This window comes from Oncorhynchus kisutch, linkage group LG2 (assembly GCF_002021735.2).
Source record: "Oncorhynchus kisutch isolate 150728-3 linkage group LG2, Okis_V2, whole genome shotgun sequence".
Taxonomy (NCBI): domain Eukaryota; kingdom Metazoa; phylum Chordata; class Actinopteri; order Salmoniformes; family Salmonidae; genus Oncorhynchus; species Oncorhynchus kisutch.
The window spans coordinates 57,797,702-57,941,880 of NC_034175.2; the positions used below are offsets into that span (position 1 = coordinate 57,797,702).

The 144,179-nt window shown below is 43.7% G+C and overlaps 4 protein-coding genes and 1 long non-coding RNA gene across 9 annotated transcripts in view; 2 read left to right on the forward strand and 3 right to left on the reverse strand.

The window, feature by feature from the left end:
* Positions 1-30,519: 30,519 nt before the first annotated feature.
* Positions 30,520-30,947, reverse strand: LOC116355087 (uncharacterized). The gene is made up of 2 exons (XR_004204321.1): positions 30,831-30,947; positions 30,520-30,684 (listed from the first exon to the last, which is right to left on the reverse strand). It is a non-coding gene; the product is annotated as an uncharacterized LOC116355087 (long non-coding RNA).
* A 15-nt stretch (positions 30,948-30,962) lies between these two features.
* Positions 30,963-35,267, forward strand: serp2 (stress-associated endoplasmic reticulum protein family member 2). Its single transcript, XM_020458763.2, has 3 exons — positions 30,963-31,118; positions 33,825-33,897; positions 34,077-35,267. Exons 1-3 carry the CDS (start codon positions 31,035-31,037, stop codon positions 34,115-34,117), a joined length of 198 nt encoding a protein of 65 aa, XP_020314352.1. The 5' UTR covers positions 30,963-31,034; the 3' UTR covers positions 34,118-35,267.
* Positions 35,268-40,725: 5,458 nt separating this feature from the next.
* Positions 40,726-98,380, reverse strand: tsc22d1 (TSC22 domain family, member 1). 5 transcript variants are annotated; one of them, XM_031798487.1, is made up of 4 exons: positions 98,202-98,378; positions 95,011-97,675; positions 43,997-44,048; positions 40,726-42,369 (listed from the first exon to the last, which is right to left on the reverse strand). In XM_031798487.1, the coding sequence occupies exons 2-4, from the start codon at positions 97,650-97,652 to the stop codon at positions 42,109-42,111; spliced, it is 2,955 nt and encodes a 984-aa protein (XP_031654347.1). In that variant the 5' UTR covers positions 97,653-97,675; positions 98,202-98,378; the 3' UTR covers positions 40,726-42,108. The 5 variants fall into 5 exon arrangements, with proteins under 5 accessions (XP_031654347.1, XP_020314292.1, XP_031654376.1 ...); XM_020458703.2 differs by having other exon boundaries at positions 95,011-98,378; XM_031798516.1 differs by lacking the exons at positions 95,011-97,675; positions 98,202-98,378 and adding an exon at positions 55,919-56,211.
* Positions 98,381-125,814: 27,434 nt separating this feature from the next.
* The window catches only part of gtf2f2b (general transcription factor IIF, polypeptide 2b), a 34,575-nt gene continuing 16,210 nt past the window's right edge, over positions 125,815-144,179 (forward strand). Inside the window, exons 1-4 of the mRNA XM_020458738.2 lie at positions 125,815-126,125; positions 126,273-126,346; positions 126,611-126,629; positions 126,892-127,036. Of these exons, the coding sequence (XP_020314327.2) occupies positions 125,862-126,125; positions 126,273-126,346; positions 126,611-126,629; positions 126,892-127,036 (502 nt within the window). The 5' untranslated portion in view covers positions 125,815-125,861. The remainder of the gene's footprint in view (positions 126,126-126,272; positions 126,347-126,610; positions 126,630-126,891; positions 127,037-144,179) is intronic.
* kctd4 (potassium channel tetramerization domain containing 4) lies at positions 138,049-139,815 on the reverse strand. Its single transcript, XM_020458727.2, has one exon. It carries the CDS (start codon positions 139,581-139,583, stop codon positions 138,813-138,815), a length of 771 nt encoding a protein of 256 aa, XP_020314316.1. The 5' UTR covers positions 139,584-139,815; the 3' UTR covers positions 138,049-138,812.

Here is a 144,179-nt window from a genome sequence, read left to right on the forward strand (position 1 = left end):
AGGGGCTTGAACCAGGGGCTTGAACCTGTTTTTAATTCTCATTTTCTTTAGGGGGCGTGGTATTGTTAACAATACCACTGAAAATATCAAAAATCTTTGACAGAGGGGGATCAAGCTGATTCTATACCAATTTACAGAGGCCAGGTCGTGAAAGAAGGCTTGCTCATTAAAGTTTTTTAGCAAGCGTCTATAACAAATCAGGAAAGGTCATTTCACTGAGCAGCCATTACGAACACAGGCTGTAAAACAGTAATCACTAAGGTCATTATAGAAAACACCAGACTGATACCTATCAGGATTATTTGTGAGAATAACATTGAGGAGAGTAGCCTTTTCTGGGTGTTTGGAGTCATACCTTGTGGGATTGGTAATAATCTGAGAAAGATTTAGGGAGTCCCATTGCCTTAGAACTTGGTCAGGTGGTTTTAAGCATGTCCCAGTTTAGGTCACCTAGCAGGACACATTCAGACTTAGTGTAAGGAGCCAGGAGAGAGCTTAGGGCAGGTAGGGTACAGGCCGATGCTGATGGAGGACGATAGTGCCCAGCAAGTCAACAAAGAGCTATTTGAAAGTTTAATGCTTAAAAACCGCACATCAAATTGTTTGGGGACAGACTTGGAGACAACCGAGCACTGAAGGTGATCTTTGGTAAAGATTGCCACTCCACCACCTTTGGAAGATCTGTCTTGCCGAAAAGCTTATAACCAGAAAGGTTAACATCAGTATTCAAAACATTCTTTCTTAACCAATGTCTCAGTAATGACCAAGTCATCTGGATTGGAGCTGTGAACCCACACTTTAAATTGATCAATCTTAGGTAGTAAGCTTCTAGTGTTAATAACGTGCAGAAAACCAGACTTTTACAAGAGCAGAAGTCAGTGAAACATATCAGAGCACAAGTCAGAATTGGGGCTAGCAACAGTAGATGGGCCAGGGTGTACATGCACATTTTCAGATATCATCAGCGGTAATACAATCAAGGCACCACATATTACAGGGAGAGCTGTGCAATGCTGATTTATGACATCTGAATGTGTATCAGATGGCACCAAGATCATATTATACAGCAATTTCATCAGGTAACATGAATACCAAGCCGGCGAGAGGTGGTTAGAATAGGATGGGAGGCCAAAAGTGTGTAACCAATAGAGAGTCAGAGTCCTAAGTGTGGGAACAAACATAGTCTGTCCCACGGTTGGGTAAATAAGAAGTTCATAGTCAACAAAGCATACAGGAGTCATGAGGCAAATGGCAAAATAGCAAAATGCACAAGAACATTTTTATAATGACTTGGGACTAGACATTGTAAGTTCAGAGTCACATGCCCCAACAATGTCTGTGGGCTGGAGGCGAGTTAAAGCTCGGGAGAGAGGGGGGAGTATGTTGGGGGCATCTGTACCTGACAGGGGGAGACAACCAGGGCAGACGGTGAACAGATCGCCAGGTGGAATCCAAGCAGCAGTGCAGCAGGCAACGGGAGTAGGTGTCACACCCACTTGGTGGGGGTGTCTGTACCTGACAGGGGGAGACAACCAGGGCAGATGGTGAACAGATCGCCAGGTGGAATCCAAGCAGCAGTGCAGCAGGCAACAGGAGTAGGTGTCTCACCCACTTGGTGGGGGTGTCTGTACCTGACAGGGGGAGACAACCAGGGCAGATGGTGAACAGATCGCCAGGTGGAATCCAAGCAGCAGTGCAGCAGGCAACAGGAGTAGGTGTCTCACCCACTTGGGAGAAGCTTTTATTTCTGGAACATGCCAAAATGTGCTGGAAAATGTGGGAGCTCATCTGCTCATGACCTCTCTCTCCAGCAGCCGGTGTCATAGGATTTCACTTTTCCAACAAGTCAGTTAGTCAAATTTCTGCCCTGCTAGAGCGGCCTCGGTCAACTTTAAGTGCTGTTATTGTAAAGTGGAAATGTCTAGGAGCAACAACGGCTCAGCCACCAAGTGGTAGGCCACACAAACTCACAGAACGACACCGCCGAGAAGCCCTCAGCGTGTAAAAATCCTCTGTCCTCGGTTGCAACATTAACTACCGAGCTCCCAACTGCCTCTGGAAGCAACGTCAGCAGAATAACTGTTCATCGGGAGCTTCATGAAATAGGTTTCCATAGCCGAGCTGCCGCACACAAGCCTAAGAACACCATGCACAATGTCAAGCATCGGCTAGAGTGGTGTAAAGCTTGCCGCCATTGGACTCTGGAGCAGTGGAAATGCGTTCTCTGGAGTGATGAATCACGCTTCACTATGTGTCAATCCGATGGATGGGTTTGGCGGATGCCAGGAGGACTCCACCTGCCCGAAGGCATAGTGCCAACTGTAAGGTTTGGTGGATGAGGAATAATGGTCTGGGGCTGTTTTTATGGTTCAGGCTAGGCCCTTTAGTTCCAGTGAAGGGAAATCTTAATGCTACAGCATACAATGACATTCTAGACAATTCTGAGCTTCCAACTTTGTGACAGTTCGGGGAAGGTCCTTTCCTGTTTCAGCATGACAATGCCCCGCTGCACAAAGCGAGGTCCATACAGAAATGGTTTGTCGAGATCAGTGTGGAAGAACTTGACTGACCTGCACAATGCCCTGACCTCAACCCCATCGAACACCATTGGGATGAATTGGAACACCGACTGCAAGCCAGGCCTAATCACCCATCAGTGCCCGACCTCACTAATGCTCTTGTGGCTGAATGGAATGAAGTCCCCGCAGCATCTAGTGGAAGCTGCTATAGCAGCAAAGGGGGAACCAACTCCATATTAATGCCCATGATTTTGTAATGAGATGTTTAACGAGCAGCTGTCCACATACTTTTGGTCATGTAGTGTATCTTGATTACATACGTATTCAACCCACTGAGTCAATACATGTTAGAATCACCTTCGGCAGCGATTACAGCTGTGAGTCTTTCTGGGTAGGTCTAGTTGGTTATTATCATTGCTAGACAGCCAATTTCAAGTCTTGCCATAGATTTAAGTCAAAACTGTATCTAGGCCTCTCAGGAACGTTCAATCTAGTCTTGGAAACAACTCCAGTGTATATTTGGCCTTGTGTTTTAGGTTATTGTCCTGCTGGAAGATTAATTTGTCTCCCAGTGTCTGTTGGAAAGCAGACTGAACCAAATGTTCCTCTAGGATTTTGCCTGTGCTTAGCCCTATTACATGTATTTGTATAAAAAAATCTCCCTAGTCCTTGACGATGACAAGCGTACCCATAGCATGATGCAGTCATCACCATGCTTGAACATGAAGAGTGGTACTCAGTGATATGTTGTGTTGTGTTTGCCCCAAACATAATGCTTTGTATTCAGGACATTAAGTGAATTTCTTTGCAATTATTTTTGTTGCAGTTTTACTTTGGTGCCTTACTGCAAACAGGATGCATGTTTTGGAATATTTTTATTCTGTACGGGCTTCCTTCTTTTCACCTTGTCATTAAGGTTAATACTGTGGAGTAACTAAAATGTTGTTGATATATCCTCAGTTTTCTCCTATCACGGCCATTAAACTCTGTAACTGTTTTGAAATTAACCATTGGCCTCATGGTGAAGTCCCTGAGCCGTTTCCTTCCTCTCCGGCAACTGAGTTAGGAAGATCGCCTGTATCTTTGTAGTAACTGGGTGTACTGATATACTATCCAAAGTGTAATTATTCAATGTCTTCTCTTTTTTTTATCCATCTACCAATAGGTGCCCTTTTTTGCGATGCATTGGAAAACCTCCCTGGTCTTTGTGGTTGAATCTGTGTTTGAAATTCACTGCCTTTGTCACGCCTGCTCCCGCTCTTCCCCCCCTGCTCTCGAGGGCGCTAGGCTGCCCTGCATTACGCACTCCTGCCACCATCATTTACGCACACCTGCCTTCCCTCGTCACGCGCTTCAGCGATATTGGACTCACCTGGACTCACTCAATCACCTGTTTATTACCTCCCCTATATTTGTCAGTTCCCCAGCTCTGTTCCCTGCTGCTGCATTGACTGTCATATGTCCATGTTACCCGTGTGCTGATGCTGTTCCTGTCTTGTTCAATGTCTGTTCCTGAAATAATGTCTGACTCCCCGTACCTGCTTCTCCTGTCCGGCATCGGTCCTTACCGCCTTAATTTAATCTGTATTTGAAATTCACTAACTTTACAGATAATTGTATGTGTGGGGTACAGATATGAGGTAGTCATTCAAAAATCATGTTAAACACTATTATTGCACACAGAGTGAGTCCATGCCACGTATTATGTGACTTGTTATGCAACATTTTACTCCTGAACTTATTTAGGCCATAACAAAGGGCAAGACATTTCAGTAACACAACATAATGTGGAAAAAGTCGAGGGTTGTGAACACTTTCTGAAGGCACTTTAAGTGTCGAGACTGTGTGTTAAATCCTAGCGGTAGCTTCATCGTTCTTATAGAAACAACGGCAAGACAATGTATTCCATTGAGCCCATTTCAACCATTACCGGGATTTGTTTAACAGGTCATTACAAACATTTCCGCGGGTGTAATGTTAACGGGGGAAAACAACAGGTACAAGCAAGAGTATAAAAGTGTCGCAGGAGTAAAATGAAAGCAATCAACCCAGTGAGATTTAAGTGACAAGTGGATTTTGCTCCCATCAAACAGGAAATAGATGGCTGAAAAAGACAGATTCTCAGGTGGATGTGTGAAAAGTGTGTGAAAAGCCTCTCAGGTTACTGAGCAGAGAATAGGATGTTCTGATTAATCTTCAGGTTCACATACAATTACCATCATATCCCCAGGTGGCTGTGTGTGCGCGCGTGCGTTCTGTTCTGGCTCTGCCTGATACTGAAGTCCGTTAGCAGTTACACTGGATGATGGTTCCTTCTGAGGGAAACCAGTGGAGACAGCCGGAGCCTCTCTGCCAACTCACTCTGTCTCATCTTGCAGCCATATCAGTCCCAGCCTGGTGAGCACTACCAGACCATTCATATTCTAATACATTCCAATACTGTTCATGTGGAAATACTGTACATCACGGCTTTCCTATCCTGTGTAGAATCACAGGAGCTGGCAGGCAGGAGTGGGGAAGGGGGGTGCCACATACCTTTGTAATGTCCCATACACACACACTGACACACTGCGTATGGCCTCGCTGTCACACTTCAATGAGGAATGTCCCGTTCAAACATTTCAAACACACACAAACAAATGGCCACCTCAAACATTACCTCACAGATGTCACTCGTGAGGGCACAGATATGTGTGTCTTATGGGATTAGGGTCAAACCAACGTTCCCAAACAGCAACTCCTAACTCACTGCTGACAAACCTTGGCAGAGTCCTATGGCCAGGCACTAGGTACTGTTGGCAGAGAGAATGTCGATAACTTCAAAGTGTCTGTTAGCTGAGAAAGTGTGTGTGTGTGTGTGTGTGTGTGTGTGTGTGTGTGTGTGTGTGTGTGTGTGTGTGTGTGTGTGTATGTGTATGTGTATGTGTGTGTGTGTGTGTGTGTGTGTGTGTGTGTGTGTGTGTGTGTGTGTGTGTGTGTGTGTGCCTGCGTGTTCATCACACGCAGGTGTTGTGGAGAGTGACAGAGCCTGTCTGGCATCCAGCTCCATGACCTCATCCATCCAAACCGTCTTATGACATCATCAAGATGGGACGCTGTTTCTCCTGGAGACTTTTGTTTTCACAATTATTATTCAAAACATGTTTTAACAGGTGGAAATGGAAATGTTTTCTTGGAAATAGAATGTTATAGTGGTCGAATGTTGTTTCCAAAAATGTCGACACACTTCAGACAGAAGGCACATCAGGAAGTGAGATGACGTTGCTACCAGACACTGATCTATGGTCACTTGATTCAGGGAAGGTAAGCTGATCCAAGATCTGCCCCTGCAGCTACAGGCAACTTCTACCCATGGCACCCAGACATGAACGTCGATCTGATTGACTGGTTCAGCAGACAGGATGGTGTGTGATTTTTTTAAAGTATGTGAAGTGAGGAAGATGAGTCTGTGTGTTTCTGAGAATCCTTGGACGCGGTATAATTAGGGACATACCTGGAATCAGCTGCCCTCTGGGTGTTCTACTTCTTTAAACCATAGGCCGTCACAGGATGTGAGACCGGTGAGAAAGACCATAAGAGGAGACAGTGGCCTTCTTACGTTGGCCTCACATGCTGCAACACACGTACTGGTTGAACCAACGTTGTTTCCACGTCATTTCAATGAAATGATGTTGAGCCAACGTGGAATAGACGTTGAATGGATGTCCCTGCCCAGTGGGGTGGCATTAGTGTGTGCTCCATCCGCCCATAAAAGGCCAAATAAATAAATGGTGGAAGGTCGAAATAAATACATCATCTCTTCATAACAACTGTACTGGATGGACCTCACGCTACAGATAAAACAGGGATCATTTCTGCACCTCACCCGTGCAAGACAAGTGTGTGTGTGTGTGTGTGTTCGGCCTATCAGAGCACAACCCAGTTTCCCTGCTGTGGGTTGGCAGCAAGAGTCAGCGCTAACAGACGTACAGTGGGTCATTCAGCAAGGCGTGTGTGTGTGTGTTGTGGAAACACTGCGTGCCGTGTGTGCATGTGTGTGCGTGCGTGCATGTGTATGCGTGCGTGCATGTGGAAACCTGCCTTATGTGCGTGTTGACCTTGGCTGCCTGTAAGTGATCCAGCTGTCTTTGAACAGGCCTCAGCGTTTTACAGCAGCCCTGGGCCGTGGATGGAACTCATTTACCAACCTGTTTACCTAAAACACACACACACACACACGGGGACTGATTGTAATTCCATTGATCCAATCTGATTCTAATTTAGTTTTTGCTGCTATTCCTGCCAGTCTGTCAGAGAAAGAGAGAGAGAGAGAGAAAGAGGTGGTTGATGTTTATCTGATAAAACGTGAGCTAATCTAATCATGTAGTAAGCGTTAAACAAATCAAAATATATTTTATATTTGACATTCTTCAAAGTAGCCACCCGTTGCCTTGATGACAGCTTTGCACACTCTTGGCAATCTCTCAACCAGCTTCACCTGGAATGCTTTTCCAACAGTCTCGAAGGAGTTCCCACATATGCTGAGCACTTGTCGTCTGATGCATTACTCCATCACTCTCTTTCTTGGTCAAATAGCCCTTAGACAGCCTGGAGGTGTGTTGGGTCATTGCCCTGTTGAAAAACATATGATAGTACCACTAAGCGCAAATCAGGTGGGATGATGTATCGCTGCAGAATGTTGTGGTAGCCATGCTGGTTGTGTGCCTTGAATTCTAAATAAATCACACACAGTCACCAGCAAAGCATCCCCATACCATCACTCCTCCTCCTCCATGCTTCATGGTGGGAACTACACATGCGGAGATCATCCGTTCACCTACTCTGCTTCTCACAAAGACATGGCGGTTGGAACCAAAAATCTCAAATTTGGAATCATCAGACCAAAGGACAGATTTTCACCAGTCTAATGTCCATTGCTCGTGTTTCTTGGCCCAAGCAAATCTCTTATTATTATTGGTGTCCTTTAGTAAGGGTTTCTTTGCAGCAATTCGACCATGAAGGCCTGATTCAAGCAGTCTCCTCTGAACAGTTGATGTTGAGATATGTCTATTACTTGAACTCTGTGAAGCATTTACTTGGGTTGCAATTTCTGAGGCTGGTAACTCTAATGAACTTATCCTCTGCAGCAGAGGTAACTCTGGGTCTTCCTTTCCTGTGGCGGTCCTCATGAGAGCCAGTTTCATCATAGTGCTTGATGGTTTTTGCGACTGCACTTGAAGAAACTTTCAAAGTTCTTGAAATGTTCTGTATTGACTGACCTTCGTGTCTTAAAGTAATGGTGGACTGTCGTATCGCTTTGCTTATTTGAGCTTTTCTTTACCTAATATGGACTTGGTCTTTTACCAAATAGGGCTATCTTCTGTATCGCACCCCTACCTTGTCACAACACAACTGATTGGCTCAAATGAAAATGAACTTTTAACAAGGCACACCTGTTAATTGAAATGCATTCCAGGTGACTACCTCAAGAAGCTGGTTGAGAGAATGCCAAGAGTTTGCAAAGTTGTCATCAAGCAAAGGGTGGCTACTTTGAAGAATCTCACAGATAAAATATATTTGGATTTGTTTGTTGAAATTTTTTTGGGTTACTACATGATTCCATTTGTGTTATTTCATAGTTTTTATGTCTTCACTATTATTCTACAATGAATGAGTAGGTGTGTCCAAACTTATGACTGGTACTGTACATATACACACAGAGACACATGCACACAGAGTGACAGGAAAGCATTGCAGAAATAATGATGTAATTGCAGACAGCAGGGTTGGGATTCTGTGTTGATCTGTTACATATTGATAAGTGACGCGGGACACATCATCATCAAAGCCTCCATTCTAAAAACACCAATAAATCAATAGTTTCTAAAACTAGACTAGGCCTTTATACAGTTAAAGCCTTCCGTTACAGGAGGGCACTGTAACATCTCAAACAAAGCTGGATCCTTTACCAGTCATGCCAATGAAGCATATTTGATACAAGAGAAGGAATGTTACGGTGAACTGGAAGAGGGCACGACAAAACCTATTCCCCCTCAGGAGACTGAAGAGATTTGGCATGGGTCCTCAGATCCTCAAAAGATTTGGCATGGGTCCTCAGATCCTCAAAAGATTTGGCATGGGTCCTCAGATCTTCAAAAGGTTCTACAGCTGCAACATCAAGAGCATCCTGACTGGTTGCGTCACTGCCTGGTATGGCAACTGCTCGGCCTCTGACCGCAAGGCACTACAGAGGGTAGTGCTAACGGCCCAGGACATCACTGGGGCCAAGCTCCCTGCCAATCAGGACCTCTACACCAGGCGGTGTCAGAGGAAGGCCCTAAAAATTGTCAAAGACCTCAGCCACCCTAGTCATAGACTGTTCTCTCTGCTACCGCACGGCAAGCAGTACCAAGTCTAGGACCAAAAGGCTTCTCAACAACTTTAACCCCCAAGCCATAAGACTTTCTACTTTTAAACTCGGACAAAACAGAGATGCTTGTTCTAGGTCCCAAGAAACAAAGAGATCTTCTGTTGAATCTGACAATTAATCTTAATCGTTGTACAGTCATCTCAAATAAAACTGTGAAGGACCTCGGCATTACTCTGGACCCTGATCTCTCTTTTGAAGAACATATCAAGACCATTTCAAGGACAGCTTTTTTCCATCTACGTAACATTGCAAAAACCTTTAACTTTCTGTCCAAAAATGATGCAGAAAAATGTATCCATGCTTTTGTCACTTCTAGGTTAGACTACTGCAATGCTCTACTTTCCGGCTACCCAGATAAAGCACTAAATAAACTTCAGTTAGTGCTAAATACGGCTGCTAGAATCCTGACTAGAACCACAAAATTTGATCATATTACTCCAGTGCTAGCCTCACTACACTGACTTCCTGTCAAAGCAAGGGCTGATTTCAAGGTTTTACTGCTAACCTACAAAGCATTACATGGGCTTGCTCCTACCTATCTCTCTGATTTGGTCCTGCCGTACATACATACACGTGCGCTACGGTCACAAAACGCAGGCCTCCTAATTGTCCCTAGAATTTCTAAGCGAACAGCTGGAGGCAGGGCTTTCTCCTATAGAGCTCAATTTTTATGGAACGGTCTGCCTACCCATGTCAGAGACGCAAACTCTGTCTCAACCTTTAAGTCTTTACTGAAGACTCATCTCTTCAGTGGGTCATATGATTGAGTGTAGTCTGGCCCAGGAGTGGGAAGGTGAACGGAAAGGCTCTGGAGCAACGAACCGCCCTTGCTGTCTCTGCCTGACCGGTTCCCCTCTTTCCACTGGGATTCTCTGCCTCTAACCCTATTACAGGGGCTGAGTCACTGGCTTACTGGGGCTCTCTCATACCGTCCCTGGGAGGGGTGTGTCACCTGAGTGGGTTGAGTCACTGATGTGGTCATCCTGTCTGGGTTGGCACCCCCCCCCCCCGCTTGGTTTGTGCCGTAGCGGAGATCTTTGTGGGCTATACTCAGCCTTGTCTCAGGATGGTACGTTGGTAGTTGAAGATATCCCTCTAGTGGTGTGGGGGCTGTGCTTTGGCAAAGTGGGTGGGGTTATATCCTTCCTGTTTGGCCCTGTCCGGGGGTGTCCTCGGATGGGGCCACAGTGTCTCCTGACCCCTCCTGTCTCAGCCTCCAGTATTTATGCTGCAGTAGTTTATGTGTCGGGGGGCTAGGGTCAGTTTGTTATATCTGGAGTACTTCTCCTGTCCTATTCGGTGTCCTGTATGAATTTAAGTGTGCTCTCTCTAATTCTCTCTTTCTCTCTTTCTTTCTCTCTCTCGGAGGACCTGAGCCCTAGGACCATACCTCAGGACTACCTGACATGATGACTCCTTGCTGTCCCCAGTCCACCTGGCCGTGCTGCTGCTCCAGTTTTAACTGTTCTGCCTTATTATTATTTGACCATGCTGGTAATTTATGAACATTTCAACATCTTGGCCATGTTCTGTTATAATCTCCACCCGGCACAGCCAGAAGAGGACTGGCCACCCCACATAGCCTGGTTCCTCTCTAGGTTTCTTCCTAGGTTTTGGCCTTTCTAGGGAGTTTTTCCTAGCCACCGTTCTTCTACACCTGCATTGTTTGCTGTTTGGGGTTTTAGGCTGGGTTTCTGTACAGCACTTTGAGATATCAGCTGATGTACGAAGGGCTATATAAATAAATTTGATTTGATTTTGATTTGATTTGATAAGACTCCTGAACAGGCTATTTGCATTGTGTCCCGCCACAACTTTTGATTTGATTTAGATGCTACTACAAGAGAGAAAGGGGCAGAGTAGAGATACAGAGAGAGAGAAGGGAGATGTACAGTGAAAACAGAGAGAGGAATGCTTTTGTTAACACAAGTACAAAGGAGGTCATGTTACGCCTTACTGAGGAAGGAACAACAAAGTAGCAGAGTTATACAGCATTATACTGACACTCACCCTCGATAGAGCGATAGAGGGAGGAAAGAGAGGGGGAGAGAGGCACACAGCATGTGCAAGCTTCATCCTTCCATATAGTGCTGTGTGCTTTTGTGCACGTATTTCAACATTTGAGTGCATGTCACATCTTGCTGAACTCAGAAATCCCCGTGTGTCTGTGTGTGTGTGTGTGTGTGTGTGTGTGTGTGTGTGTGTGTGTGTGTGTGTGTGTGTGTGTGTGTGTGTGTGTGTGTGTGTGTGTGTGTGTGTGTGTGTGTGTGTGTGTCTGTGTGTGTGTGTGTGTGTGTGTGTCTGTGTGTGTGTGTGCATCAGCCTATGTGTACCTCATTCTTGTGTTCTCTGGGTTTTTCAGGCCTGTGGTCATTGTGGCTCTATTGTCCAATGCTGCTTTGTCCCTGTAAAGGTTAGCAGCTAAAACAGTGAATGCAGCGCTGGTGTTTTGTAATACACTGCAGTGTGGACAATATGAGCTGAGCTCTGTGTGTGTGTGAGTGTGTGTGCTTACGTGTGTGTGTGTGTTTCAAATCAAATCCAATTTTAGGGTTAGAATTAGGTCAAGTGGTTAGGTTTAGGAGTTAGGGTTAAGTTAGGGGTTAGGAGTTAGGGTTAAGTTAGGGGTTAGGGTTAAGGAAAACGGGAATCAATTGTTGGTCCACAAAAAGTCCTCCACAAGTATAGAAAGACAGCTGTGTGTGTGTGTGTGTGTGTGTGTGTGTGTGTGTGTGTGTGTGTGTGTGTGTGTGTGTGTGTGTGTGTGTGTGTGTGTGTGTGTGTGTGTGTGTGTGTGTGTGTGCGTGCGTGCGTGCGTGCGTGCGTGCGTGCGTGTGTGTGTGTGCATATTTACGTGAACATTTATCCAGAGCGAATTACAGGACCAATTAGGGTTAAGTGCCTTGCTCAAGGGCACATCAACATATTTTTCATCTTGTCAGATCAGGGATTCGTATGAGCTCAGAATACCCTACAGAGCTACTAGAAGTTCTGGACAAAGACAGAAGAGACGGTTAATCACTGGACAAAGAGAGTAAAAAGCAGAGACCCAAAACCAGGGGGTACCGCTCTCTCTGTCCCCCTAGGATCCTCTATTGCTCTCCATCTCTGCTGCTCTGTGCAATCTCTCTCTATCTCGCTCTCGCTCCCTCTCAATTCAATTCAATTCAAGGGGCTTTATTGGCATGGGAAACATATCTTAACTGCCAAAGCAAGTGAAGTAGATAATATACAAAAGTAAAACAGCAAACATTACACTCATAGAAGTTCCAAAAGAATAAACACATTACAAATGTCATATTATGTATATATACAGTGTTGTAACGATGTGTAAATGGTTTAAGTACAAAAGGGAAAATATATCAACATAAATATGGGTTGTATTTACAATGGTGTTTGTTCTTCACTGGTTGCCATTTTCTTGTGGCAACTGGTCACAAATCTTGCTGCTGTGATACACTGGTATTTCACCCAGTAGATATGGGTGTTTATCAAAATCGGGTTTGCTTTCAAATTCTCTGTGGATATGTGTAGTCTGAGGGAAATACGTGTCTCTAATATGGTCACACATTTGGCAGGAGGTTCGGAAGTGCAGCTCAGTTTCCACCTCATTTTGTGGGCAGTGTGCACATAGCCTGTCTTCTCTTGAGAGCCAGGTCTGCCTACGGCGGCCTTTCTCAATAGCAAGGCTATGCTCACTGAGTCTGTACATAGTCAAAGCTTTCCTTAAGTTTGGGTCAGTCCCAGTGGTCAGGTATTCTGCCACTGTGTACTCTCTGTTTAGGGCCAAATATCATTCTAGTTTGCTCTGTTTTTTTGTTAATACTTTCCAATGTGTCAAGTAATTATCTTTTGTTTTCTCATGATTTGGTTGGGTCTAATTGTGTTGCTGTCCTGCTTGCTTAAGGGACTCTTCTCCAGGTTCATCTCTCTGTAGGTGATGGCTTTGTTATGGAAGGTTTGGGGAATTGCTTCCTTTAAGGTGGTTGTAGAATTTAACGGCTCTTTTCTGGATTTTGATAACTAGCCGGTATCGGCCTAATTTTGCTCTGCATTATTTGGTGTTTTACGTTGTACACTGAGGATATTTTTATAGATTTTCTGCATGCAGAGTTTCAATTTGGTGTTTGTTCCATTTAGTGATTGGTTGGTGACCGGACCCCAGACCTCACAACCATAAAGGGCAATGGGTCCTATAACTGATTCAAGTATTTTTAGCGAGATCCTAATTGGTGTGTCGAATTTTATGTTCCTTTTGATGGCATAGAAGGCCCTTCTTGCCTTGTCTCTCAGATCGTTCACAGTGGAAGTTACCTGTGGCGCTGATGTTTAGGCCAAGGTTTGTATCGTTTTTTGTGTGTTCTAGGTCAACTGTGTCTAGATGGAATTTGTATTTGTGTTCCTGGCGACTGGATCTTTTTTGGAATACAATTATTTTGTATCTCCCCCTCCCCCTCTCTCTCCCCCCTCTCTCTGTCTCTCCCACTCGCTCTCTTCCCCCCTCTCTCTCACTGTTGCCACCACCGCTCACTCTGTCTCTGTCTCTCCCCCTCTCTCTCCCCCCCTCTCTGTCTCTCCCCCTCTCTCTGTCTCTCCCCCCCCCTCTCTGTCTCTCCCACTCGCTCTCTTCCCCCCTCTCTCTCCCCCTCTCTCTGTCTCTCACCCTCTCTCTCCCCCCTCTCTCTGTCTCTCACCCTCTCTCTCCCCCTCTCTCTGTCTCTCCCCCTCTCTCTCTGTCTCTCCCACTCGCTCTCTTCCCCTCTCTCCTCACTGTTGCCACCACCGCTCACTCTGTCTCTGTCTCTCCCCCTCTCTCTCCCCCTCTCTCTGTCTCTCTTCCCCCTCTCTCTCACTGTTGCCACCACCGCTCACTCTGTCTCTGTCTCTCCCCCTCTCTCTGTCTCTCCCCCTCCCCCTCTCTCTCTGTTGCCACCACCCGCTCACTCTGTCTCTGTCTCTCCCCCTCTCTCTGTCTCTCTCTGTCTCTCTTCCCCCCTCTCTCTCACTGTTGCCACCACCGCTCACTCTGTCTCTGTCTCTCCCCCTCTCTCCCCCTCTCTCTCACTGTTGCCACCACCGCTCACTCTGTCTCTGTCTCTCCCCCTCTCTCTCCCCCTCTCTCTGTCTCTCCCCCTCTCTCTGTCTCTCTCCCCCTCTCTCCCCCTCTCTCTGTCTCTGTCTCTCCCCCTCTCTCCCCCTCTCTCTGTCTCTCTTCCCCCCTCTCTCTCACTGTTGCCACCACCGCTCACTCTGTCTCTGTCTCTCCCCCTCTCTCCGTCTCTCCCCTCCCCCTCTCTCTCACTGTTGCCACCACCGCTCACTCTGTCTCTGTCTCTCCCTCTCACCATTAGCTGTTTATAGTCTCTGAGCCCCTGCTGCTCACATGGCGAAAGGTGCTGCTGCTGCTAACCACTTTCTCTCATCCTCATCTATCCTTCTCGCTCTCTTCCTCTTTCTTTCTTTCTTTCTCTCTCTCCCCCTCTCTCTCCCTCTCTCTCTCACCCTTCTCTCTCTCTCTCTCTCTCTCTCTCTCTCTCTCACTCTTTTAGTGGCAGTCTAAGAACAGACAGTTATTCTGAGGAGTAGCTGTAGACTGAGGCAGTGTTGTCTCCTGTTATTAAATTGAGAGAGAATAGACAGACTATCTCCTCTGGTCGTGGCTGCAGCAGACACACCTGTTTGATTCAGCTTCTGGCTGGGGTAATATAGTGAATCAGTAACCAGTGAATACATAGCTGACTCTACTAATATTACACTGATCTCCTCTACCCTGCCTCCATATCTCTGACCTCAATCGCCCTCCAAAACACCCCACCCCACCCCTCTCTCCTCTCTTTCTGTGTGTGTGCGTGTGTGTGTGTGTGTGTGTGCACACATGCCTGCATGATGTGTGTGTCCTGTCTGGTACACTGTGTTCTTTGGGATCAATACTGCATTCAACTGAACTGAAGTTAAATTTCAAGCCTATTACTCAAGCGTTACTGCTGCACCAAGTCTGGAACCAACAGGACCATGAACAGCTTCTACCCCCAAGCTATAAGACTATTAAATAGTTAACCACATAGCTACCCATACTATCTGCATTGACCCTTTGTGATTTGATAAGTTACATGTGAAGGGAGAGAGAAAGAGAGCGAGAGAGAGAGGGAGAGAGTGATAGAAAGAGTGAGAGAGGGGATGGAGAGAGAGAGAGAGGGAAGAGAGAGTGTGTGAGAGAGAGAGAGAGAGAGAGAGAGAGAGAGGGCGGAGGGAGAGAGTGAGAGAGAGAGTGTGAGAGAGAGAGCGGAGGGAGAGAGTGAGAGAAAGAGAGAGAGAGAGAGATCTGCTGCAGCCACAACCAGAGCGGCTAGTCTGTCTTATTCTCAATTCAAAGGGCTTTATTGGCATGGGGAACATATCTTAACATTGCCAAAGCAAGTGAAATAAACTTTCTCTCTCTCAGCCTGTGACCCCCACCCCTTGTCACCTGCACTACAGACACTTGTTAAAAACTTAGAATTCAGGGGCCTGCTGCCTCTACCCTCTTTCATCTTTAGCCCATGTCCTGTTTTCCTTTCTCAGAGTGTTTTTCTCCTACCCTCTTTCATCTTTAGCCCATGTCCTGTTTTCCTTTCTTAGAGTGTTTTTCTCCTACCCTCTTTCATCTTTAGCCCATGTCCTGTTTTCCTTTCTCAGAGTGTTTTTCTCCTACCCTCTTTCATCTTTAGCCCATGTCCTGTTTTCCTTTCTCAGAGTGTTTTTCTCCTACCCTTTCATCTTTAGCCCATGTCCTGTTTTCCTTTCTCAGAGTGTTTTTCTCCTACCCTTTCATCTTTAGCCCATGTCCTGTTTTCCTTTCTCAGAGTGTTTTTCTCCTACCCTCTTTCATCTTTAGCCCATGTCCTGTTTTCCTTTCTCAGAGTGTTTTTCTCCTACCCTCTTTCATCTTTAGCCCATGTCCTGTTTTCCTTTCTCAGAGTGTTTTTCTCCTACCCTCTTTCATCTTTAGCCCATGTCCTGTTTTCCTTTCTTAGTGTTTTTCTCCTACCCTCTTTCATCTTTAGCCCATGTCCTGTTTTCCTTTCTTAGTGTTTTTCTCCTACCCTCTTTCATCTTTAGCCCATGTCCTGTTTTCCTTTCTTAGTGTTTTTCTCCTACCCTCTTTCATCTTTAGCCCATGTCCTGTTTTCCTTTCTTAGTGTTTTTCTCCTACCCTCTTTCATCTTTAGCCCATGTCCTGTTTTCCTTTCTCAGAGTGTTTTTCTCCTACCCTCTTTCATCTTTAGCCCATGTCCTGTTTTCCTTTCTCAGAGTGTTTTTCTCCTACCCTTTCATCTTTAGCCCATGTCCTGTTTTCCTTTCTCAGAGTGTTTTTCTCCTACCCTTTCATCTTTAGCCCATGTCCTGTTTTCCTTTCTCAGAGTGTTTTTCTCCTACCCTCTTTCATCTTTAGCCCATGTCCTGTTTTCCTTTCTCAGAGTGTTTTTCTCCTACCCTTTCATCTTTAGCCCATGTCCTGTTTTCCTTTCTCAGAGTGTTTTTCTCCTACCCTTTCATCTTTAGCCCATGTCCTGTTTTCCTTTCTCAGAGTGTTTTTCTCCTACCCTCTTTCATCTTTAGCCCATGTCCTGTTTTCCTTTCTCAGAGTGTTTTTCTCCTACCCTCTTTCATCTTTAGCCCATGTCCTGTTTTCCTTTCTTAGAGTGTTTTTCTCCTACCCTCTTTCATCTTTAGCCCATGTCCTGTTTTCCTTTCTCAGAGTGTTTTTCTCCTACCCTCTTTCATCTTTAGCCCATGTCCTGTTTTCCTTTCTCAGAGTGTTTTTCTCCTACCCTTTCATCTTTAACCCATGTCCTGTTTTCCTTTCTCAGAGTGTTTTTCTCCTACCCTTTCATCTTTAGCCCATGTCCTGTTTTCCTTTCTCAGAGTGTTTTTCTCCTACCCTCTTTCATCTTTAGCCCATGTCCTGTTTTCCTTTCTCAGAGTGTTTTTCTCCTACCCTCTTTCATCTTTAGCCCATGTCCTGTTTTCCTTTCTTAGTGTTTTTCTCCTACCCTCTTTCATCTTTAGCCCATGTCCTGTTTTCCTTTCTCAGAGTGTTTTTCTCCTACCCTCTTTCATCTTTAGCCCATGTCCTGTTTTCCTTTCTTAGTGTTTTTCTCCTACCCTCTTTCATCTTTAGCCCATGTCCTGTTTTCCTTTCTCAGAGTGTTTTTCTCCTACCCTCTTTCATCTTTAGCCCATGTCCTGTTTTCCTTTCTCAGAGTGTTTTTCTCCTACCCTCTTTCATCTTTAGCCCATGTCCTGTTTTCCTTTCTCAGAGTGTTTTTCTCCTACCCTCTTTCATCTTTAGCCCATGTCCTGTTTTCCTTTCTTAGAGTGTTTTTCTCCTACCCTCTTTCATCTTTAGCCCATGTCCTGTTTTCCTTTCTCAGAGTGTTTTTCTCCTACCCTCTTTCATCTTTAGCCCATGTCCTGTTTTCCTTTCTCAGAGTGTTTTTCTCCTACCCTTTCATCTTTAGCCCATGTCCTGTTTTCCTTTCTCAGAGTGTTTTTCTCCTACCCTTTCATCTTTAGCCCATGTCCTGTTTTCCTTTCTCAGAGTGTTTTTCTCCTACCCTCTTTCATCTTTAGCCCATGTCCTGTTTTCCTTTCTCAGAGTGTTTTTCTTCTACCCTCTTTCATCTTTAGCCCATGTCCTGTTTTCCTTTCTTAGAGTGTTTTTCCTCTACCCTTTCATCTTTAGCCCATGTCCTGTTTTCCTTTCTCAGAGTGTTTTTCTCCTACCCTTTCATCTTTAGCCCATGTCCTGTTTTCCTTTCTCAGAGTGTTTTTCTCCTACCCTCTTTCATCTTTAGCCCATGTCCTGTTTTCCTTTCTCAGAGTGTTTTTCTCCTACCCTCTTTCATCTTTAGCCCATGTCCTGTTTTCCTTTCTCAGCGTGATTTTCTCCTACCCTTTCATCTTTAGCCCATGTCCTGTTTTCCTTTCTCGGAGTGTTTTTCTCCTACCCTCTTTCTCCTCTCACCCTTTTCTTGCCCCTCATGTCCTTGTGTGACTGGTGTCTGAGGTGAACTTCAGTCAAGTGGTCTGGGGCCACTGGGACAAGGGTGTGTATGAGTCCACATGTGCCGTCTTTTACGATGAGCCACATTCCTCTCTGTCATCCAGACAGGGTCAACAACAGTATAGGCTTATAATTGATGGCTTAAGGTACCATAACAATAACATTGTTAAAGGTGTCACTGTCGCTAGCAGCCCTCTATTGACTAGGATTGCCTGTCTTGTCTGTCAAGTGCGCTAATGTTAACAAAGTGCATACATGCATGTGAGGGTAGAGAGCTGTGTGTGGTTGCAGCCCCATCTCTAGTCCAGTCAGTCAGCCCCATCTCTATAGTCCAGTCAGTCAGCCCCATCTCTAGTCCAGTCAGTCAGCCCCATCTCTAGTCCAGTCAGTCAGCCCCATCTCTAGTCCAGTCAGTCAGCCCCAGCTCTAGTCCAGTCAGAGTCAGTCAGCCCCATCTCTAGTCCAGTCAGTCAGCCCCAGCTCTAGTCCAGTCAGTCAGCCCAAGCTCTAGCCCAGTCAGTCAGCCCCAGCTCTAGTCCAGTCAGTCACAGCCCCAGCTCTAGTCTAGTCACAGTCACAGCCCCAGCTCTAGTCCAGTCACAGTCACAGCCCCAGCTCTAGTCCAGTCACAGTCACAGCCCCAGCTCGAGTCCAGTCACAGTCACAGCCCCAGCTCGAGTCCAGTCACAGTCACAGCCCCAGCTCGAGTCCAGTCACAGTCACATCCCCAGCTCTAGTCCAGTCACAGTCACAGCCCCAGCTCTAGTCCAGTCACAGCCCCAGCTCTAGTCCAGTCAGTCAGCCCCAGCTCTAGTCCAGTCAGTCAGCCCCATCTCTAGTCCAGTCAGTCAGCCCCAGCTCTAGTCCAGTCAGCCAGCCCTAGCCAGCCTAGCCCATGAAAGGGAACAATCCACAGCGAAGAGACACCCCAGGGAGAAAGCTGGGGAGGGGAGGGGGTCTGACGGAAACGCTTGGGCCACTTTCCACTTCTGACCTACATATCTGCTGCTGCTTCCCTTCCCTTCACTAGCCTGCTGCTTCCCTTCCCTTCACTAGCCTGCTGCTTCCCCTCCCTTCACTAGCCTGCTGCGTCCCCTCCCTTCACTAGCCTGCTGCGTCCCTTCCCTTCACTAGCCTGCTGCGTCCCTTCCCTTCACTAGCCTGCTGCGTCCCTTCCCTTCACTAGCCTGCTGCGTCCCTTCCCTTCACTAGCCTGCTGCGTCCCTTCCCTTCACTAGCTTGCTGTGTCCCTTCCCTTCACTAGCCTGCTGCGTCCCCTCCCTTCACTAGCCTGCTGCGTCCCTTCCCTTCACTAGCCTGCTGCTTCCCTTCCCTCCACTAGCCTGCTGCTTCCCTTCCCTCCACTAGCCTGCTGCTTCCCTTCCCTTCACTAGCCTTCTGCGTCCCTTCCCTTCACTAGCATGCTGCGTCCCTTCCCTTCACTCGCCTGCTGTGTCCCTTCCCTTCACTAGCCTGCTGCGTCCCTTCCCTTCACTAGCCTGCTGCGTCCCTTCCCTTCACTAGCCTGCTGCTTCCCTTCCCTTCACTAGCCTGCTGCGTCCCTTCACTAGCCTGCTGCGTCCCTTCCCTTCACTAGCCTGCTGTTTCCCTTCCCTTCACTAGCCTGCTGCGTCCCTTCCCTTCACTAGCCTGCTGCGTCCCTTCCCTTCACTAGCCTGCTGCGTCCCTTCCCTTCACTAGCCTGCTGCGTCCCTTCCCTTCACTAGCCTGCTGCGTCCCTTCCCTTCACTAGCCTGCTGCGTCCCTTCCCTTCACTAGCCTGCTGCGTCCCTTCCCTTCACTAGCCTGCTGCTTCCCTTCCCTTCACTAGCCTGCTGCTTCCCTTCCCTTCACTAGCCTGCTGCGTCCCTTCCCTTCACTAGCCTGCTGCGTCCCTTCACTAGCCTGCTGCTTCCCTTCCCTTCACTAGCCTGCTGCGTCCCTTCCCTTCACTAGCCTGCTGCGTCCCTTCACTAGCCTGCTGCGTCCCTTCCCTTCACTAGCCTGCTGCTTCCCTTCACTAGCCTGCTGCTTCCCTTCCCTTCACTAGCCTGCTGCTTCCCTTCCCTAGCCTGCTGCGTCCCTTCACTAGCCTGCTGCGTCCCTTCCCTTCACTAGCCTGCTGCGTCCCTTCCCTTCAATAGCCTGCTGCGTTCCTTCCCTTCACTAGCCTGCTGCGTCCCTTTACTAGCCTGCTGCTTCCCTTCCCTTCACTAGCCTGCTGCGTCCCTTCCCTTCACTAGCCTGCTGCGTCCCTTCACTAGCCTGCTGCTTCCCTTCCCTCCACTAGCCTGCTGCGTCCCTTCCCTTCACTAGCCTGCTGCGTCCCTTCCCTTCACTAGCCTGCTGCGTCCCTTCCCTTCACTAGCCTGCTGCGTCCCTTCACTAGCCTGCTACGTCCCCTCCCTTCACTAGCCTGCTGCGTCCCTTCCCTTCACTAGCCTGCTGCGTCCCTTCCCTTCACTAGCCTGCTGCGTCCCTTCACTAGCCTGCTACGTCCCCTCCCTTCACTAGCCTGCTGCGTCCCTTCCCTTCACTAACCTGCTGCGTCCCTTCCCTTCACTAGCCTGCTGCGTCCCTTCCCTTCACTAGCCTGCTGCGTCCAGCTGTATCTGTCAAGAGACGGTGGGAGAAAGACTGTGGATTCGCTCGGGATTTCTGGCTGTGCAGAAAGGTTGCTGGTTTTCAAGTTAGATGAATATTGTATCAAACAAGGATGTTGCCACGTTGGGTGGCTGTTCCTGCAGGTGCAGTGGTTAGAAGTGGTGCCCTAGCTTAGGATGTGGTTGAGTTTCTTGTGAAGAGGGACAATAACAAGTTGTCCTGTTGAAAAGGACTATACATAAAAAGAGCTGTAGGAATTAAAAGCAGGCCCATGCCAGAACCACAACAATGTGTGTCATACCTGACACACACACCTTACCAGTGGTGTAAAGTACTTAGTAAAAATACTTTAAAGTCCTACTTAAGTACTTTACTATTTATATTTTTGGCTAATTTTACTTTCACTTCACTACATTCCTAAAGAAAATAATGTACTTTCTACTCCATACATTTTCCCTGACACCAAAAGTACTCGTTACATTTTGAATGCTTAACAGGACAGGAAGATGGTCCAATTCCCACACTTATCAAGAGAACATCCCTGGTCATCCCTACTGCCTCTGATCTGGAGGACTCACTAAACAGAGAACATCGCTGGTCATCCCTACTGCCTCTGATCTGGAGGACTCACTAAACACAAATGCTTCATTTGTAAATTATGTCTGAGTGTTGGAGTGTTCCCCTGGTTATCCGTGAATTTAAAAAAACAAGAAAATGGTGCTGGTTTGCCTAATATAAGGAAATTGAAATGATTTATACTTTATACTTTTTATACTTTCAAGTATATTTTAGCAATTACATTTACGTTTGATACTTAAGTATATTTTAGCAATTACATTTACTTTTGATACTTAAGTATATTTAAAACCAAATACTTTTAGACTTTTACTCAAGTAGTGTTTTACAGTGTGACTTTCACTTTTACTTTAGTAATTTTCTAATACAGTTGTTTTCAATTGCTAACAAGCATCGGTCAATACTGAAGCCACTTTTTCAAAACTCTTCACAGTCAACATTACCAACATGCATCCTGGCCAAACAGTTAATCTCACCACCAAAACTCTTCACAGTCTGCATTACCAACATGCATCTTTTTCAAAACTCTTCACAGTCTGCATTACCAACATGCATCTTTTTCAAAACACTTCACAGTCTGCATTATCAACATGCATCCTGGCCAAACAGTTAATCTCACCACCAAAACTCTTCACAGTCTGCATTACCAACATGCATCTTTTTCAAAACACTTCACAGTCTGCATTACCAACATGCATCTTTTTCAAAACTCTTCACAGTCTGCATTACCAACATGCATCTTTTTCAAAACTCTTCACAGTCTGCATTACCAACATGCATCTTGGCCAAACTGTACAGTACTGTGAGGGTTCTAGTTCTCATCAACATGTATAGTATAATCACTCATACTGTACAGTACTGTGAGGGTTCTAGTTCTCATCAACATGTATAGTATAATCACTCATACTGTACAGTACTGTGAGGGTTCTAGTTCTCATCAACATGTATAGTATAATCACTCATACTGTACAGTACTGTGACGGTTCTAGTTCTCCCTCTCTCCTGCATTTGGCCACAAGTTCTCATCAACATCACATCTTATTTCTTATCTGGTGATGCATCTTGGAAAGTATCTTCTGGAATGTCTAATCCAACCCTGTCAGTCTTCTGGAGAAGTGTCTCCACACCCTGGCAGTCTTCAGGAGAAGTGTCTCCACACTCTGGCAGTCTTCAGGAGAAGTGTCTCCACACTCTGGCAGTCTTCAGGAGAAGTGTCTCCACACCTTGGCAGTCTTCAGGAGAAGAGTCTCCACAACCTGGCAGTCTTCAGGAGAAGTGTCTCCACACCCTGGCAGTCTTTAGGAGAAGGGTCTCCACACCCTGGCAGTCTTCAGGAGAAGGGTCTCCACACACTGGCAGTCTTCAGGAGAAGGGTCTCCACACCCTGGCAGTCTTCAGGAGAAGGGTCTCCACACCCTGGCAGTCTTCAGGAGAAGGGTCTCCACACCCTGGCAGTCTTCAGGAGAAGTGTCTCCACACCCTGGCAGTCTTCAGGAGAAGTGTCTCCACACCCTGGCAGTCTTCAGGAGAAGTGTCTCCACACCCTGGCAGTCTTCAGGAGAAGTGTCTCCACACCTCGCATTCATGGCATCCAGTAAGGACATCTGGTCATGTGGATGTTGGTCATAAACCTTCCACCTCCATGCAGAGAAAAACTCCTCTATGGGGTTTAGGAAGGGGGAGTATGGAGGCAGGAATAGTACTGACATCCTGGGATGTGCAGCAAACCAGTCTGTGACTGCAGCAGAGTGGTGGAATGCCACATTATCTCACACAACGAAGGTAGGGGAGTTTCTTGCCCCTCTCTCCTCTGCTGGCGCAAGTCGATTATGCAGGTCAAGCAGAAAATAAATATGCCTCTCTGTATTGTAGGGGCCAATGAGAGGTTTGTGTAACAGCAATCCATCATTGGACAGTGCTGCACACATTGTGATGTTACCTCCTCTCTGGTCTGGGACATCCACGGTTGCTCTCTGTCCAATCACATTTCTTCCCCTGCGGCATGTTTTTGCCAGGTTGAATCCAGCTTCATCCACAAAGATGAATGTATGTGCAGTTTGCCTGGCTTCCATCTCCAATACTCTCTAAAATACAGTAAATACACAGTTTTACAGTAATTTCGTTATCCATAGCTGTGTATGTACCCTGTTTGGTTATTGAACAGACATCTTACCTGGACATATTGATACGAGAGTTCTTTCACAGGTTCACCGTTTCTCCCAAAGGGTACAGTGTACAACTGCTTCATCCTTATTTAATGTTTCTCTAGGACTTTAGCAAATGTCATTGTGCTGACCATATTCACATTCCCAAAAATGATATTGTCTGCCAACATTCTGTCCCGAATTCACAGCAGTTTTATTGCAAAACACAAAACAATAAATATATTTCAAAATGTCAGTATATGTAAAAATGTGAACATGCTGTATTGTACTGTAATATGTAGTTAAATTATCATTGAAGAATACACATCTCACCTGTTGTTTTGCCAGAAAAGGTGTACTATTGGTGAAACTGTTGAACGCTGCAGATTTGGTTACACCCTTCAACTGGCCTCTCTCAAAGAGAGACCATGGTTTACAACAGGGTCGATAATTGTGGCCCTTATCTCATCAGAGACCACCGCTCTTGGTCTTCCTCTCCTTTGTCCTCCACGCGTTCTCCCTCTCCCTGCCACTCTTCTCTCTCCACCAACCTGTCTCCCTCTCCCTGCCACTCTTCTTTCCCCACCAACCTGTCTCCCTCTCCCTGCCACTCTTCTTTCCCCACCAACCTGTCTCCCTCTCCCTGCCACTCTTCTTTCCCCACCAACCTGTCTCCCTCTCCCTGCCACTCTTCTTTCCCCACCAACCTGTCTCCCTCTACCTGCCACTCTTCTTTCCCCACCAACCTGTCTCCCTCTCCCTGGCACTCTTCTTTCCCCACCAACCTGTCTCCCTCTCCCTGCCACTCTTCTTTCCCCACCAACCTGTCTCCCTCTCCCTGGCACTCTTCTTTCCCCACCAACCTGTCTCCCTCTCCCTGCCTCTCTTCTCTCTCCACCAACCTGTCTCCCTCTCCCTGCCACTCTTCTTTCCCCACCAACCTGTCTCCCTCTCCCTGGCACTCTTCTTTCCCCACCAACCTGTCTCCCTCTCCCTGCCACTCTTCTTTCCCCACCAACCTGTCTCCCTCTCCCTGCCACTCTTCTTTCCCCACCAACCTGTCTCCCTCTCCCTACCACTCTTCTCTCTCCACCAACCTGTCTCCCTCTCCCTGCCACTCTTCTTTCCCCACCAACCTGTCTCCCTCTCCCTGCCACTCTTCTTTCCCCACCAACCTGTCTCCCTCCCTCTCCCTGCCACTCTTCTTTCCCCACCAACCTGTCTCCCTCTCCCTGCCACTCTTCTTTCCCCACCAACCTGTCTCCCTCTCCCTGGCACTCTTCTTTCCCCACCAACCTGTCTCCCTCTCCCTGCCACTCTTCTTTCCCCACCAACCTGTCTCCCTCTCCCTGGCACTCTTCTTTCCCCACCAACCTGTCTCCCTCTCCCTGCCACTCTTCTTTCCCCACCAACCTGTCTCCCTCTCCCTGCCACTCTTCTTTCCCCACCAACCTGTCTCCCTCTCCCTGGCACTCTTCTTTCCCCACCAAACCTGTCTCCCTCTCCCTGCCACTCTTCTTTCCCCACCAACCTGTCTCCCTCTCCCTGCCACTCTTCTTTCCCCACCAACCTGTCTCCCTCTCCCTGGCACTCTTCTTTCCCCACCAACCTGTCTCCCTCTCCCTGCCACTCTTCTTTCCCCACCAACCTGTCTCCCTCTCCCTGCCACTCTTCTTTCCCCACCAACCTGTCTCCCTCTCCCTGCCTCTCTTCTCTCTCCACCAACCTGTCTCCCTCTCCCTGCCACTCTTCTTTCCCCACCAACCTGTCTCCCTCTCCCTGCCTCTCTTCTCTCTCCACCAACCTGTCTCCCTCTCCCTGCCTCTCTTCTCTCTCCACCAACCTGTCTCCCTCTCCCTGGCACTCTTCTTTCCCCACCAACCTGTCTCCCTCTCCCTACCACTCTTCTCTCTCCACCAACCTGTCTCCCTCTCCCTGCCACTCTTCTTTCCCCACCAACCTGTCTCCCTCTCCCTGCCACTCTTCTTTCCCCACCAACCTGTCTCCCTCCCTCTCCCTGCCACTCTTCTTTCCCCACCAACCTGTCTCCCTCTCCCTGCCACTCTTCTTTCCACACCAACCTGTCTCCCTCTCCCTGCCACTCTTCTTTCCCCACCAACCTGTCTCCCTCTCCCTGCCACTCTTCTTTCCCCACCAACCTGTCTCCCTCTCCCTGGCACTCTTCTTTCCCCACCAACCTGTCTCCCTCTCCCTGCCACTCTTCTTTCCCCACCAACCTGTCTCCCTCTCCCTGCCACTCTTCTTTCCCCACCAACCTGTCTCCCTCTCCCTGGCACTCTTCTTTCCCCACCAACCTGTCTCCCTCTCCCTGCCACTCTTCTTTCCCCACCAACCTGTCTCCCTCTCCCTGCCACTCTTCTTTCCCCACCAACCTGTCTCCCTCTCCCTGCCTCTCTTCTCTCTCCACCAACCTGTCTCCCTCTCCCTGCCACTCTTCTTTCCCCACCAACCTGTCTCCCTCTCCCTGCCTCTCTTCTCTCTCCACCAACCTGTCTCCCTCTCCCTGCCTCTCTTCTCTCTCCACCAACCTGTCTCCCTCTCCCTGCCACTCTTCTTTCCCCACCAACCTGTCTCCCTCTCCCTGCCACTCTTCTTTCCCCACCAACCTGTCTCCCTCTCCCTGGCACTCTTCTTTCCCCACCAACGTGTCTCCCTCTCCCTGCCACTCTTCTTTCCCCACCAACCTGTCTCCCTCTCCCTGCTACTCTTCTCTCTCCCCACCAACCTGTTTCCTTCTCCCTGCCACTCTTCTTTCCCCACCAACCTGTCTCCCTCTCCCTGCCACTCTTCTTTCCCCACCAACCCGTCTCCCTCTCCCTGCCACTCTTCTTTCCCCACCAACCTGTCTCCCTCTACCTGCCACTCTTCTTTCCCCACCAACCTGTCTCCCTCTCCCTGGCACTCTTCTTTCCCCACCAACCGGTCTCCCTCTCCCTGCCACTCTTCTTTCCCCACCAACCTGTCTCCCTCTCCCTGGCACTCTTCTATCCCCACCAACCTGTCTCCCTCTCCCTGCCACTCTTCTATCCCCACCAACCTGTCTCCCTCTCCCTGACACTCTTCTTTCCCCACCAACCTGTCTCCCTCTCCCTGCCACTCTTCTTTCCCCACCAACCTGTCTCCCTCTCCCTGACACTCTTCTTTCCCCACCAACCCATCTTCCTTGATCCATGTTTCCAAACTAAATAATTCCGAAGCCATCTTTTGTCTGTTTGGTAACGAGACTAAAAACAGGACACTTGGGTAGGCGTTCAGCTGAAATTGCAATCAGCTGTGTTTGGAATAATTAAATATTCTGCTGAGATTTTCTATATGTTTCAATCTGGTTACTGCAGAAATGCACGACATTTGCAATCATTCTGTTTTGAATGTGTTTTTAACAGTTTTGTGTTTGCATTTGAAAACATGTGCTGCAATATATAGTTTTGCAGGTGGGGGAGTGTGAATGAGAAAAGAGTTCATGGATTTCAGGGGGAATGTGGTCATTGAATGCATTTTGTGTGAAAGCAATGAAAAATGATTCACAGTTTGATCCACATACACTTCTGTTTCGCTGACTGTGTGAAGAGTTTTCACAATGTGACTTCAGTTTTGACTAATGCATGTTAGCAATTGAAAAAAACTGTAAGGTATCTTTACTTTTACTCAAGTATGACGATTGGATACTTTTTCCACCACTGCACCACACGTACATGGTTCCTTTCCCATTTCTCCCGCCGCCTCCCTCTCTCTTTGCCTTTGTTCCCCTTCTCCTTCTGGCTCTCTTCAAGGCTTTCATGGGGTTAATTCAGCACACGTACATGGTTCCTTTCCCATTTCTCCCGCCGCCTCCCTCTCTCTTTGCCTTTGTTCCCCTTCTCCTTCTGGCTCTCTTCAAGGCTTTCATGGGGTTAATTCAGCTGTCAATTCAGAAAGTGAATACAAGTAAATTATAGAAATGATCATATACATATACACCAATCAATGTATGTATGTATTGCTGTAGCATAGTAGCTTTGTACCATCCTGATCTGGCGAGGTTAGTGGCGTAGTGGGATGCAGAGCCAGTGTGGTAGTGCGGCAGGTTGAACCCAGGACACCAAAACACTCAGAGACAGAATAGAACGACAGCATGTAAAAGCTGGAGCTGTATGTGCCATCTCTTATTCAGCACCAGAGCAGAGTAGCACAACCGGAGCCTACCATACAGGGCCTGGGGAGAGCAGCACACAGAGACATGATGAATAAGATTAGCTCAAACAGTACAGCAGGCAAACGCTGAGAAAGCCTTCCCTCCTTCCTGATTGCAGTGCTAGATAGGACTCCGAGAGCATCATCTAGTTGTATCTAAGATGTGTGTGTGTGTGTGTGTGTGTGTGTGTGTGTGTGTGTGTGTGTGTGTGTGTGTGTGTGTGTGTGTGTGTGTGTGTGTGTGTGTGTGTGTGTCAGACCTGGGTTTAAATACTATTTCAAATATCCCAATTATTTCACATATAGTACATTCAAAATAAGTATTCAGATATATTTTATTTGAAAAGACAAGTAGTTTAATAGTTTAATGTATTTGGAAATACACTTAAAAAGTATTTGAAAATATTCAAATACACTCCTATGCATTTAACTCCGGTGTTGGAAAATAGTTTTTGAAATATGTATTTGAAGACACTCCAAGACAATTTGTTTTTTACAAATAATCACTCAAATACTGAAATAAAAGTACTTGTTTTGGGCTGTGTATTTGAAAATTCTGAAATACACAGAGCAAGAGAGGTAGAGAGAGAGAGAAAGACAGCCTGTTTAGATGTAAGTTGGATATGAACAGGTTTGAAACTAGGTCAGATATTTTCTCTGTTTCTCTCTAGAAATAAATGGTTTAGTGCAGAGTGTAAAGTTGTCTTGCAGTGGAAAGGGAATTTCTGTCAGGATGGGGTTGCACTGGTGCCTGGACTGTATTGTATAATAGGTTATTAGCACTGCATGTAATCATTCCTAACAACAGTGTATGCATGCACGTGTGTGTGTGTGCAGGTGTGTGCAGCTGGGATCTATGGGTCTGTGTGTGTCCACTTCTTCATAATCAAATCAAATCAAATCTATTTATATAGCCCTTCGTACATCAGCTGATATCTCAAAGTGCTGTACAGAAACCCAGCCTAAAACCCCAAACAGCAAGCAATGCAGGTGTAGAAGCACGGTGGCTAGGAAAAACTCCCTAGAAAGGCCAAAACCTAGGAAGAAACCTAGAGAGGAACCAGGCTATGTGGGGTGGCCAGTCCTCTTCTGGCTGTGCCGGAACATGGCCAAGATGTTCAAATGTTCATAAATGACCAGCATGGTCCAATAATAATAATTGTCAACTATAACAGAATAGACTTTCTGTCCTGCAGGTATTTTGTTTTCTATGACAAAGAACCATCAGAGAGTTGGCCACATTCCATAGTGTTAGATGGGTTAGAATGGGGTTAAAGCATTCAGAGGGTAAATCAAACATCTGACCCAGCCGTGGATAAGAGATAACAAAGGCTACAGGGAACTACAGGGAGAAAGATGACACCACATAACCAGAGTTGAGTTTCATCATCTTCGACAATGTTCAGACTGCCATTGAGATGATTTCCCCAGGCATTGACTGTCTCGGGAATGTTCTATTGTACGAGTCTGTTAAACTATGTGAGAGTGTCCTACTAGCACTATAACAACCCAGTATGTTACTGTGAGATCCATCCTCATTCCCATTGATTAGAGCCCTGGGAAACTGTGTGTGTGTGTGTGTGTGTGTGTGTGTGTGTGTGTGTGTGTGTGTGTGTGTCGGGTCACTTTCAGCCTCTGTACACGAGAGGAGTCATTGGTCCTCAGTGCTGCTTGAGGGGTTGCGGGTCGGGTGGGACAAGCAATATAGTGGATCCCCATAGAACCAGGCATGAAGGACCCCAATCTCCAATCTCTTTCTCTGTTCACCTACTCTCATCTCCCCTTGCTGCCTTTTCTCCTTTAACTTCCCTTGCTCCCTCCTCTACTACCCTCTCTCTCTGCTCATACCTCCTTTCCCCTGTGCCCTCCTCTCCTCTTCCCCTGTCCCCTCCTCTTTCCCTGTCCCCCTCCTCTACTACCCCTCTCTGCTCATACCTCCTTTCCCCTGTGCCCTCCTCTCCTCTTCCCCTGTCCCCTCCTCTTTCCCTGTCCCCCTCCTCTACTACCCTCTCTCTCTGCTCATACCTCCTTTCCCCTGTCCCCTCCCCTCCTCTCCTCTTTCCCTGTCCCCTCCTCTTCCCCTGTCCCCTGCTCTCCTCTCCTCTTCCCCTGTCCCCTGCTCTTCTCTCCTCTTCCCCTGTCCCCTGCTCTCCTCTCCTCTTCCCTTCTTTCATCTTCCCCTGTCCTCTCCTTTTTCCCTCCTCTCGTGTGTCCTTGGGCTGGGCTGAGAATTCCCTCCACATGGTGTAAAGCTGGTAAACACATACAGGAGCAAGGCAGACCACACACACTCACTGAATGGTCACAATAAACACACACGCATCTGTGTGTGTCAAAGCTGAGTTTTTCGTATTGGAGGTTGTTGCATTGCCCTGCAGTTTGGCTGAATATGGACCTAGAATAAAGATACTGTGGGCAGGAGGAGCCCATGTGTTTGGGCTCACAATGTTCAGTGCTGTGCAACACCAGAACAACCCAATTAGTAAAACAGAGCATGAAGTCAACATTACACACTGTGCACACAGAACACACACTTTATTGGTTGAAATGACTGGAAATTTTACATAATAGTAACAGACTTTTAATAGATAAAGACAATGTTATTAGACGTTTATTAATTGTATGTAAATAAAGTAAAGATAATGAAATCCATCCATGGGTTGAGCTGTTGGACCCATGGTGCTGATAAGAGCGGTTGCCTATCAACTGCATCTAGGGGTGGGCCAGCTATGTCTGAAGTCCTCCCTGCCAAGGCACAGTGCTGCTGTGAAACCCTGGTTGGCCCACCCCTAGATGCAGTTGCTAGGCAACCACTCTTATCAGCACCATGGGTCCAAGTGAGCACTGCTGTTGTCTTCTCCTCTCCTCTCTCATCTTATTCTTATTATTTCTCTCCTCTCGTTCTCTACTTAAGCTAATCACATTTGAAGATATATCATTTTGTGAGTATTAGAAACCACAGAAGCTGATAGTTATGAGTGGTGTAAGCTGTTGTAATTCTAATTTATACTTTTGTCTTTAAAATAAATGTAAAAAACAGGTCACTCAAATGTTTCTAACCTACGTTTGCATCATTTTCTAGGCCACCACACTCAATGTCCTGAATGCAAGGTATTTGTCAGATTAACACATGATGCTGTTTCTCCAGACATTCCAGGCATGTGCAGCACACAGACAAGACCCTGGCAACAGCTTCTGTTGAGAAAGGTAGAAGAACTTTAGCCTCCTGATTGAGTACTGGGGACAACTGAGGGTTATGCTACTGTTAAAAAGTATGTTACTACGGCAAATGAGAGAACTATTCATGCATTCCATGTTGAAGAATAAATAGTTTGACTCACTGCTAATGGAGGGTTGGATTGAGAGGTGAGGCAGAAAAAAAGCTGTGTACCGGATCGCGTGCGCCACGCTTCATGGAAGAGCACTTCCGTCCGCGCGCACGTCAGCAGGTGCAGAGAGCAGTGGGGGTCTCGCGGCTTCATCATCCGTGCATCGAAATTACGCCGGCATATAACAATTTTACATCAATATAACATTCTCAGAAAATGGTAGCAAAACAAAGGATCCGTATGGCAAACGAAAAGCACAGCAAAAACATCACGCAGAGAGGCAACGTTGCAAAGACCCTGGTGAGGCGACGCTTTTCTTCATGCTGTGTGTGTTCATCATCAGACGAAAGGAGATGCAAGCATAATGACACCGATTCAGTTAATCATCACTGAGAATAGCATGATTTCAATAATGTGACCCATCCATTTCATAATGATAAATTATTGATTGTGTAGGCCTATCTGATGTTATTGTTAAAAAAAAAAACGCATGTTGTAGCCTGATTCATTTCAAACCATTCTGATCAATCACACGACACATACAAGCCGCAATTCATGAGTTTTCAAGCCCTTCTCCATTCATTGTACTTCATGGGCCGTTGGTTGGGTGGTTTATCAATACTGATGGCCGTATGTTATAAAATGGTCGATTATCTTGAATCGGCGGTTTGCCACAGGGTTTACAGCCCGGTATTCTCCCAATCAATAATTAATGAGAGATCAATGCCACGTAGATAAAGATCGAGATTGTCGATAAGGATGGTGTCATCATCTGGTTGAACAGTCCATATAGAAGACTTGAGGTTGTTGATGAATATGGTCCATCTGTATCCTGACCGGGTCACAAATACACGCACAGATTTGTATTGCTATGCTTGTAGGGACTATAGAATTCCCAACCCAAATCCGGTTTTCCCTAACCCTAAATCTAACCCTAAATCTAACCTTAGCCCTAAACCTAACCGTAACCCCTAACCTTAACCCCTAAGCCTAAAATAGCATTTTTCCTTGTGGGGACAGGCAAAATGTCCCCACTTGTCTGAATTGTCCTTGTTTTACTATTCTTGTGAGGACTTCTGGTACCCACAAGGATAGTTAAAGAAAAACACATACACAGATATTATAGGACAGGTAGTGATAATTATGTAACTCTGGAATGTAGGATTCACTTCCTCATGGGGATTGGTTACACTGGCCTGTATTAGTTTAAATAGTGTACATTAAACACTTCCTCATGGGGATTGGTTACACTGGCCTGTATTAGTTTAAATAGTGTACATTAAACACTTCCTCATGGGGATTGGTTACACTGGCCTGTATTAGTTTAAATAGTGTACATTAAACACTTCCTCATGGGGATTGGTTACACTGGCCTGTATTAGTTTAAATAGTGTACATTAAACACTTCCTCATGGGGATTGGTTACACTGGCCTGTATTAGTTTAAATAGTGTACATTAAACACTTCCTCATGGGGATTGGTTACACTGGCCTGTATTAGTTTAAATAGTGTACGTTAAACACTTCCTCATGGGGATTGGTTACACTGGCCTGTATTAGTTTAAATAGTGTACGTTAAACACTTCCTCATGGGGATTGGTTACACTGGCCTGTATTAGTTTAAGTAGTGTACATTAAACACTTGTATAATTGTGCTGTAATAGCCTTAGGGAAATGGGAGGTGTTCATAATTTATTAAATTATCATAACTGCTGAATATAATGTTATAGTATTTGTTATAGTATTCCCAATTTATCCAAAGTCTAACAGATTCCTTTTCATGGCAGGCTGACTTGTTCTCTTGGTGTTCCTTAAGATGTTGGTTTTTCTTCAGACAACCTTGAATTACGAAACTATACCAGAAATCTTTACATGCCTTCAACATGACTGCATTGTGCAAGGTGACACTGAATGGAATAGCTCACTGTGGAATAGAGATTGTTTTCATTGTTTGTATTGGAATAAAGGAATACTTGGGGTTTGCGCTGTACATTCTAGATAGCTATTGTGTCATCCACAATAATACCGTACCACAATCAGAAAGCACATGGGTGCTATCCAACTGTGTTATGACATCACCCACACCAGACCACATCTTGTGGTTGTGATGGTTTATGATGGTGATTCTCATGCTGCTGGTCTAGACAGCCAGGCAGGCTGAGGGTTTCCAGAGACATATTGTATATCATGTGTTTTTACATCAGTGGTTTGGTTTCCACTCCTGTTTTCCATAAGAACTAGATGTGTTCATAGCTGAGTCTGAGGGGCTACATGCTAACTCTGCAGAACTCAGTTTATTATTAGATCCAGTCTATTCTGGTGTAACTGGGTACAAAACAGCCACACCGTGATGAGGACATGGTTTAAAACAGTCAGACTGAGCCTGGACTAACATGGTTTAAAACAGTCAGACTGAGCCTGGACTAACATGGTTTAAAACAGTCAGACTGAGCCTGGACTAACATGGTTTGAAACGTGTCCTATTCAGCATGTTGTTGATGTCGGCCTAAAGGTCATAACACTGTATGAAACTTCATCCAATGGATGTTTGTTCAACCTGCTTAGTCTTCCTCCACCAAGCGGTGTGTCCTGTAGTCGCATATTCTGCACAGTTTTGACCACCCTTGAACTACTACTGTCTGACCTTGACCGTCATACTAACTCTGACCTTACATCCGACCTTATGTCCGGTGTATGTGGCCAGCCAGAGGAGGATGCCTCTCAAGATTTCCTCCTTCTACAGTGGAGGTTTCCTGGCCATTGTTACACTAAACTTGCTCACTGGGGTTTCAGGCCCTATCAGGTCCTAAAATGACAATCTCTAAAACTAAAATAGTTAACGAACGGAAGAACACCGATAACAACTGTTTCATTCAGAAGGATCATGTAGTTTCCAAAGGGGTCCTAAGACATGACATAATTAGTGACATTAAGATGACATTTGACCTGTACAGTATGTCTCAGTGGTTGAACATTGTTGTTGTTTTCTCTCCCCACTCCCTCTCAGCGACCTCAGGAAGAGAAGTACCCCGTGGGGCCGTGGCTCCTGGCTCTGTTCGTCTTCGTCGTCTGTGGATCTGGTAAGGTGCAAACATCCAGTGTTCAACATTCTGTTTCACATTAGCCTTGATATTACTCACCTAGGGAACATTGGTTAACCACAGAACTAAACCAATTTTAGTTTCACTTCAGTTTTCTGCTCAATTATTTTGCTTAACTGGATGTTGTCTTGTGTAACAACAGCCACTTTCTCTCTAAGCCATCTTTCAGATCATCCAGAGCATCAGGATGGGAATGTGATCCAGAGGTCCCACAAACTCTCCCCACACCCGCTCATCAGACCTGAGGCTGCTCGCCACACTACGTACCTCCCTAACACCTCCAGGAGGCCTGGAGGTCCGGACAGCTCTGTGTCCATCAGGGAAGGCCTGAGGGATGAGTGGACCACCCCCATCCCCCCTCGATTTTCTCGATCACATGTTTACAGAGTTCCAGGCCGTGGAGATGAGAGCTTTTCTACTGACAGTCTAAACCACAACCAATGGCTGGCTCAATCTCGTACAGAGTGTTTCACACCTGCTCATATGTGTGAGTGTGAGACTGAGTGAATGTGTATGTGTGTGCAGTCAATGATGTGACTGGCTGCTGTGCAATACTGCTGTGTTTCTATATACACTCACCGGACAGTTTATTAGGTACACCACCTTGTTCACAAAAATGGATCGCTCCTATTGACAGTGACCATGGCTTGCTATATAAAGCAGGCAGACAGGAATCTAGACATTCAGTTACTGTTCAATTGAACGTTAGAATGAGCAAAACAATTGACCTAAGCGACTTTAAGCGAGGTATGATCGTGGATGCCAGGCGCGCCGGATCAAGTATTTCAAATGGCCGCCCTCCTGTGCTTTTCTTGCATGACAGTGTCTAGGGTTTACCGAGAATGGTGCGACAAACAAGAAACATTCCGTCAGTGTTGGTGAAAACAGCTAGTTGATGAGGGAGGTTGTAGGAGAATGGCACGAATTGTACAAGCTAACAGGCAGGCCACAAACAGACAAATAATGGCACAGTATAACAGTGGTGTGCAGAACGGCATCACGGAACACACAACTCCTCGATCCTTGTCACGGATGGGCTATTGCAGCAGATGACCAAACTGGGTTCCGCTCCTATCAGCTAAAAACATTAAGAAACGGCTCCAGTGGACATGCGATCACCAACACTGAACAATTGAGGAGTGGAAAACATTGTCTGGAACATGACAGCAAGTTCAGTTTACTTGAGTATCCTGCACAGTCCCCAGACCTCAACCCAGTAGAGCATATCTTGGATGAGATGGAACGGGGTTCCGACCCAGTACTAGATGGAAGTACTTAATAAATGGGCCGGTGAGTGTATATCTGTGTTGTGAGAGAACCTTTTTCAAATAAATGTGACTCATTTGGGATATGTCTGTTTGTCTGCTTTCAGTTCCACTTTGGCTGCTTCTATCCCAGCGCATGTTGTGCAGATTCAGCTTGCTAATAGTGTGGTTCATTTGGGGCTTCCTGGTGTGTACATGCATATGTGAGTGTTATATAACTTAGCACTAAAGAACCACGGCTTCATGGAATGTTAGGTGTCTTAATGTTTAAATTCCAGGTGCTAAACCGTCACGACTATTTACCAGGATTCTGTCTCCAACATACCTGTATGACACCAGGGTTATGTCATGTCCTTTCTCCAACATACCTGTATGACACCAGGGTTATGTCATGTCCTTTCTCCAACATACCTGTATGACACCAGGATTATGTCATGTCCTTTCTCCAACATACCTGTATGACACCAGGGTTATGTCATGTCCTTTCTCCAACATACCTGTATGACACCAGGGTTAAGTCATGTCCTTTCTCCAACATACCTGTATGACACCAGGGTTATGTCATGTCCTTTCTCCAACATACCTGTATGACACCAGGATTATGTCATGTCCTGTCTCCAACATACCTGTATGACACCAGGATTATGTCATGTCCTTTCTCCAACATACCTGTATGACACCAGGGTTATGTCATGTCCTTTCTCCAACATACCTGTATGACACCAGGATTATGTCATGTCCTTTCTCCAACATACCTGTATGACACCAGGGTTATGTCATGTCCTTTCTCCAACATACCTGTATGACACCAGGGTTATGTCATGTCATGTCCTTTCTCCAACATACCTGTATGACACCAGGGTTATGTCATGTCCTTTCTCCAACATACCTGTATGACACCAGGGTTATGTCATGTCCTTTCTCCAACATACCTGTATGACACCAGCGTTACGTCATGTCCTTTCTCCAACATACCTGTAGGACACCAGGGTTACGTCATGTCCTTTCTCCAACATACCTGTATGACACCAGGGTTATGTCATGTCCTTTCTCCAACATACCTGTATGACACCAGGGTTATGTCATGTCCTTTCTCCAACATACCTGTATGACACCAGGGTTATGTCATGTCCTTTCTCCAACATACCTGTATGACACCAGGGTTACGTCATGTCCTTTCTCCAACATACCTGTATGACACCAGCGTTACGTCATGTCCTTTCTCCAACATACCTGTATGACACCAGGGTTATGTCATGTCCTTTCTCCAACATACCTGTATGACACCAGGGTTATGTCATGTCCTTTCTCCAACATACCTGTATGACACCAGGGTTACGTCATGTCCTTTCTCCAACATACCTGTATGACACCAGCGTTACGTCATGTCCTTTCTCCAACATACCTGTATGACACCAGGGTTACGTCATGTCCTTTCTCCAACATACCTGTATGACACCAGGGTTACGTCATGTCCTTTCTCCAACATACCTGTATGATACCAGGGTTATGTCATGTCCTTTCTCCAACATACCTGTATGACACCAGGGTCACGTCATGTCCTTTCTCCAACATACCTGTATGACACCAGGGTTATGTCATGTCCTTTCTCCAACATACCTGTATGATACCAGGGTTACGTCATGTCCTTTCTCCAACATACCTGTATGACACCAGGGTTACGTCATGTCCTTTCTCCAACATACCTGTATGACACCAGCGTTACGTCATGTCCTTTCTCCAACATACCTGTATGACACCAGGGTTACGTCATGTCCTTTCTCCAACATACCTGTATGACACCAGGGTTACGTCATGTCCTTTCTCCAACATACCTGTATGACACCAGGGTTATGTCATGTCCTTTCTCCAACATACCTGTATGACACCAGCGTTACGTCATGTCCTTTCTCCAACATACCTGTATGACACCAGGGTTACGTCATGTCCTTTCTCCAACATACCTGTATGACACCAGGGTTATGTCATGTCCTTTCTCCAACATACCTGTATGATACCAGGGTTATGTCATGTCCTTTCTCCAACATACCTGTATGACACCAGGGTCACGTCATGTCCTTTCTCCAACATACCTGTATGACACCAGGGTTATGTCATGTCCTTTCTCCAACATACCTGTATGACACCAGGGTTATGTCATGTCCTTTCTCCAACATACCTGTATGACACCAGGGTCACGTCATGTCCTTTCTCCAACATACCTGTATGACACCAGGGTTATGTCATGTCCTTTCTCCAACATACCTGTATGATACCAGGGTTATGTCATGTCCTTTCTCCAACATACCTGTATGACACCAGGGTTACGTCATGTCCTTTCTCCAACATACCTGTATGACACCAGCGTTACGTCATGTCCTTTCTCCAACATACCTGTATGACACCAGGGTTACGTCATGTCCTTTCTCCAACATACCTGTATGACACCAGGGTTACGTCATGTCCTTTCTCCAACATACCTGTATGACACCAGGGTTATGTCATGTCCTTTCTCCAACATACCTGTATGACACCAGCGTTACGTCATGTCCTTTCTCCAACATACCTGTATGACACCAGGGTTACGTCATGTCCTTTCTCCAACATACCTGTATGACACCAGGGTTATGTCATGTCCTTTCTCCAACATACCTGTATGATACCAGGGTTATGTCATGTCCTTTCTCCAACATACCTGTATGACACCAGGGTCACGTCATGTCCTTTCTCCAACATACCTGTATGACACCAGGGTTATGTCATGTCCTTTCTCCAACATACCTGTATGACACCAGGGTTATGTCATGTCCTTTCTCCAACATACCTGTATGACACCAGGGTTATGTCATGTCCTTTCTCCAACATACCTGTATGACACCAGCGTTACGTCATGTCCTTTCTCCAACATACCTGTATGACACCAGGGTTACGTCATGTCCTTTCTCCAACATACCTGTATGACACCAGGGTTATGTCATGTCCTTTCTCCAACATACCTGTATGACACCAGGGTTATGTCATGTCCTTTCTCCAACATACCTGTATGACACCAGGGTTATGTCATGTCCTTTCTCCAACATACCTGTATGACACCAGGGTTATGTCATGTCCTTTCTCCAACATACCTGTATGACACCAGGGTTACGTCATGTCCTTTCTCCAACATACCTGTATGACACCAGCGTTACGTCATGTCCTTTCTCCAACATACCTGTATGACACCAGGGTTATGTCATGTCCTTTCTCCAACATACCTGTATGACACCAGGGTTATGTCATGTCCTTTCTCCAACATACCTGTATGACACCAGGGTTACGTCATGTCCTTTCTCCAACATACCTGTATGACACCAGCGTTACGTCATGTCCTTTCTCCAACATACCTGTATGACACCAGGGTTACGTCATGTCCTTTCTCCAACATACCTGTATGACACCAGGGTTACGTCATGTCCTTTCTCCAACATACCTGTATGATACCAGGGTTATGTCATGTCCTTTCTCCAACATACCTGTATGACACCAGGGTCACGTCATGTCCTTTCTCCAACATACCTGTATGACACCAGGGTTATGTCATGTCCTTTCTCCAACATACCTGTATGATACCAGGGTTACGTCATGTCCTTTCTCCAACATACCTGTATGACACCAGGGTTACGTCATGTCCTTTCTCCAACATACCTGTATGACACCAGCGTTACGTCATGTCCTTTCTCCAACATACCTGTATGACACCAGGGTTACGTCATGTCCTTTCTCCAACATACCTGTATGACACCAGGGTTACGTCATGTCCTTTCTCCAACATACCTGTATGACACCAGGGTTATGTCATGTCCTTTCTCCAACATACCTGTATGACACCAGCGTTACGTCATGTCCTTTCTCCAACATACCTGTATGACACCAGGGTTACGTCATGTCCTTTCTCCAACATACCTGTATGACACCAGGGTTATGTCATGTCCTTTCTCCAACATACCTGTATGACACCAGGGTTACGTCATGTCCTTTCTCCAACATACCTGTATGACACCAGCGTTACGTCATGTCCTTTCTCCAACATACCTGTATGACACCAGGGTTACGTCATGTCCTTTCTCCAACATACCTGTATGACACCAGGGTTACGTCATGTCCTTTCTCCAACATACCTGTATGACACCAGGGTTATGTCATGTCCTTTCTCCAACATACCTGTATGACACCAGCGTTACGTCATGTCCTTTCTCCAACATACCTGTATGACACCAGGGTTACGTCATGTCCTTTCTCCAACATACCTGTATGACACCAGGGTTATGTCATGTCCTTTCTCCAACATACCTGTATGATACCAGGGTTATGTCATGTCCTTTCTCCAACATACCTGTATGACACCAGGGTCACGTCATGTCCTTTCTCCAACATACCTGTATGACACCAGGGTTATGTCATGTCCTTTCTCCAACATACCTGTATGACACCAGGGTTATGTCATGTCCTTTCTCCAACATACCTGTATGACACCAGCGTTACGTCATGTCCTTTCTCCAACATACCTGTATGACACCAGGGTTACGTCATGTCCTTTCTCCAACATACCTGTATGACACCAGGGTTATGTCATGTCCTTTCTCCAACATACCTGTATGACACCAGGGTTATGTCATGTCCTTTCTCCAACATACCTGTATGACACCAGGGTTAGGACTTGTAGGATTGGAGGCATGTTATAGCAGCACTGCTGGATGAGCTTTGACATTGTCAGCTCGGGGGTTTGAACTTGCAACCTTCCGGTTACTAGTCCAACACTAACCACTAGGCTACCCTGCTGCCCCGCCCCTGTCTCGGGGAGATGGAGAACACGAACACTGCCTGTCCCTTTCCTACACAGATCCCTCTGTGTGCATTTCCTATCCCATATAAACATGTTTTCCCTGAAACACAGGACATAACATAACCTAGCCATGGCAATACGTGTCAAAGCTCATCCAGCAGTGCTGCTATAACATGCCTCCAATCCTACAAGTCCTAACCCTGGTGTCATACAGGTATGTTGGAGAAAGGACATGACATAACCCTGGTGTCATACAGGTATGTTGGAGAAAGGACATGACATAACCCTGGTGTCATACAGGTATGTTGGAGAAAGGACATGACATAACCCTGGTGTCATACAGGTATGTTGGAGAAAGGACATGACATAACCCTGGTGTCATACAGGTATGTTGGAGAAAGGACATGCTGAACTGGCTACATGCCAATAGCCTACGTGACTAGAAAAAAGGTGGAGGAGACTACCATTGGACCGCAGGGGAGAGAAAAAATGTCAATCAGGGACCGGGTGCTGGTTTGTTATTTACATAAACATGTGGTATCCATACAACCACTAGGCCAAGGAGGACCACCAGTTCATCCACAACACCTCAACTTTTGTTCACTTGGCAGGTCAGCACTAAGTAAGAAGTTGATGTTAAATGGCCTACAGGTTAAGGTTAATTATTTAAACTACAGAAGTAAATGAAGACTAAAGTAAACATGAAGAGGCATGAACAAGTTGATTATTCCTTTAACATTTTATTGAAAGTTGTGAAGTGAAACTGTCAAGTGCAATTGTGTTAAGTATGTTTACAATACCTCATCTGGTTTGAGGAAACATGCACGGAACATGAGCATACAACTTGTACATAGAATGCAAAAAATCCATTTCAGTTAATCTTTCTGATATTCAGAGTAACGTGTTTATGTTTAAGAGCTGATCATCCGGAAGTACTTTACCGTCAAAAAATGAAAACAAAATAAATGTACTTCAAATAATTTCAAGTGAATGATGGTTTACAGTAGGCGTTAATGTTGCAGCCGAAGATATGGATACTGGATATTTGCCAGTTAAATAACCTCCACAGCTCTATTGTCCTGAATTACAGCATTATAAAGACAGCACATATCTTCAGACCAGCCCATTACTAGGCCTAGATCACTCACCATTTGTACTTCACCTAAATAGTATCTGTCTTCTCTCCTTATGTCACTATATTACACAGTTCTTACACTAAATATACAGAAATATACACAATGTAGAAAGCTCATCAACTCCTTTTTGAAAATGCAGCTTAGCCAAACATCTCAGCCCCTGTGCTCCTTTACATGAGAAGAGAAGCCGCAATGAGGTTTAACAGGGCGCAAGGCTGAGGGTTCAAATTAAAATAAGAATGTCATAATCATCATCTCTTTTAATAAGCAAGTGTTGGCTACTATACTCCATTCAATCCCACAGTTTAAATGATGACGTCCATGGAAATGTTGTGTTCTCCCTTCAGATCTCCTCCCCCTCACTCGCCAAATGCCAGATGGGGACTATCACACCACGATAATCCTCAGATTTTTCACATTGTCACCATGAGAGGTGCTCCATTCTCGGTCTGTCTCTCTGTAGCACGCAAGCAGAAGAGAACCGCTGTATTTATCTACATTATCAGGATTCAGCGAAGCATGGCCGTTACTATCTCCCTCCATCATCGTTACCACTGAAGTCGACATCACTTGAAATTCATTGACACAGGCACAGTAACTAAGTCATGTCTACTTTCTTGTTGGTTTTGTTTTTCTTAGTCAGACAATCTTGTTCTCTCTCTCTCTCCTAAGTCCATGAATTTTTTGGCAATGTTCATTCTCCTATAACAGCCCCTTTCCCTCCTCTCCTAGGCAGATTGTCTTTGATAGTGTTTTTAATAGTCTTGAAACGATGACACCACCCGTCACCGCTCTCAAAGTTAAATATGTGCAAATTCTTGTCTTAACAGCGCAGCCCCGTGCAATGAAGGCCTGGTTGTTCTGCAGCGTTAGAACAGGAGTCTGTCTGAGGACTGTCAAGTCAGTCAGGCCCTGGTTGGTTGATAAGACTTCCTCATCTACCCCTCTCCGGGGGTAGGAGGTGATGCTACGCAGAGGGTCCAGAGTTGTGTGATGGTTGGGTCGGGGGTAGGGCTGGTGCATGGGCTGGAGGCTGTGTGGAGGTGGGAGGAGAGCCTGTCTGGGTCTGGGCCTGGAACTGAGCCATCTGTTCTGGGCTGGCCAGGGTCTTCAGAAGGCTGTTCTCCTGCTCCAGCTGGGAGTTCCTCTCAATCAGCTCCTTGATCTGCTCCTTCAGAACCTCCACCTCCTCCCTCACTGCGTACATCAGGTGGCTCTTCACCAGGTCCTAAAGGGACAGAGAGATGAACAAACAGAACAGACTTTAGTGTCTAGTTTTTTTAACATGACAATTAAAAATATCATATGAAAGAAGACAAAGACAGTGTTTTGCATAGTCATTTCACCCCTACCTACAAAAGACCCCGACTAACCACACATTGACTCGGTATCGGTATCCCCTGTATATAGCCTCTATAGTTATTTTATTGTGTTACTTTTACATTTTATTTCTTACTTTAGTTAATTTGGTAAATATTTTTTTAACCTTTTTCTTGAACTGCACTGAACAAACTTTCAAAACAAACTTGATTTGTCACATGCGTGCTGAATACAACATGTGTAGTTGTGTAGTTGAGGGCTTGTAAGGAAGCATTTCCCAGTAAGGTCTACACATGTTGTATTCAGCACGCATGTGACAAATCAAGTTTGTTTTGAAATTACATACAAAACAATTAAGTTTGTTCTGTTTTTTATTTATTTAAAATGTCCATAAATATACCGTAGGGACTGCGGTTGAAAATTAGCCGGCTGACTAAAACCGGCACTTTTACTGAAACGTTGATTAATGTGCACTCTCCCTGTAAAAATAAAATAAACTCAACATTCTAGTCTTGATGCAATCATAATAATGTATGCATATCATTACTACGGCTCTTTCTGTGGGAATTACTATTACTATGTAATACATGTTAATTATTGTAGCTAGCTTCTGTTTGTTTTAATATAAGTGGGTCTGATCTTCAACACAACCTGTGAGCATATGGATTAAATCAAGACAAAGATTCTGTAGATTCTGGGACAAATATTCCCAGGGTCTAAATCTCCCATTCCTCTAAAGCCTGGACGGGACTCAACGTCACCAAACAGACAAAATGGCCGGCCCACATACACGTTTTAGCCAATCAGAGCCTGAGTTATTTATATCTTATATCCAGGCGTCAAATATTTTCTGTTTGCCTAGCAACAAAGGCAAGCACAGTATGGCGCGAGTGAGAGAACGTCTTTAGCGGGAAGGGATCCAGAGACAATAAAACACTAGAATGCTGAGGAAATGAAAATAAAATCCTGCACGCACGCCCATCTCGTTCACCCTGTGTCAACGTGTCTATTGAAATAAATGGTAGCTTCAGGTAGAAATCGAAACAGTGTTTTACAGAAGTGGATAGTACACATTACATAAATGTACATATGGCCCATGTGCTACCATGGTAATCTGGATTCGACTTTGCGTGATGACAAACCTGGCTAACGTCTAGGCCCCCATAAATAGACTTTGGCAAACTAAATATGACATTGACGTCAAGGCGCATAATAACACCATATGCTGCAACATTGTTGCCAGAGCATCAAGCTATTCTCGATCTATGTAACAGCGCCAAATTAAATGGGTTACAAAGTAACGTGCAAATCGAAAGTGATTCGAGGTTTTTCAAATCCAGTAGCGTTTAGAAAGAATCAGCAAAAGGCTGTATGTTGCATGACTTCCCAGTTCTCGCTGGTTACGTGGTTATGTAATCCATTCATTGCGTTAACTGACCTTTCTTCGAATGTATTCTTCGAAATAAGTTATATTCGCATGTGATTTGTGTAGTATAGTTTGCAGATAAAGCGAGTTTCCGATTGCATAAACTTACCATAGCCTGTTCAATTTTGTTGTCTATGGCCACCACACTGGCTCCTGACGAACTGAAAGAATGAAAAGAAAAGAAGTCTTAATACACTACATCGGTAAGAATGAATGAAAGCAACTGTCGATGTTGCAGGTCTAACACCAGTCATTTCAATACAATGAAATACAGTATAAATATCCTTATACAGGTGACATCACTTCGACTGAAGACCATTCTAGAGCCAAGTGTTCAGGGTGTATTGAATAGACCGCAGACTATTCCTCTCAAATGCCACAAAGAAGCCGTACATGTTCTATTACTGTCATCAATGTAAATCAACTAATGTTCTTTTACTGTCTATGTAAATCAACTAAGGGGGTTAGCTACAGCATTTCCTGGGCCAGCAATAAGCAAAGCCATCCTAGTAATGCCCCATCACGACAAGTGCATTTTCTCTCACTGAGCCCAATCAAAATGGCAGCCTCAGCATTAACGTCAAACAAAGGCATTTGGCTATACTTTTATTTTAATAATCAAGTTCTCTATAATACATAGACTAAGTGTTGTATGATCAGTGTATAAAGCAGCGCTTCTTTCGGAATACAGAAATATTATTAGCTGCCAGCAATTAGGCATCCTCCTTGCAGCACAACGTCATCGTAAAATAGATTTACCTATTGTCGAGCTTGACAGGTGAACTATCCGTGCTCAGTAACGAAGATAAAAACGAGATAGAAAAATTCCTTAACTGGCAAACACCGAGATCCATCGCCACTGTTGTATAGTACGGACTATTCATGCTATATCACAGATATAAACCAAGCTTTAAGCAACGAAAAACTCCTCTCGACGATTATCGTGTATCACAAATCACATTCTCTAGTTCCGTGGTTCGGAGAGGCGTTAGCAGGCACTTTATGTCTCTTCAGAAAAGCCTCGTATCCCGGGAAGCCTGAACATCTATCTACCGCTGCAGCACAAAGAATCTCCAAGGTCAGCTCATCTCCGCTCGGCTGAAAATCTGCAGCCCGGGGACATTTGCATAAAGCATCTAAGAAAAACAGCGCTCCGATGCACCCGATTGGTGGAGGGATACTAATATTTGCATAATCTATGTAGAAAACGCCCCTACCTGCGGCTCAGCTGATTTCATTTTCATAAATTATTTAGAGGATGCACCCTCTGCCGAAACTGGGAAAAACCGGATGAGATGGTGAGGAACACTACAGTACTTCAAAGACACAAAGAAGGGACATGTTTACTTGTCGAATAATCAGGCTACCAAGAAATGTCCGAATACCAGTAATTATACACGAGAAATGGACAAATGAAAAATGATGATGTATTTGGTACATTTACAACTACCAAAATGACAACGCGATGAAAGTGTATATTATGAACAAAAACGAATCAATCATTCACGCAGTAGAAAATAACCTTCAAGATCGTTGTGGATCCAAAAACAACTGAACATATCTGAATTGTATAGAAGTTCTGCACGTCAACATACCGCCCCCTGGCGGTTACTATGAGCACAATCCCACACAAGGATAACAACACTCCTGTCCACACAGGGTTTACTCAAACCATTTAAGAATACCCAATTACAACAAGTAAACAAATGCATTCAGAACTCTTCCAGCACGTTTTGTATATGTGCCAGGGACACAGGCCCTTCAAATCATAGATGAGCCACACACTAACCAAATTCACTTGAAATGCTCCTTGCACCGTCTCTATTTTAGATAGATGCATTTGCTAATTTTATTAGTGCTCCAGAAATTAGAACTGTTGTGTGTCAGTCCCGTCCCCCCCCCCCCCCCCCAAAAAAAGCTTTAGCAACACAAAAGACCTATTGACTGTAAGCAAAAAACTAAGGAGTGGGTAAGTGAATTGACAGGCAAGATGGATAATAACATGTACTTGTTTTGTTAATGTCCTCATGAAAATAATGTTAGAAAAATCAAATCAGAGACTGTAGACCAAACCTGAGTACCCTCCGCCGGTATTTGATATATTCCAGAACTAGCACAGCTGATTCAAATGGTCACCTAATCATCAAGCCTCTCATTAGTTAAATCAGCTGAGGAGAGGTTTGGGAAACACTGCTGTAGACTATCCATCCAGAGTCCTTGACTTGTCTACACTAAGTCAGACATGTACCTGCCCTGTGCCCAACACACCTTACGACAACCATTACTGGAGATATTGGGCTTTTTCTACTCATGCCACGATGGCAAAACAAGATAAAATGACCACCCATTCTATCAAAGACAGCACAAACACACCATCAGACGGATTCAACTGATCACTTCCTCATATTTACAGACTCAGAAACTATAGGCTAGTGCCTGGTGGGGTGGCTTCTCCCTGACCCAAAGCTACACCTCTGAAATCAGAGCTGTAAGAACCTTTAGATGTTTTGATTCTGAGGTAGGAGATATCCATCAACTTAATTAAGGGGTTCATTTTAAATACCGCTTTTCCAGATGCTCCAAGCACTTTCGATTGTATGGGGCAAAGAAACACACCATATCCATTATCTGTGTGCAGCAAGCAACTGGGTGATGCCATGGCAGCCATTTTGCACCAGAGATAAGCTCATCACACACATCAGCCATCACAGGCTGATATATCTGGTCAGTGCTGCTGAAACATTGGCGTCTGAACTAGAGGTCGACCGATTATGATTTATCAACACTGATAACGATTATTGGAGGACCCCAAAAAAAAAGCAGATACTGATTAATCAACACTGATAACGATTATTGGAGGACCCCAAAAAAAAAGCTGATACCGATTAATCAACCGATTTTTAAAATGTATTTGTAATAATGACAATTACAACAATACTGAATGAATACTTATTTTAACTTAATATAATACATCAATAAAATCAATTTAGCCTCAAATAAATAATGAAACATGTTCAATTCGGTTTAAATAATGCAAAAACAAAAGTGTTGGAGAAGTAAAAGTGCAATCTGTACCATGTAAGAAAGCTAACATTTAAGTTCCTTGCTCAGAACATGACTATATGAAAGCTGGTGGTTCCTTTTAACATGAGTCTTCAATATTCCCAGGTAAGAAGTTTTAGGTTGTAGTTATTATAGGACTATTTCTCTCTATACCATTTGTATTTCATATACCTTTGGATGTTCTTATAGGCACTTTAGTATTGCCAGTGTAACAGTATAGCTTCCGTCCCTCTCCTCGCCCCAACCTGGGCTCAAACCAGGAATACATTGACAACAGCCACCCTCGAAGCAGCGTTACCCATGTAGAGCGAGGGTAACAATTACTCCAAGTCTCAGAGCGAGCGATGTTTGAAACGCTATTAGCGCGCACCCCGCTAACTAGCTAGTCATTTCACATCGGTTACACCAGCCTAATCTCGGGAGTTGATGGGCTTGAAGTCATAATCAGCGCAATGCTTGAAGCACAGCAAAGAGCTGTTGGCAAAACGCACGAAAGTACAGTTTGAATTCATGCTTACGAGCCTGCGGCTGCCTACCACCACCCAGTCAGACCACTCTATCAAATCATAGTCTTAATTATAACATAATAACACACAGAAATACAAGCCGTAGGTCATTAATATGGTCTAATCCTGGAAACTATCATCTCAAAACAAGTTTCTTATTCCAGTGAAATACGGAACCGTTACGTATTTTATCTAACGGGTGGCATCCATAAGTCTAAATATTCCTGTTACATTGCACAACCTTCAATGTTAGGTCATAATTACGTAAAATTCTGGCAAATTAGGCGGCCCAAACGGTTGCATATACCCTGACTCTCCGTGCAATGAACGCAAGAGAAGTGACACAATTTCACCTGGGTAATATTTCCTGCTAACCTGGATTTCTTTTAATTAAATATGCATGTTTAAAAATACAATTTTAAGAAAGGCATTGATGTTTATGGTTAGGCACACATTGGAGCAAGGAGTCCTTTTTCGCAAATACGCACCGTATCGATTATATGCAACGCAGGACACGCTAGATAAACTAGTAATATCATCAAACGTGTAGTTAACTAGTGATTATGATTGATTGTTTTTATAAGATAAGTTTAATGGTAGCTAGCAACTTACCTTGGCTTACTGCATTCGCGTAAGAGGCAGGCTCCTCATGGAGTGCAATCTGAGGTGGTTAGAGCATTGGACTAGTTAACTGTAAGGTTGCAAGATTGAATCCCCGAGCCGGCAAGGTAAAGATCTGTCGTTCTGCCCCTGAACAAGGCAGTTAACCCACCATTCCTAGGCAATCATTGAAAATAAGAATGTGTTCTTAACTGACTTGCCAAGTTAAATAAAGGTGTTACATTTATTTTAATATTATTATTATTTTTAGATCGGCATCCAAAAATACCGTTTTCCGATTGTTATGGAAACTTGAAAATCAGCCATAATTAAATCGGCCATTCCGATTAATCGGTCGACCTCTAGTCTGAACTACACCAAACTATAGCTTGAAATCAAAGAAATATACTTTCTCTTGTTATAAAACTTCAGTAGTTGGATGTACAGAATGCTCATGGACACATGCCTTGCTTGTCACGGAAGACACCGTAAAGGCCTAAAGGTTGTCTTTTATGGTGATCCATCTACAGTAACTGTCAGTAAAATGGCCTAGAGTTAGACAACAAAAAAACAGCTTCTTTTCATTTGCGTAAAAGTTTTGGCTGAGAAAATTATTTAGTAAACTCCACATTCACACACAAGCGCAGGCTTGCCTCAGGGAGCTAGAATCTGTGAATATGGACTTGACGTTCCAAGGGAGAGGATTGCACATTCTCCCTTTGAGGACTTCTGAACAAGTCCCTAAAGTAGGCCTAAAACTACGAGAGCATAGTTTATTTCATAAGACAGGGCCTACTGAGGGTTTAATACTTGTTGAAATATAGAACATTAACCATAGAGATCCTAGTTTCTATATTAATTTTAATGCAAACCAAACCATAACACGACAAGGATGTGGATGAGCATCCTAGTTGGCCTACTATGTGCAGCAGACAAAGCCTTCACACATACAGGGGATTGAGTGTTGCAGTCTCAGTACTTCTGGGGGAAGAATGGAACAGTGTGGAACACTCATCCACATATGCAAGACATCATATACACACAGATCTCAAACACACCCTAAACACAACTCAAAAACAGACAAAAAAAACACTTCACACAACTCGACCAGTCCCACATCTTACATTCCACAAAGTCACATACGAGAGAAATCTGACCCCCGCTGTGTACAGGCTGTGTGCTGAGCTGGGGTGATTTATGCAAGTTCCCTCTTTTACACATACTACCTGGGAGGAAAGGAGGGAGAGAGGATGGCTGGGATACCTGGGAGGAAGGGTGGGATAAAGGGAGGGAGAGGGTGGCCACTGTTGAAGAATGTCTTAATCCTGCCAGCAGGGTGCAGGGATTAATACCAAACAGAGACAGAGTTAGAGACACACACTAGAGCCTTACACACAAATAAGAACAAATTCTTATTTACAATGACAACCTACCCCGGCAAAAACCCTAACCCGGATGCTGGGCCAATTGTGCGCCTCCCTATGGGATTCCCGTTTGTGATACAGCCTGGAATCGAACCAGGGTCTGTAGTGACGGCTCTAGCACTGAGATGCAGTGCCATAGACCGCTGCGCCACTTGGGAGCGCATTTACGATAAACACAAAATAGGCTACTACATAGTCATTAAGGCCACCCTTTCATCCAGTTATTCACAGATCTATCAGTCATAGGAAAGGTGTCCGTCTTTACACACAATTCACAGAAAGTTATCTAGTTCTGCAGAAGTTGGCTTGGTGTTAGTCTGAGGTTCAAACATAGTACTGAGCACTGGGCACTGGGCTGAGTCCATCCAACAGTAACAGTGAATTAGAGGTCGACCGATAATGATTTTTCAACGCCGATACCGATTATTGGAGGACCAAAAAAGCCGATACCGATTAAATTTAATATATATAAAATCAAAAAAAAGTAAATAATGAAACAATTTGGTTTAAATAATGCAAAAACAAAAAAGTGTTGGAGAAGAAAGTGTAATATGTGCTATGTAGGAAAGCTAACGTTTCAGTTCCTTGCTCAGAACACGAGAACATATGAAAGCTTTTGGTTCCTTTTAACATGAGTCTTCAATATTCCCGGGTAAGAAGTTAAGTTGTAGATATTATAGGACTATTTTCCTCTATACCATTTGTATTTCATTAACCTTTGACTATTGGATGTTCTTATAGGCACACTTTAGTATTGCCAGTGTAACAGTATAGCTTCCATCCCTCTCCTCGCTGGTTTGAGCCCAGAGAGGTGCAACACAACGACAACAGCCACCATCGAAGCAGCTGCCCCTGAACAAGGCAGTTAACCCACCGTTCCTAGGCCGTCATTGAAAATAAGAATGTGTTCTTAACTGACTTGCCTAGTTAAATAAAAGGTATTAAAAATAAATAAAAATCGGCGCCCAAAAATACAGATTTCCGATTGTTATGAAAGCATTAAATCAGCCATTCTGATTAATCGGTCGACCTCTACAGTGAATATACACAGGGTACAAACATTAGGAACACCTTGCTAATATTGAGTTGCACACCCTTTTGCCCTCAGACTGGCCTCAATTTTTTAGGGCATGGACTCTACAAGGTGTCGAAAGCATTCCATAGGGATGCTGGCCCATATTGAGTCCAATGCTTCCCACAGTTGTGTCAAGTTGGCTGGATGTCCTTTGGGTGGTGGACTATTCAATCAAATGCAGCAGATGTCACAAAGTGCTATATAGAAACCCATCCTAATATCCCCAACAGCAAACAATGCAGATGTAGAAGCACAGTGGCTAGGAAAAACTCCCTGGAAAGGCAGGAACCTAGGAAGAAACCTAGAGAGGAGCCAGGCTCTGACTGTGCAGGGTGGAGATTTATAACAGTACATGGCCATTAAGGATAGATTTTTGTAATAGATGACCAGCAAGGGCAAATAATAATCACAGTTGTTGTAGAGGGTGCAACCGGTCAAACATCAGGAGTAAATGTCAGCATTCAGAAATGGCAGGTGCGGTAGAGAGAGTGTTGAAAACAGCATTCTGATACACACAGGAAACTGTTGAAATTGAAAAACGCAGCAGCGTTGCAGTTCTTGACACTCAAACCAGTGCGCCTGGCACATACTACCACACCTCGTTCAAAGGCACTTAAATCTCTTGTCTTACCCAATCACCCTCTGAATGGCGCACATACACAATACATGTCTCAATTGTCTAATCCTTCTTTAACCTGTCTCCTCCCCTTCAATTACACGGATTGAAGTGGATTTAACAGGTGACAACAATAAGTGATCATAGGTTGACCAGGTGAAAGCTATGTCATGGAAAGAGCAGGTGTTCCTAATGTTTTCTACACTTCCTGTCCTCTTTGCCTGGAGGTGTCTTTAACCCAAATAAAGACCCAAATATACACCTGGGAAGCGCACGACCTAACCTCAGTCTACCTAAACACACACAACACTGACACTGCGACCAAAGCTACTTAGTCCTGAGCTATACTGGGCTCCATTCATAAAGTACCCAGGGGCATACTGGGACAGGCTTTCAGGAAGCTGCGCTTAACCAATGTTCTGTACCTTCTCAGTGTCACTGATCTGTACGTATGCAGCCAATGACAAGCAGCATATAGCAGAGGTCACTATCTGGCATAATAGAAAGGTTGAAAGCACAGTATTTTCCAACCCCAGAAGTGATTTATCAACCCCACCCTTAACCCAAACCCTAAATAAAAACAAATTCTAATAAAAAAAATAAGTAGTTGAAATACATGGGCCATTCTGGCTCAGACCCAGGTATTTGAGCACCAATTCTGACAATATTGCTTCTTTTGTCCATTCAATATGTGATTTACTGACAAGCAGTTTATGGGATGGAGTCTGGGCTCAATAGGTAGATGTAGAGGTTCCCTAAACACAGATCTAAGATAGACTATATGAAGCTTTAAATAGAGCTTAACATTTTGACCACTATGTAGCTGGGCCTTTAGTGCCATATGGCTGCATATTGCATAGTTAGGTTGGAGACCTACTGAAGTCAGTGATTCTCTGATCCCAATCCCACACTAATATCAGGAAAAACACTCACCAACATCATGCATGCACCAACCACATACTAACCAATGCCATGCAATCAGCATGCAACCTCCACACAACCATCACACAACTAAACTGACAAATGAAGTGACACTTTAAACCAGTGGTTCCAAAACACTTTATTTTTTGACTGGAACTCATGAAACTTACTCTTGAAAGTTGTAATAGTAGAACGCACAAGGTGCCATTTCTAAATTGGGTAGTGCATCCTTGGTTCCTCTTGTCATTTTAGTTATTGCATACCTTAGAGCTATTTATAACTTATCAGAAATGTCCAGATCAACTATAACATGTCTCCTAATGTTTTTTTTCATTTTGTTTTTTTAGCCCAGATAGTTGTAATTTTTTTGTCACTCAAATATCACATGAATACACATTAGATATGTCAAAATGTATAGAATTGCAAGTAAAGTAGCTTTTAAACGCATTTTTTTGTTGTTGCAGGAAATAAGCTTTAAACCTGCAAAATTCTCTCCACCAACAAGATGTGTATGAACAGTTTGTGTCATTAACAGTGCCTGTGCCCATAGAAATAGACATGGCATGAGTGCAGGATGTTCCCTAAATCTGGAAAGGGGTGCCTCCGAGTGAAAACGTTTGGAAACCCCTCAGGGCTGACCCCAATTAGACGACTGGTAGATTGTTTGGTCGTTAGGCGATTGGTCGACCTAGATTGTTTTAGTTGAGCAGTAGTATACACATAGAGGAAGACGTGTATGTACGTGTGTGTGTGTGTTTGTGTATGTACAGTGCCTTGGAAAGTATTCAGCCCCCTTGAACTTTGCGACCTTTTGCCACATTTCAGGCTTCAAACAAAGATATAAAACTGTATTTTTTTGTGAAGAATCAACAAGTGGGACACAATCATGAAGTGGAACGACATTTATTGGATATTTCAAACTTTAACAAATCAAAAACTGAAAAATTGGGCGTGCAAAATTATTCAGCCCCTTTACTTTCAGTGCAGCAAACTCTCCAGAAGTTCAGTGAGGATCTCTGAATGATCCAATGTTGACCTAAATGACTAATGATGATAAATACAATCCACCTGTGTGTAATCAAGTCTCCGTATAAATGCACCTGCACTGTGATAGTCTCAGAGGTCCGTTAAAAGCGCAGAGAGCAGATGTGCTCAATTGGATTCAGGTCTGGGGAACGGACAGGCCAGTCCATAGCATCAATGCCTTCCTCTTGCAGGAACTGCTGACACACTCCAGCCATTGAATATTTCATTCATTCAGATCTAGGATGTTTTATTTTAGTGTTCCCTTTATTTTTTTGAGCAATATATATATATATATATATATATATATATATATATATATATATATATATATATATATATATATATATATATATATATATATATATATATATATATATACATATATATACACTGACTTATGTTGGAGTCATTAAAACTCGTTTTTCAACCACTCCACACATTTCTTGTTAACAAACTATAGTTTTGGCAAGTCGGTTAGGACATCTACTTTCTGCATGACAAGTCATTTTCCCAACAATTGCTTACAGACAGATTATTTCACTTATAATTCACTGTATCACAATTCCAGTGGGTCAGAAGTTTACATACACTAAGTTGACTGTGCCTTTAAACAACTTGAAAATTCCAGAAAATGATGCCATGGCTTTAGAAGCTTCTAATAGGCTAATTGACATAATTTGAGTCAAATGGAGGTGTACCTGTGGATGTATTTCAAGGCCTACCTTCAAACTCAGTGCCTCTTTGCTTGACATTATGGGAAATCAAAATAAATTAGCCAAGACCTCAGAAAACAAATTGTAGATCTCCACAAGTCTGGTTCATCCTTGGGAGCAATTTCCAAACGCCTGAAGGTACCACGTTCATCTGTACAAACAATAGTACGCAAGTATAAACACCATGGGACCACGCAGCAGTCATACCGCTCAGGAAGGAGACGCATGGTCTCCTAGAGATGAACGTACTTTGGTGCGAAAAGTGCAAATCAATCCCAGAACAACAGCAAAGGACCTTGTGAAGATGCTGGAGGACACAGGTACACAAGTATCTATATCCACAGTAAAACGAGCCCTATATCGACATAACCTGAAAGGCCGCTCAGCAAGGAAGAAGCCACAGCTCCAAAACACGTAACTAGGGATGGGCACGGTTATTCGGTGGTTTAATGGTACATGTATTCATACAGAACCGTATGGAGACTTTGGGTTCAGTCCACACTGTGAACCCGAATGACTACTACTACTACTAGTATTACTACTACTACACTAGGCCTATAGGTCTTACCTACACTGTGTTGTATGCCTCGAGTAAATCTGAGCTGAAATTCTTTTTGACCCTATTCCATTAAAACAGAAAGAGCCTATGCGCATGTTGTAATCAAAATTATAATCTTAATTGACGCATTTCGAACGGTCCTTTTGTGATGTGCAGCCGGGAACTAGTTCTGTATGATTGACTAGTTCCGTATTTCACTGGAAGAATAAACGTTTTCTTTTCAAAATGATAGTTTCCGTATTTTACCATATTAAATGACCTAAGGCTCGTATTTCTGTGTTTATTATATTACAATTAAGTCTATAATTTGATATTTGATAGAGCAGTCCAATTGTGCGGTGTTAGGCAGCAGCAGGCTCGTAAGCATTCATTCAAACCGCACTTTCCTCCATTTACCAGCAGCTTTCCGCAATGCTTGAAGCACAGCACTGCTTATGACTTCAAGCCTATCAACTCCCGAGATTAGGCTGGCAATACTATAGTGCCTATAAGAACATTCAATAGTCAAAGGTCTATGAAATACAAATGATAAAGTGAGAAATATATATCAGTCTGCAGCGCGGGCAAAAAGTTGCTCCAGAACACCCCCCCCACCATGAAAAAAAAACTGCACCAACACCCCCAAACTACTTTCCGCCGCTGTGCTTGCTACTGTAGCTAGCTAGCTAGCTAGCTTCTTTGCAATGACTTGGTGCAGTCAAGAGAGGCACTACCAGATGGTATGATAGACAAACTTGTTGATGCCATAGGTAATCTAACTAGCACGAGTCGGTTTGGCTACTTTCGCCATCTTCCTCCGTGCCACACACACCGGCCCCCGCACCTCTTACCCTTCCCCCACCCTTCTGCTAAAACGAGCACAGCGCACCAGCTCTCTCAAGTCACGTCATCAAGTCTCCATTGCCATTTTAAAATTACGTTATAAAAAAACGAAAACATATTTAGACTATTCGGATACCTGAAAAAATGTTAATTATTAATATTCTGAAATAATTTCAAATGCCCATCCCTACACTTAACACCAATCGTCAGACCAATCATTAGTCTGACCAAGACAAAAGACAGACAATTCAGTTTAGTGCATCCCTTCCTTGGCTTGTTTCCAGGCTCCTGTACAGTAAGAGCAGACATACAGTCTATACCTCTTCCACTACAGTATTAAGACACTAACCCTGTTAGCAGACATGGTAGGGGAGGACTAGGTCAGTATTGTCAACAGTAGACTAGCTCCAGTAAGGGGGGACTAGGTCAGTATTGTCAACAGTAGACTAGCTCCAGTAAGGGTGGAATAGGTCGGTATAGTCAACAGTAGACTAGCTCCAGTAAGGGGGACTAGGTCGGTATAGTCAACAGTAGACTAGATCCAGGAAGGGGGACTAGGTCAGTATAGTCAACAGTAGACTAGGTCCAGGAAGGGGGGACTAGCTCCAGTAAGGGTGGAATAGGTTGGTATTGTCAACAGTAGACTAGCTCCAGGAAGGGAGGACAAGGTCGATATTGTCCATCTCCAGTTTAAGTCTTAGTTTACCTCTTGAGATGCTGCTCCAGTTCCCAGAACAGCAGCTTCATGGCCATCTCGTCCTGGCCTTTCACCCGGACCACCCGCTCTCTCATCGGGCTGTCTGTTCACTCTCCTCCAATAGAATCAGATATTCCTCTTTTCTAGTCCCTCGCTCCCTTTCTTTTTATCTTCTCTGAGTCCCACCGGAGTGTGGAGAGCAGTGGTAGAGATGAGGGGACAAGCCAGGGCTGCGTGTGTCGGTTGGTGTGTGTGTCAATCCTCTGCATGCGTCTCCAAGGCAGGAGAACTAGCGACTGATTGAGCAAAAACAAGTGTAGGGCAGACGTGACATCACAGCACTGCGAGGTCATGTGACCTAGTTACATAAAAGCATCAACACAGATTAGCTTCTGCCCTGATGAGCACCGCTTCTACTCCTCTCCCTGGTGAGCCCTCTCCCTTCAGAGTGGGGTACATTTGGAGCCCTCTGTGTTTAGGACCCCCACCCCCCCCCCCCACTTAAGGCAGGGAGTCTGTACTTGAGCCAGGTCTTTTCCTGTCACTTCTCATCAGTAGGGCGGGCTAACAGTGGGCTTAACACCTGCACACACACGACTGCAGACTATCAGCCAGCAGCCTGGGTCAGGGGAACACCACAGGCAAGGACAAAGCAGGGGGGGCTTACCTATTCAAATACACTGTGGGCTGAGTCAGAGGGGGACTTTGTTGGTCACATGTCCAACTGTTGCAGTTTAGCCTAAATAACACTGACCTGACCCATGATGAGACATTAAATCATACACAACTGACCACATACTTCATGCGCTATCCAATAACTTTTATTGATTACGACACCTTTTAGGGCTACAAGTGCTCTGATTGTTTGGTAAATTCAAGTGAATGATTATGGAGGACTAGTGAGGCCCAAAGATGGTGATTTGGTGGAAAATAGTATGTTGTAGAACATCATACTGTATTTTTATTGTAATTGTTCTCCTAATTATGCCTGGCCAAATTAACCCTGAGGGGATTGATCCAGTCATATTGTATTTGTTTGGGAAATTTGGGAAACAGAAGGTTAAAGATGCTGCCCCTGTCCTTTCAGTCCAATCCCTACCATATAGCCTACTTATTACACAACTCCCAGTTTATAAATAGCAAGTCTTAACATTCACTGTCTGATGGTGATTCCATGTAGGTCTATTTTAAGAATATTCCCCAGTTTATACTGTCATATCACCAATGGACATCTCGGCTCTCATTTCCATAGCCCAAAAATGTGATTATACCGGAAGTTTCAAGCCTGGATAGGACAACTATGGATAGAGTAATTCACTGTGGGAAAATTATGAGTAGCCATTTTGGCATTACGTTGTGGCGTGAGAGAGGTGCCATTTGAACATTTGGGCTGACAGCAGCAGGTCAAACAGAGCTGAGTCCTGCTCACACCAGGGGAGAATGGACCAGATACACCGCCTCAGCACGTTGCTCTGTCTCAGAGAGCGAGAGAGAGGAATTGCCAGGGACCTCACGATACGGTATTATCACCATACTTAGGTGCCGATACGATATGTATTGCAATTCTCACGATTCTATATGTATTGTAATTCGATACAGCAATTTTATTGTGATTTGATGTTCCAAATATATTGCTCACTATATGTCTGCTGCAGAGAAACGAGAAAGCATGATAAAATGAGTTAATCATTCATGAAAAAAAAAAAAAAAGTGTTGAAAACGTTGGGCCACTACTTAAAAAAAAAAAAAAAGGATTACAAGCTATATGATGATAAATACCAGAGTTTTGACGTAGGTACACCCTACTAGCATTCAATAATTCTACCTAGTGAAAAAAACAAGTATGGAGTCAAGTATCGATATAATATCGTCCAAAATAATACTGTGAGTTTTTTTCCCCCATCACTAAACATCATGTGGTCAACTGGATCCAATACTTCTTGATAGAGCTTTACAGCCCACCATTCAACAAGTATGCTCAAACATTAAGATCAGTGCAGGTCTACTAAGAAAGGTGTTTGTAAGAAAAACAAGAGCAGCAGGTATGACTAATGTGGCATGAAACCTGGTATTAGCAGGACTAACACTTCGAAAACACAAACACATGATGCACTGCTCAAAGACCTGTTGAACATACAGCGCTCAAAGAGGAAGACCTAGGGCGGAAAAGCTGGCAATTCTTACATGAACCATGAAGAGAGGGGCAACAGAAAGAGGGAAGACAGAAAGCAGAGAGAGAGAGTGGGACAGAAAGCAGAGAGAGAGAGGGGGACAGAAAGGGAGAAGGGGACAAACTGACCGAAAGCAGAAAGAGAGGGACAGAGAGAGAGATGGGGAAAGAAACAGTCAGTCGTGCCTGCATCTGTAACAGTGGTGTCCCTACAGTCAGTCTGTGTGGAGCCACTGGGCTGTTGATGAGAAGTGACACGAGGGGGGAGCGGGGGTGATGTGAGAGGCCTTTACTAAAGCCTAGAACCAACTGCTGCTCCCCTCCACATGTAACCACCAACACAGCTAGGCCACATCAATGTGTGTGTGGTATGAACTGGGGCTTATCCACAGAGACAATGGCAGAGCTGTCCGATTTGGGGGGATGACGCTAGAGGGAAGAGGAGAGGGAAATAAGGAGGGGGGGCTCTATACATTGGCCTAGAACATGATGTTCTAACTCCAGACGGCTAGACAAACCAGAAGATTACTTCCACTGCAGCAGCTGAGGGGATTGGGAGGGCTAAACTGAGTTGGATGTATAATACTGCACACTCATCAAGTGTTAGGGGTCAGTCACATGTTACAGTGCATTATATGGACCCCCTGCGTGATAGCTTAATCAAACAGGATTGGTTGGCCCTTCTACACTATTAACCTGGACACACACACACACACACACACACACACGAGACTGACGGGGCAGATGGATGGTTTGTGATTGTAAATCCAGACCAGGCCTTCACACTACCTGCTGGTTTGAACCAGATAATAGATCATAATCCATAATCTATTATGCACAAATTGTTTTTCTTTACTGGGAAATTAGACTGGATAAGTCTAGATAAAAATGCGTAAAAAAATAAATAAAATAATCATACAGTATTCATGTGAAGTAACCTAGTACAGGTCCTCATCAATATACTGTCAGTATAAACTATCGAAATGAACAGTGTGTCAGTAATCAACCATGCCAAATTCAGCACATACAAGCTCTCACACACAATTAGGCAGATTTTTTCACAAATAGGTATTTTGGCCAACCAATTGAATTGGGCTGCCTGTGAGAACGCAGCCATATTACCTGCCACAGTTAACAGAAGGGTTAAGCTGAGGGCAGATGTGTACCATTCATGTAGAGCAGGCCTGGACAATTTTCCATCACGGGCCAGAATCATATTACAGGATTATACATGTGTATGACTGTGTTGACAGATATCTACTGTAAATCACATCCAGATATGCTACTCATTATACTTTTTTAACATGCACAGAAATAAACCACATCCACATTCTCCTTTTGGTAGGTATTTTCATTATTAAACATGCAATGAACTACACGGTGGGAAAGGTACACTGTGCATTCAGCACCACGGACAGAACTCTTGTTAACAGGTATGCACAAAAACAAGAGAGCGCTCAACATTACATTTAATCTACTCAATCAACTCTCGGATGGGCATTGACTAGAGCAGTGAAGTCAGGTACAGTTTCTGACGTCGCTATGTGCAGGATTGCTGAGAGGTGAGAGTCAGTAAGAGATTATCTGTGCCTTGACGTGTTATATTCTGTTCACATACATAGGTTGACCCAAACAGTACAAACATCTTCTGAGCAGAACTCCTAATCTTTGGAAAGTTTTGTTCATCAAGAGATGCATAGAACCTCATCAGTGTTTGAATAGTTCTCCAATCACTGCATCACTCTGAAGATCCATATGCTCAAATTGCAGGTCAGTAGAAGCATTATCCACATTGAAGGTGAAAGGAGAGTAAACCAACAGCATGTCATTTCCCAACACTTTGAAATCCTCAACATTCACTGTTCAAAGCACGCAGCAGCAATGCATACTTCTCCTGCTGGTCATCTGATAGGGAACAGACTAGTAGTGTCGGAAGGTGGGTGAGATTGTTGGCTTCTACTTGGCAGGTCAGGATGAGTCATTTTCCCTTGAAGGCTGACAAGGCTGTACATCTGATGTGCAAAAAGGCCCTTCCCTTGTAGTTTGGAATTCAGTTCATTCATGAGGGCCATGATGTCCACAGTGAAGGAAAAATCAGCCAACCATTCTTTATCTTGCAGTTGATGGAATTCCACATATTTCCTTCCATTTGCAAAAACTCAGCAATCTCCGACTTCAGATCCCACACCCTTTTAAGCACCTTCCCCAAACTCAGCCATCTCACGTTTGTGTGGAAGGGGAGCTCTGCATGACCCGACTGTCTCTTCCAACAGTGAGACAAACTGGTTGTGGTTTAATGATTTTGCTCTTAAGAAGTTTACCACTTTAGTGACTGTATCCACAACATGGCTCATTTTCAGAACACATTTACAGAGCACCTTCTGATGAAAAATGCAATACGGGAAAATTATTTTCTGATCTGGGTTCAGCTCAGCTACTTGATGTTGTATCCTTTTCAAAAGGCTAATGTTTTTTTCTGTCAAGTTTGGGCACCCATCAGTGGTCACACTGGATAACCCTTCAATACTCAGTCCCAGCTTTGCCACACACTAATTAACCTCCTCCAATAAATATTTCCCTGTGGTTGTGTTCTTCATTGACTGCACTGAAGCAAGCTCCTCTGTAATTGCACAGTCTGGGGTTATGCCACGTGTCACATGCATCACTGCTCTCATCCAGGGCCAAGGAGAAATAGGTGAAATCCTTTACCTCGTCTTTCAACTGTTGTTCCATATTCTCTGCGAAGTCCTCAACATGCCATGTCACTGTTCGTCTTGACAGAGAAACTTTGTTGGGGCAAAGTACTGCTGCAGAGTCAAAAAATGATTAAATTAATTTGCCCTCAGCGAAATGCTTGCCATGTTCATCACTTTTATGGGACAGTACATAGCTAGCTCTCGCAATTCCGTCTTTTTCTGAATGCAGTTGTCAAAAGTCCTTATGCAACTGAGAAAGCAACTCTTTCGATGCCCTCTGCTCAGAAGACATATTCCTATATTTCTCCGCATGCTTTGTCTGGAAGTGTCAGGACAAGTTGTAGTCTTTCAAGACAACGATGCTCTCTCTGCACACAGCTTTACCTGATACCTCAATAAATAAATATTTCGACGTACACTCTTGGCTGGAACACCCTACATTCATTGTCTACTTTCCTTTGAAAAACTAATTTTAGCACAATTTCTAGCTAGCTACCATTTGCAACTGACGTGTGTCAGCCTGTCAGTCACTGTCTGTCCTTATGCAGTTATTTATACGTGCCTTCAAAATAAAAGTCCCACAAGCGGTGGGAGTTAAATCATGACACAAAAAGGTGAGTATTCATTGGCCGTTTAATTTAAATAACAAATACATTCTTCAAAACTTTACAATCACAAATTCTTAATGTGACCGGAGCATGATTACGCATATGGCCCCTGGGCCGGCCTTTGCCCATGCCTGACGTAGAGTGTAAACCAGCCACCTGCTTTTAAATGCATTGGACAGCCTGTGTGTTTGTGCTTTTCCCAAAGATTCTTTAGAACTAGAGCAAACACACGTGTCAAGTGTACTAAAAATTGGGGGCATTGTGTTCTTGTGGACTGTTGCTCTGTTAGAGGGTAGTGTGTTCATGCATGCATGTCCGTATTTGTGTGATGTGCTCTGTACTCCTGTGCAGCTCATGTTCTACTGAGTAGCTTTTACCTGGCATCGGCAAGGAGACTTCAGAACACAAAACTGCAATAAAAGACACACAACCCATCCCCCACTGACATACACAAGAGAGTAGAAAGAATAGGGTGTGGAGTGAGTTAAGTACACAGACTAGTCAGAACTCTGTGATATTTCAGAAAAGCAAGGCCAAACCTCCCCATACATAATGTTCGTGTTTATCTCTAACCTCTTCAAATAGAACATCCCCATTCTAATCCCAATTCTCCACAATATCACCTCTGTGTCCGAACTAGGGGATTTCATTTGTATGTAGTGCTATCCTTGAGCGGTTCTGGTCTATTAATGTTCTGTATAACTTCATGTTTCATGTTTTGTCTGTACCCCAGGATGAGTAGCTGCTGCTATCACAACAGCTCATGGAGATTAGAGGTAGACCGATTAATCGTAATGGCCGATTAATTAGGGCCGATTTCAAGTTTTCATAATAAATCGGAAATCTGTATTTTTGGGCGACGATGTACTTTAACATTTTTTTTTTTATATACCTTTATTTAACTAGGTAAGTCAGTTAAGAACACATTCTTATTTTCAATGACAGCCTAGGAACTGTGGGTTAACTGCCTTGTTCAGGGAAAGAACGACAGATTTTCACCTCGTCAGCTCAGGGGTTCCAATCTTGCAACCGCACAGTTAACTAGTCCAACGCTCTAACCATTGCACTCCACGAGTAGCCTGCCTGTTACGCAAATGCAGTAGAGGCCAAGGAAAATTGCTAGCTAGCCAGAATTTTACGTAATTATGACATACATTGAATGTTGTGCAATGTAACAAGAATATTTAGACTTAGGGATGCCACCCATTCGATAAAATACTATAGAAATAATAAACGTTTTGTTTTCGAAATGAGTTTCCGGATTCGATCATATTAATGACCAAAGGCCCCGGCTTTTGTGGGGCGATGGGTAACGATGCTTTGAGTGTTCCTGGTTCAAGCCCAGGTAGGGGCAAGAAGAGGGACGGAAGCTATACTGTTACACTGGCAATACTAAAGTGCCTATAAGAACATCCAATAGTCAAAGGTATATGAAATACAAAATGGTAGAGAGAAATAGTCCTATATTAACTACAACCTAAAACCTCTTACCTTGGAATATTTAAGTCTCATGTTAAAAGGAACCACCAACTTTCATATGTTCTCATGTTTTGAGCAAGGAACTTAAATGTTAGCTTTTTTACATGGCACATATTACTTTCTTCTCGCATTATTTAAACCAAATTGAACATGTTTCATTATTTATTTGAGGCTAAATTGATTTTATTGATGTTTTATATTAAGTTAAAATAAGTGTTCATTCAGTATTGTAATTGTCATTATTATTATTATGTATATATTTTTTATTTATTTTTTTAAAAATCGGCCGATTAATTGGTATTGGCTTTTTTGGTCCTCCAATAAGCGGTATCGACGTTGAAAAATCATAAATCGGTCGACCTCTAATGGAGATCCCCAAAAATAACACTTAGTACACTACCAGATTTACAGCTCATACTCCCCCTGCCCTCCCACCCCCTCTTCATCTGTCCATCTGTCTGGTCCGGCATATCAAATTGGGTGTCAAATGAAAGCTAAGAGTATCGATTTTGGGGAAATTAAGGCATATACATTTAACCCTTTTTGCCACCTGAAAAATGGTGGCAAAAAGTAAAGACTTTGATTTCTGGATAAACATATGGAAAAGGGTTTTTAGAAAACATCTACCAGAAAAAGTCTTAAAGGTGTCAGAAATGCATCAAAACACAATGTTCACAGAATATCAACACATATTTAGTTAAATTGATTGCCTTCTTTAAGAAACATTGCCTTGTAATTCCGTTACCAAATCCCTGCATATTTTTAAGATATTTTCTCATTTCTCTCCATCATGAGGGAGGATAATGAAAGTTCACAAGAGTAACAAATAATGAAAGACCTACCAATCATAGCGATTTTACTGATATCAATTTTATTCATGAATTATTAAGAGATTAAAACTCGTAACTCGATTACCAATTTGGGAATGGAATTACCCCAAAAACGAATGGAATTACTGCAACTGAATTGGCTACAATGGGAAATCATAAGTGACAAACCACAGTTGGGTCACATGCTAATGTCCTCCCTTCCAGATAACAGAAAGAGTAAGAAAACAGCTATGAGTTGAACATAACAGTATGCCAGTGGTTGTCAAACCAAGAGAGTTAAAACACTGTAGTCTACTGTAATGACCAGATTTGTGAAACATATGGATATGAATGTCATTCTCAATTCTGCATTTCTGTGTAGTAGAGATCAGGGATCCATGATGTAATTCCGTTACCATAATTCCATTACAAGGTGTAAATCCACTTCACTTCAATAACCAAAAGAGATTTCATCAAACTCAAGGTGCCATGTCATAGCTGACATCCCATTCTTTCTGCAGACATCTATAAATCTTAATTTGGAGCAGATATTTAACAGTCTTTGGAAACCATGGTTACATTTTTAAAAAACTGAGGGAGATTTTACTGTAATTCCGTTACCAAAGATTGTATCTGTACATTTCTTGCACTAGTCATTTTTGTACATTTCAGTAGAAATTGTTAAACGTAGTCCTTGTGCATATATTTGTATGGTTTGTTAAACTTTGATAATGTTTGTGTGGCATACATTTTAAAGTGAATGAGTCAAAGCGTAATTCCGTTACTGTGGAATTGCCCTGCTCTGTCCTACTTCTGACTGGAACAGTAGTGGGAAACTGGTACAATCCGGTTTGGATGGAGGGAGAGAGAGAGAGAAAGGGAGAGAAGGACAGCCAAATACCGTTCCAACCTACAGCTCCATGACACAGCAGAGAGCTGAGGGCAGAGAGGACATAAGATGGAAGTGGGCAGCAGCAATCACCCAGCCCATCCATGCCCTCTCACAGAGACACATTAACTAACTACTGGGGCTCAGTGATATACCCACTTAGGCTACTACCAAGAGACACAAACACACCTAACAGAGCCTCAAAATTCTGAGCCAGAGGGTCTCAATGGTGACTTTTCCTCACTGGTTCTCTGAAATGCTACAGTATAGCCTAATAATAAGTATCCATCTGCACATTATTGGACAAGGACATTACAAAGTGGTTTAACTAAGGGACTACTGCAAGCAGCACTTAGCATAAAGTTATGTAATAAGCTGTGGTCCATGTTGTAGACCTTAACAACTTTTGAAGAGCAGCCGAAATGAACTGCAGAAACCCACACTTTCGGTGCAAACAGCTAGCCAGCTAAACTAGCTAACTTAGTCTAGTTGTTTTCTCAAGGTTTTAACCATAGTATTCATGGGTGGGGTGGTCCTTAAGTCCGGAGACAAATCCATTTTTGAAAATGAAAGTTCGATCAATCAAATGTATTTATAAAGCCCTTCTTACATCAGCTGATATCTCAAAGTGCTGTATAGAAACTCAGCCTAAAACCCCAAACAGCAAGCAATGCAGGTAAAGAAGCATAGTGGCTAGGAAAAACTCCCTAGGAAGAAACCTAGAGAGGAACCAGTCTATGAGGGGTGGCCAGTCCTCTTCTGGCTGTGCCGGGTGGAGATAAGAACATGGCCAAGATGTTCAAAAATGACCAGCATGGTCAAATAATAATAATCACAGTAGTTGTCGAGGGTGCAACAGGTCAGCACCCAAAGAAGCATGGCAGCGGGTTGCGTAGCCTGCATGGCTAGTAACTTCAGAAGTAGGAGGTGGCTGCGCCAAGATGACGTGTAGCACACAGGTCCGTTTCTTTAGCAAGTTAACCATCTACTCTAGGTAACGTCAGCTAGCTAGAGATAAATAGACAGCCATCTAATTAGTTTTTTTAGCATGATCTGCTAAAAATAACATGTTAGCTACTTAGCTAGTAGCTAAACTAGCTATCTAATGAACACACTTCCAGTACAAATGAGAGAACACAATACAAAAACACAAGTGCAACAAAATATCAAATGTTATATCACTTGATGAAGCAAGTCCTGGTCTATTTCTGTTTCCTAACCTCAGATACAGAGCCCTGTGAAAGCTGTTAAAACCAGTCTGTGGACAAAGGTCTCAAAGATAGTCCCAAGTCCTGGAGAAACTGAAGGGTATATCTCCAATGGGTTATATATGCTATTGGTTTACTGTTAAAATTGGTTGTAGGACTACAAAAATACTGTTAAAAGTAACAACGCATAGGCATAACATGCATGGCAACCTAGCTACTGAGTGCATATGTTTCTGTTCAACCCTGACATTCTGCTTATTATTTCTATTAGAAAATAATAATTTAACTATTCAATTTTCTCTCGTTTTGGAGTAAGATGAATGTCTAAACCCACTAGCCATTTACATAGACGTCCTTTTTTGGTCATCGAACATTCCCTGTGTATCGGTTTTAATTGGTTGACATTCACTTTCCTTTTGTCTGGTGATATTGCACAGATTTGCAGCTGATGTCCTTGATCATTGGTGTGGGTTTTACAATCCCTGTGTGGCTGACCTAGGATTCAACCTCTGTCCACAACAGCACCCACAAAGCAGCGTCCATTATCCTACCAAAACTATGGCCTTGGTTGGGCTAGGATAATAGAACTTTAGGTCTCAGAGCGGGTGACATCACCACAATGAAGGCTCCTAGAGTTGTCTCACTTGGTCTTTCCTTACTACTCGCATCCCATCTCCTCACTTGTATTGTATCGCAACTGTATTGGTGGAGAAGGTACAAGGTCCCTCCCTTCTATTATTCTTCACTAATGAGTAGAGCAATAGAGGAAGGATGAATTAAGAGCCTAGCACTCACCTGTCAACTAGCTCACATGTACTATACACTCACCTTCTCCGCATCAATCTAAACAGCCGGCAGAGCAGAGCAAATATAGCACCCTCAGAATACATTGCGGGTATTTAATTCTGCTACATTGACTCAGATCACACAGTCTGTAGCTGAGTTACACTGTCCGTAGCATAGGTGGTGGTGAAAGGGGTGTGACTGCACACAGAGGTAAGCTGCAGGTGAGTTCTAGCAGCCACTGATGTAATACCCCATGAAACTTGAAGTAGTGTCTCCTCCTGCCTAAGCATCTCTGCTGCAGGAGGATCTCTTCCTGCAAATTTTCTCAGATTTTCTTCATTCAGCTACACTCTCCAGTGGTTGGCATGCTAGCTACAAGTGTAATTTGGTCAGGGTTTGTGTCCCGGCCAGCCATACAGGGATGAAACTCATACATTACATTACAGACCATGGAAAAAAAGTGAGACACTTCACTGTAGTCACTCTTCAGGTTATTTGTCTATTGCCTCCACTATGCGTGCTCTACCCTCTTGGTTAAAGTGGATGTAAGATTTTCTTATGGCCTGCATAACCAACGCATACATACAGTGCCTTCGCAAAGTATTCAGACCCCTTGACTTTCTCCACATTTTGTTACGTTTCAGCCTTATTCTAAAATCCTACCCCATAATGACAAAGCGAACAGGTTTTTAGAAATGTTTGCAAATTTAATACAAATAAACAGAAATAACTTATTTACGTAACTATTAAGGCCCTTTGCCATGACTCGAAATTGAGCTCAGGTGCATCGTTTTTCCATCCTCATTGGTCAGAGAGGTTTCTACAACTTGAAAAATTAAATTGATTGGACATGATTTGTAAAGGCACATACATGTCTATATAAAGATCTCACAGTTGACCGTGCATGTCAGAGCAAAAACCAAGCCACGAGGTCAAAGGAATTGACTGTATAGCTCCAGGAAAGGATTGTGTTGAGGCAACAGATCTGGGGAAGGATACCAACACATTTCTGCCTCATTGAAGGTGCCCAAGAACATAGTGGCCATTTTCAATTGGAAGAAGTTTGGAACCGCCAAGATTCTTCCTAGAGCTGGCTACCCGGCCAAACTGAGCAATCGGTGGAGAAGGGCCTTGGTCAGGGAGGTGACCAAGAACCCGATGGTCACTCTGACAGAGCTCCAAAGTTCCACCATGGAGATGGAAGAACCTTCCAGAAGGACAACCATCTCTGCAGCACTGCACCAATCAGGCCTTTATGGCTGAATAGCCAGACAGAAGCAACTCTTCAGTAAAAGGCACATGACAGCCCACTTGGAGTTTGCCAAAAGGCACCTAAAGACTCTCAGACCATGAGAAACAATGTTCTCTGGTCTGATGAAACCAAGATTGAACTCTTTGGCCTGAATGTCAAGCGTAATATCTGGAGGAAACCTGGCACCATCCCTACGGTGAAGCATGGTGGTGGCATCATCATGCTGTGGGGATCCTTGATGAAAACATGCTCCAGAGCGCTCAAGACCTCAGACTGGGGGCGAACATGACAACAACCCTAAGCATGCCGCCAAGACAACGCAGGAGTGGCTTCAGGACAAGTCTCTGAATGTCCTTGACTGGCTCAGCCAAAGCCCGGACCTGAACCTGATCAAACATCTCTGGAGAGACCTGCAAATAGTTTTGCAAGCAACGTTCAACATCCAAACTGACAGAGCTTAAGAGGATCTGCAGAGAAGAATGGGACAAACTCCAAATACAGGTGTGCCAAGCTTGTAGCGTCATACCCAATAAGACTCGAGGCTGGAATCACTGCCAAAAGGTGCTTCAACAAAGTACTAAGTAAATATCTGAATACTTGTGCTATTTCAGTTAATTTTGAATACAAACGACTTTTCATTATGGGGTATTGTGCGTAGATTGAGGGGGGAAAATGATTTAATAAATTTTAGAATAAGGCTGCAACGTAACAAAATGAGGTCTGAATACTTTCCGAAGGCACTGTATGATGGGATTTTTATTGGCCTTGTACATGTGGCTTGTCATTTCTATAATGAAACAGGATTAACAAATCCTCACACATTGTTTACATTTTGTTGAGATGTTCTCTATTTTAAATGATACAATTAGAAATAGGAAAAGCACATCTGAGAACGTGTGTATATGTGGGAAATAATTTGCTGATACTGGCAAGATAACTGGGTTTTTGTTTTTTTATCAGACAATTAACTAGGCTAACCATGTTGAAGGCCGCCAGCTACTGTACATGCCGTCATGAAATGGATTAGTGCAAGCCCCACCCTTGTAATGAAGGTAGGCCTTAAGGATGACATGCTCAGGAGAGAGACATTAGCAAATATCACTATCATGAGGGTGTGCAGAATAGAATATTTTAAGGTTCATTTGTAATTTGTTTGCTTCATGTTATATATCATCCTGGTGTAATTAATATGCAGTTCACAATTATTACCAATTATTACCACTTGTAACGTGAGGTTGATAATACATGCCTAGCACAAGCTAGCAGTTCATTAAAATTACAGTATGTTTGTTGAAACTAAGTGGGCAATACACCTGGGTAAAATATAGTTGCGTTTTGGAGGAAGCAAACAAAGACCTAGGAGAGAGATTGGTGACGGGGGGGGGGGGGTTGATTGTACTGCTGCTAGCCAACTTTTGATGTAAACAATTAGTTATATTGTTGGCTGTCGTGAGAGAACTTAATCTATCTAGCTGAATAACCAGGTTAAACTGAGCTTTCTATACAGTCACATCCCGCTAGCTATGTGGTTATTTTTGTGCTAGCCAAGTGTAGCCCACACCACCAGAGCAAACAGATAAAACAGGAAATAAACATTGATGATTTTGTTTAGTAGATCTGATAGCAACAAGTCCGTGTGTGTATAGAACTCGTTCGTTTTTTTGGTTGGCTCAAGAAAAATGAACTTGTCATTTTGTGCTAGCAAGCCAACTAACTAGCTAGCTAGAAATTATGGAATGCCGCAGCACCGAATGTTTACTGGGGAACCTCTTGGTTGTGCGTGCATATAGAACTTGCTACTGTTTTGACAGTTGAAAAGGTCTTCATAATAATAGTTCTCCCTGAACGAGCCGACTGAAGCTCCCGATTACATGCTCCAATACACCCAGTCTCCATAGGTCTGTCAGGCCAGAATATAGGAGAAATTACATCTACACATTAAATGATGCACACAGAGCAGTCATTGCTCCCTCTTAAACACTCAATTGTTCACTGTGTGAGAAACGGGACCTGTAGAAAACCTTAACAGCAGGTGGAAGAGTGAAAACTGGTACACTACACCCACAATAACATCTGCTAAACACATCTATGTGGCCAATACAATTTGATTTGATTCACACTTGAATATTGACTTAAATAGATGAGTTTTGTTGATCTGTAATCTGCAGTTCATTCTGGGAGGCCGTCCTTCTTAAACCCTGGTCTGTAGAACTATAGGATCTTACCCATTCCTTCCTTCCTCCGTGTGTGCGTTGTATCTAATTGGATGTCCAGAGAGAGAGAGAGGAGGAACTGAGTGGATTAACTAGAGACTGCGTCAGGCCAAAGGCAGTGACGACAGGGGGCTAACATAAGAAGTACGTGATCCACACACACACACACACACACACAGCTCAGTGGCTGCAGTGCCATACATGGACTACGGAGTCATTAAAAGTAGTTTTTCAACCACTCCACAAATATATTGCTAACAAACTATAATTTTGGTAAGTCGGTTAGGACATCAACTTTGTGCATTACACAAGTCATTTTTCCAACAATTCTTTACAGACAGATTTCACTTATAATTCACTTTATCACAATTCCAGTGAGTCAGATGAAAAATAGAACCGTTTGGCCATAATGACCATCGTTATGTTTGGAGGTAAAAGGGGGAGGCTTGCAAGTCGAAGAACACCATCCCAACTGTGAAGCACGGGGGTGGCAGCATCATGGTGGGGGTGCATTGCTGCAGGAGGGACTGGTGCACTTCACAAAATAGATGTCATCATGAGGATGGAAAAATATATTGAAGCAATAGCTCAAGACATCAGTCAGGAAGTTAAAGCTTGGTCACAAAGAATACTTCCAAAGTTGTGGCAAAATGGCGTAAGGACAACAAAGTCAAGGTATTGGCGTGGCGATCAATCCCATAGAAAACTTGTGGGCAGAACTGAAAAAGTGTGTGCGAGCAAGGAGGCCTACAAACCTGACTCAGTTACACCAGCTCTGTCAAGAGGAATGGGACAAAATTCACCCAACTTATTGTGGGAAGCTTGTGGAAGGCTAACTGAAACGTTTGATCCAAGTTAAACAATTTAACGGCAATGCTACCAAATACTGATTAAGTGTATGTAAACTTCTGATCCACTGGGAATGTGATGAAAGAAATAAAAGCTGAAATAAATCACTCTGCTATTATTCAGACATTTCACATTCTTAAAATAAAGTGGTGATCCTAACTGACTGTCTTAAGACAGGGAATTTTTACTAGGATTAAATGTCAGGAATTGTGAAAAACTGAGTTTAAATGCATTTGGCTAAGGTGTGTGTAAACTTCTGACTTCAACTGTATATTTACCTCGAGTGTGTATTTATGGACCACTAACAGATTGAGAGAATGAGTCCATCTACCGGTATGCTACTACTTTCACAGAAAACCACAAAAAGGTATTTCTTTGCTAATTAACTCAAGACACTGGCCTGTGTCCTATGTCCTGAGTTGTAACACACTCACAGATACAACCTACAGCCTATCTACTACTGTTGAGGCCAATGTAGCTGATGTTCGCATGAGTGTTTATATATTATGATATTGAGAAAGCAGAGGCCAGAGGGACAGAGAAAGAGAGAATAACAAAGGAAGAAAAAGCCAGAGGGATGGAGCGAGAGAGAGTAGCTGTTGTGTGTGTGGGTGGATGCGACCGGTTTGAACCAGTCAGCTGTGACTCTTACTGAGTGTTGAAAGGACAGCCCCTTTTACAGCAATGCATCCCTGCAGAACAGTTAGAATGCTTTAGCCAGAGGCCTGCAGTAGTCAGTAAATACATGGGGCCTGGGGCCATTTGGGGTCCACCATCTGATGCCATTACTGTTCAACACTGTCAAGTGGTCAAAGTGAAGTCTTAAATTAACATTTAACACACTTCACAGTTTAATGTAATGGCAGAGGAAGAGAACTCTTACCTACAGATGGGTAGCGAAAGGGCAGGTCAGGAGAGATCATGGAAAAAAGAGGGAGACAAATAGATGAACATATAGTACACACACGGATCTACAATTGTGTGACTGTGCCACAAGCCACTTCCGAACAACGAAATTATGCAGAGACTCAGATTTTTCACTTTATAAAAGGTAAAACATGATTTCAAAGTCTAACAAATCAATGAACAATTTCTACAGAAAATTTCACAAAAACACCTATTACTGGAAGAATGATTGTAAAATCTGTTTCATTCTGTAACCAAATGTATATCTGCACAGTTATTCATGTAAATGTGTTTTTGAAAAATGTTCTGTGAAAATTGTTAAGTGTTCCTTGTGCAGAGTTGTATGGTTTGTTAAACTTTGAAATCAATGGTTATGGTATACATTTTAAAGTGAAAAATCTGAGTTTCAGCGTAATTCCATTGCCATGGAATTTCCCATAGGTTTACAGTAAATATGTCTGTATAATACACAAATAGTGTGTATGTGTTGATGTATGAGGGGTTTTGGGTTAGGCAAGGGCAGGACCAGTGACTAGGCCAAAGGGGAGGGTAGAGCAAAACAAATGGTTGTTCCTGTGTTTAGGCTACACACCGTTACACCACAGAAAAGCACTTCCTAATAATTGGCCATATAATATGCCACCTGAGAGTCACCCCACACACCCTCTTGTTCTCGTTCTTTCTCTAGTCCCTAAGCCTGCTGACTCATTTAACCCAGAGCAATAGGGTCTATCCTCACTCAGCATAATCTAAATCAACACTACATCATTACCATAAATAGGCATACATTGTTTTCCATACATTCAGTGGTTTTGTCATGGTTAATCATCCTTAAATCAATCAAAACAGTCACCCTGCAGGTGTTTCCCGGGCTCAAAGTAGGGCTAGGCGATATCGAATTAATCCGAATGCATGTTTTTGCACTATATTCTAAAATGCCTGTATTGCAGAATCTAGGTTAAGTATTTATGTGCGTTTATGTCCGCTTGTTCTCATGTGGTCTTTTTGGTCTGGTCTCATTTGCTCTTTCTGTGCACGTTCATTTACACCAGAGATCTGTATATAATGATGTCGCCGCCCTAACAATGGGAGTTGTTGTCACAAAGAAGGGGCATGCAACAAGCTTAGGTTCAAAATAAGCGCATCAAAACGCATTGGGCTTATTTTGCCGAGAGTGAAACCTCTCGCTTCGCCTATTTCTCCCAAGCCCTTCCCTCTACCACAACAACAAAGGTGAGAGTACCTTCTTCCTCTCTGACAAACGGTTTCAACTGACTATTTGCATTGGAGGTTTACTCCAACAGAATTGGTTATATAGACACCGAAACAAATGGAGACATTATTTGACTGTAAGAGGAGAAATTAACCTTTCGATCCCTACCCTGTTTATATTTCAACTACTCAAATTTCGAGCAGAGCAGACACTACTAAAACAGATCTACCAATGAACAATCATTCTGGAAAATGAACGCTTAGTTTGTCACGCCCACATTAAGGTACCACGTATCGCTAGCAGCATTTTAGTCAAATAAAGATTATTATATTAGATGTTAAGTCTGTTTTATAAATGTGAAATAGGCATAAAATAATTAAGGAATTTGCCACTCGTTCTCATTCTGATAAATAAGGTAGGCCACTTGATTTCAACATCTGAACAAAGTGGACAGGCTAGCATGCTGTTCAAATAGTTGGAGATGGACAGAATGTTGTGTTCATAACAATTCAACTGTTTTTCCTTGTTAGCTGAATTCAGAGCTTGTGAAATTATACCTAGATGCAAGTTGGCTAAACTTGAAATATAAAATATTAGCTGGCTACTCACTAGCACGTGGGCTTGTGCTTGAGTGATTGTTTATGCCTGCTACATTATTTGTGAAGGTGCATTTTGCATGGTTCTGGTTACATTTGTAACAAAAAGGTCATTTTTATAGACAGACCTGAAAGCCAGATCAGTGATTGCAAAAAAAGCAATTACAACTATTTTGATTAAACGAGGTCTGAATTAGATTATTGCTGACTGTACACTGCATTCTGTTAAAATGCAGTGTATTTCTGCATTCTGTTAAAATGCAGTGTATTTGACCTTTACATTGTACAACAAAGCTAATTTAGAGATAATATATAGATATATTATTAAATCAAGATATATATCGTGAATTGCCCACACTTTTCAAAAAATGTGAGATAATGGTTTTAGACCATATCGCCCAGCCCTAGCTTACGTGCTGACATTACATAACTGTCCATTGGTCTCCTCCCAGGTCAAACGAGTACCACATATCTCTAGACTCTAAACCACTTCAATAGACCCCGAATATTTACACAGTATAGGGCTACGTTTTGTCCTCTCTCTCCCCTCTTCCTTCAAAACCAGCAGACAAACAACCTATCAGGGAGATTGTCCAGTGAGCAGTAGAGGGAGGAGACTGATTAGGAGGAGTGACACTGACAACTGGTGGACATCAGAGGTAACAGCATAGTTCACAGGTCTCAGATGTATGCAGCACAATGGATGTCTAGCCAACATGAATTTGATCTCCACCTATATGCCAGAAATAGCCTCGGGCCCTATGCTTACTAGATTACTGCCAATGATACAAATTTAAGTTTCAGATCACCATGGCAAACAAAATAATGATATTGGGCCTATATTATAGGCAAGGGCTATACTCTTCCTAAAATCGGTGTAAGAACAATGAGTTTGAGTTTGAGTTTATTTTTACAGGGACAGTGCACATTAATCAACGTTTCAGTAAAAGTGCCGGTTTTAGCCAGCCGGCTAATTTTCAACCGCAGTCCCTGGGCAGGTTATTAAAAACAATTACAATATAGACAATAGCAACATAGGACAAGCAAGATATAGCATACAGACAGAGCAACATAGGACAAGCAAGACGTAGCATACAGACAGAGCAGCATAGAACAAAAAGCAGCAAGTCAAAATTCATAAAAGCAACAAAGTGTTTCCACACCTCACAAGCTACAGACAACAATGGCAAACAATTATAATATTATAAACTCACTTTCATTCAAATTCAATTTAGCTAAAAGTTCATTTTAAGTGCTTTAAGAGTAGCCTTATTCAGTGCATCAAATTCTTTAAATAATGGAACATATTATTTACTGTTTTACGTACTTTAGTTAGTTTTTTTTACACATAGGAAACAAATATTTTACGTATGGCATCTGTTGACCAGCATCATATTCTGTTCTATTTTCTAATTATTTAACCACTTATTTTCTGTCTTGTTACACATAAAAACATTATGCATGGCATATCTCAGTTGTCTACCTTTCGCGGAGAAGTCTCTCTCTCCCCCCACATCAGTAGAGAACGGGCCCTATAACAAAACTGCACAACCAGTTTTATCTCTCCCCTGTAGTCCCAAATAAAGTCAATTCAAATCGATAGATAATATCAGAAGATAAACTTTGGCAGTGACTGAGTCTTTATGATTAAGTCTATGAGCTTTGCACACCTGGATTGTACAATATTTGCAAATTCTTTCAAAATTCTTCATGCTCTGTCAAGTTGGTTGTATTTGTAATGGCATCAGATACTCTTCCTGGGGTCCAGCAAAATAAAGGCAGTTGCACAATTTTAAAAACATTACAATAGATTCACAACACATTAAGTGTGTGCCCTCAGTGGGTCTTATGTTTGTGGAGGTATAAATTCACAAGCTCTGAATTCATTAGATTATTGCCGGCTGTTTGAAATGCAGTGTATTTGACCTTTAAATTGTACAACAAAACTTGAGTTAAAATTTATTTGTACACCGATACCGATAATTGGAGGACCAAAAAAGCCCGATACAGATTTATTTTTATTTTTTTATCGTCAGATTTATTATTTATATTTGTAATAAATTACAATTACAACAATACTGAATTAACACTTATTTTAACATAATACACAAATAAAATCTATTACGTCTCAAATAATGAAACACACTGTTGGAGAAGAAAGTAAAAGTGGAATATGTGCTATGTAAAAAAGCTAACGTTTAAGTTCCTTGCTCAGAACATATGACAGCTGGTGGTTCCAATATTCCCAGGTAAGAAGTTTTAGGTTGAAGTTATTATAGGAATTATAGGACTATTTCCCTCTATACCATTATTATTTCATTAACCTTTGACTATTGGATGCTCTTATAGGCAACATATTATTGCCAGCCTAATCTCAGGAGTTGACTAGTGATTATGTTATGGGGCGTCAGGGTAGCCTACTGGTTAGAGCGTTGGACTAGTAACCGGAGGGTTGCAAGTTCAAATCCCCGAGCTGACAAGGTACAAATCTGTCGTTCTGCCCATGAACAGGCAGTTAACCCACTGTTCCTAGGCCGTCATTGATAATAAGAATTTGTTCTTAACTGACTTGCCTAGTTAAATAAAGGTTATAAGCTAAGTTTAATGCTAGCTAGCAACATACCATGGCTCCTTGCTGCCTGCACTCGCGTAACAGGTGGTCAAGCCTGCCACGCAGTCTCCTTGTGGATTGCAATATAATCGGCATCCAAAAATGCAGATTACCGATTGTTATGAAAACTTGAAATTGGCCCTAATTAAATTGCCCATTTCGATTAATCGGTCGACCTCTAGTCCAGATCAGTGCAGGACGCACTTTCTCTACTATCCTTGCAAAGAGACGTATAATTCTTGAGGAAAAATGTCCACCCTCCATTGCAGTCGATGGCTGCACAATTTTATTCACTTTTTAAAAAAAACTGTAATTGTTGTTGGGCCAGGAGTTGGGAAGCATTTCTCTCCAACAATGTAAAAATGTCCATGTCCTTGACTGTACATGACCGATATGAAAACATGTGTATATGAATTGAATTGATCTGATATTGTATACCATGGAATGTAGGTAAAAATATTTGTGAAATATGAATAAAAAACAAACTTCTAAATAAATCCTGACAGCCAATAGGCACTAGATGGAGCAAGAGACTAACACTACTCAGTGACCGTAATAGCTGAATTAATACAATAGATCCATTACCTCTCCCTCCTCAGTTTTGCCCCGTCATAGAGCCATTACCTCCTGAGTCCTGTACAGTCTGCAAATAAAACTGACCCTGTAACTGGAAGCTCTGCTCACCCAGGCCTCTTCAATGCAGCAAAATGCTCCTCTCAAAACAAAATTGGTAAATCATTCCTACATTTTACCCAAACTTTATGGTAACAGAGGCCTAGAAAGAGAGTCAAGGTAACGCATTAGTGTGCCTTAAAAACATATGTTTCAATAAATAGACCACGAGAGGTGTTGTATGAATGTTTTACCGAGCTATCATTTCAATAACTATTTGAGTATGTGTGTGCATGAGCATGTAAAGGTTAGTTTATGTAATCTGAACTAGCTGGCCCAAAAACAAACAGCACAAAGTCATGTTAAAACGACTCTCTCATTCTGAACACAACCATCAGAGATGACAGCTCCTCTACTACATAAACCTCTCCATCACCGCAGGACCACGCGGTGAAGCTAGGTGGGTGATTGTGAGTGTCTCCAATCCATGCAGCTTTAGAAAAGAACCCAGTGCCTTCAGTGCTCTCTTTGCCTGTGGGTATGTTTTGTCCGCTGATGAGACATGATAAAACCGACACACTCCACACGTTCCACCATGTAGAAACCAGGTGGAAAATATGATCTGACAATAGATCTGTGTAATATTAGGACTTTAACAAGGTCTGACTCACTGCCCATGACCTCAGTGTATGTTTGAGACTAAACAGGAGGTTAAAATAAAACAAACTGTTTTGAGGTTATTGCAGGACATAGCCTACATTCACCCTGTTGGGCGGCGCACAATTGGTCCAGCATCGTCCGGTGAAGACAGTCACTGTAATTAAGAATTTGTTCTTAACGGACTTGCCTAGTTAAAACGGTTCAATAAAAATGTTTCAAAAATGTGCATCAAAAATGTGTTTCTGATGCAACAGTAAACAGTTGTGACAGAACAGAGTGATGATGCACGTGATATATTAATCTGTCAACAGGACGACAACATCAAATAGCCATGCCTGAACACCCCCGCACCCACCTCACACGTTACCTATTACAGCGCACAGTGCAAGCCTGTGTGTGTTAGCATGCATGTCCACAGGAAAAGCTATTCATCAATACTGCATGATACCAACACCGGAGCTCAATGTGTGAGTGCATGTCTGCTTATGCATGTGTATGATATGGCACAACAGACTGGATACCATGAAAACCTGTCATCATAACAAAATGCTTAAATCTGTGATTTTATTCATTTTAAATATGAAAAGCTCATAACCTCAGTACAGTCAGACAACACTTGCTACGGAACCAGCAACGATGAGTTCCCAATTTATGACCTGGCACATGCACCCAAGCACACACCCTGCAGTGCAAAGATCAGAAGGACTGTCCTGCCTGTTATTCAGAAGCAAAAAAAACCTGCGTGAAAGAATAAACAGGTCGTTAATTTAAAAAATTGGGCAAGGAGTCCAGATAAGTAGGTACAGTAAGATGTACCCGGGGCAACACTGCAGTAAATACAACCTGTCAGACATATACTGACAAAACTGCCCTGTCATCATCAACATCAGAGGTTGGTTAACCCAGCAGACTGACTGAACAGGCTTCTGGTTTAGTTAGGGGTTACATGGCTGACTGAAGCCTCAATCCCTGGGGCCCAGTTTTCAAAAGTTATCTAGAATTAGCCTATCGGATAGGATTGAATGGATTGAATGCATAGAAATAGAATGAATGGAAAGGGACAAATTATTGACCAGCCAGAGAAAAAAAAAGGCAGTCAGAGGTGTGGTGAGGGGTGAGGACATCACAGAGAGGCAGGCAGCCACGCAAGCTCTGGCACTGACACTTAAGAAATGACTCAGTGCTAAGCTAAGTGCTAAAACAAGGGCTACTCAGTGCTGAAGGGTAGCACAGGGGATGAGCATGCTACAGAGGGGCTATTTCTATTGGTAATATAAAAGGCTACACTAAAGGCTAAGAGAGCAGGGTCATGCTGTATGCTAATGCTAACGTGTTAGCCACAGAGTCACAATACCCATGGGCTCTCATTCAGCGCTGTCACCATAGAAAAGGGGATTAGTTCACAAAGTGAGGGGGAGCAGCTATTAAATCCAGAGACAGGATTAAACACCACATATGACCTATCAAATGATATGGATACATTTAAATAGATTGTTTTAGAGCACCAGGCTCCAACAGTATATAATGGAAGTTAAAACCCAAACATGCGTCTCAGTCCTTCAAGAATGTGAGACTACGTACTACTGCGCAGGAAGGTGGAGATTTGAAGAAGCTCATTTAGGAGGGAGAATATGGGAGTTTGAGTTCAGGAGAACTTCATTCTTGGATTTTAGGTTTAGATTAAAAATTAAGACTGAAGTGAGAGAGCAAGTGAGAAAGAGTGAGAGAAAGGAGGGGGATAAATTATTTTGTGCCAAGCTATCGTCTCCCCCAGTGACCTCATTTCACACGGGCCGGACAGACCGGGTTAGACTGGGGCTGTTCAGCCGGTGACACAAGGGAAATTTAATTGTGCCTGCTCACTAGAGCAGCAGAGACACATGGGCCTTCACGCAAGGCAGCAGCATGCTCACAGAGACAGAGCGTTAGAGAGAGGGGGGTGGGGTAGGTTGAGGCAGACGGTGTGTGATGTGCAAAGTAATCTATTGCAAGTGTGTGTTCCTATGTGCACAAGTACATTCCTGGGTCCAGGACCAGACAGCGTTTTGGTCACAGGAATTCCAGGTATGATTCAGCGCATCACAGTGTTCAGAGAGCTAACAGACTAGTAGACGACCTCTATCAACACCATTCAATACTAATACAGGGAGAGACGGGGCCAGACAGAGGGGAAGAGTGAGGGACAGAGGGAAAGTGTGAGTGACTTACCCCTAAGTTTAATTCACAATGACTGAAGTTTAAATTAAATGCTGCTCAAATTAGAAGTTACAATACAATGACGTCATACCCCTTCAAAGGAGGTAGAAGGCCTAAAAGGAAGATCTGTGCCTGTTGAAAAGCTTTAGCCTAAAATGGCATCCCACATCTGCTTTATATAAAGGTGGTTCCTCCTACCTATTGGTGAAGGAGGGTGTTATGCTATCTAAAGCTTTAAGGCCTCTGAGATGAAAGGTAGACTACAAACAGTCCATTATAACCTATTAGCAATTACTAGGCCAAGACATGTGCACATGCATCAATCCATCCCCTTTGCGGCTTGAATAACAACAGATATCATCAAAACAGAGAGAAATAAAGTCAGAAAGAAAAGGCACATCTGCACCTGGATCAAAGAGGCCACACACTAATTGGCCACTCACAAGTTGCTGCTCTGTTGTGTTCTCTGGGCTGTGTAGTATGGGAGCAGAGAAGGAGAGAGATACACACGTACAGCAGCAGATAGCCAAATAATAAAATAGCACATTAGACAAACAGGTTGTTTCATGGAAGCCTTTAGCCTAGCGTATTTACTTGACACAAACTCAACATAAAATCAAAGCACACGCATAATTGACACGGCCAGACTGCACACGAGACCCGAACACAGTTTAGAGTTCACATCAGAACTGAAAATGTGCTCCCGGTTTGACCCGATCCCGGCAAGCTGAAGCCCAGGCCTGGTCCGACATCACAGAAATGAGCCCGAACCATTTTTAAAAAGATTGCAAGAAAACAGTAGGCTATGTTGATTTCAACTGGTGTTGAGAACAACGTGGCAGAGGCCGGCAGCAATAAAGTGAGGAGACGAGGAAACCATTGAGCCTAGAAAAAGCAGAGGAAAACTCACCTTAGTTATGATCTACTGAATTATGAAAATATTGGAATGGTAGGCTGATGCAATTGAAGGCATGTATCAAATTCTTGCTTATGCTGAAACTCTTAGTCATATACAGCCGTTATACTTATTTAAAACAATAGTCGTGTGTGGTCACCTAGATTATAAATTCAGCACTGTTTTGATTGGGACAGCACCAATCACGCTGCTTCTAGAGTGGGGGACTCGTCGACATAAAATCAATCGATGTCAGATCTTTGTTTTCACTGAATCTCCGTTTGGATATTTGGTAACACTTAGGCTGCTGAAATGTTAGCTAAATTGAGGTGAGTGCTAATGATTATCTTAATTCTCGTTTGCTCATATATTAGCTGATTAGAAGATTTTGCTCTTCACTCACGCAGTAGCCTGTCCTACTCCCAAACAAAACCTGTGACTTGTCTGAATCAAACAACGTGATAATGTTTCACTGAATCTCTGTCTGTATATTTGGTTAATTGATCTCTGGCTGGACAAGTGGAAGTGGTAGCTCATTTATTAGTTCACTCAATCACTGATCATGCAACAATGTAGTCTAAATCAAGAGTATTATTTATCCATATTTTCCTATCGTCCCAATCCCACTGAAACCCAAAATTCGGATTCCTGTCTCACATGAAAATTCCTAACTTTATTCTGTTATCCATGGGTTGCATTATCAAAGCACGTCTCACCTATGCATGCCAAAATACCTCTAACATTTCCTGTTTCTCTGCGCTGCCTCGTATTGCTGCCCCTTGAGCTTCAGTAGAGAATGTGTGATCAACAAATGGTATGAGACTAGATATGGATTCTTAATAAAATAAAAAATAAACAGTTGGTCCCCGTTAAGATATCTTGATATTTAAACAATTTCTCTTCATCTCCGTTATTCATGAGCTGATATGCCATCTGTATAATCAACTTGATTTTGTCAAATAGGAGATATGTCATTCGTTGGAGGTTATCTAGAAAGCTTAGCAACTTTGGTCATTTTACTTTTGTTTGACTGCCGTTGCAAAGTTTATACGATTTGACAACGTCCTGAGCGCACCATGTGGAGATAGAGCATTTCAGCAGTAGGCCTAGGCTGAAATGGGGAACATAACGCTCTGAATTTATGAACGGCCTGTTACGCAATTCACAATGTTATTGCCGTTCAAAGTTACTCTAACATGACTAAATATCAGTTTCACTTACTGTGCAATCTTTACATAGTGCCGCAGACAAGATAGTCCCTGCGTTACATTGCTATCTTATTTTGGGAGAACCCCAAGTGACCATACCTTGATTTTAAAAGCTTTACATTGTCACTTCCGATTATTGCAGTTTTCCCAGAACTCTAGACAAATATGAATTATTCCCGCTATTGAAACTTGGTAGATTTTGGGGGGGTGAGGGGGGGGGGGGGAATATTACTCCCTACTACATAATAAATAAAAAAGTTTTGCCTTTATTGATCTAGACAAGTCAATTAAGAACATCTTATTTACAATGACAGCCTACCGGGGAACAGTGTTAACTGCCTTGTTTTAGGGGCAGAACAACATATTTTTTTTACCTTGTCAGCTTGGGGATTCAATCCAGCAACCTTTCGGCTACTGGCCCAACGCTCTAACCACTAGGCTACCTGCTGACCCAATGAGTTGGGCTAGCCAACTTGCCTAAATATATATATATATATATATATATATATATATATATTTTTTTTTAGAAGGACAAGTTTGAAAAGTGCTTGATCTAATTGACTCAACCAAAAACACGACTTAAGCTTTCTTAAATGAATCAGAAAACCAATAGTTTTTTCTGGTATTTATTAAAGGTTAGCTGGCTTACTCGTTGATCCTGCTTTGTAGTATACCCCTCTGGAGCACAGACAGTGGAGTATTGCAACAGTACTTAGTTCATTTAGGCCTACACCGACTGCTAAATGGAACTAATACAGTCCAAGTATGTTGCCTGGGTTCCAACACTGGTAGTATATTAACAGAGAGCAACACATACGCTACATGAAGATACATATTCCAGAATTAATAGATCCCAACTAATACAACAAACATACCATCATTGTGTCACTCTCCGCCCTGTTGCTATTTATGACTAATCGCAATGTGTATACTGCTATGGTAGTCTAATAAGGAGGCCTAAAATCAATGCTTGCAGACCAAGTATTTTAGTATCCAATAAACCAGAGGGGAATAATTAGTATAAAGCCAGGGATCTAAACACAAGAGGTAGCTAACCACATACGTCAGCAAAATAAACTCAATAGTGCTGTCCACACAGACCGCTGGGGTTGTGTAAGGACAGGACAAGACAGGCAGGGCAGGTGACCGTGAGACTGACTCTGATGATGCCGTTTTGGCTTCCAGATCATGTTTCAGTCCTGCTAAAGCAGTAATTTATCTTAGAGCTCCAGGAACAGACACACACTAGTGTTTTAACGATACAAGAATTTTAACATCGATACAGATACCAAGTTTAGTATCTTAATACCATTAATAAATACATTTAAAAATTAAAAATAAAATATATATATAAATATAAATATATATATAAATATATATATATATATAGTGAGGGAAAAAAGGATTTGATCCCCTGCTGATTTTGTACGTTTGCCCACTGACAAAGAAATTATCAGTCTATAATTTTAATGGTAGGTTTATTTGAACAGTGAGAGACCGAATAACAAAACAAAAATCCAGCAAAACACAAGTCAAAAATGTTATAAATTGATTTGCATTTTAATGAGGGAAATAAGTATTTGATTATGAACACACTCTTAAAGGGAGTGCTCCTAATCTCAGCTTGTTACCTGTATAAAAGACACCTGTCCACAGAAGCAATCAATCAATCAGATTCCAAACTCTCCACCATGGCCAAGACCAAAGAGCTCTCCAAGGATGTCAGAGACAAGATTGTAGACCTACACAAGGCTGGAATGGGCTACAAGACCTCACCAAGCTGCTTGGCGATGAAGGTGACAACAGTTGGTGTGATTATTCGCAAATGGAAGAAACACAAAAGAACTGTCCCTCGGCCTGGGGCTCCATGCAAGATCTCACCTCGTGGAGTTGCAATGATCATGAGAACGGTGAGGAATCAGCCGAGAACTACACGGGAGGATCTTGTCAATGATCTCAAGGCAGCTGGGACCAGTCACCAAGAAAACAATTGGTAACACACTACACCGTGAAGGACTGAAATCCTGCAGCGCCCGCAAGGTCCCCCCTGCTCAAGAAAGCACATATACATGCCCGTCTGAAGTTTGCCAATGAACAGCTGAATGAATCAGAGGACAGCTGGGTGAAAGTGTTGTGGTCAGATGAGACCAAAATTGAGCTCTTTGGCATCAACTCAACTCGCTGTGTTTGGAGGAATGCTGCATATGACCCAAGAACACCATCCCCACCGTCAAACATGGAGGTGGAAACATTATGCTTTAGGGGTGTTTTTCTGCTAAGGGGACAACTTCACCGCATCAAAGGGACGATGGACGGGGCCATGTACCGTCAAATCTTGGGTGAGAACCCAAGAAAGAAAATGGGTCGTGGAAGGGTATTCCAGCATGACAATGACCGAAAACACACAGCCAAGGCAACAAAGGAGTGGCTCAAGAAGAAGCATATTAAGGTCCTGGAGTGGCCTAGCCAGTCTCCAGACCATAATCCCATAGAAAATCTGTGGAGGGAGTTGAAGGTTCGAGTTGCCAAACGTCAGCCTCGAAACCGTAATGACTTGGAGAAGATCTGCAGAGGAGTGGGACAAAATCCCTCCTGAGATGTGTGCAAACCTGGTGGCCAACTACAAGAAACGTCTGACCTCTGATTGCCAACAAGGGGTTTGCCACCAAGTACTAAGTCATGTTTTGCAGAGGGGTCAAATACTTATTTCCCTCATTGAAATGAAAATCATTTTATTACATTTTTGACATGACTTTTTCTGGATTTTTTGTTGTTGTTATTCTGTCTCTCACTGTTCAAATAAACCTACCATTACAATTATAGACGGATCGTTTCTTTGTCAGTGGGCAAACATACAAAATTAGCAGGGGGATCAAATACTTTTTTCCCCTCACTGTGTATGTATGCATGTATGTATATATATATATTAGCCAGTCACAGAATGGCACTTGATCCAGACAAACTCAGCTACTGTTGTGTCCAATCTTTGGGCATCTTTTGAGTTCAATATCATTACGTTTAAACCTTTGTCCTTTTTTGTTGTTGCCAAAAACAAAACAAGATGTCCTAATCTTTCTTACATCTCTCAGATAAAGGACAGACACTTCAGACGATCTGTTGATCCATGTAATGAATCTGTTATTCAATAGCACTAGACGCGGCTTAGACTAATGGGTTTTTAAGATGTTAATGAGGTCATTCGAGGTTGAATGTGGCTATGGAATTTGAATTTTTGGCTATGGAATCTAGTTGAAACCAGACGGGGGGCAAAGGAAGTCAGTGAATGATTTTTGGTAGTGAATTAATACAGTTTTTGGTGACAGTCAGCTTTGAAATTAGCACATTTAGCATATTATCGCAAACAGAGTACTACAAGGTAGTGGATTCAGCTGTAAACTAGCAAGGAAAGTTAGACTACAATCAAATTTGGAAGCTACTGGTATCATCTTGCATTGTAAAACTGTATGGACATTGTCTTTGTGAACAGTAATGAACAGTTTCAACATATATACATACCATGTTTCATTATTCAAGGGGCTGCACTGACAGACTTGATCCTCTCAATTAAGTGAGACACATTTTACAGAAGTATAGAACGTAATTAATTAGTAATTGATTAGAACGTAGTGAATTACCTAAAACGGATCATGTCAAGATCTGGGTATCTCAGGCAGAGCCTGATATTTATATTGTATCGGAGACCTGGCTAACTGATAAAACCCTGGACTGAAGTTGATATGGATGGTTACAATGTGTTTAGGGCTGATGGGAAAGTGTTAGGGAATAATCAGAATTGGTTGGTAACATAGGTAAGATGTTTTATATTCATCATATGTTTGTAAGTTACTTCTCATCAGAATGTTATTTTTGTATATTACTGTGGCGAGGTTGCAGTTATCTGTTCTATGTCAAGACTAAGTTGCATGGGACGCAGAGAGGGGAGAGGTCAAGGTATCATCATGTGTAAACATATATTTTGCTCCACTGTGTCTGTGTGCCAGTCACTCCCTACTTTTCCCATCGGGGAGAGGAGGATGGAAGTGTCTGGAATCATTCTATGCTCTCCGTGAGTTTGTCCAGGATTGGTTGTATTTAGAATTGGTTGTATCTAAATGACACATTGATATATGCCTGTTGATATGGAGGGTTTGTTTATGGTTCTGAGTTTGAGTAGGGAGACAAAGCTGAACGATTTATTATGTCTATGCTGTCTGACTATGTGTGTTCTTTGCTATTAAAGGATCTCAGTTGCAATGTGTAAGGGGGCTCAGAGAATTCATTGATAGACACTGAATTGCCTGAGAGTCACAGGGTTGTGATAGAGCTCATATAATTAAAGATGGACTTTGATAACTAACTCTGACTTGTGTGTGGTTTGCGCTCATGATTAGGTAAATAGAGGAAATTTCCACGACAAAAGGCAAAGGGTGGTGGTGTTGCTATTTACACAAAGAATCTTCTTTCTGTGTCACTGTTAAAGGCTACATCCAGTCCTAAACCATTTGTATTGCTGGCTTTAAGTCTTCAGATGTGTTCAAACTCAAGAATAACAGTTCTAGGAATCTAACGTCCACCTTCCACCAAGTAGTGTGTACTAAACGAATGCACTGATTTAATTGCAATTTTTATTACCCCACAGGTGTTGATTTTTGGAAATGTTTATCTTGCATGGGGAACGCAGGATGCTGATTTTCTAAATGATTTTTGTACTAATTTAAATTTGACACAGCTGATTATTAAAGCCCACTCGTCCAAACTTAAAGGGCCCTACGAAATAGACTTTGATTGACCACATATTTACAAATACTCCAGAGAAATATGCTGGGAGTGGGGTATTCGCTTTGAACATTAGTGACCACTGTCCCATTGCATGTGCCAGGGATATACGGATGCCTCGATTCAAACCTTGTTTTATAAAAACAATATACATTTTAAACATTTCAGTGAACAGGCCTTTTGTGACCTTTATTTTGGTCACTTTGAATGTATTGCATCTATACCTGACCCAAAGTTGGCTCTGAACCACTTCTAAAATGTTTTCAATTGTATTGTAGAGAAAACATGCTCCCTTTAAAAAAAATTGAATTAAAAATCAGTCTTGCCGTTGGTTCAGTCCAGAGCTATCTGAAGTCATACACAACAGAGATGCTGCCTGGGCCAAAGGTGGATTCACAGACTTGGGCCCAGACTTGCAGTCTCTAAGGCAATTGAGAAATCTGTGTGCAAAACTAGTTAAAAAGCTAAATCAGACTATTACAGTTGAAGTTGGAAGTTTACAGGTATTTGGCTAAGGTGTTTCACAATTCCTGACATTTAATCCTAGTAAAAAAATTCCCCGTCTTAGGTCAGTTGGGATCACCACTTTATTTTAAGAATGTGAAATGTCAGAATAATAGTAGAGTGATTTATTTCAGCTTTTATTTCTTTCATCACATTCCCAGTGGGTCAGAAGTTCACATACACTCAATTAGTACTTGGTCGCATTGCTTTTAAATTGTTTAACTTGGGTCAAACGTTTCAGGTAGCCTTCCCACAATAAGTTGGGTGAATTTTGGCCCATTCCTCCTGACAGAGCTGGTGTAACTGAGTCAGGTTTATAGGCCTCCTTGCTCACACACACACACCTTTTCAGTTCTGCCCACAATCCTTTCTATAAGATTGAGGTCAGGGTTTTGAGGTCAGGGTTTCCAATACCTTTACTTTGTTGTCCTTGAGCCATTTTGCCACAACTTTGGAAGTATGCTTGGGGGGGGTCATTGTCCATTTGGAAGACCCATTTGCGACCACGCTTTAACTTCCTGACTGATGTCTTGAGATGTTGCTTCAATATATCCACAATTTTCCATCCTCATGATGCCATCTATTTTGTGAAGTGCACCAGTCCCTCCTGCAGCAAACAACCTCCTGCAGCAAAAGCACCCCCACAACATGATGCTGCCACCCACGTGCTTCATGGTTGGGATGGTGTTCTTCAGCTTGCAAGCCTCCCCTTTTCCTCCAAACGGTTCTATTTTTGTTTCATCAGACCAGAGGACATCTCTCCAAAAAGTAAAATCTTTGTCCTCATGTGCAGTTGCAAACCATAGTCTGGTTTTTTTATGACGGTTTTGGAGCAGTGGCTTCTTCCTTGCCGAGTGGCCTTTCAGGTTATGTCGATATAGGACTCGTTTTACTGTGGACAGATACTTTCAGATACTTTTGTACCCATTTCCTCCAGCATCCTCCAGCATCTTCACACGGTCCTTTGCTGTTGTTCTGGGATTGATTTGCCCTTTTCGCACCAAAGTACGTTCATCTCTAGGAGACAGAATGAGTCTCCTTCCTGAGCGGTATGACGGCTGCTTGGTCCCATGGTTTAGTTTTAATGACTCCAACTTAAGGCTACTAACTTCCGACTTCAAATCAAATCAAATGTATTTATATAGCCCTTCGTACATCAGCTGATATCTCAAAGTGCTGTACAGAAACCAAGCCTAAAACACCAAACAGCAAGCAATGCAGGTGTAGATCATGACTTCAACTGTGCATACATACACACATACTTCATGCTACAGTAGAAACACTATATAAAGAAAATAAGGCACTTACTTTGATAGGAACGCACACAAGTCCAAAGTTATTATTTGTAAGGAAAACAACAATGGAGGCAATGCGAGCACCAACCAGAAAATGTGCCAGTTCATGCAAGAATGAGCAAATGTCTGCATACTTGGTGTGCGGAAGAAATGGGGAAGGGCTCCCCTCGAAGAGTGAAGTTTGTCCGGCTCAGTAAGGCCTCAAACAAATTGTCCGCAACACTGAAATGGGCTACTTCTATGTGAATGAATGAGGAGGCAGAACAACCATCAATTCAAACTGTTAGAAAATAATTTGAAATTGACAAGTTGAAACATAGCCTATACATAATTAGCAGCCAGCGCGTGTTAAATGCGTAACAATCACATTTTGGAACAGATAGTCCATTCTGACATCACGTGCATTAAACAACTCATGCTGGGACGACCGTTAGAGATATTTGGAACTCACGTATGAAACGGTTTAACTACTTTCATATTTACCTTGAATGTGTGTATTTTGAAATACAGGCTACATTTGGCCTTTATATTTGCCAAATTGAATGTTCTTTTTAATATAACTCTGATTTTGTTGGACATAATAATAAAAACCTCTCACAGTGAATTGTAATTTTGTTAGTTTGAGACCGTTATGAACACTTTATAGTGTTTTCATGGACTAGTTAGCATCACTGCACAACGCGATCATGATAAATGTTCATGCCCTTCCTACTGCTTCTGAAGTGTGTTTATGTTACCAAACTAGCCAGCGGGCAATCTTACTCTGTGTGATTGTGATTCATTTCTGCTTTTACTCACGTTCTTACATGAACTGCAATCACATGTTCTGCTAACTGGAGCATTGCGTGTGATCACATGGCATAATAAAAGTCTTAAATCCATAAACATAATTAAGGTCTTAATCCATAAGAAACTTTCACCGGTCATGCTAAGTTTGTTTTAGGACTGACCCTAATTATTCGACTTGTCAGCTGTTGGTCGACCATTAATAAATAAATAAATATATATTTTTAAATCGAGCAGTGGCATATATATTAGGGCTGTTGCCGACTAAAGAAAATCTTGGTCGAGAGAGTATTCTCTTGATCAATAGATTGGTCAAGTTTTATAAGGTGTCCAAACTTTTGACTGGTTCTGTATATAGACACATCCTGTTTTTTAATCAAATCAACTATATGCAGTGACGAAAAGAATGAGAATGTTTGATGAAATAAGACATACAAATGACTAGAGGGGGTCCGATCGCAATTTATTAGATTGAGCCGGGCTGGGCTCAGACTTGCTGCACTGTGTTAATATGACAGCGAGTCACTTTGTGACTAGCACCCGTTGTCTCACTCACTCCTCCCTGTACCTATGATGAAAATTACAGGCCTCTCATCTTTTTAAGTGGGAGAACTTGCACAATTGGTGGCTGACTAAATACTTTTTTGCCCCACTGTATAGCCTATATCATAATCTAATCAATAAATTGGTTAAAACAAACTCCGAACACAGTAACGTGCTGACCAAACCGGAAGCGCGCATGTTGATTTTGTACCCCCACACCAGACACGCAGGATGAAATGTCAAACTCTGAACCAATTATATTATTTTGGGGACAGGTCGAAAAGCATTAAACATTTATAGCAATTTATCTAGCTAGCTTATTTGTCCTGGGATATAAACATTAGGTTGTTATTTTACCTGAAATGCACATTGTCCTCTACTCTGACCAAAAAAATGTTTTTAAATGAACTAGGCAAGTCAATTAAGAACAAATTCTAATTTACAATGACGGCTTACCCCTGCTAAACCCGGACGACACTGGACCAATTGTGCGCTGCCCTATGGGACTCCCAATCACAGCCAGATGTGATGCAGCCTGTAGTCGAACCAGGGACTGCAGTGACGCCTCATGCACTGAGACAGCTGCACCACTCGGGAGCCAAATTAATCCACACATTCAACGGTAAACCGAATTCCCCTCTCATCATCCCTTCCTTCCTCAGGCTTCTTTTTTTACTTCTTTGGACTTTACATGGCAGTTGGCAACCAACTTTACGGTGCATTACTACAACCGACTGGAGTGTGGACGTCAGTTCATCTTTCAATCACCCACGCGGGTATATTCTCCTAAACACCAATGAGGAGCTGGCCTGTGGGTATATGACCTTAAAAACCAATGAGGAGATGGGAGGCCGGACTTGCAGCGCATTGAGTGTCACAAATAGAACCCATTTCTATTGTAACATTGTAACATTACAATTCACTGTGAGAGGTTTTTATCAGTGTCCAACAGAGTTAGGGCTGTGAAAAAAAACACAAAAAAAAACAAGGAGAATTATTGGCAAGGGACGAGTGCAGTGGGTACATCTTTGGGTTGCAACCAAAGATGCTAGCGTGATGAAACCTTGGGCCTGTGTGTTTTGGGACGAAACTAAACAGAAAATTATGTCAGCAATAGGACTCAATATACTTTGCATTTCAGGGCTGGAAAAAATCTGACCACTGTCAGCATTACAAGGACGAAAGGGAAAATGATGGAAGGCATGATGTCAATTAGCAGTCATTAGTTATCCATCTCCAAACACTAACACCTAGATCATACTGACAGCGTCATTGGGCAAAATGGAAACAGCATTCACCTTTTGCTAACATTTCTGTCAAGCTGTCAACGCATACAGTTTGATGCACACGTTCGATAAAACCAACATATGCACCACACAGAACGCACTGCAACGCAATGCTGCAAGGCAAACGCAGCGTTCCACTGGAAACTAATGTACTTCTGGTGTACCAAAACGCAATGACCGAGGAGTAACACCCTGATTGAGTGTGCAGCCTAGCCGTGTGTGTAATGAGGGGTTAACACGGAGTAAGCATTCATTAATTCCTGCTGCCTGCGCTGATGAACTCTCTGACAGTGGAGCTACCTGGGCAGTATAGGCGTGTCACTTACACAGCTACTCAACGTCATCTTACTGACATCTGCTACAGCACGCTCTGTCAGGTACTGAGAAAACTAGGTCTATACATCGACATTCCATTTGCAGAACATTGAAATTGTACTTCTCACATATTAATAGATTATCCTTTGGTGGTTAAGGCTCAACTCAATACAAGTCAATGTAAAGTTCTTCATACAAAAAGGTAAACTGCTGACTAGGAGGCTAATTCACCAAGATGATCTGCTCATTTGTGAAGGGCTTTGGGTTGCGAGAAGACTGTAATCCACATTACACTCCTAGATTATACATTCCTCAGAGTACACCATCATGTGACAACAGTAGCCATCCCTCAGCTCCAATATCGCTACGGCTGTGGAGGTGAGCCGTGGCCCAGGGGTTTCCAGGGGGCAAAGACCGCCATATGAACACGTCTAGCTGGCTGTAGAATATTCAAAATGACAAACAAAATGAGTTCTTGTTGATCCATATCCCTGGTTCACTACACTTTGTCTAAAACATGCTCTACACGTAGGATTTAAGATCATATGGTGGCACCATATTCCAACACCATCACATAAGTTCTAGACAAAAGATGTTAGTAACCTAAACGCTGTTAACTTTCTGCTGCAAAGGTAAGCATTTAAAATTCCTTCCCCACTAACCTCAAATACTGATTTCTAAACATATTAAAGACTGAAATTCAGTTTTTGGCTTTCCCTCCCATTCATAGCACTGCCAAAGTGTTACATCCATCTCAACAATTGAACCATTTATTCTTCAGCATAACATAAGTGTTCTATAGTAATGCTGCATCCACCTGCATTATCCCACCTCTAGGCCGGTGTCTGATCAATACATGTGTATGGGCACTAAACCCCCTTTCCAGTAGAATAAGAAAGTGCTGAGAGTGTGTAGGGCAATCCACCCTCTCTATTTTCCCCCTGCTAATCTGCACAGATCAGAAAAGGTGAAAACAATATGGTAGAAGTAGAAACACTGCTCTGCGCAGCAGACAGGGATGGATCAATCGGTCTGTGATGTCTGTCTGTCAAAAGCTGACATGACTTGGGCAGTGTGTGTGTGTACACTAGAGGTCAACCAATTATGAATTTTCAACGCCGATACCGATTATTGGAGGCCCAAAAAAGCCGGTGCCGATTATTGGAGGACCCAAACAAGCCGATTTTTTAACAATTGTATTTATTTGTAATAATGACAATTACAACAATACTGAATGAACACTTTTAGTTAAACATAATACAGCCCCAAATAAGTAAACAAACACGTTCAATTTGGTTTAAATAATGCAAAAACAAAGTGTTGGAGAAGTAAAAATGCAATATGTGCCATGTAAAAAAAGCTAACGTTTAAGTTCCTTGCTCAGACCATGAGAACATTTAAAAGCTGGTGGTTTCTTAACACGAGTCTTCGATATTCCCGGGTAAGATGTTTTAGGTTGTAGTTATTATAGGAATTATAGGACTATTTCTCTCTATACAATTTGTATTTCATATACCTTTGACTATTGGATGTTGTAATAGGCACATTAGTATTGCCAGTGTAACAGTATAGCTTCCATCCCTCTCCTCACCCCTACGTGGGCTCGAACAAGGAACACATCGACAAAAGTTACCCACAAAGAATCGTTACCCATCGCTCCACAAAAGCCGCGGCCCTTGCAGAGCAAGGGGAACAACCACTTCAAGGTCTCAGAGCGAGTGATGTCACCGATTGAAACGATATTAGCGCGCACACCGCTAACTAGCTTGGGAGTTGAAAGGCTTGAAGTCATAAACAGCTCAATGATTGAAGCGCAGCGAAGAGCTGCTGGCAAACGCATGAAAGTGCTGTTTGAATGAATGCTTACGAGCCTGCTGCTGCCTACCACCGCTCAGTCAGACTGCTCTATCAAATATCAAATCATATACTTAAACATAATAACACACAGAAACACGAGCCTTAGGTCATTAATATGGGCAAATCCGGATACTATCATTTCGAAAACAAAACTTATTCTTTCAATGAAATACGGAACCGTTCCGTATTTTATCAAACGGGTGGCATCCATAAGTCTAAATATTCCTGTTACATTGCAGAACCTTCAATGTTATGTCATAATTATGTAAAATTCTGGCAAATTAGTTCTCAACGATCCAGGCGACCCAAACTGTTGCATATACCCTAACTCTGCGTGCAATGAAAGCAAGTTCTCACAATTTCCCTAGTTTAATATTGCCTGCTAACCCGGATTTCTTTTAACTAAATAGGCAGGTTTAATAATATATACTTATGGGTATTGAATTTAAGAAAGGCATTGATGTTTATGGTTAGGTACATTCATGCAACGATTGCGCTTTTTTCTCCGCAAATGCGCTTTTGTTAAATCATCCCGTTTGGCGAAGTTGGCTGTCTTTGTTAGGAATAAATAGTCTTCACACAGTTCGCAATGAGCCAGACGGCCCAAATTGCTGCATATACCCTGACTCTGTTGCACAGAAAGCAAGAGAAGTGACACAATTTCCCTAGTTAAAAGAAATTCATGTTAGCAGGCAATATTAACTAAATATGCAGGGTTAAAAATATATACTACTGTATTGATTTTAAGAAAGGTGTTGATGGTTAGGTACACATTGGTGCAACGACAGTTCTTTTTTCGTGAATGCTCTTGTTAAATCACCCGTTTGGCAAAGTAGGCTATGATTCAATGATAAATTAACAGGCAACGCATCGATTGTATGCACCGCAGAACAAGCTATATAAACTAGTAATATCAACCATGTGTAGTTAACTAGTGATTATGTTAAGAAGTATTTTTTATAAGCTAGTACTTTTTTAGGATAGAGTGGTCTGCTCTGCACGCAGGTGGTAGTAGCAAGTGCAAGCAGGTCGAGATCATTTGATGGAAAATTCTGTCCCCCCTAGCGATGGACGTTAGTCCCGTTTCAGAAGCGGCATTCCTTAACAGACAGGTAAAATGCCCATTCAGTTGCACTTCAAAACTATCTCCAGACAAGGTTGTGTCGGCATTTAAAAATAAGCAGTGTACCCTTATGGACAAATAAACCCTTTGGCATATGACTGCCCAGCCATAGCGGTCGTACATACGTAATAGGACCATTATTCTGCTTTGAAGTGGATTTTTTTTAAACAGAAAACCGATTTGTAGTCATCAAGCATCAAGCAAAATCCCTAGTCTGTGTGTTTTAAAATGCAGAGTCACTGCAGTCTAAAGTATACAAAATGTCACTTCCAGCTGAGCACTGCCCTGTCTAGTGTCTAAGGAGTAGCATAGAGCGCTCTCAGACAGTGAGAGCGCACACATGGTTGTGTCTGCCATCTCACATACACACTGTCTGGCATCCCACTCACCCACACACAGTGCTGCCGTGGCGACCTGGATTCACCCAATCCAAACAATTCCTAACCACCACCAGGCACTCAGCCGGCTGCATCACTCCACTAGGAAGAACTCCCCCGCATGCAAGGTCATGTCCAGGACACTGTGTTTTAAGGCAAAATGCTGACTAAACAATTAATGGTCTAAATGTCATTCAGCACATCAGATACAACATTATGGAAGGAATGTTAAAAGCAGCATGCTGAAGGTAAAGAGACATGGGACAATCTCTTTAGTGATGTGTCTATCAGCTGGCCTACTAGTGTAGGAGATACTGTCACTGTTATACCCCAATATCAATCAATCGATCAAAAACATATAAAGGCACTGATTTGGGACTCACCCATCATCGTCTCCATCCACGGCTTTGAAGAGTCCGGCAGAGGAGGTTAAGGCACTGACGGCCGTGGCGGCGGCTGCGTTACTTTCAGTCCCCAGGCCTGTGCCTGCCGCAGTGCCACCCTCCCCAGCCAGCTTGGCCATGGTCTGGGCCAGTAGGGCAGACTGGTCCTGGAAGAGCAGGCGCTGGGCATCCTCCAGCTGGGTGGTGGTGAAGGAGGGCAGGCTGGCGTACAGGGCACTGGCTTGGGAATCCACAGCCTGGGTGTGGGCCTGGGCACTGCTGAAGTCCTGGGGCATGCTGACCCCGGGTGGATGCGCCTGGGGGTAAGACTGGGCCAGGCCACTGCCATTTTGGGGCTGGGAGTCACTCTGTGGGTTAGGAGGAAGCACATTGGAGACTAGACAGCCCTGGTTAGGGAGGGCAGTGTTAGACAGCTGGGTGGCAAGTCCTTGGGCTTTGCTTGGGAATGACTGCTGTTGTTGCTGATGTTGGTGGTCCAGGGGGAGAGAGTGTCCTTGTGGCTGCTGCCCAAACCCAGTCACTCCTCCTGGGCCCATCTGAGGCATTAACCCCCCTCCTGCAACAGAGGCCTGGATTGAGGTCTGCTGGGGCTGCTGTTGGACGAGACCCTGGGGTTGGAGCTGGGGCATGGAGCCAACCACCTGCTGCTGCGAGACTCCCATCTGCCCGGATCCAGGCAGGGCCTGTGGGACAGCAGGTTGGGGTAAGCCTGCCTTGGGCTGGGGGTAGTCTGGAGGAATGCCCCCTCCCTGGCTCAGCCTGTGCACCGGGGCTACCTGGAGAGTCGCAGAAGGCTGCTGTGTAAGAGCATAGCCCATCTGCTTCTGGAGCACCCCCACTAGGCTCTGAGCTGAGCCAGGAGCCGGGATGGAGGCTGCCTGGGCGTAGGTGAGCGGCTGCTGGGGCATAGGAGTGGTTTGGTGGCCTATGGTGGTCTGGAGGCCCACCATGTTGATGGGGGCAGGCTGGTGAACGCTGGCAGGGACTGAGGGAGCCACGGTGGGCAGCAGGTGAGACTGGGACACCACCATGGGGAAACCTGGGCGGGAGGTCTGGAAGGACGGAGGGGGGTTGGAGTAGTCCTGGTAGTGAGGGTGGGGCTGGATTAATGGGGGGCCTCCAGCATCTCCACTTCCCACACTCTCTGTGTAGTGACTCAGTGTGCTGACCGTGCTGCTCACTGAACTCCCACTGGTGTTCTCCCTCTCCGACCCCACTTTCACACACTCAGGCCCACACGCCCGCATGCTGTCCACAACCCGGCCACTAGGGGCAGTAGCCTCAGAGGACAAGGGGGCAGGGGCCGAAGCTGGGGTCTCCTTGTCATAGTACTCAGCACATGTCCATCTGCCCTTTTTAAATGGCTCTGAGCTGGAGTCAAGCTTGACCACTCTGAAACGGGAGCTAGTGGTGGCAGGAGCTGGGGTTGGGGGGGGCTGGGAGGAGGGGACTGAGGCTAGAGCCATGCCCGAGGAGCTCATCCCTGGCTGAGGTATGGCAGCTCCTCCACCCTGTGTTCCACTGGAGGGCCCCAACACCACAGAGCCACTGGCAGCAGCAGAAATCATAGTGATGCTCGAGTTCACAGTTCCACAGCTTTGGTGTTGGATCAGATTGACATTGGGGTTGCCAAAGTTACTCCCCATCAAACCTCCAACCCTCCCACCGCAACTCATCACACTAGGGGGGAAGCCACCACCACTGCTGCTAGCGCTGGTGCTAACACCTCCCATCACAGATACATTGGAAGAGCTGTACATATTCACATTACAAACATTGCTGGTCAGGGGATTAGCTATGCTAACAGTAGCTACTGCAGCAGAGCTGTGCATTCCAGGGAGAGAGACAGCTGCAACAGGCTGAGTAGCAACACTGGCAGAACCCACTGAAACATTCTCCAGAGGTACCTCCATGGTAGAAGGCATCTTTAGGGCACCCCCAGCCCCTCCAGAGGTGGGAGTAAAGTGGGGGTCAGAGGAAGGAGGCTGAGCCAGGGCCTGCTGAGGGTGATTATGTTGCCTCTGGTGATGGTAGTGGTGCACATTTCCGTTCACCATCCCTCCGTGCTGGGGACACTGGGGCAAGGAGTGGGGGGGCTGGTTGGGGGAGATAGCCCCGGGGGTGTCCGCCTCATGAAAGTTATTCAGCGTCTCCTCTGAGGAGCTCCTTGCGCCCCCAGCCATGTCATTGGCCCTGGAGAGGGAGACATCCAGGATCTCTGAAGAGGACAGATCCTCTGTATGAGACTCATCCAGATCATCATAGCTCTCTGTGTCCTCCGCTATGCTGTTGTTGGTGCTCACAGAGATCTGTGCTGGAGTCACGCTGGTGATCTGGAAGCCACTCTTCTTCTTCATCATCATCTGAGACCCAGAGGAGAGAGCCTGGGGCTGTGGCTGGGAGTGCAGGTTAAGGCTGTGGGGAGGGTGCTGAGGCCCAGGTGAGGATGATCCAACAGGAGGTTGAGACTGCATCAATAGGGGGGATTGGTAGTCTTCAGTGGGAACGTGGCATTTGCTAACAGCTGAACTAGTCGGTGTTGACAACGTGGGAACACTCCCGGCGCCGGTGTTAATGTTGCTAACATTACCCCTTCTAGGAAAATTCGCCGGGTGCGCCATCTTTCTGACGCTGCCAGAGTCTCCTGCAGAATGAGGATGGTGCATTTTGAAAGATTCCAGGGGATAACGTTACACTTCGTTAGGGCAGCCGTTTTGACAAAAACTGATATTTAACAATAACTTAATATCAACCGACAATAAATAAATATGTTTTAAAGACAAGGTTCAAACATTTCGCTTTTTGGGATTTCTAAACGTCTTCCCTCGTGACGGAAAATGCTCGCGTTTGACAATCAGTTGACGAGCCGAAATGCTAACAAGCTAACTAGCTTGTTAGCTAGTCTAACATAAGCGTATGGGCTTGCTAGCCAGTTACAGACGCGTATGTTCTCACATACAAGCCAGCATTTCGTCGTTGTACTATATTATCTCAATAGGTAAATTGTTATAATTGATAAATTGTTATAACACAAACTGAGTAAGCAGTAAGTATCCAAAGCGAGAGCTGATACAGAAGTGCAACGTTAGCTCCATCACTATCCACACACTGTGGTGAGTTGCATTATTGAATTTCTCAGAAGCAAAAAATGAAAACAAGCAATCCTTTACCGATATAAGGTTGTCCTTAGGAGAATATATCCACTTAATTCTCTCGCAAAACGGATTAATCCATTCTGAAAAGTCTTTGTTATAGCTAACGTTAGCTAGTCCAATGTTTGCTGTATCACTCCCTCTTCCAAAAGCTATTCACAGCCAGTCCGCCTTCTTGTTCTTGCACTGTGGCTCGAACCGTTGAAGTGTGACGAGACCGATGGGAGGAGGGTTTCCACTAGTTACCACAGCCACAGAGTGAAAATGGTCTATATCGTAAGAATTCGTGAAAACAAAAATGTTTTTTGGTCTTGACATAAGGTTAGGGTTAGGCATAATATTAGCAGTGTAGTTACGGTTGAGGTTAGGTTTAAAATATGAAAATAATTTACAGAAATGGGCGGGGTTTATGAATGTGTGGCTGTGGTAACTAGTGACGACGGGGGAGGAGAGAACTTGCTAACATGGCGACCACGCATGCTCTATTGATGCCCAGACGAGTCAGACAAAAAGCAGTCTGGAGAGAAGAGGCTGAGAGAACAACAGGGGAGAGGCAGGCAACGGACAAAAAATAGTTTCAGTAGGCCTAGATCATGTTTCGGAAAATACCAAGCGACCGAGACGGTGGGACAAAACGACTCTTACAGAATATTCCCATTCCTTTACCCTTGTGCAACCCAACTGGATAAAATCATAAATGCTTGCAGCTTGTCATGCTTTTAAATAGCCTTATGAGAGATGGATAGGGAAATGTGTTATGGGTGTCATAATGCCAATCACATTATTTTCATGAACAGTAGACAAGAGTATCAACATGGTGCGATAAATCACAAAAAAATATATATATTCCATCAGCCATATTGTTATGGCGTTTTCGTAGGGCCTCAGAGTTCTGTTCTACCTTTAACTTCTAACAAAAACAACAAAAGGAAATGTTTTGGTCTGAACAAAACTTTAACAACACAAACAACAAGAGCAGTTGTGTGTTTTTACTGTGAAACAAAAGGCATGCAGACAGAATATTCTGCAGACAGAATGGAGCCGGCCAGACGTGTTCACTGCACTGACGATTATTCTACATGCATGTATTGTGAGAGTGTGTTTATTGTGGTGGGTACTCCAGGTCAGTAACCCCTCCCGTTGCCACGAAGTCTGTTCTGGATGTGTGCGTGTACCTCCACCTCCCTGTATTCTGGTGCCTTCTGTTTTATCACTGTTGGCTGCCAGACCCACCTGTTGTTGTGAATGTCTTAGTGAATAACAGCAGATAGTCTGGTACCATCTGAATGTGCTTTGTTTGGCCAACTTCTCTGACTATCTTTGTCATGACATACTCCTCTCTCCTATTCTCTCTTCTCCTCTCATACTATTTCCTCTACTTTCCTCTCACCTCCTCCCATCCCTGAGTCATTTGCTCAGTCACAGCCACCAGATAGTTAATTAAAACACCAGGAGGCCCTCAGGACTGTTACACTCAGGTGGGACGCTATATGAGAGGAGTTAGGAAGAGAGAGAGAGATGTGTTTGTGGAGAGGACAGAGGAAGATTAAGTAAGTGAATGAAATAGAAAGAATCAGAGAGAGGGGCTATGGGGGAGATAGATAGTACAGAGAGGGAGCAATAGACGATTGAATTGAGAGAGAGCGAATGAGAGCATGTGCCCATTGTGGGTGAATGGCAGGCAGGCAGGCAGCAGCAGGCTGTGATCAGACCGTGCAGGCAGACAGATTGTGCTCATCCATACAAATGACGGAGGGAGAGAGAGCCAGCGAGAGGCGAGCGCAATGTAAGCGTCTGGTACAGTCAGCAGCTTTAAATCACTCTGGCACTCCACAACAAAACACACTGAGCACTATTGTCCTGCCCTAACAATAATGCTCAATTTATACACCCGGCACGACTGTCATTTTGTAAACACTCATTTCTTTGATGGGAATGACAAAAAAAATCTTTCCCTCCTCGTCTTTAGTTTCAGCGGCGCTCGTCACTTCCTCTTGAACTCTCAATGAGGGAGAGCTGGGTTTGTAGTTTTGGAAAGTTTTGAAAGTCTATTGAAAAAGTATGGTTACTAGCTATCTACCTTTTGAATTTGGATCCCACGCTGCAGTTGGCATCAGTTGCTGTGACCACTACTGTCTGTCCAGTGATCCTGCTGACCAAGGCCAGGTCTAAGGAGCTGTTTGTTGTAACAGCTAACCTAGCTGCTAGCTAGCAGCCTATCAAGCTAGCAGGGCTTTCATGAGGGCTTGAACGCAGCCCGCAACGCAGTTAGCCATTGTGGCTAGGACCACGGATTGTCCCGAGCTTGTGGCTGTCTAGATCCCTGCTGTTTGTTGTTGTTGTTTTCAATCTTCCCTGCGACCTGCCCCGCCTGGAACTGTGAGGAGTAACAGCGTAACTTAAGTTGCTACTATGACAAAGACCAAAGCCAGCGGGAGTACCGTTGAGGACAATGGTGTCTCTATCACAGGTGAAGTATCTTTTAAACAAACAAAAATAGTTCTACAAGCAGTTGTTACAACAACAAGAAAATAGCTTCAAGTGTTTTGTCCAAATACTGTTGGGAGTCAACTATTACAAGAATGGACAACCTGAACATAGGTCCAGGACCTCTCAGTTCTCCCAGGATCAGTTCAAGAAGTTTAAACGTGAAAAGGCAAGATGACAGCAATCTGTAAGTCATTGAGAGAGGATGTCAGTTCTGTATGTGAATCCATGATAACAATGGCAGAGAAATCTGATTATCCCGAGGGACAATCAGCCCCCTCCTGTACTCCCTTTTCACCCATGACTGCGTGGCCATGCACATCTCCAACTCAATCATCAAGTTGGCAGATGACACAACAGTAGTAGGCTTGATCACCAACAACGACGAGGGAGGAGGTGAGGGCACTCAAAGTGGGGTGTCAGGAAAATAAAATCTCACCAAAGGAGATGATCGTGGACTTCAGGAAACAGTAGAGGGAGCACCCCCCCATCCACATCAACGGGACAGCAGTGGAGAAGGTGGACATTTTCAAGTTCCTCGGCGTACACATCACGGACAAACTGAAATGGTCCACCCACACAGACAGAGTGGTGCAGAAGGCGCAGCAGCGCCTCTTCAACCTCAGGAGGCTGAAGAAATTTGGCTTGTCACCTTAAACCCTCACAGACTTTTACAGATGCACAATTGAGAACATCCTGTCAGGCTGTATCACTGCCTGGTACGGCAAATGCACCACCCACAACCGCAGGGCTCTCCAGAGGGTGGTGCAGTCTGCACAACGCATCACCGGGGGAAAACTATCTGCCCTCCAGGACACCTACAGCACCTGTTGTCACATGAAGGCCAAAAAGACCACCCGAGCAACTGTCTGTTCACTACGCTACCATCCAGAAGGCGAGGTCAGTACAGGTGCATCAAAGCTGGGACAGAGAGACTGAAAAATAGCTTCTATCTCAAGGCCATCAGACTGGTAAACAGCAGTTACTAACAAAGAGAGGCTGCTGCCTACATAGACTTGAAATCATTGGCCACTTTAATAAATAGATCACTAGTCATTTTAATAATGCCACTTGAATAATGTTTACATATATTGCATTACTCATCCCATATGTATATACTGTATTTTTATACCATCTATTGCATCTTGCCTATGCTGCTTGGTCATCGCTCATCCATATATTTATTTATTTATATGTATATATTCTTATTCCATCCCTTTACTTAGGTTTGTGTGTATTAGGTAGTTGTTGTGGAATTGTTAGGTTACTTGTTAGATATTACTGCACTGTCGGAACTAGAAGCAAAATCATTTCATTACACTCTCAATAACATCTGCTGACCATGTGTATGTGACCAATACAATTTGATTTGATTTGAAGGCAGAACAACATGGTTGTGGACGGAATTGCAAAATCTCCACTTGAAACCTGGACGGAGTCTGAGGCCAAAGTGAGGGAAATTATCTAGGAGAAACTGAAGAGGGACAGCAGATTGAGATGGAGCACGCCGACATGACTGTTAAACCCACCACCGGCCCAGGTAACAGTTCCAGGCCGATAGTGGTCAAGTTCCTGAGGTTCAAGGACAAGGTAGCTGTTCTGGAAAGAGCCAAGAACTTGAGAGGAATGTATATCTTCCTCAACGAGGGCAACTCAGAAGCTGTGCGCCAGAAGAGGAAAGAACTTACCTGCCAGACCCGCGTGGGGACATTGCTTACATCCGCTATGACAATATATGTAGTCTTAGAAATAAGGTTCATGAAATCAATAACTTTCTAACATCAGATAACATTCATATATTATACATTTCTGAGACTCACTTAGATAATTTATTTGATGATACAGCAGTAGCAATACAAGGACATAACATCTATAGAAGAGAAAGGAATGCTTACGCGGGAGATGTTGCTGTACATATTCAGAGCCTTATCCCTGTAATGCTTAGAGAAGATCTTATGTCAAGTGTTATTGATTTGTTGTGGTTGCAGGTGCACCTGGCATATCTAAAGCATTTTATTTTGGGGTGTTGCTATTGGCCACCAAGTACTAACAGTCATTATCTACACTGAACAAAAATATAAACGCAACATGTAAAGTGCTGGTCCCATGTTTCATGACCTGAAATAAAAGATCCAATAAATGTTCCATATGCACAAAAATACTATTTCTCTCAAATTGTGTGCAGAAATTTGTTTACATCCCTGTTAGTGAGCGTTTTGGCCTTTTTCAACATAATTCATCCACCTGACAGGTGTGGCATATCAAGATGCTGATTAAACAGCATGATCATTATACAGGTGCAACTTGTGCTGGGGACAATAAAAGGCCACTCTAAAATGTGCAGTTTGTCACACAACACAATGCCACAGATTTCTAAAGTTTTGAGGGAGCATGCAATTGCAATGCTGACTGCAGGAATGTCCACAAGAGGTGTTGGCAGAGAATTTAATGTTAATTTCTCTACCATAAGCCACCTCCAATGCCATTTTTGAGAATTTGGCAGTACGTCCAACCTGCCTCACAACCGCAGACCGTGTGTGACCACGACTTGCCCAGGACCTCCACATCCGGCTTTTTCACCTGCGGGATCATCGGAGGGGGGGGGGCTTCTGTGCCTGGCTCCCCAGTGGGTTGGCCTGGCTCCCAAATGGGTGAGCCTATGCTCTACCAGGCCCACCCATGGCTGCGCCCCTGCCCTGTCATGTGAAATCCATATATTAGGTCCAAAATGTATTTATTTAAATTGACTGATTTCCTTATATGAACCGTAACTTAGCAAAATCTTTGAAATTGTTGCATGTTGCATTGCTATTTTTGTTCAAAATATATAAGTGGTGTAAAATGATTGATAGTGTATGTGATGTAAACATATACAGTGGGGCAAAAAGGTATTTAGCCAGCCACCAATTGTGCAAGTTCTCCCACTTAAAACGACGAGAGAGGCCGGTAATTTTCATCATAGGTACACTTCAACTATGACAAAATGAGGGAAAAAAATCCAGAAAATCACATTGATTTTTTATGAATTTATTTGCAAATTATGGTGGAAAATAAGTATTTGGTCACCTACAAACAAGCAAGATTTCTGGCTCTCACAGACCTGTAACTTCTTGGATATAGATAATGTTGTACCTGTTTCCTCCAGCATCTTCACAAGGTCCTTTGCTGTTGTTCTGGGATTGATTGGCCCTTTTCGCACCAAAGTACGTTCCTCTCTAGGAATAGAATGCATCTCCTTCCTGAGCGGTATGATGGCTGCGTGATCTCATGGTGTTTATACTTGCGTACTATTGTTTGTACATATGAACGTGGTACCTTCAGGCGTTTGGAAATTGCTCCCAAGTATGAACCAGACTTGTGGCGGTCCACCATTTGTTTTCTAAGGTCTTGGCTGATTTCTTTTGATTTTTCCATGATGTCAAGCAAAGAGGCACTGTGTTTGAAGGTAGGCCTTGAAATACATCCACAGGGACACCTCCAATTGACTTAAATGATGTCAATTAGCCTATCAGAAGCTTCTAAAGCCATGGCATCATTTTCTGGAATTTTCAAGTTGTTTAAAGGCACAGTCAAGTTAGTGTATGTAAACTTCTGACCCACTGGAATTGTGATACAGTGAATTATAAGTGAAATAATCTGTCTGTAAGCAATTGTTGGAAAAATTTCTTATGTCATGCACAAAGTATATGTCCTAATCGACTTGCCAAAACTATAGTTTTTTAACAAGCAATGTGTGGAGTGTTTGAAAAACTAGTTTTAATGACTCCAACCTAAGTCTATGTAATCTTCCGACTTCAACTGTAGTTCAAAAGTAATATCCTCTAAAACGCTCTGGTAAGAAACAAACTTTCCACATGGCTGAGAGGACCTATTCAAGTAAGTAAATACATTTAGAAAATGTTTTTAAAAACGATGTATTATTAGCTAACTAGCTACAGTGCAGACTAACTCAAATGAGCTGCAAAATGAGTTTGCTAGTTGGCTAGCTTCACATTCTGTATAGATAGCTAGCTAAGTTAATTAAATTTCACCAGCTACCTAAATTCATATTAGCAAGCAATCTTGATTTATTTATCACTGTAAAAAACAAACTCCAAATGCATTTGTAGGTAGCTAGCTAACAGCCATGGAGGAGGGTGAAAGGAAAGCAGCCCCGTCTGTCAAAGTGAGAGTAGGCTATTATGGATAGGGCTGTTTTTATATTTTTTTTATTTTTTTTATTTCACCTTTATTTAACCAGGTAGGCTAGTTGAGAACAAGTTCTCATTTGCAACTGCGACCTGGCCAAGATAAAGCATAGCAGTGTGAGCATACAACAAAGAGTTACACATGGAGTAAACAATTAACAAGTCAATAACACAGTAGAAAACAAAGGGGGGGTCTATATACAATGTGTGCAAAAGGCATGAGGAGGTAGGCAAATAATTACAATTTTGCAGATTAACACTGGAGTGATAAATGATCAGATGGTCATGTACAGGTAGAGATATTGGTGTGCAGAAGAGCAGAAAAGTAAATAAATAAAAACAGTATGGGGATGAGGTAGGTGAAAAGGGTGGGCTATTTACCAATAGACTATGTACAGCTGCAGCGATCGGTTAGCTGCTCAGATAGCTGATGTTTGAAGTTGGTGAGGGAGATAAAAGTCTCCAACTTCAGCGATTTTTGCAATTCGTTCCAGTCACAGGCAGCAGAGTACTGGAACGAAAGGCGGCCAAATGAGGTGTTGGCTTTAGGGATGATCAGTGAGATACACCTGCTGGAGCGCGTGCTACGGATGGGTGTTGCCATCGTGACCAGTGAGCTGAGATAAGGCGGAGCTTTACCTAGCATAGACTTGTAGATGACCTGGAGCCAGTGGGTCTGGCGACGAATATGTTGCGAGGGCCAGCCGACTAGAGCATACAAGTCGCAGTGGTGGGTGGTATAAGGTGCTTTAGTGACAAAACGGATGGCACTGTGATAGACTGCATCCAGTTTGCTGAGTAGAGTGTTGGAAGCCATTTTGTAGATGACATCGCCGAAGTCGAGGATCGGTAGGATAGTCAGTTTTACTAGGGTAAGCTTGGCGGCGTGAGTGAAGGAGGCTTTGTTGCGGAATAGAAAGCCGACTCTTGATTTGATTTTCGATTGGAGATGTTTGATATGAGTCTGGAAGGAGAGTTTGCAGTCTAGCCAGACACCTAGGTACTTATAGACGTCCACATATTCTAGGTCGGAACCATCCAGGGTGGTGATGCTAGTTGGGCATGCAGGTGCAGGCAGCGACCGGTTGAAAAGCATGCATTTGGTTTTACTAGCGTTTAAGAGCAGTTGGAGGCCACGGAAGGAGTGTTGTATGGCATTGAAGCTTGTTTGGAGGTTAGATAGCACAGTGTCCAAAGACGGGCCGAAAGTATATAGAATGGTGTCGTCTGCGTAGAGGTGGATCAGGGAATCGCCCGCAGCAAGAGCAACATCATTGATATACACAGAGAAAAGAGTCGGCCCGAGAATTGAACCCTGTGGCACCCCCATAGAGACTGCCAGAGGACCGGACAGCATGCCCTCCGATTTGACACACTGAACTCTGTCTGCAAAGTAATTGGTGAACCAGGCAAGGCAGTCATCCGAAAAACCGAGGCTACTGAGTCTGCCGATAAGAATATGGTGATTGACAGAGTCGAAAGCCTTGGCAAGGTCAATGAAGACGGCTGCACAGTACTGTCTTTTATCGATGGCGGTTATGATATCGTTTAGTACCTTGAGTGTGGCTGAGGTGCACCCATGACCGGCTCGGAAACCAGTTTGCACAGCGGAGAAGGTACGGTGGGATTCGAGATGGTCAGTGATCTGTTTGTTGACTTGGCTTTCGAAGACCTTAGATAGGCAGGGCAGGATGGATATAGGTCTGTAACAGTTTGGGTCCAGGGTGTCTCCCCCTTTGAAGAGGGGGATGACTGCGGCAGCTTTCCAATCCTTGGGGATCTCAGACGAGATGAAAGAGAGGTTGAACAGGCTGGTAATAGGGGTTGCGACAATGGTGGCAGATAGTTTCAGAAATAGAGGGTCCAGATTGTCAAGCCCAGCTGATTTGTACGGGTCCAGGTTTTGCAGCTCTTTCAGAACATCTGCTATCTGGATTTGGGTAAAGGAGAACCTGGAGAGGCTTGGGCGAGGAGCTGCGGGGGGGGCGGAGCTGTTGGCCGAGGTTGAAGTAGCCAGGCGGAAGGCATGGCCAGCCGTTGAGAAATGCTTATTGAAGTTTTCGATAATCATGGATTTATTAGTGGTGACCGTGTTACCTAGCCTCAGTGCAGTGGGCAGCTGGGAAGAGGTGCTCTTGTTCTCCATGGACTTCACAGTGTCCCAGAACGTTTTGGAGTTGGAGCTACAGGATGCAAACTTCTGCCTGAAGAAGCTGGCCTTAGCTTTCCTGACTGACTGCGTGTATTGGTTCCGGACTTCCCTGAACAGTTGCATATCACGGGGACTATTCGATGCTATTGCAGTCCGCCACAGGATGTTTTTGTGCTGGTCGAGGGCAGTCAGGTCTGGAGTGAACCATGGGCTGTATCTGTTCTTAGTTCTGCATTTTTTGAACGGAGCATGCTTATCTAAAATGGTGAGGAAGTTACTTTTAAAGAATGACCAGGCATCCTCAACTGACGGGATGAGGTCAATGTCCTTCCAGGATACCCGGGCCAGGTCGATTAGAAAGGCCTGCTCACAGAAGTGTTTTAGGGAGCGTTTGACAGTGATGAGGGGTGGTCGTTTGACTGCGGCTCCGTAGCGAATACAGGCAATGAGGCAGTGATCGCTGAGATCCTGGTTGAAGACAGCGGAGGTGTATTTGGAGGGCCAGTTGGTCAGGATGACGTCTATGAGGGTGCCCTTGTTTACAGAGTTAGGGTTGTACCTGGTGGGTTCCTTGATGATTTGTGTGAGATTGAGGGCATCTAGCTTAGATTGTAGGACTGGCGGGGTGTTAAGCATATCCCAGTTTAGGTCACCTAACAGAACAAACTCTGAAGCTAGATGGGGGGCGATCAATTCACAAATGGTGTCCAGGGCACAGCTGGGAGCTGAGGGGGGTCGGTAGCAGGCGGCAACCGTGAGAGACTTATTTCTGGAGAGAGTAATTTTCAAAATTAGTAGTTCGAACTGTTTGGGTATGGACCTGGAAAGTATGACATTACTTTGCAGGCTATCTCTGCAGTAAACTGCAACTCCTCCCCCTTTGGCAGTTCTATCTTGACGGAAGATGTTATAGTTGGGTATGGAAATCTCAGAATTTTTGGTGGCCTTCCTGAGCCAGGATTCAGACACAGCAAGGACATCAGGGTTAGCAGAGTGTGCTAAAGCAGTGAGTAAGACAAACTTAGGGAGGAGGCTTCTGATGTTGACATGCATGAAACCAAGGCTTTTTCGATCACAGAAGTCAACAAATGAGGGTGCCTGGGGACATGCAGGGCCTGGGTTTACCTCCACATCACCCGCGGAACAGAGAAGGAGTAGTATGAGGGTGCGGCTAAAGGCTATCAAAACTGGTCGCCTAGAGCGTTGGGGACAGAGAATAAGAGGAGCAGGTTTCTGGGCATGGTAGAATATATTCAGGGCATAATGCGCAGACAGGGGTATGGTGGGGTGCGGGTACAGCGGAGGTAAGCCCAGGCACTGGGTGATGATGAGAGAGGTTGTATCTCTGGACATGCTGGTAGTAATGGGTGAGGTCACCGCATGTGTGGGAGGTGGGACAAAGGAGTTATCAGGGGTATGAAGAGTGGAACTAGGGGCTCCATTGTGAACTAAAACAATGATAACTAACCTGAACAACAGTATACAAGGCATATTGACATTTGAGAGAGACATACAGCGAGGCATACAGTAATCACAGGTGTTGAATTGGGAAAGCTAGCTAAAACAGTAGGTGAGACAACAGCTAATCAGCTAGCACAACAACAGCAGGTAAAATGGCGTAGACTAGGCAACGGGGCCAACAGATAAAACAAACAAGCAGAATGGAGTACCGTGATTAATGGACAGTCCAGCGTGCATCAGCTATGTAGCCAAGAGATCAGTGTCCAGGGGGCAGCGGTGGATGGGGCAGGGAAGCTGGACTGGCGAGTGTTATCCAGGTTAAAAAACTAACAATGACTAAATAGCTTGTAGCTAGTTAGCTGGTTAGCTTCTGGAGGTTTTTGAGTGTGTTCTAAAAATAAATAAAAAATAATAGCGATTCCGTATCACATTGGGTGAGGCAGGTTTCCGGAAGGTATAAACAAATTAAAAGTCAAAAGAGATAGAAAGTAAATATGGGTCCGGTGGGCGTTTGGGACGCGGCGATTCAGGCGGTTAGCAGGCCTGTGCTAACAAGCTAACAGTTTGTAGGCCCGGGCTAGACAAGGTAGCAGTTAGCGGACCGGAGCTGGACAAGCTAGCAGTTAGCAGGCAGAATTAGCAAGCAGGGAGATAGCGAGGGCTAGAGAGTTAGCCTTTGGGGGACGTCGCGATGGGGTGAGTCTGTTTATTCCTCTTCATGCGGTGACATCGATAGACCGGTCGTGGGCCCGGGTATTGTAGCTCAGGAGTATGCTACGGTGGTAGCGCAGGCCGGGCTAGCTTCAAGCTAAGTGGGTGGAAACGCTAGCCAGGGGTAATCATCCGGGGTTGCGGTTTAGCTAGATAGCTAGTTGTGAAGATCCAGCGTATTTGGAAGCTTAGGTTTAGCAAAATGTTTTTAAAGGGATAGCTATGTAAAAAAACGAAAAATAAACGAAAAATAAACGAAATATACAGGGACACGACACGACAGGACGACAGGACGACTTACTGCTACTTTTGTGTAGTTCCTGTCCCTAAAAGTGATGATGGAGATAATTGTAACATAATATTCATTGCAGTGTAATTTGAGTAGAATGAAGTCTTGTGAGGTTTTCTGTCCTCAGATAAAGAGGGCTATGAAAGCCTGTCTACAAATGAAGAGGTCTCAATGAAGAGCAGTGGTTATCAGTCCTTGTCCTGGGGACTCACAGGGGTGCACTTTTTTTTGCTTTAGCACTGCACAGCTGATTCAAATGATCAACTCATCATCAAGCTTCAAGTGGTATTTATGTATTCATTTGTGATGCTATCCTTGATATGATCCTGTTATTGTCACATGCTACATATGCACATATGTGTGCCCATGCATCTATCAATCCAATGTTACCATGATTTGTTATCAGGGATATTATACTTTAGTAATCCACAATGACCTGGTGATGTAAACGTCTAACAATTACATTGTCTTCCATATTCCTACAGTTACCTTGTAACTGGAAATTCCTTCAAAATGATTGCCTACAGTTAACATGTAGGGCACTGCAAGGTTGGGTGACCAGGGCCATCTGGGACTGCCTCCTGGAGGAATTAAAGTGTGTGAAGGCTACTGGTGTCCTGCATAACTTCACGAGGATACACAGGAGGACCAGGAGGGGTTCTGCAGCTCGCCTCCATGTGCCAGATGAGAAGTTTGCTGCTCTGCAGGATGTTTCAAGGATGGGGTCCAACAACGCAGCAAGAGAGACAATCCGTGTGCGAGAGATCTTCACCTCCTACTTCTTTGAAGAGGGTGCTGTTCCCTGGCAACACCATAGACTACACTGTGCACAACCAAAGGCTATTTTAAGAGCCATTCGTATTGCTGTAAGAGTACACTTCCATTTACTTAGCTATGTCAACTGCAGTTATACATTTCCAGTTTATCTCCCTTTGATTTCTACCTCTCAGGTGAGGGTGCTGTTTAGGTAAGGGTGTGATGTCTGTACAAAAACAAAACAGGCTATTTTACATCAACCATATAAAAAAATAAAAATAACAATTGGACACGCTATAACCCACATCTACACACTCATATATCAATCTGATTTATGGATTGTGCACCTAAGCAGGCTGTTAAGGGATTTTTTTTATCAATAATGACTAATTATGTATACATTTCAATCAGGACTGACTAATCAGAATACTATTATGTTACTGTATAGATGTATGAATTTTCTTTTAATCCTAGTACTGAATATAATGTGTGTAATTATGATCAAGAATTAAAACAATGACTGTCTGTTCCTTGGTAGAAATGAATGAACTTATCGTCAGACTGGCTAGAATGCTTATCTACACAGGAAGACCTTGGCTCGGTCATAAATTATCTAAATTGGTGGGTGACGATGCGGGAAGGCTTGAGAACTATACTGCCATTGTACCGGAGTGGAGAAGAGACGGGACAGTTCGAAAACTAATGACGTCATTTTCAGTTTATAACCTGTGGTAAATTGTATCGTGTTCAGTACTCTCGAGAATAAACGCTACAGATTGATTTCGAGACTGGTCTCTGTCCATTTTATGCAAATAAGAGTCTTACAAATTCTTAGGAGTGGGCAGAGTGTTTAATTTAATTGGTTAAATAAAACATAAAGGAATTTAATTCCTGTAACACAGGCTCGGGTGTATAACTGGCTCCTTCCACCTTCAAAGAATAGGCAAGAGGACCAACCATGGAGAATAGTATAACACTTCATTAATTCTATAACTACGTTATATTGTTTGTCCTCATGTGTCCGTTCATGTTTTTTGGCATAAAGTACTCTGCAGCCACTTAGTGTGGTGTGGACACCAGGTGAGGCCACACACATAGATTTCTGTTGAACACTGTCACTTTAACAACCTTATTTTCTCAATAACAGTCTCTCTCCTTCACTTCATCCTTCTCTCCTCTTCTCCATAAATCCTCTAGGTTAAATCAGCTGTGTTGGTGAACCCCTCCCACATCTGAACTGGCTACATAGAGTGCACAGCATGATCAGAGGAGAGAGGTCACTTGGTCAGATTAACAGGAAGTATTATGAAAGAAAGTCTTTACATTGAAATACAGATATAGATGCAATAGTCACAGAGTTAATGATCCAAGGTCAGTTTTGAATTTCTCCTCCTGATTATTATGATGACTAACAATGTCAGAATAAAAATTAATACAAGGCTTAAACATGCTCTCTCTCTCGTCTGCAGATATGTTTTGATGTGAGAGGATGCCAACCCCCAGTCCCATCCTCACCACCTCACCCGCTTTTAAGATAACCTTCGGGCCGACCAGAGACACTATTATGTAGTTGTGATGAACTGAGAGAATATTTGGGTAGCACTCATTAATCATATGCTCCCTTCCCTGCTCCTATGTTCTTACCTCTTACCCTTTCTGTCTTTTACACCTTTCTCGCCACCACCTCTTTCTTTCTCTGCTTTTATAATGCACAACAGATGTGCATTGAAGCTATCCTGTGATTATCAGATCAATGCAGATGAAGGGCATTAGATATTGAGATTAACCGGTTTTAGATTATTTACATGATGCATAGGAAGTGTAGTGTACTGTTTATATGAATTACAAATCAGCCTTTAACTAGTTAAATCTTGTTTCAAGTCTATTGGTTACAATGTGTAACCATTGATGTCCCAGGACCAAGATTGGTAAACACTGTTGAAGTGTATAATTGTAATACATACATGCAGACACAGCATCATTCAAAGACTGGAAATTGATACTCCTGGTATTGGATATGACTGAAAAATTATCTCAAAGACATTCCTACCTAAACTGCACCTTTATTTGCCAAGGTAGAGTACATGATCAGTGAATATATTAAATGTACGGACTACAATGTGGGGATCTCATGCATGGTAATAACTACATGTATATACATCTTGCATTCTTGGCACAAAGTTATATTATATTCTACTCATTCCATAGACATCATTAATGTCATTCAGACTGCTCTGAAGTTGATACAATTGGCTATGATAGCAGAGGTTCATAGCCAAGTTCTGAACTAATATGTATACCAAACGCTTGGGTCCATACACAGATCGGCTAGATAGCTAGCTACACATCCATAGGCATATAGGTATTTTTTATCCTCCACTGCACCATAAGAAAGAACATAGCTAGCTCTGTTATTTAATTTATCTGCATTGCATGGCAAATATCAGCAAGGAAAGCTTACAAAATTGTACATTCAATTTACAGTAAATGCTTTAGCTAGCTAGATTCTTTACATCCACTGTTTTACAAGACAACAGCCTGGTTTGCTGGTTGTTTCAGGAGTCCCTAAAACATGAAACGTCCAGAATTACAATTTCATACTCATGTCACAACACCCACAAAGCTAGCCAGCTAGCTGGCTAATGTTAGCTAGTCAGCTAGCTTGCTAAATCGCAATTTTTGTAAATTAACTTTATGATAAAAATATGCTTAATCGTTTCTCTCTACATTAACTAACATATTCCTGTCAACTGTACATTTTTTCTGTGCCACCAGAGACTCTGGGTTCGCGCCCAGGCTCTGTCGTAACCGTCCGCAACCGGGAGGTCCGTGGGGCGACGCACAATTGGCCTAGCGTCGTCCGGGTTAGGTAGGGTTTGGCCGGAAGGGAAATCCTTGTCTTATCGCGCACCAGCGACTCCTGTGGCGGGCCGGGTGCAGTGCGCGCTAACCAAGGTTGCCAGGTGCACAGTGTTTCCTCCGACATATTGATGCGGCTGGCTTCTGGGTTGGATGGCGCTGTGTTAAGAAGCAGTGCGGCTTGGTTGGGTTGTGTATCGGAGGACGCATGACTTTCAACCTTCGTCTCTCCCGAGCCTGTACGGGAGTTGTAGCGATGAGACAAGATAGTAGCTACTAAACAATTGGATACCACGAAATTGGGGAGAAAAAGGGGTCAAATTCAACAACAAAAAAACACAAAACAAAACATGGGATAAGGATGTCCCAGCCGGCCAAATCCTCCCCTAAACCCGGATGACGCTGGGCCTATTGTGCGCTGCCTCATGGGTCTCCTGGGCATGCCCGGCTGTGACACAGCCTGGGATCAAACCCGGGTTTGTAGTGACGCATCAAGCACTGCCGATGTGCCACTCTGGAAGCCTGACACTTCTCCTGTTTTTGTATTCACTCCCATGTTCGTTCCTATTAAACTCACCGACTGCACCTGCATCCTGCTTCTCCGTTACAACGTTACATGTTGAATTTATATTTTTGTTCAGTGTATTTATGCCAAAATATTTACTCTATTCTACTGAGCCATTAACTTTATGTTCGTATTCTTATCTTTTATTATTAGGGGTTCAACAGCAAAGCTGTATTTGTTGCCGTTGATTATTATTCCTCTTCTTCCGTAATGGCACATTCACATGCAAATTCCCATGAAATGGAAAGGCTTAGTAAGGTGCAACTTGCATAACGGTAAAGGGCCAAGGGCCACACCCTCTCATGCAATGCCATGACAATTGGCCAGATGGTGGCGCTATAGCAAAGCGATTGAAAATGCAAGCTTTGAAAGGTTATGCCCCTCATGATGGATTTTTTGCCATTTTGAATTTTGTGAAAAACACTTAAAACGCTATTCTTCTGAAACTGAATGACCGATCTGCCACAAAATGTGATATGTGGCATCTATGGTCAAAGTTCTCCCAACCCAATATTTTCCAGACTTATAACTAAAACAACATGGCCGCTATTGATCAATATGCATTCACATGAGCGTGATCTGGCACATAAATTCATAGAAATCAGTCACGGATATTCGAATTGTAACAACTTGTTATACGTTTTCCAAACACTGTGAAGACTCAGCATTTCATTGGACGGTGTATAACATAATAAAAACCTAACTCAAAAGCAAACCAATAGGCCATACTGTGTTTCACAGCTCTTTACATTAAGGAGGCTGATGTAAATGTAGTTCAGTGCAGCATGCTGGTGACAGGTGAACAGAGCAGGAATTACTGAAACAACAGGGGCTTAGGGCCAGTAGAGGAGCGGGCCATGCCCAGTGATGTGGGGTGGAGTGTCTGTGCCGGTCCCAGGCCCTCTATCTGGGCCTTTTGTCCACTCAGCCCTCTGTGTGTATGTGTTTCCTCGCTCCTAATGGGAACCAATGGCTTATTTTTGTTGGACAGTCCTCCTACCAGAAAATGTGTATGTTGTACTAGGTATTTTAAATATATATTTTTTAATGTATTTTGGGGACTTTGTATCATCTGATTTACACAACATGCCTACCACGTTGAAAATGCAAAATATTTTTTATTGTGAAACAAACAAGAAATAAGACAAAACAAAAATGAAAACTTGAGTGTGCATGGCTATTCACTCTTCCCCTAAATCAACACTTTGTAGAGCCACCTTTTGCAGCAATTATAGCTACAAGTCTCTTGGGGTATGTCTCTATAATCTCTTGGGGTATGTCTCTTGGGGTGGCAGGTAGCCTAGTGGATAGAGCGCTTGACTCGTAACCGAAAGGTTGCAAGATTGAATCCCCGAGCTGTAAAAATCTGTTGTTCTACCCACGAACAAGGAAGTTGACCCACTGTTCTTAGGCTGTCATTGAAAATAACTGACTTGCTTAGTTACCTTGCCTAGTTTTGCCCATTCTTTAAGGCAAAGCTGCTCCAGTTGGATGGGTTCCGCTGGTGTACAGCAATCTTTAAGTCATACCACAGATTCTCAATTGGATTGAATTCTGGGCTTTGACTAGGCCATTCCAAGACCTTTAAACGTTTCCCCGTAAACCACTCGACTGTTGCTTCAGCAGTATGCTTAGGGTCTTTGTCCTGCTGGAAGGTGAACCTCCGTCCCAGTCTCAAATCTCTGGAAGACTGAAACAGGTTTCCCTCAAGAATATCCCTGTATTTAGCACCATCCATCATTCCTTCAATTCTGACCAGTTTCCCAGTCCCCGCTGATGAAAAACATCCCCACAGCATGGTGCTGCCACCACCATGCTTCACTGTGGGGATGGTGTTCTCAGGGTGATGAGAGGTGTTGGGTTTGCGCCAGACATAGTGTTTTCCTTTTTGGCCAAAAAGTTCAATTTTAGTCCCATCTGACCAGAGCACCTTCTTCCATATTTTTGGGGAGTCTCCCACAAGCCTTTTGGCGTACACCAAATGTGTTTGCTTATTTTTTTCTTTAAGCAATGGCTTTTTTCTGTCCACTCTTCCGTAAAGCCCAGCTCTGTGGAGTGTACGGCTTAAAGTGGTCCTATGGACAGATACTCCAATCTCCGCTGTGTAGCTTTGCAGCTCCTTCAGGGTTATCTTTGGTCTCTTTGTAGCCTCTCTGATTAATGTCCTCATTGCCTGGTCTGTGAGTCTTGGTGGGCGGCCCTCTCTTGGCAGGTTTGTTGTGGTGCCATATTCTTTCCATTTTTTAATAATGGATTTAATGATTTAATCTCTGTGGGATGTTCAAAGTTTTATATTTTTTTATAACCCAACCCTGATCCTTACTTCTCCACAACTGTGTCCTTGACCTGTTTGGAGAGCTCCTTGGTCTTTATGGTGCCGCTTGTTTAGTGGTGCCCCTTGCTTAGTGTTGTTGCAGACTCAGGGGCCTTTCAGAACAGGTGTGTATATATACTGAGATCATGTGACAGATCATGTGACACTTCGATTGCACACAGGTGGACTTTATTTAACTAATTATGTGACTTCTGAAGGTAATTGGTTGCACCAGATCTTATTTAGGGGCTTCATAGCAAAGAGGGTGAATACATATGCACACACCATTTTTCCATTAGTATTTTTTTTTAAATTATTTTTTGAATTTCACTTCACCAATTTGGACTATTTTTTTGTATGTCCATTACATGAAATCCAAATAAAAATCTATTTAAATTACAGGTTGTAATGCAACAAAATAGGGAAGACGCCAAGGGGGATGAATACTTTTGCAAGGCACTGTATCTAGTAAACACTTCGGATACAAGGTTGGTGTCTCTTTTTTGAACAAAATAGTAAGGTGGCCAATAAGTGGGGACCATATGTCGATAATACGGGACATTTTTTTTTTGCTAATCTGCTTATCAAACATGTCACGACAGATTTCTTCCTCTGAAGAGGAGGTGTGGCAAGGATCGGACCAATATGCAAGGTGGTAGGTGTCCATGTTATTTAATAAGAAAAACTAAACATGAACACAAATACAAAATAATAACGTGAACTAGCAACGAAACAGTCCCGTGTGGTACAAACACTGACACAGGAAACAATCACCCACAAAATACCCAAAGAACATGGCTGCCTAAATATGCTTCACAATCAGAGACAACGATAAACACCTGCCTCTAATTGAGAACCAATCTAGGCAACCATAGACTTACATAAACACCTAGACCAGAAAAACACCCCATAAACATACAAAACCCCTAGATCAGTCAAAACACATAAATCCCCCATGTCACAACCTGACCTAACCAAAATAATGAAGAAAACAAAGATAACTAAGGCCAGGGCGTGACAAAACAGCTGATAGTCGTAGTATTTCCACTTAAATGTCAAACATGCTAATTGCTAAACCGTTAGCTAACCATTTTTACGACACCAATAATCACAAAACATTGATGGCTTGATAACGAGAACACTGTTGAAGGTAATATATTTGTTAAAGGCTGTTGAATATGCCAATAATACGGGGTGCTACACTATATTTATTTCTCAACTTTCCTAATATTAAGCACATTTCTTCTCTTTACAACAGAAGTATAGCCTACCTGACTGGCATGAAAATGAACCACGGAAAACACGTCCTCCATTTGCTATTTAAGTGCATATATGACATGTATTTTTCCCCCTGACCCTGTTTTGAGGCAGGTGCATGATAATGGTCCATTCTAAATCAAAACAAATTTCACACATATATTATTTAGAATATGTAAAGACAAGATTAAATCAAGAATAGTCTTCTCATGGGTGACAATATTAGCCAATGACTTGTGAATGATGCCCAGCTTGTATGCAGTAAGGCAAGAAACAGCACTTGCCTTTTTCTGTGACTTTTTCAAATTATAGTCGCATACCCATAGGCCTATATGTTTTGGTAAGGTTTGTGTCACAACTAAAGTGGCCAAATAACTTCTTAAAATGAAGCATATTAATCTGCTTTACAACGTGTGTGGAGCCTAACTGGCCAACATAGGCGGTGAGTGAGTTTAAAATTTAGGGAAGATAATTTTCACCATAAAATGCACCTTTATAATAAAGCATTACATGCATAATCGCATTTGCTGTCACTTTTGAAAATTGTGTTTTCCTCTAATGGAACATTTGCGCATTGCTGCGCCTATAATGTGAAGAAATAGCCTAATAGTTTACAAAAAATTTCCGCTAAGTGTTCTGATCTGTTGCATCTGTTTTTGATGCTAGTGGTTGTATTCATTTGGGATCCCTCGCATCCCAAAACTGTCCCAGTCTATGTTTGGAATATTTATTTCTTGCACAGTATAGAATAGATCAACTGTTGTACTATGGGGGATAGTAGATTGTCATAGGCTAGTGATTTTGCTGGCTGGCTTGTTGGCTGACGAAAAGTAAATGTGGACAGTTCTTCCGACATCTTCAATATGCGCCTCGGAATTGGATAAGGACGCACGCAGTTGCATCCCTGATGTGTCTGTGATGCCCACGGGAAATTTGATGCATTATCTTAGCAGTCAAACGACCACCCCTCATCACTGTCAAATGCTCTCTAAAACACTTCAGCGAGCAGGCCTTTCTAATCGACCTGGCCCGGGTATCCTGGAAGGATATTGACCTCATTCCTCAGTAGAGGATGCCTGGTTATTCTTTAAAAGTGCTTTCCTCACCATCTTAAATAAGCATGCCCCATTAAAAAAATTTAGAACCAGGAACAGATATAGCCCTTGGTTCACTCCAGACCCGACTGCCCTTGAACAGCACAAAGAAATCCTGTGGTGTACTGCATTAGCATCGAATAGCCCCCGAGATATGCAACTTTTCAGGGAAGTTAGGAACCAATATACACAGGCATATAGGAAAGAAAAGACTAGCTTTTTCAAACAGAAATTTGCATCCTGTAGGACAAACTCAAAAACGTTCTGGGACACTGTAAAGTCCATGGATAGTAAGAGCACCTCCTCCCAGCTGCCCACTGCACTGAGGCTAGGAAACACTGTCACCACCGATAAATCCACGATAATTGGGAATTTTAAGAAGCATTTGTCTACGGCTGGCCATGCTTTCCACCTGGCTACCCCTACCCCGGTCAACAGCCCTGCACCCCCACAGCAACTTGCCCAAGCCGCCCCATTTCTCCTTCACCCAAATCCAGAAAGTTGATGTTCTGAAAGAGCTGCAAAATCTGGACCCCTACAAATCAGCCGGGCTAGATAATCTGGAAACTCTCTTTCTAAAATGAATTGTTGCAACCCCAATTACTAGCCTGTTCAACCTCTCTGTCGTATCGTCTGAGATCCCCAAAGATTGGAAAGCTGCCGCAGTCATCCCCCTCTTCAAAGGGGAGACACTCTAGACCCAAACTGCTACAGACCTATAGTGGGGAGAACAAGTATTTGATACACTGCCGATTTAGCATTTTCTCCTACTTACAAAGCATGTAGAGGTCTGTAATTTTTTATCATAGGTACACTTCAACTGTGAGAGACGGAATCTAAAACAAAAATCCAGAAAATCACATTGTATGATTTTTAAGTAATTAATTTGCATTTTATTGCATGACAGTGTACCTATGATAAAAATTACAGGAGTTTATGAACCGAAGCAACAATAGACTGGTGAATGAAGCAAAATCCTCTCGCTCTCTCTCGCAATTACATAAATGCAAACCTCAAAGTAATGTTGACCCTGACAGGGGAATCAAAGCCCTGAGTCATGACCATGGCAGTGTTAATTTAGGGTTTTCTCAGGTCTGAAGAAAAACCACAGAGACAGCCAGAGTGAAATCTGAGCCCTGAGAAAAAGGTGTGGAGAATCTACTGAGTAGGAACTCTTGAGTATACGCCAGGTATTCTCCATTGTAATGCCAATCACACTATGTTGTATCAGCCCGACTGGTCCTGAAAGCGTGTATCTTGCAATTGTACTGTATGTATGCATGTTTGTGCATACATTCATGTGTATGTGCTCGAGCTTGAGTGTGTGCCTGTGTGGATGCTACTGTACAGTAACTGCATGATCTGTCGGCCTCTGTCCTTGTTTATAACCTTTCGACACACTCCCATAACGAAGGTAAGACCTGCTAGGCTGAGGGAAGTCTGTGGGGGAAGTGCCCTGATGTGGTGAAGGGTTCTGAGGTAAATGTTAAGGTGGTGAAAGGTAGGCAGGCGAGAGGCTCTGAGATCAGTCCTTTAGGAGTCAGAGGTTTGTGTGGACCAGGACATGGTGCTACTGGGTCACAATGTGGTGAGAGATCTCTGAGGCACAGAGGAAATGTGCCTAGTCAACAACATCAGGAGCAACAGGTGATAGTGTTGACCTGGTGGTCTAAGCTCAAAATAGTTATAGTTGAGAACTCCAATGTTCAGGTTATCCACATAAATACCCTACAGACATACAGGCAGGCCTACATATCTGCCTCAGCAGCCCAATTGTGATTGAATTCGCTCCCTTCCCTTAATCTAGTCATGTGGAACAGCTCCATCTAGTGGTAAATTAGCTAATGTCAGTAAATCATAGAGTGAACATCTGGAGTTGAACTGTATTTATACCAGAGTTGTGGACTTGAATCACATGACTTGGACTGGAGTCTGACTCCAGTCACAAATGTTTTGATGAGACTGGAATTGATAGACAATAACATAACTTGAGACTTGATTTGGACTTGGAGCCTCAAGATTTGGGACTCAACATTGACTTGAGACTGATTACTTTCATTTATTTGTCCAGGTTTTGTAATGTTTTATCACTCATTTTGTTGCAGAGAGTCAACGTGGAATACTCTACATGCTGCCAAAGACAGTATGCCCTTGCAAAAACACTGAAACAGATTGGCTAGTGAAACTTACACTGGGCACTCTGATTGGACCAATAAACTGTCAATCAACACAGGTAGGGTGGTAAACAAGCAAACAGATTGACGATTTGCTGTACGGATATAGGATCGGGTGCAGCGCAAACTTCAAATTATAGGAAGAAAGGATTGCCATAATAAATGAATATGCAGCGCCAAAAAACAGTTTGGTGATCAAGAATACTTTGCAAGCTCACCAGCAATAGGGCAACAATTACTAGCATAGGTCTACTGGTATTTTGGTATGTAACAACTTCTTGAAATTGATCATTTAATGCATTTGGAATTGGTTTAAAATGAATTATTACTGTGGCAAAGATGCACCACAGGTGCGGCTTTTCACCTGCGCTCTACAAACTCCTGTCAGTGGAGAGTGCTTTTTTTTATTGTGGTCATGAATATTCACAAGACTCATGAGGTAGAAGTTCTGTTTATTTAATTCAATGTATGGTTTCCTTTGTTCCAGTGGAGGTTGTGTTCCAATGGTCCTCCTCCTCTGGACCATCCTCCTCTGTGAATAATTTATTGCCACTGGGACCCGCCGGTGTAACTGCTAAACTGCTTGCTGCTGACTGTATACTGTACTGATTGTAGCGGGTTTAAGCGCGTTAGTTCTAGTAGTTATGTTGACTACGATGTTAATATGGTGACAACAATGTAGGATGATGTAAGCTGCGTGTAATGGTTATGATATGAAGGTTTGGCTTGGAAAGCAATTTTTTGCCTGGTCACAGGAAGCTATCCACAAGCGAAGAGAAAATAAGTTTCGAGGTATATTGCTCGCCTGAGATAGAGTACCATATGATAAGCTGTAGACCACACTATATATCAAGAGAGTTCTCATCTATATTATTCGTAGCCGTCTATTTACCGCCACAAACCGATGCTGGCACTAAGACCGCACTCAACCAACTATAAGGCCATAAGCAAACAAGAAGATGCTCATCCAAACGCGGCACTCCCATTTATACCAGCATGTCACATTTGCAACCAGAGGGGAAAAAAACTCTAGACCACCTTTACTCCACACACGGAGATGCATACAAAGCTCTCCCACGCCCTCCATTTGGCAAATCTGACCGTTATTCTATCCTCCTGATTGCTGCTTACAAGCAAAAACTAAAGCAGGAAGTGCCAGTGACTCGTGCAATACAGAAATTGTAAGATGACGCAGATGCTACGCTACAGGATAGTTTTGCTAGCACAGCCTGGAATATGTTCCAGGATTCATCCAAAGGCACTGAGGAGTATACCACCTCGGTCATCGGCTTCATCAATAAGTGTATCGACGACGTAGTCCACACAGTGACCGTACCTACATATCCCGAACAAGAAGCCATTGATTACAGGCAACATCCGCATCGAGCTAAAGCTAGACCTGCCGCTTTCAAAGAGCGGGACGCTTATAAGAAATCCCGCTATGCCCTCAGACGAACCATCAAACGAGCAAAGCGTCAATAAAGGATTAAGATTGAATCCTACTGCACCGGCTCTGGAGCTCTTCGGATGTGGCAGGGCTTGAAAACGATTACGGACTACAAAGGGAAACCCAGACGCGAGCTACTCAGTGACGCGAGCCTACCAGACGAGCTAAATACCTTTTTTGCTCGCTTCGAGGAAAGCAACACTGAAGCATGCACGAGAGCACCAGCTGTTCTGGATGACTGTCTGACAACTCTCTCTTTGAGCAAGAACTTTAAACAGGTCAATATTCACAAAGCCACGGGGCCAGATGAATTACCAGGACATGTACTCAAAGCATGCGCGGACCAATTGGCAAGTGTCTTCAATGACCGAGTCTGTAATACCTACAGTTTCAAGCAGACCACCATAGTCCTTGTGGCCAAGGAAGCGAAGGTAACCTGCCTAAATGATTTACCGCCCCGTGGCACTCACGTCGGTAGCCATGAAGTGCTTTGAAAGGCTGGTCATGGCTCACATCAACAGCATCCTCCCGGATACCCTAGAACACTCCAATTCGCATACCGCTCCAACAGATCCACAGATGACACAATCTCAATTGCACTCCACACTGCATTTTCCCACCTGGACAGAAGGAACACCTATGAGAGAGTGCTATTCATTGACTACAGCTCAGCGTTCAACACCATAGTGCCCATGAAGCTCATCACTAAGCTAAGGACCCTGGGAGAAAACACCTCTGCAACTGGATCCTGGACTTCCTGCTGTGCTGCCCCCAGATGGTAAGGGTAGGCAACAACACGTCTGCCACGCTGATCCTCAATACTGGGTCCCCTCAGGGGTGTGTACTTAGTCCCCTCCTGTACTCCCTACTCACCTACGACTGCATGGCCAAACACGACTCCAACACCATCATTACGTTTGCTGACGACACAACAGTGGTAGGACTTATCACCGACAACGATGAGACAGCATATAGGGAGGAGGTCAGAGACCTGGTAGTGTGGTGCCAGGACACAACATCTCCCTCAATATGAGCAAGACAAATGAGCTGATCGTGTATTAAAGAAAAAGGCAGGTTGAACAGGCCCCCGTTAGCATCGACGGGGCTATATTGGAGCGGGTCGAGAGTTTCAAGATCCTTGGTGTCCACATCACCAACGAACTATTGTGGTCCAAACACACCAAGACAGTCATGAAGAGGGCATGGCAACACCTTTTCCCCCTCAGGAGACTGAAAAGATTTGTCAGGGGTCACCAGATCCTCAAAAAGTTCTACAGCTGCACCATCGAGAGTATGCTGACCGGTTAAATCACCACCTGGTATGGCAACTGCTCAGCATCTGACCATAAGGTGCTACAGAGGGGAGTGCGTACGGCCCGGCCCAGTAGATAACTGTGGCCGAGCTTCCTGCCATCCAGGACCTATATACTAGGCGGTGTCAGAGGAAATCCCCCAAAATTGGGTCACCCGTCATAGACTGTTTTCTCTGCTACCGCATGGCAAGGACCAAAAAAGGCTCCTTAATAGCTTCTACCCCCAAGCCATAAAACTGCTGAACAATTAATCAAATGGCCACCAGACTATTTATATCGCCCCCCCATTTGTTAAGTACAGTGCTGCTACTCGCTGTTTATTATCTTTGCATAATCACTTCACCCCTAACTACATGTACAAATTACCTCGACTAATCTGCACCCCCTCACATTGACTCTGTACCAGTACCCCCTGTATATAGCCTGGTTATTTTATTTTATTGTTACTTTTTATTATTTTTTTACTTTAGTTTATTTGGTAAATATTTTCTTAACTATTTTTTGAATTGCACATGTGACAAATAAAGTTTGATTTGATCTGATGAGAGGAGGAGTGAAGGAATACAAAGATCAAAGTGATCATTCATGCAGTTTGTATGTGGCTGCGATGAAAGTGAACTGTGTTTGCGTGTGCACAGGGGTGTATTCATTCCGCCGATTCTGCTAACGATTTTGAAATAGAAGCAAACGTAACGAAACGGGGATAAATTTACCTGAATGTGTCCAGTAGAAACTCTTGTTTCCAACTGTTAGACTAATGAATACACCCTAGATCAGCTATATGATGGCAAGAGTGTGCAAGGCGGTATTGAATGTGTCAATGTCTGTCATCTTGATTACTCAAATTTCTATCAAACGTTGTAAACTTCCATTCATAGGCTAAGTTGTAGCTAGCAACCTCATGATGTGGGCATAGGGAAAATTTGATTATCATGTAGTACCTTAAACCTATCGATGTTATGTTAACCTGGGTGAATGGAATATGAATGACAGTCATCCAGTATGCTGTAATAGAAATAAGGCCATGCTCATGATCATCCTCCCACATCTTAAATGGCAACACCGCCACTGCTTTGTTCATATTTCACAGATTATGTCCGAGTTCCGTTGCTACGTTTAAAACAACTGGGAACTCGGAAAAATACGAAATCAAATCATGACGTCAGTGATCTTCAGGTCGGAAAGTCGGAGCTCTAGAAAGAGGCCCGAGTTCCCGAGTTGGATGACCGTTCCAAATGATTTTCCCAGTCGGAGCTTGTTTTTTTCCCAGAGTTTCCAGTTGTTTTGAGTGCATTGAAGTCGGAAGTCGAAAATGTCTGAATTCCCAGTTCCGAGTTTCCAGTTGTTTTGAACGTGGCATTTGTCCTATGTCTGTCATTCTGGTTGTGCGTAATATGAGCGCGCGCGCCCCAGGTCACAGCGAAATAGGCTACGTGGCCTGCGCTCCACGCTTTGGAGTCAGAACGTTGGATAAGAGAAAATGATTGTTCCATGTATGCATGGTGTTGAAATATCATGAATAATCATTCATTCTGAATAAGACGAATGTAACAATGGATGTGGAAATTGCCTTTTACATTGTAGTACCAGGTTATTGGTTGTAATTGCCAATTGGGTAATTGTATGGTCCTGGGGGCCACGAGCTTATATTATTTAGGCCTACCTGTTTGCCTGATTCGATTTGGTTTTTCAATGGGAGGTTACAGTCTTGCCCTCTACTTGTGTCTGCTCAGATAGAACAGGTTAAGCCTGATACAGAGGCTATTTCTTGTGGTCTATTGGCTCTGTATATTTGGTAAATCTACGTGTATATTTTGTATTGTAAAGTGGGTGGTTCGAGCCCTGAATGTTGATTGGCTGACAGCTGTGGTATATCAGACCGTATACCACAGGTATGACCATTTTTACTGCTCTAATTACATTGGCAACCAGTTTGTAATAGCAATAAGGCACCCAGGGGGTTTGTGGTACATGGCCAATATACCATGGCTAAGGGCTGTGTCCAGGCACTCCACGTTGCGTCGTAATTAAGAACAGACCTTGTATTTTGGCCATATAGCACACCCCCTCGTCGGGCCTTATTGCTTAATTAAATATAACCCGCGTTCACCATTGGATCACCAAGACCTGTAAATAAATATACACTGAGCGTGTCAACCTGCCTTGTCTGCTGCTGATTTCATGCCCTTACAACTACCACAAGGTCGCTATTTTACAATAACATAGGCAAATCAAAATGTGTTGTAGACAAAATAATCAAAAGGGCTGTCTGGTAGCCTCAGTAAATAGACGACAATGATTTGTAGTTGAACAAGTTGTTGCATGTATAGATTTTTTTTTTTTTTACTTGACTTGAGACCTGACTTGAAAACTTGTGACTGGGCTCTTAGAATGCACGACTTGGACTTGACTTGAGTTTTGACCCGTTCTACTTGGGACTCGACTTGAGACTCGGGACCTTGTCACTTGAAATTTGCGTGTGACTCGAATAATAGTGACTTGGTGCCACCTCTGATTTCTACTGTATTTTTATAAAACATTTGTGAATTCCAGTGGGATCAAATATTCTGGCCACGTATAGCTACAACCTTACCAATAGGCTAATAAATAAAATGGACCAAATTCACCATAAAATCATTTCACACTTGCACAATGTTATTCAGATTGTATTTATCCATCACCGCTGTGTAGTGTGCTCTTCATTGATCGAAGTGAGGTTTCTCATGCGTTGTATTTCCTGTAACCTGTCTGTGACTCCACTGTTAGCAACTTCACGTGTCCTGAAGAACCTTATCAAAGGTTCTGCCGCTATGTCTGAAAAAACGGAGGTTGATTTAACCGGAGCTAAGCAAAACACCGGTGTATGGCTAGTAAAGGTATGTTGCCTAAAATCTAATTAAACGGTAAGTCATATCCATACACATATTGGTCACACCTGACGGTTTTGTTGAGGAATAGCCTAGCATTTGGCTAGCTAAATTAAAACCTCCGGTCTCTTTTTAACTTTTGTTTGGCCTGATCAGGTTCCCAAGTACTTGGCCCAGCAGTGGGCCAAAGCATCCGGAAAAGGAGAAATTGGAAAGCTCAAGATTGTAAAGTAAACACTGACCATTAGCTAGAACTCCACATCTGTTCATTACTGAAAACATGTGACTGCTTTTCAGAGGGGTTCAACACTACCAGACATAGAAATGTTGACTTTTGCACTGGACATCATGCTCTATTTTGTAGTTGGTGGTGCTAGTTATAAATGGTCCGAAATTCAGTAACATGGATCTTCAGGAATCAGCTGTTTAATGAGACAATTAGTGTAGCCTATGTTGTAGTTAACTGAAAGTAAATGCATTTCCCCCCCTCATAGGAAACAAGGAAAAGCAGATGTAAGTATGTTATTTGTTGCCACAAGGCGTCACTGTAAACCCATACACTGTTCCTTGTCCTCAGTAATACCTCAAACTTTTGGAAGCGTTCTAGAAAACAGTAGCTGTATTATTAGAACATAATTTTCATTATTGGAAGTCATGTTTATAGATTCATAGACTATGATTAGTTGAATCAGAGGTTTAACTGCTTGGTTTGAACAAAAGCCTGCATCCATGCTGGGATGTTAGTGGATCCAAAGGTCTGTGGTGTTTCCTTTAGGTGTCGTTCACCCTGAATGAGGACCTAACCAGCCTGTCTGCCCTGGGAGAGAAGGCAGTGTCTGTACGAGCTCCCCGGGACCACCCATTCACCATGCATAGTGTGGGGGGGCAGACCCTGGCTGTGTTCACTGAAACCTCTGCAGGTAAGACTACTGCCCTACTCTGCTCTAGTACTGGTAAAACACCATGGAGATATGTTTCATTTTGAGTTGACGGTATATGGTGCCTTTTGAGTTGCTGAATAATAAATATTCAAGAGATGAGACTCCTTGAGATTAATCGGATTAGATTTGGGTCGTCATCCTCAAGCAATGGAGAGATTCATCATCAAGACTTCTCGTTTGGCCTATTTCAGTTGACTTGTCTTAAAAGCTGTAGCTGAAATGTCGACAAACTATTTTATACTCCTGTTTTTGCCTTGCTCTATTGTAGACGGAGTTATTACGATTACTCTAATGCACTGATTTATTCATGTTTTAACCCTTTAAAATGTGATATAAAACAATTCTCATCAAATAGATATACCCAACTTTATTTTAAACAGCCTACTGTAGAGACACAGGAGAGGTGTGCTTCTTTGGTTTATAGTTAATCCATGAGGTTCTCTTTGATCATTGGATGAAATAATATAGAACAAAGATAAATTGATTAAGATCACTTTGTTGGTCAAACTGACATTTGACTTCTACTTTTAACCCCTGAAAGACACAGATCCATGTTTTTGTAAAGGCGCAGGGGGCTGCCACACTGGGCTCCCATTGGGCTGTTGTTGTGTGGGGTTTGCTCAAGGGCACAACAACAGGTATATAAGACTTGATATCAGCATCCCTTCCGCCTGCCAACTCACTTCCCAACAGATATTTCCCGTCAGACCTGGGATTGGAACTGGCAGCCTTTCGGTTGCTGGCTCGCCTCTCTAATTACTAGGCCACCTGCTGCCCTCATGAGACATAGGCTTGTGGTGCACCAATGCGTTGCGGCTAGAACGGCCTTTGTCAGCTGGATAGTAAACAATGTAGTGAAACATTTTGAAAGCCTTTGTTTTCTGCTTATGCAAGAATGAAAAACCAAAACAATGCGGCTACAACGGCCTTCATCTGGGTGACTAAGAATAGTGGAAAAACAGGTGTGTATATACCAACTCACACCAAACCTTGACTGGTACTATGTAAAAAGGTGCATTTCTACAATTTGTAGAATTAAAAAGTATTCAGACCCCTTACATTACACTCTTCTAAAATGTATTTAAAAAATAAAATACAAATCCTCAGCAATCTACTCAGAACACCCCATAATGACAAAACAAAAATGGGGTTTTACATTTTTTTTTGCAAATAAAAAACTGAAATACCTTATTTACATAAGTATTCAGACCCTTTGCTATGAGATTATAAATTGAGCTCAAGTGCATCCTGTTTCCATTGATCATCCTTGAGATGTTTCTACAACTTGATTGGCATCCACCTGTGGTAAATTCAATTGATTGGACATGATTTGGAAAGGCACACACCTGTCTATATAAGGTCCCACAGTTGACTGTGCATGTCTGAGCAAAACCAAGCCAGGAGGTCAAAGGAATTGTCCATAGAGCTCTGAGACAGGATTGTGTCAGGTCATAGATCTGGGGAAGAGTACCAAAACATTTCTGCAGCATTGAAGGTCCACAAGAACACAGTGGTCTCCATCATTCTAAATGGAAGAAGTTTGGGACCACCAAGACTCTTCCTAGAGCTGGCCAAACTGAGCAATTGTGTGTGGGGGGCCTTGGTCAGGGAGGCGACCAAGAACCTGATGGTCCCTCTGGCAGAGCTCTAGATTTCCTGTGGAAATGGGAGAACCTTCCAGAAGGACAACCATCTCTGCAGCGCTCCACCAATCATGTCTTTATGGTAGAGTGGCCAGACACAAGCCACTCCTCAATAAAAGGAAGATGACAGCCCGCTTTAATTTTGACAAAAGGCACCCAAAGACTCTCAGACCATGAGAAACAGTATTCTCTGGTCTGATGAATCCAAGATGAAACTATTTTGCCTGAATGCCAAGCGTCATGTCTGGAGGAAACCTGGCACCATCCCTATTGTAAAGTAATGTGGTGGAAGCATCATGCTGTGGGGATGTTTTTCAGGGACTGGGAGATTAGTCAGGATCGAGGCAAAGATAAACGGAGCAAAGTACAGAGAGATGCATGATGAAAACCTGCTCCAGAGTGCACCTCAGACTGGGATGAAGGTTCAACTTCCAACAGGACAATGACCCTAAGCACACAGCCAAAAGAATGCAGGAGTGGCTTCGGGACAAGTCTCTGAATATCCTTGAGTGGCCCAGCTAGAGCCCGGACTTGAACCCGATCAAACATCTCTGTAGAGACCTGAAAATAACTGTGCAGCAATGCTCCCATCCAACCTGCCAGAGCTTGAGAGGATCTGCACAGAATAATTTTGCTTGGATTTTTTAGGCCTGTGGGTGTGTTTTGAGAAGACTTTCTCTTTCCAGAGATTTTGCTTTGGTGAGAGACTGGTTTAGCATTCTTGGTTTGTATCCCCGTTGCTGAGACCTAGAATACATTTTCACAGCTTTTTCATCAAATTCCTCCTTCCTGTCAAAAATACGGCGTTGCGGAGTGAAAACTGTCCACCCTGAGGATATTGTGGCCCGTACGTTTCCTGTAAATGGTGATGTGGAGTGAGCCATTCTGAGTTAAGATTTTCAAATCCAGAAAACTCGCCTTCAAATTCTCATTGAGGGAATTGACAGATTTTGAATTCTAACAATTAGCTTTCTAATTCACCTGTATATGCTAAAGGGTCTGTGTACATTCCATCGAGGGCATAGTGGAATAGTAGGCAGGCAGTTATTCAGTCAGCTGACTCTGTGTGTGAACATTTCCTGCTGATTATTCCTGGCAACACTTGCCTCCTTTGTGAGAGAGCAGAGCAAAAGGTGACCGTCTCTCTGAGAAACTTTTCCTGCCTGAACAATAAGCTGCTGCCACTTCTGGCTGGATGATGTCCATCTGGACCTGGGCTGGTAGCTTTCACACCAACCTTGGCACATCCACCCAGCTTCTCAGCCCATCAGACACTGCATATTTGTTATATTCCAGCAGCAGCCCTTGCTTGATGAATTGAATGAGGTCTTCTATCTAGAGCTGAGCTGTAGACTAGAGACATGTCCAGTAGGAGAGGGCAGGGAAACTGTCTGGAGAGAGAACTGAGCAGGTCTGAGGGGGGTTGGCACTCTTTGATCTTTGTAGTTAATATAGAACTTTTGGTGAATGGGGCTAGGTAAGACCTATTCCTAGAATACTGTAGGCTACTGTACACAACAGGAACGGTGATGAATCCGCTCCAAAATGAAAACATGAAACGTTTGGCTTGAAATGGTATCACTTTATCAGGGATTTTTCACCTAAAGAAAAGCTCGACTGTCAGGGAGAATAGAAAAATCACAAAACAATACATTTAGCAGTGTTCATTTTGTTTGAGCAGAAGAACACAGCATTATCCAAGGAAAGGTGCATAGAATTGCAGGAAACTAACTTTAAAACTGCCACATTTCCTCAGCTACATGGCAAAATGTATAGAATTGTAGGAAATTTGCATTAAAACTGCTCAATAAAATCTCAGGCCCATGGAGAAAGGTGTATAATTGCAGGAAATTAGCTTAAGATTTTTCTATAGTGCCAAGATGGCTGCCTCTAAAATGTAACCTCTCTGATGGCCCAAACGTGCTCACTGCCTCGGATTCAGACTGCTACATTTCTTACAAGCTGCATCTGATCCTACGAGAGATGGAGGCAGCGAAGACAGACAAACCGACGACGAACATGACAGCGGGGAATTTTGCTCAAAGCAATTAGATGCACTCAGGAGACAGCCTGGATTTGTGTACTGTATATCAGCATCACTCATCCACTCCACAACAGGTGGGCTCTTTCTGCTGTGTGTAATGCAGTATGATTATCTCCAGTCAAAGGGGTCTTGGCTGACTGCGTGTCTGCAGTAATAGCGGAGTACAGAGTGTTATTAAAAAAATGATCTGTCTCCCTCTCTATAGGGAGAATCTCTATGCTCTGCTCACCAGACCTGGCTGCTCTGTTTACCATAGCTTCTGAAACTACTGGAACATTAGATGGAAGTAGTTTCACCCCTGACCAATTGCAATTAAAAACTTACTGAGAGAACCACAACCTGTAGGAGTGGGAGAGAGACGAAGAGCGAGGAAGAGAGCGGGAGAGAGGAGAGGGGGAGAGAAAGATAAAAAAGAGAGCTGGTTGGGGGGGGTGAGAGAAAGAGAGCAAGCGGGAGGAATGGCTTTCTAACAGTACTTGCAGCTGAGCCTATTCACTGCCAGCTTCTGTAGCCTGTTGCTAAGCAACCTCTTTATCAATACCTGCTGCATGCCAGAGCTGTGCAGAACGCAGAAAAAAATAAAACACTTAGACATAAAATTACATGAACCAACTACTACTGACATTCCGCGCATGGCTTCTGTAGGAATGACATCATTAATGGACGCAATTAGCGCTGTCTGCGTTGATATACACTGAGTGTACAAAACATTAGGAACAACTTCCTAATATTGAATTGCATCCTCTTTTTCCCTTAGAACAGCCTCAGGCATCAAAAGCATTCCACAGGGATGCTGGACCATGCTGACTCCAAATAGTCCAAATGCAAATAGTCTGGGTAGCCATTTGATTAGATCTTTAGAAGCCTCTTGGACCTAGACTTGGCGCTCCGGTACCGCTTTCCGTGCGGTAGCAGAGAGAACAGTCTATGACTAGGGTGGCTGGAGTCTTTGGCAATTTTTAGGGCCTTCCTCTGACACCACATGGTATAGAGGTCCTGGATGGCAGGAAGCTTGGCCCCAGTCTTGCGGTCGGAGGCCGCTCAGTTCCATACCAGGCAGTGATGCAACCAGTCAGGATGCTCTCAATGGTGCAGCTGTAGAACCTTTTGAGGATCTGAGGACCCATGCCAAGTCTCCTGAAGGGGAATAGGCTTTGTCATGCCCTCTTCACGACTGTCTTGGTGTGCTTGGACCATGGTAATTTGTTGGGGATGTGGACACCAAGGAACTTGAAGCTCTCAACCTGCTCCACTACAGCCTCGTCGATGAGAATGGGGGCATGCTCGGCCCTCTTTTTCCTGTAGTCCACAATCATCTCTTTTTTTCTTGATCACGTTGAGGGAGAGGTTGTTGTCCTGGCACCACACGGCCAGGTCTCTGACCTTCTTCCTATAGGCTGTCTCGTCGTTGTCGGTGATCAGGCCTACCACTGTTGTGTCATCGACAAACGTAATGATGGTGTTGTAGTTGTGCCTGGCCGTGCAGTCATGAGTGAACAGGGAGTACAGGAGGGGACTGAGCACGCACCCCCGAGGGGCCCCTGTGTTGAGGATCAACGTGGCGGATGTATTGTTTCCTACCCTTACCACCTGGGGGCGGCCCGTCAGTAATCCAGGATCCAGTTGCGGAGGGAGGTCTTTACTCCCAGGGTCCTTAGCTTATTGATGAGCTTTGAGGGCACTATGGTGTCTAACGCTGAGCTGTAGTCAATGAATAGCATTCTCACATAGGTGTTAATTTTGTCCAGGTGGGAAAGGGCGGTCCTGAGTGCAATAGAGATTGCATCATCTGTGGATCTGTTAGGGCGGTATGCAAATTGGAGTGGGTCTAGGGTTTCTGGGATAATGGTGTTGATGTGAGCCATGACCAGCCTTTCAAAGCACTTCATGGCTACAAATGTGAGTGCTACGGGTTGATAGTCATTTCGGCAGGTTACCTTAATGTTCTTGGGCACAAAGACTATGGTGGTCTGCTTAAAACATGTTGGTATTAGACTTGGGCAGGGAGAGGTTGAAAATGTCAGTGAAGACACTTGCCAGTTGGTCAGTGCATGTTCACAGTATACGTCCTGTAATCCGTCTGGCCCTGCGGCCTTGTGAATGTTGACCTGTTTAAAGGTCTTACTCACATCGGCTGCGGCGAGCGTGATCACACAGTCTTCCTGGAACAACTGGTGCTCTCATGCATGTTTGTGTTATTTGCCTCGAAGTGAGCATAGAAGTCGTTTGGCTTGTTTGACAGGCTCGTGTCACTGTGCAGCTCTCGGCTGTGCTTCCCTTTTGTAGTCTGTAATGGTTTGCAAGCCCTGCCACATCCGACGAGCGTCGGAGCCGGTGTAGTACGATTAGATCTTAGTCCTGTATTGACGCTTTGCCTGTTTGATGGTTTGTCGGGGGGGGGCATAGCAGGATTTCTTATAGGCTTCCGGGTGAGAGTCCCACTCCTTGAAAGTGGCAGCTCTACCCTTTAGCTCAGTGCCGCTGTTGCTTGTAATCCATGGCTTCTGGTTGGGGTACATACGTACGGTCACTGTGGGGACACTGTCGATGCACTTATTGATGAAGCCAGTGACTGATGGGGTGTGCTCCTCAATGCCATCGGAGGAATCCCAGAACATGTTCCAGTCTGTGTTAGCAAAACAGTCCAGTAGCTTAGCATCTGCTTCATCTGACCACTTTTGTTATTGATCTAGTCACTGGTGCCCCCTGCTTTATTTTTTGCGTGTAACCAGGAACCAGGAGGATAGAATTATGGTCAGATTTGCCAAATGGAGGGCGAGGGAGAGCTTTGTAGACTCTGTGTGTGGAGTAAAGGTGGTCCAGAGTTTTTCTTCCTCTTTCCACATTCTGTTACATTACAGCCTGATTCTAAAAAAAACATCCTCATCAATCTACACTCACTACCCCATAATGACAAAGTGAAAACACATTTTAGAAAATGTATTACAAATAAAAACAATACCTTATTTACATAAGTATTCAGACCCTTTGCTATGAGACTTGAAATTGAGCTCAGGTGCATCCTATTTTCATTGATCATTCTTGATGTTTCTACAACTTGATTGGAGTTCACTTGTGGTTATTTCAATTGATTGGACAGGATTTGGAAAGGCACACACCTGTCAATATAAGGTCCCACATTTGACTACATGTCAGAGCAAAAACTCAGCCGTGAGGTTGAAGGATTTGTCCGTAGAGCTCCGAGACAGGATTGTGTCGAGGCACAGATTTGGGGAAAGGTACCAAAAAATGTCTGCAGCATGGAAGGTCCCCTAGAACGCAGTGGCCTCCATCATTCTTAAATGGAAGAAGTTTGGAACCACCAAGACTCTTCCTAGAGCTAGCCGCCCGGCCAAACTGTGCAATCGGGGGAGAAGGGCCTAGGTCAGGGAGGTGACCAAGAACCCAATGGTCACTCTGACAGAGCTTCAGAGTTCCTCTGTGGAGGTGGGAGAACCTTCCATAAGGACAAGCATCTCTGCAGCACATGACCGCCTGCTTTGAGTTTGTCAATAGGCACCTAAAGGACACAGACCATGAAAAACAAGATTCTCCGGTCTGATGAAACCAAGATTAAACTCTTTGGCCTGAATGCCAAGTGTCACGTCTGGAGGAAACCTGGCACCATCCCTACGGTGAAGCATGGTAGTGGCATCATCATGCTGTGGGGATGTTTTTCAGCGGCAGGGACTGGGAGATTAGTCAGGATCGAGGGAAAAGATGAACGGAGCACAGTACAGAGAGGTCCTTGATGAAAACCTGCTCCAGAGCGCTCAGGACCTCAGACTGGGGCGAAGGTTCACCTTCCAACAGGACAACGACCCTAAGCACACAGCCAAAAGAATGCAGGAGTGGCTTCGGGACAAGTCTCTGAATGTCCTTGAGTGGCCCTGACTTGAACCCGATCTAACATCTCTGGAGAGACCTGAAAATAGCTGTGCAACGACGCTCCCAAATCAACCTGACAGAGCTTGAGAGGATCTACAGAGAAGACTGGGAGAAACTCCACAAATACAGGTGTGCCAAGCTTGTAGTGTTCTACCCAAGCAGACTCTAAGATGTTATCGCTGCCAAAGGTGCAACAAAGTACTGAGTAACGGGTCTGAATACATTTTGTAACATTTCTAAAACCTGATTTTGCTTTGTTGTTATGAGGTACTGTGTGTAGATTGAGGGGGGAAAAAACTGGTAAATCAATCAAAATTTTACAAAAAGATGTCTGAGTACTTTCCGAATGCACCGTACATAGTGTATATTCCTACACTGTAAGGGAATTTGTCCAATTAGCTTACTTATGACTTCTTCAAATTGGGGGACTAGATACATAGTGCTTTATTTCTAAATGGTAAAACAGATATGTATAAAAATACCCTCAAATAAAAACGGACATTCTGTACTGTCACCTATTATGAACAGTTACTTCTAAAATATGAAATGCTTTGTAGAGACACATTTTAAAATGTAGCTTTACTGTCCAAATACATGTGGAGGGGAGTGTGTGTACTACATAGATAATGTACAAGTGTGTGTATATATTGGGCCTGTGTAGAACATAAAAATATTCTTTAGAATGTACAGATTCTTTCGAATATCGAGGTTTATAGGTTATTTAGTGCTTACTGAAGGCTGGTGATTTATTTGAGAGAGACCGCAGCATGTGGCTCAGCTCCTTAACAAAGTGATTGATTCGGCTGTGTGTGTTTGTCTCTTTCTCTGCCTTTCTTTCTCTTCATCTGCCTTTCTTTCTCTGCCATTCATATGGCTCCTCTCTCCCCTTGCCTTTTTCTCTCTCCCTTTCTCTCTCTATTTCTCTATGCCTCCCTCTCTCGGCCTCTTCCCCCTCACCCCCCTCTCTGCCTCTTCCTCCTCTACCCTCTTTCTGCCTCTCTCCTCTTCCCCCTCTCCCATCTCTCTGCCTCCTCTCCCATCTCTGCCACTTCCCCATCTCTCTTCTCTCTGCCCCCTCTTTCTCCCTGCCTCTTCCTCCTCTCATCTTTTTCTCTGCCTCTTCTCCCTCTACCCTCTCTCTTTCTCTTCCCCCTCTAGCCCTCTTTCCCCTCTAGCCCTCTTTCCCCCTCTAGCCCTCTTTCCCCCTCTAGCCCTCTTTCCCCTCTAGCCTTGGCCTCTTGTCAGTCTAGGTTGGCTGTAGTTGATCCGTCCATTAGAATCATTCCAGGGGTAAAATGATAGTTAGGAATGTTAGTTGTTTCCCTTAGTTACGCATAGACATGGAGACACCTAATGCCATAAGGAACAAGCTCGGTGTGTGTGTGTGTATATTAGAGGAAAGAAAGTCAGTGTGGAGACAAACAGTGAATATTAATCTGAATAATAATCAGTTAATGGGTTGCCTCTGTTTTTAATAAGCTGTGTGCTCTCTGTATTTCTGTATTTTCCTCTCTCTGATGTTCTTGTTCTCCCTGATCCCACTGCTTCTTCCTCTACCCCTCTTCCTCCATCTCTTTCTCACTCTCTCTGCCACCTGTGGCTGAGATGTTCACCAATCTGAGCTAACAGCTAATAGGCACAGTGGTACCTCATCAAATATTGATGGGCCTTATCTGCAATTAAAAAGCTCTTAGGTTTGATGTCCCCCTCAGCATACTGCTGGCTCTGGGAGCCTCGTGTTTTCTCCAATGCCAGAAGAGTGTGCGTGCGTGGAGCTTGAGTCTGCTGTGGTGGATCAGAAGGGATGTGTTCAGTAGTATGAAACATAGAGACAGTGTTCACTGTGTGTGTCATGAGTAGGGGGCTGTAGGTCTGAAGAAGGAGTGTGCTACAGCAGATGGTTTCCAGGGGGGTTTGAGACGCAGGCTAAGTCGAGGTGGGTGTATTATGTGGTCAACACTCCAGCTACTGTACTTAAAGCATAGACTGAGTTTGGTTATTTTAGTTCCTAATATTCTGTTCTCGCACCATCTGTTGCCTTGTGTCAGATGGGTTCTGTCAGAGATGAATTACAAGGAGGTAAAACAATTAGCACTGGGAGGCAGGGGACTCTGTCCAAACTAAAGGAAACGTGTCTGCTTAGTCAGAGGTGCACCGTATCATACTCTACCACCAGTACTCGGTACACACATTTCATGGAATACTGACCCACTGTTCAACAACAAACCCTTTAGCAGAGTTTTGGGAAATAACTACACAATTAGTGATTTAATATGTTTAGTCTTGTTGTGGAATGTAGTATTGGCCTAAATGCATAGTGAAATAATTTATAGTACTACACATTTAAAAGGTTGAGATATGGATGTAAAAAGAGGTACACCTTGAGGGAAGAGAGCAGTGTTTATTGAACTGCCTTCCGGACCCACTTCTTAAAATATCAATAGTCTCCATGGTCTGGGGAGCATAAATCCTAGAGGCCCTGGGATGAAGACACCTGCACAACTGTCAATCACTAACCTCACTCACCAGTGATCACTTTCTATATGAAATGTTGGCTTATAACATTGGGCTCCCGAGTGGCGCAGCGGTCTAAAGCACTGCATCTCAGGAGTCATTACAGTCCCTGGTTCGAGTCCAGGCTGTATCATGTCCGGCCGTGATTGGGAGTCCCATAGGGCGGTGCACAATTGGCCCAGCGTCATCCAGGTTTGGCCGTCATTGTAAATAAGAATTTGTTCTTAACTGACTTGCCCAGTTAAATAAAGGTTACATAAAAATTATATAAAAAAATGATAAATGTAGTGAAATGGGAAAAGAGATTTAATATAGGAATTCAGATTTTGATTATGATCCTTTCAGATGTAGGATCTTAATTTGAGCCAGTTTGCTACAGCAGGAAAATAATCCTTCAGAAACAGGAAATGTGTATTATTATATGGATTATAAATAATTTACATTTTTGTACGAGTTGATACATTTTTGTTAAGGATAAATCAAGTCTGAAATTTCAAAGTGGAAATTATAAACTTCAGAAGCTTTTTTTTAAGCCTCAAATACACTGCATGTTTTACTTTTCCTGAATGAAAGAAGGTTCTGCAACGGTGATTAAGATCCTAAATCTGTACGTCAAAACACTGCATGTTTGGTTTGAGGTGACTGCTCTGGGATGTTGGGCACGGATGCATGTTCCAGTACACTAAGCTGACTTTCTAAGTTGCTAACTCTGTTACAGTTCTACGTCTGATACATTAGTTCCCAGTCTATTCTATTAAAGCGCTATGGTCAGCTATGTCTGCCTTAATCAACTGTCATAATGTTGATGCAATTAAATATGATATAAGTCCCCATGTACTGTATATAATAGAGTAGACACGTGTCAGCATGACTTGTGGAAAATATTAGATAATATAATCATGCCGATATTCATGACTTTTATTTTGTGTGAAACAAAACATTCACATTTCCAAAAGAACACACATTGTCACATACTCACTCACAGCACTTACAATCACAATGTTGGTGTCTGATTTGAAAAGCTTCACTGCACATGCATCATGCTAGATTTGAACCTTTGGGTCTAAACTCTCTGTGCTTCTCTGCTGCAGGGCATTCACACTGACCTTCCTTCCATCTAGTCAGGCAAGTTGCTGCAATTAAACAATCGTTTTTTTGTCCAATGATCAGCAACAGTCAGTCAGATGTATAGTGTTCAACTGTACCTCTCACCTCAGAATCCAGAGAAAGGCTTGGTCACACAACTCCACTCAAAACACAGCAACCGAAAACACACACTGTAATACCTCATGGTGCACTAAGGCTGGTTTGAAGGGGAAGCAGCCAATGTATGTGTAATTCAGTAGAGGACTGGTCCTCTGAGAGGTTGTGTTCTGTCCTGCAGCAGTGAGGGTGGATGCTCTCTCTTGACTCTTCGGTTGGACTCCAGACAAAGTGCAGAGAAATGACTGTCCTGCGTCAGTTTCAATCTAGGGGCTTGGGGTCAATCTGGAATCAAACACCTTTCTCCTTCTCTCATCCCTTCGTCTCCCTCTTGTTTCCCTCACTACCTACTGTACCTGCCCCCTCTCTCCCAGTCGTCCCCTCTCTATCCACCTCCCTGTTCATTCCCTTCCTGATCCTGCTCCCCCAGCTTTCCCTCTTCCCTGCCTCTCCCCACCCTCTCTTACTTGACAAAGTGAAGAGCCTCTGCGGCCACCACAGATCCCTTGCTGCTGTCCAGAGAGCTGATTAAAGAGAAGCCAGCCTTCAGGGCCAGCATCACCGTCTCTAGCTTCAGACACTCCAGGGTACACAGGAAGGTACTGTCCTGTTTCAGCACCAGCCTGGAGCCAGGGTCCGACTTGATGAAGTGGCGGAACTGGATCACGTTGGACGACACCTCAAACTCCTCCGGGAAGCCGTCCAGCCGGCTCTTTGAGATCTGAACCAGGCGCCCTTTGATCTTGTCGATGAAGGAGGGGTCGCTGCAGTACACCTTGAAGCCCTGCGACCTCTCGTCAGTCACCTCCAGGAAGGCGGGCTCCCGTTGCGCCGCCCGCATCCCCTCCCACTCTGAAATGGCCTCCACCAATCCGCTGAGGCGGTAGAACTCTGCTTCTCCTCTCAGGAGGCCCACCTCTCGGAAGTCGTCGGGCAGCTGCAGGTCTCCGGTCCGCAGGAAGTTGAGGATGTGTCTGAACACGGGGCCGTCGCGGTCGATGAAGGGGTTGCCCATGGAGTCAGTGTGCTGGATGGGCTTCCTGCCGCTGGCCAGCTCCTCCAACACTGACCCCTGGTGGCGGCTGAGGGTGGTGCGGTGTGCAGCATAGAGAAAGCCCCCCACGTTGAGAGTGATGGTGCCTGAGGAGGGCTTCTTGATGCTCTTGCTGGGCTGCAGCAGGTCTGGGTTGATCTGTCTCAGTTCACTGTCCATCCTTCTGAGGTTCCATTCCATGCCGCTCCCGCTCAACAACCGCACAGTCTTTTTGTCTGTGTGTGTGTCCTCAGGATAAGTGTGTAGCGTGCAGTAACAAAGTGTGTGTGTGTGTGTGTTAGCGTATGGGAGCGTCACAGAGAGGTACTGGCATAGAGAGGAGTGCAGAGCGCACTGGTAACAGAATGAGTCTGCCTCTATTTGTCTCTCTCTCCTCCCTCTTACATCCCTCCCTCACTCTCTCGCTCTCTCTCTCTGTGTTGGAGGAAGAGAGGGGGCCAGTGCCATCCTCCATCATAGGGTGGGAGGAGAGAGTGTGTGTGCTTTAGAGAGAGAGAAAACAACAGAGTAGAAAGAGTGGCAGGTGCACTCCTTGCCCCTCTCTCATCCTCTCTAAATCTCCCTGTCTTTTCTCTTTCCCCTCTCTCTCCTTCCTCTCATCCCCCTCTCTTTTTCTATTTCTCTCCATCTTCCCTTATCCCACCTCTCATTCAGCCCCCCTCTCTCTTTCTTCCAACTCTCTCTAATCCTCTCTCTCCCTGTCTTCATAATTAGCCCTCTCCTCTCGCTGATGAAAAGGTTCCTCAGCTGTGCTTCTGCACGTGAGAGCAAAGGAGGCCCTGAACACACACGCTTTATATACGCTTGCAGATACACACCAACCTCCTACCAACACACACACACACACATGACGTTGTCCTGGCTGGGAACATGGATAACAAACCTCTCTCCCCAACCCCTAGACTGAGAGAGGGGAGGTGGCAATATCTCTGTTATAGAGACTTACTGCAGTCAGATATATGTTAGACTATGTTTACAGCTTTGTGCAGGGTGGCATTACTGGCAGCATGGTGGGCACATTCGCTGGCAGTGTGATGGAGAGATGGGGATGGGCAGATGGCCTGATTTCTCTCTCCAAGATTGCGTACAGTTGGTTAAGATCTCCCTGTGTGTTTTTGTGGGAACAGGCCAATTACTGGTGAATGCAGGCAGGGTCTTTGATTTGTCCACATCTTCCTTGTATCCAGTTGACTGGAAGGTAATTGGGTCTAAACCGAGTGTCATGTCTCTGTTACTATGCCAACAGTCTCTGTTACTGCTCTATAAGGAAGACCGATGCTTGTTTGTTATTATGGTCATAGACTTGTAGTGTTAGCCTCCAGAGCATGGAGCAAGGGGCTTAATCAGTAATGTACACTATATATATATATATATATATATATATATCAAAACTATGTGGATTTGTCTATTTCATCCACAATAATTGGCAGGGTTGCACATTTTGGGGAATATTCAGAGGTGGGAATTAACGAGAATATATAGGAATTAACGGAAATAATGCAAAATAATATTAATACCATTTAAATGTAATGTTTTTCCCATTGGATATATTTCCCATATCACATGGAGACAAACAGAAACCTTTTACCTGATCATAAGTACACATCATTGCAAATTATTAAATCCTTCCAATATAAATACATTTAGAGAAACAATTTAGTTACGAATTGAACTTTAATTAAAGTAGTTGACTCTTCACATGGGATGATTTCACTGAACAACAATAGAAAGGAAATATTGAATGATCCCCAATGATCCATCGCATTTCCCCAAAACTTTTTCAACATCCTGTAAAATGATAGTCTAGAAACTAAAGCTTTGGTTGTTTTCCTCTCAGGCTTCCATGTCTTCTCCCAGGACCTCCTCAATGTCCACCTCTTGAACATCAGACTCTGAGGCCTCATCTTCACTGTCACAATATTGAGGATGGCTCGTTGTCAGGCTCAAAAAGCCTAGAATTTGCCCGGATGGCCACCATTTTTTCAACCCTTGTATTGGTCAGCCTGTTGTGTGCTTTGGTGTGTGTGTTCCCAAAAAAGGACCAGTTGCGCTCTGAGGCGGCTGATGTTGGTGGGATTTGGAGGATGATGGAAGCAACAGGGGAAAGAGCCTCAGATCCACAAAGTCCCTTCTACCAGGTGGCTGATGAGATATGTTGGCACGACTGTCATATTGTATCTCTATCCCAAAGCCCTTGCTTGGAAGTGTACATCGCCAGACTGTCAAGAACCTTGCCCTCATCCAGGCCAAGGTGGCGAGACACGGTAGTGATGACACCATAGTCCTTGTTGAGCTCTGCACCAGACAGGATGCTCTTGCCAGCATACTTGTGGTTCAACATGTACGCTGGAGCGTGTATGGGCTTCAGGCAGAAGTCTTCACGCTTTTTGATGTACAGTGGGGCAAAAAAGTATTTAGTCAGCCACCAATTGTGCAAGTTCTCCCACTTAAAAAGATGAGTGGCTTGTAATTTATCACAGGTACACTTCAGCTATGACAGACAAAATGAGAAAAAAATCCAGAAAATCACATTGTAGGATTTTTTATGAATTTATTTGCAAATTATGGTGGAAAATATGTATTTACCTACAATACCTATACAATACCTACAAACAAGCAAGATTTCTGGCTCTCACAGACCTGTACTTCTTCTTTAAGAGGCTCCCTCCCCTGTCCTCCACTCATTACCTGTATTAATGGCACCTGTTTGAACTTTTATCAGTATAAAAGACACCTGTCCACAACCTCAAACAGTCACACTCCAAACTCCACTATGACCAAGACCAAAGAGCAGTCAAAGGACACCAGAAACAAAATTGTAGACCTGCACCAGGCTGGGAAGACTGAATCTGCAATAGGTAAGCAGCTTGGTTTGAAGAAATCAACTGTGGGAGCAATTATTAGGATACGGAAGACATACAAGACCACTGATAATCTCCCTCGATCTGGGGCTCCATGCAAGATCTCACCCCGTGGGGTCAAAATTATCACAAGAACGGTGAGCAAAAATCCCAGAACCACACGGAGGGACCTAGTGAATGACCTGCAGAGAGCTGGGACCAAAGTAACAAAGCCTACCATCAGTAACACACTACGCCGCCAGGGACTCAAATCCTGCAGTGCCAGACGTGTCCCCCTGCTTAAGCCAGTACATGTCCAGGCCCGTCTGAAGTTTGCTAGAGAGCATTTGGATGATCCAGAAGAAGATTGGGAGAATGTCATATGGTCAGATGAAACCAAAATATAACTTTTGGTAAAAACTCAACTCGTCGTGTTTGGAGGACAAAGAATGCTGAGTTGCATCCAAAGAACACCATACCTACTGTGAAGCATGGGGGTGGAAACATCATGCTTTGAGGCTGTTTTTCTGCAAAGGAACCAGGACAACTGATCTGTGTAAAGGAAAGAATGAATGGGGCCATGTATCGTGAGATTTTGAGTGAAAACCTCCTTCCATCAGCAAGGGCATTGAAGATGAAACGTGGCTGGGTCTTTCAGCATGACAATGATCCCAAACACACCGCCCGGGCAACGAAGGAGTGGCTTCGTAAGAAGCATTTCAAGGTCCTGGAGTGGCCTAACCAGTCTCCAGATCTCAATCCCATAGAAAATCTTTGGAGGGAGTTGAAAGTCCGTGTTGCCTAGCAACAGCCCCAAAACATCACTGCTCTAGAGGAGATCTGCATGGAGGAATGGGCCAAAATACCAGCAACAGTGTGTGAAAACCTTGTGAAGACTTACAGAAAACGTTTGACCTCTGTCATTGCCAACAAAGGGTATATAACAAAGTATTGAGAAACTTTTGTTATTGACCAAATACTTATTTTCCACCATAATTTGCAAATAAATTCATTAAAAATCCTACAATGGGATTTTCTGGATTTTTTTTTCTTCTCATTTTGTCTGTCATAGTTGAAGTGTACCTATGATGAAAATTACAGGCCTCATCTTTTTAAGTGGGAGAACTTGCACAATTGGTGGGTGACTAAATACTTTTTTGCCCCACTGTATTTCATAACTGCAGTTTCCTCTGCTTGGTGCAACAGTGAAGTGGGCAGGGAGGTACAGATTTCTTCTCTTACATATGCAAGCAGAATCAGAACATCAGACAGGATGGCATTGTCTCCCTCAATCCGTGCAATGGCTACTGCTATAGGTTTCAGGCTGCAAAATGCATCATCCAGGAGGATCCTCTCGATGGGGCTGTCCATATCGGCATACTGTTATATGGCCATTTCTTGAGAGACTCCTTCCCCTCCAGGAGGCTGTCAAACATGATGACAACACCACCCCAACGGGTGTTGCTGGGCAGCTTCAATGTGGTGCTCTTATTCTTCTCACTTTGCTTGGTGAGGTAGATTGCTGCTATAACTTGATGACCCTTCACATATCTAACCATTTCCTTGGCTCTCTTGTAGTGTATCCATTGTTTTCAGTGCCATGATGTCCTTGAGGAGCAGATTCAATGCATGAGCAGCACAGACATTGGGTGTGGTGTGAGGGTAGGACTCCCATTTTAGACCAAGCAGCCTTCATGTTTGCAGCATTGTCTGTCACCAGTGCAAATACCTTCTGTGGTCCAAGGTCATTGATGACTGCCTTCAGCTCATCTGCAATGTAGAGACCGGTGTGTCTGTGCTCTTGTAGAATACTGGTTGAGGGCTGGAGATGATGTAGTTAATTATTCCCTGCCCACAAACATTCTACCACCCATCAGAGATGATTGCAACACAGTCTGCTTTCTCTAGGATTTGCTTGACCTTCACTTGAACTCTG

Coding starts and splice junctions, on each gene's coding strand:
- serp2 (XM_020458763.2), top strand. CDS start 31,035: ATGGTAGCAAAACAAAGGATCCGTATGGCAAACGAAAAGCACAGCAAA. Junction 31,119..33,824: donor GCAACGTTGCAAAGACCCTG/GTGAGGCGACGC, acceptor ACTCCCTCTCAG/CGACCTCAGGAAGAGAAGTA. Junction 33,898..34,076: donor CTTCGTCGTCTGTGGATCTG/GTAAGGTGCAAA, acceptor TTTCTCTCTAAG/CCATCTTTCAGATCATCCAG.
- tsc22d1 (XM_020458703.2), bottom strand. CDS start 97,697: ATGCACCATCCTCATTCTGCAGGAGACTCTGGCAGCGTCAGAAAGATG. Junction 44,049..95,010: donor GTGGATGGAGACGATGATGG/GTGAGTCCCAAA, acceptor TCATTCTTTCAG/TTCGTCAGGAGCCAGTGTGG. Junction 42,370..43,996: donor ACAAAATTGAACAGGCTATG/GTAAGTTTATGC, acceptor CTGTCCCTTTAG/GACCTGGTGAAGAGCCACCT.
- kctd4 (XM_020458727.2), bottom strand. CDS start 139,583: ATGGAATGGAACCTCAGAAGGATGGACAGTGAACTGAGACAGATCAAC.